This window comes from Styela clava, chromosome 4 (assembly GCF_964204865.1).
Source record: "Styela clava chromosome 4, kaStyClav1.hap1.2, whole genome shotgun sequence".
Lineage (NCBI taxonomy): Eukaryota > Metazoa > Chordata > Ascidiacea > Stolidobranchia > Styelidae > Styela > Styela clava.
The window spans coordinates 24,174,204-24,296,099 of NC_135253.1; the positions used below are offsets into that span (position 1 = coordinate 24,174,204).

The window sequence follows — 121,896 nt, forward strand, 5'->3', positions numbered from 1 at the left end:
TGTAGCAATGGCTACTCAGAATAAAACCAACCGCGATGTAATGTGAAACCATTTTGCTATTGTTGTACTTAGATGTAGCAAGCTCGCTCCTTTTACGCCATGTTTGTTTATATTATGCTGTTCTCTCGCTGCATTTAAATGCCATTCTCGCCCCCTTCGAAAGCAAAAAAACGATATTGTAATTTGTGACTTTTATTGGCGTCGCTGCTTGATAACCAGTTTTGGTTCCCCGCGGCTTCCCTTCCCCAGTAATGTAAATATCATTTTTCCTTTGTTTTATTTTCATTATTTTTATTTTTGTGTAAATGTGATTGCGATACGTTTATGAATCCAATATTTGTTATCAAAAAATAAGTTTCCAGGGGTATTGAAAAATATCAAAACAAAGTCGAATTGTCCAGTCGTTCTTCTCATAGGATGGAGCTTGATATGATTATAAATTCCATTAATCTTTTCAAAACATTTATAAAGGGAACGTCTCACAACTATACATAAGCAATAGATCGAGAAAATATTCAGACAATGGGATAATAATATCGTTCTACATTCTTCCAGTTGGATCTATTGTTAATGTTACGTCAATTGAATCTCTCACTATCCTAATAACAACTCAATCATCTATTTATCATGATGTAACAAACCAATTGTGTGCCTAGCGTAAATGCGACCATTTAAGTTCTACAGTAAACAATATTTCTAAACCACACGGAATATAAGAGGTTTTCAATAAATAACTTGAACTGTACATTATCTACACCAGAGGTGTGCAAACTGCGGTCGGCAAGGAAAAATTGTGCGGCCCGCGGAGTACTGCCAATTTTTAATGGTGTCCGGCGAATCTAGTTTTTAGTTTGAGTAATCTGGCAGGTATGAGCATATCCAGTTCCTTTGCGTTGCAAAGCTTGTGTCAGTACTTGAGTGTCATTGTCATATAAGCAAAACTAGCTAGCAAATCGTGTTGCAAAATTCACGTTTTTTCTCACTGAATTCGTTTAAAGTCGGTGTGGCGATAAATTTGAATAGCAATTTTTTTCAGAAATTCATTCGTTTTGACTCGCTTTTTCTGCAAAGAACCCTACGCTGCTCACGGCTTTACCCAGTTAATCGTAACTGACCCTCTTGTAATAAAGGTCGCACAACCCTGTTCAACTCAATGCTAACCAAGCACACATACTAACTAATCTCAACTATTAGCAGTGAGTGGGTAACGTAAACAGATAATGAAATAAAAATATTGAGACTGGACATGAATTTTTTTTCAACCTATTTCGTTTTTTTTTTGAATAAATAATAGAATAACATTTAAAACGAAACTTCCGTTTCATCCTATTATTCTTTTTGATACTAAACCGTTTTTGATCTTAATTTGCACAGATAGATCGATAATGAATTATGAAAATTACCAATCGGAAAAATGAGTATACAACTGGAAAATTTGTAAAATAAAATACGTACAAAGGAACTTTACAGGTATTGATTGATACTTAACTACTACACATACTCAAATAATAAAGTAAATCCGAGCTACAATGCAATGGAATCAAATAATTCAAATTCAAATTATATTTCAATCGTTTAACTTGGTATCGCTCCGTTTGCGCATTCGGAAGTCCTAGTAAGTAACAACAACGCCGTAAAGGCTTGTCACTTTACGTTTGTACAGTAGTTTATCGTGGATGTTACGCAATTTGAATGCCTTTCTCAATACTTTGGTTTTTTCGCCTCTTCAGCATCATCTAACGCACGAATTACAAGTATGGATTGTTGAAATACAACCTATTGAGGGCCTATCACAGGGGTCGGCAACCTACGAAGTAATTCAATCCGGCCCGCGCCGCTTCACTGAATTATAGTAACAAAAAGGCTGTTTTGGCGATTATATTCTTTACGTATTTTTTAACAGAATTTATTGTGAGACACGTGTAGACTAAAATATATTATAACCTAACAAGTATACAATTCACAATTACTCGCTTAATGAGCCTATAATTTAACTATAATTAGACAAATAACAACAAAACGCAGAAAAGTTGATGCTAAGTGCATAGGGTTCAATGGCGCAAGGAAATACTCGAATGGAATTTTTTTGAGATGCACAACGAGTAAGTTGAATTCACGAGTTGGCACAGTCATCGCGTGCTACTTAAAATTCAACTTCTGTGTGAAAAAATGTGATTTATCCGTTCGGTTTAAACTTTCTAAAAATATTTGCGGCCCAAATATTGCCGCTGATTATATTCGATCTCCGCTTCAGGGAGCCCCTTATTCTCAGTAGTTCTGTTTGTATATATGTAGTGAATTGAGTTTAATAGAAAGTCCAGATTGAAATTTCGTTCCCATGGCAACGACGAAAAAAACGCGCTGATCGTTATAAATTTCCAATTTTTATCGCCGTTTTCTCGTCAACCAAGTCGAAAATTGAAATTCCCAGAAAACGCTGAAGAAATCCTCATTTGAACAAGTCGTCTCGATATAAAATGGGGAAGTCTTAGGGATTTTATTAAATATTATTTTAATTATTAGCTACTGTATATCACTCACGCAAGAATGCCTACGTAACGCGCTTTTAAAAGTGGGATATCACAGAAATTTTTTTTTGAAGAAATTGATTTTATATATATTTTCAGAATTTTTGATCTTTACTATTTACATAAAGAGTCACTTGGCTAGTCCCCGAACTCATAATAGAACTGAAAAAAAAAAAAAAATTGGAATAAAATTATAGCCTAACCCTAACCTGGTACACATATTACGTCCCGGTGTCCGCCATCCTGGTTCACATACTTCTGGGGCGCCAAATATAATAATCAACATCATTCCTAGTTCAATGTTACTATTCCAATCCGAACAGTTGAAATAAACTACACACATACACAACTTTCGGTTTCACCCAGTTATTTGTATGTGGCCTTCTGTATTAAAGGTTACACATCCCTAGCCTAGATAGTTTATTACCTCCAACTCATACAAAAAACGAAATCCCTAGTACTGTAGTCTGAACTGATAACACACCATTGAGATACATAAGCTGTTCATTTTGTGACAATGGCTAATCAGAATAAAACCAACCGCGATGTAATGTGAAACCATTTTGCTATTGTTTTCCTAAATGTAGCCGCGTAGTTTTTTGTCGGTCATTGTATTGTTGTTTTTCTTCCGTCTCAATCGCTTTATCGTTGCGTTGGTTTATTACGCAATTTCTCACCGTCGTCATTAATGTATTAATGGCCCGGCGAAGTCTTGGCGCCAAGTAATCACACTTTTCGCTTCCGATTCATCGCGAAAGCGCTCCGTCAAATCTCGCAAGATTCATAACTTAATACCGCCACGAGTGCTTTTTCTGTTCTGAATGCTTTTCCTGATTAACATAACCATCCAAATGAAAGGTTATGCATATTGGATAGAAAAAAAAGAAGCTGGATTAAAATTGTGATTCTACTTTACAGTCCAGATTTGAAAAAACACTGTCACAAATTATGGATATCTCTTTATAACCAATACCCATTGCACAAAGTAATTGAGCAATCGAACTGCTGTTCGTAATTTAAACTAGAGATGTACCGATGTATCGGCAATATCGGCCATTTTTTCGGTCTACAATGCAATGGAATCAATTAATTCAAATTCAATTCATATTTCAATCGTTTAACTCGTTATCGCTCCGTTTGCGCATTCGGAAGTCCTAGTAAGTAACAACAACGCCGTAAAGCTTGTCACTATACGTTTGTTCAGTAGTTTATCGTGGATGTTACGCAATTTGAATGCCTTTCTCAATACTTTGATTTATTTCACCTCTTCAGCAACATCTAACGCACGAATTACATGTATGTATGGTTGAAATAAGAGCTATTGAGGCCCTATCACATATTTTCTAATCCGCACAAAACGTAATAATATACACATGCATTAGTGTCTCAATTTAAACAACTCCGAAGTAAGTAGTGTTTAAAGGAAATAGTGCCGCTGATTATATATTCATGTCTGAATGAACATTGGATTTTTTACATGATGCTTATTAATTCTATTTTCTCTTCGAACAAGGTCATGTACAAGAATCTACTGATATTTCACGATAAGTAAGAAGCTATTATTTTTGAAAGAACCGGAATATATTCGGTTTGGAATTGCCCCCTCGTGGTCATCAAATTTGTGTTTGATATCTTTGACACCTTCTCAAAATTATTCAACTTTTAAATCTCACTCGTTTAGTTCTGGCTAGCAGTCTGAGCGCTTTAAAATATCCATAGAATATCCTGTGTGGCGATATTTGGATCATACATCACTCCACAATTTGACGATGGTCAGCGACGATTCGGCGCTAAATTGTAAAAAATTTGGAACTTTCATAACGACCGGTGCGTTTTTAAATAGTTGCCATAGTAACGAAACTTTATTCCGGACTTTCTATAAAGGGCACATTGCTAGGGCGAAAAGATAACCCATGAGTGAAACTTCATCTAACTAGATCGGTCCAGCCGTTGAGAGCATAGAACTGGGACACACAGACAAAAATTAAAATTAAGCACTAAATTTAAAAATCACGATGTTTCAGCCTAACTAAGAATTTATGATTCATTCCTAGCTCTGCTGGCGAAAATATAATATAGTCAACATCATTCCCATCTAAACAGTTGAAATAAACTACACACACAAACATCTTTTGGCTTCACCCTTTTTTTTGTATGTGACTATCCTGTATTAAAGGTTGCACACCCCTGGCCTAGCTAATTCAACTCCAACTTATACTAAGCACGAAAGCCCTAGTACTGTAGTCTGAACTGATAACACACCATTGCGATACACTGTTTATTTCGTAGCAATGGCTACTCAGAATGAAACCAACCGCGATCTAATGTGAAACCGTTTTGCTATTGTACTCAAATATAGCTAGCTCGCGTTAAATAATAAAAGTATTCCAGTAGGCGTATGTCTACTTTTCTGAGAACGAGTATCTATTGCTATGAAATTGAAATTACGCATTCAGTTAAAATCATGTTGTCTCGGCCTAATTAGGAATTTGTGAAGCCACACGAAACGTAATAATAAATACATACATACATTAATTAACGTCTCAAATTAAAATAACTCCAAAAGTGTTCAAAGTAAATTGCGCCGACAATTATATTGGGTCTCCGTTTTTAAGAGACACTTATTCTCCGTAGTTCTGTATGTCTTTCGGTTTGTCTAGCTGTAGCGTCCAAACGGATCTGGATGAAATTTGCCACGTTGGTTTTTCTCTCACCTTGAGTGATGTGCATTTAATAGAAAGTCCAGAGAGAATTTGCGTTGCGTTATAAAATTTCAATTTTTTTACAATTTATCGCTGTTTTCTCGCCAATCAAGTCGAAAATTGAAATTCCAAGAACGGAATACTCTTTCATCGTCTTTCATCTCGATATAAAATAGGAAGCCTTATGCATTTGAGTAAACATTATTTTAATTAACAGCTACAGTATATCACTCACGCAAGAATGTATACGTAAAACGCAGCTTCTAAATGAACTGACAGTTTCGGTAAGCCGTTAAGAATCAAATCACTCCAAGTTTACATGAAGGGTGACCGGCTGCTTGAATGACGGCCTCAACTATCAGCGGAAATCCAGGGCGCCCACCGGCTTGTTATAAATATTCATGTCAACATCATTCCTATTCCAATCTAAAACTACACACACGAACACCTTTCAGTTTCAATCACTTATTTGTATATTTGTATCACTTATCTGTATTAAGGGTTGCACATCCCTGGCCTAGCTAATTCAACTCCAACTTATACTAAGAACGAAAGCCCTAGTACTGTTGTCTGAACTGATAAAACACCATTGCGATAGACTGTTTATTTCGTAGCAATGGCTACTCAGAATAAAACCAACCGCGATGTAATGTGAAACCATTTTGCTATTGTTGTTCTTAGATGTAGCAAGCTCGCTCCTTTTACGCCATGTTTGTATATATTATGCTGTTCTCTCGCTGCATTTAAATGTCATTCTCGCCCCCTTCGAAAGCAAAAAAACGATATTGTAATTTGTGACTTTTATTGGCGTCGCTGCTTGATAACCAGTTTTGATTCCCCGCGGCTTCCATTCCCCAGTAATGTAAATATCATTTTTCTTTATTTCATGATTTTTCTTTTTCTATAAATGTGATTGCGATACGTGTATGAATCCAATATTTGTTATCAAAAAATAAGTTTCCAGGGGTATTGAAAAATATCAAAACAAAGTCGAATTGCCCAGTCGTTCTTCTCATAGGATGGAGCTTGATATGATTATAAATTCCATTAATCTTTTCAAAACATTTATAAAGGGAACGTCTCACAACTATACATAAGCAATAGATCGGGAAAATATTCAGACAATGGGATAAAAATATCGTTCTACATTCTTCCAGTTGAAACTATTGTTAATGTTACGTCAATTGAATCTCTCACTATTCTAATAACAACTCAATCATCTATTCATCATGATGTAACAAACCAATTGTGTGCCTAGCGTAAATGCGACCATTTAAGTTCTACAGTAAACAATATTTCTAAACCACACGGAATAAAAGAGGTTTTTAAAAAATAACTTGAACTGCACATTATCTACACCTGAGGTGTGCAAACTGCGGTCGGCAAGGAAAAATTGTGCGGCCCGCGGAGTAGTGCCAATTTTGAATGGTGTCCCGGCGAATCTAGTTTTTAGTTTGGGTAATCTGGCAGGTGTGAGCATATCCAATTCCTTTGCGTTGCAAAGCTTGTGCCAAAGCTTGTAGATGGCAAAATCGTGTTGCAAAATTCACGGTTTTTCTCACTGAATTCGTTTAAAGTCGGTGTGACGATAAATTTGAATAGCAGTTTTCGTCAGAAATTCATTCAACCCTGTTCTAAACTCAATGCTAACCAAGCACACATACTAACCAATGTCAACTATCAGAAGTGAGTGGGTAATGTAAACGGATAATGAAATAAAAATATTGAGACTGGACATGAAATTTTTTAAAACTTATTTCGTTTTTTTATATGAGGCAGTAAAGACAAGGCAGAAGGAGAAAAACACAACCACGGCTCACATCACTTTATGAAACGTAAAACATTGCAATACAAGTCAAACCCTAGCCATAATCAAATCTAACATGAAAAGTACAAACCCTCCTCTTATCTCATTCAGGCATGGAACCATCAACCAAGCAATGCTTTAAATGAATAATAGAATGAAATTTAAAACGAAACTTTCCGTTTCATCCTATTATTCTTTTTGATACCAAACTTTTTTATCTTAATTTGCACAGATAGATCGATAATGAATTATGAAAATCAACAATCGGAAAAATGAGTATACAACTCGAAAATTTGTAAATAAAAAATACGTATAAAGGAACTTTACAGGTATTGATTGATACTTGACTACTACACATACTCAAATAATAAAGTAAATCCAAGCTACAATGCAATGGAATCAATTAATTCAAATTATATTTTATTCGTTTAACTCGGTATCGCTCCGTTTGCGCATTCGGAAGTCCTAGTAAGTAACAACAACGCCGTAAAGGCTTGTCACTTTACGTTTGTACAGTAGTTTATCGTGGATGTTACGCAATTTGTATGCCTTTCTCAATACTTTGATTTTTTCGCCTCTTCAGCATCATCTAACGCATGAATTACAAGTATGTATTGTTAAAATACGACCAATTGAGGGCCCTATCAGAGGAGTCGGCAACCTACGGAGTAACGCTTCACTGAATTATAGTGACAAAAAAGCTGTTTTGACGATTATATTCTTTACGTATTTTTCAACAGAATTTATTGTAAGACACGTGTAGACTAAAATATATTATAACCTAACAAGTAATCAGTAGTTCATTTTCTCACCATACTAAATGCACACTTGATATACAAATTGCAATAAATAAAAAAAAGGCATTTCAGGGTGAGGGGAGCCGCGAGAAACCAAATTTGGTTATCGAGCAGCGGCACCCATAAACAAGTCTAACAAGGAAATAATAACAAAAAAAAGTCGAACTGTGTATATACAGTATCATATATACGTTAATTTGAAAATAAATATAAATACGTCAAGGCATTCCAACCAGGTATGCCCAGTAATCTCGCGTTTCAACAACAACAAAACAAGAAACGACTCCGTGCACCAATTATCTAAGTAGCCATGACGATAGCTGCTTTTAGGTAAAGTAACAATGGTACCATTGTGAAGTGACTGTGGTCGTATGTAGAACATTGTATGGTGCAGGCAGGGCTACAGTTGTTTAGGTATCAATGGTAAAAATGAAGTTTCACGAACAGGAAGCCTACCAGTAGTATGGTATGCATGCAACGGTAGTACCGGTAGTCATAAATAATTTAACCTTTTATGGTAAGAAAATTGAACTTCAGTGTGTAACTGGAAGACACATGATCAATGAATAAATGGTATTCTACAAGATCAAGGTAGGATTAAATTTCATGTGGAACTAACCACTTCATACAGAACATGGAAAAAGCAAAGGTAGGTAGATTGTTAAAAATCTAATGTCAGTCAGTTTATGACATAACGATGCCAAATGTACAAAGATAAAAAATAAAAAATAAATTTACAATCGAATATGGTTTAACATTAAAATGATGTTATTAAGGGTGCCAGAGACCAAGATCTTAGTAACTTAGATCAGGCTCAAATATTACCAATATATAACTGACTATATTACATGACATCACAGTGCATGAACTATGCATGGTTTCTTCTTACATGATATCCTCTCATTCACACAGTGGGTCAATCAGAGATGAATCAAATAGGCCTATGTAAAAAGAAACAATTCATAGTAGTAAATAGGTAATAAAGAGGTCATGGTGAGAAAAGACAATATGAGCTTTGCATTGGAAGCATGACTGATTGTAAATGCATATAGCAGGACAATTGTCATTTAATAAGAGAATGATACCTAAAATTTTTGATTTAGGTCAATATTTTAGCAAAAGCTCGCCCTTTGATATATTGGGTGAAATTAAAAATACAGTAAATACTTTTTGTAAGGCTGGGTCCATGTAACATACATAGGTAAAAATATTTGTTTGATTACACGATAAATTCCAAAATTATATATTTCAGGTACTCTGGATCACTGGATCAAGTCGACAGTGGAGCTGGCAATGGCGAAGAAAGTTCTGGATCCACTTTAATCGGATGAAAAGGCAGCAGAATGGTAAAGGGAAAGCATGAATTTTTTGTATTTAAATTTAAAGGTGTCATAAGATGAATGACGAAGGCTTTGACCTATGCTATTCCAAATTACAACTCCCCTGTATTTCAAGGAGTTTTGGCATTTGCTTGATGAAAATCGAGGGACAAATAAATTGGATTTAGTCGATGAGCGTGTATTATGCTCATGCACGTTACTAAGCATGACGAAATAGTCAGCAAAAGCTGGGGGCAATTGGTTGTTGTTAAATTGGTGCATAAGTTTAGAAATCTCTAGTTTATAGATGTCGGACAATTTTAGAACCCTGGTCTTGTGGTATAGGATATTCAGGTTAGAACGAATAGATGCCCTACAGAGAATTCTAACAGCCCTATTTTGTAAAATCTCTAATTTATTCAAGTTTGTTTTGGTAGCGGAACCCCATGCAGCTAAGGCATATTGGATATGACATTGAAAAAGAGCCAAATATACTGTTCGCAGAGTCGAGTCGTTTACATAATGCCTTAACTTCCCTAGGATCCCGACTGATCTTGACAATTTCTTATGCAATTCATTGGTATGAAAGTTCCATTTTAATTGATTGTCAATAGTGAGGCCAAGGTATTTATAAGAGTGAACAATTTCAAGAGGGAGGCCTGTAATTTTGATTGAGATGTTCGCATGTCTGGCTAGAGATTTGTGGCCGAATAACATGACTTTGGATTTTTGTATATTCACAGTAAGTTTATTGGAAGTCATCCAATCATATACTTTATTCATTTCAGTGTTCACCTTGTCTTGGAGAATACTCGGATCTTTTGCACTGTAGAGCAGGCAAGCATCATCAGCAAACAATTTGCTCAAGAAATTGGAGCAGTTAGACAGATCATTTATGTAAATTAAGAAACCAAGAGGACCTAACACACTACCTTGAGGAATTCCGTGATGAATGGGCAACATCGGAGACTGCTGAGAATCCACCTCCACATATTGGAATCGACCCGAAAGGTAATTGCTTAATAGTTTGCCTGTAGCACCCCGAAAGCCATAGTGTCTCAGTTTTTGGGAAAGAATACTATGGTTGACAGTGTCAAAGGCTTTTTTTAAATCGAGAAAAATACAGCAGACAAATTCGCCTTTGTCAATTTTATCATAAATAAATGATGTTAGATCTAAAATAGCATGACTAGTGGAATTATTGGTTTGAAATCCAAATTGACGTTTATTGATCAGGTTGAATTTTGTACAAAAATTGATCAATCTGCTATGTAATAGTTTTTCTAAGATAATGGCAATAGAGGAGAGGATGGAGATTGGTCGGTAATTTGAAGGATCATTATGCTTACCACTTTTGAAAATTGGTTTCACTCTAGCAACTTTTAAAGAGGAAGGGAAAATACCCAATTTGAATGAAAAATTGAAAAAATGACTGAGCACTGGTGATAGGATATCAGCAACTATTTTTAGGAAGTGTGATGGAATACCATCAGGCCCAATTGCTTTTCCTTTTTTTAGATTCAATATCATTTGGAGGATCTCTGCAGGAGTAGTTACTTCAAGAAAGAAAGAGCTTTGCAGAGGAGCACCCAAGAAGTACGCGAATGATTTTGAGCTATGAGGTAGTTTATCTGCAAGCTTCTTCCCCACTGTTGAGAAAAATTTATTGAATTCGCTAGCCACCATGACAGGGTCTCTCACTGTAGTACCATTATCGAGTTTCAATTCTGAGATGGGGGTATCATCTCTGGACTTGATTTTGATAATTTCATTTATAGTCTTCCAAGTGTGTTTTACATCACCTCGGTTGTTTTTGAGGATTTTATGGTAATACAATTGTTTCGATTTTCTCTGCAAATGATTTAAGATATTTTTATATTTTTTAAAGTAAAGACGCTCAAGTAAATTTCCTTTTAAAAATTTTTTTTTGAACATTTGATTTTTGTGTTTGATGGACTTGCGAATCCCCCTAGTTATCCAAGGCTTCAAGTACAATTTATTTTCTCGACGTGATGCAAGTCGAAGTGGGGCATGTTTGTTGATTAACCATTTCAATTGGCCAAGGAAAGAATCGAAAGATAAATTAAAATTTTCTTTACAGAGAGCGGTATCAATGTAGTTGTTACACATCGACTCGACTTCAGATCTGAAAGAGTCGCTACAAAATTTTGTCAAATCTCGCTTCATCCGAGTTTTTGTCTTGGAAGAAACATTTAAACCAGAGATTGTACAAATCACAGGAAAATGGTCAGTAATATCACTAAGCAAAATAAATGATGAAGAGACATTACCTATGTTATTTGTATAGATATGATCTATGAGGGTGTGGGTGGATGATGTGACTCTAGTTGGTTTTGTAATCACAGGCAATACGAAATAGGACATAAGCATGTCCAAATATTTAGCAGTGGGATTGTCATGGGTGTCAAGTAGGTTGATGTTGAAGTCACCTAATATTACAAACCTCTTTTTCGCCATTGCCAGCTTCTCGAAAACAAGAGCCATTGCTCCAGAAAATGAGGGTATATTACATTTGGGGTGTTTGTAAATGACACCAACTACAAATCTCTGGTTGTTCGAGTTAAGTTTGATCTCTACCCACAAGTCCTCACAATTTGGAAATCCTAAATCAAATTCTTGGATCACCTGGTAATCTAAGTTGCTTTTAAGATAAAAACCTACCCCACCAGCTTGGGTAGGAGTAGGAACATACATAAAGTTATATCCTGGGATGTCGACATTTTCGGCCATTCCCCCAGCTTTAATTCTTGTCTCGCTTAGCGCAATAATATGTGGGAGATAGTGAAAATTTGATGTCAATTCGACTAAGCGGTCAATGTATTTTGGTAGAGATCTGATGTTGAAGTGTACCAAAATAAGGTCAGATGGTAGAAACCTAGATGAGACCTCACTGATCTCGTTTAACTCGAGGTATCGACAGTGAGTTGTACTAACATGATGATGTAAATTGTTAGAGTATACAATTCACAATTACTCGCTTAATGAGCCTATAATTTAATTATAATTAGAAAAATGACAACAAAACGCAGAAAAGTTGATGATAAGTGCAAAGGGTTTAATGGCGCAAGGAAATACTCGAATGGAATTTTTTTTGAGATGCACAACGAGTAAGTTGAGTTCACGAGTTGGAAAAGTCATCGCACGCTACTTAAAATTTAACTTCTGTGTGAAAAAAATGTGATTTATCCGTTCGGTTTTTAACTTTCTAAAAATATGTGCGGCCCACCAATTACTTGCAACCCTTAATTTTGGCCTACAACATAATATTCCTAAGCCACACAAAATGTAATAATAAACATATACATTAGCGTCCCAAATTATACAACTCCAAAGTAAAATGTAAATATTGCCGCTGATTATACTGGATCTCAGCTTTAGGGAGCCCCTCATTCCCAGTAGTTCTGTTTTTTTATATGTAGTGAAGCGAGTGAAAGTAAAGTAAGTTTAATAGAAAGTCCAGATTGAAGTTTCGTTCCCATGGCAACGACGACAAAACGCGCTGATCGTTATAAATTTTCCAATTTTTATCGCCGTTTTCTCGTCAACCAAGTCGAAAATTGAAATTCCTAGAATACGCTGAAGAAATCCTCATTTGAACAAATCGTCTCGATATAAAATGGGGAAGTCTTAGGGATTTTAGTAAATATTATTTCAATTATGAGCTACTGTATATCACTCATGCAAGAATGCCTACGTAACGCGCTTTTAAAGGCGGGATATCACAGAATTTCTTTTTTGAAGAATTTGATTTTTATATATTTTCAGAATTTTTGACGTTTACTATTTACATGAGGAGTCACTTGGCTAGTCCCCGAACTCATAACAGAACTGAAAAAAATAAATAAAATTGGAATAAAATTATGGCCTAACCCTAACCTGGTACACATATTACGTTCCGGTGTCCGCCATCTTTGTTCATATACTTCTGGGGCGCCAAATATAATAATCAACATCATTCCTATTTCAATGTTACTATTCCAATCTGAACAGTTGAAATAAACTACACACATACACAACTTTCGGTTTCACCCAGTTATTCGTATGTGGCCTTCTGTATTAAAAGTTACACATCCCTGGCCTAGATAGTTGATTACCTCCAACTCATACGAAAAACGAAATCCCTAGTACTGTAGTCTGAACTGATAACACACCATTGAGATACATAAGCTGTTCATTTCGTGACAATGGCTAATCAGAATAAAACCAACCGCGATGTAATGTGAAACCATTTTGCTATTGTTTTCCTAAATGTAGCCGCGTAGTTTTTTGTCGGTCATTGTATTGTTGTTTTTCTGCCGTCTCAATCGCTTTATCGTTGCGTTGGTTTTATTACGCAACTTCTCTTCCGCCGTCATATTTCTCTACTAAGGGACCGGCGAAGTCATGGCGCCGAGTATTCACACTTTTCGCTTCCGATTCATCGCGAAAGCAGCCCGTCAAATCTCGCAAAATTCATAACCTAAAAACCGGCACGCGTGCTTTTTCTGTTCTGCATGCTTTTCCTGATTATCATCCAAATGAAAGGTTATGCATATTGGATAAAAAAGAAAAAATCTCGATCAAAATTGTTATTCTACTTTACAGACCAGATTTAAAAAAAACACTGTCACAAATTATGGATATCTCTTGATAACCAATACGTTTCCATCACCAGCTTTATTTAAAAAAGAGATCGACTGGACGCCGCTGAAGAGCTATACGTGTTGCAGTAAATTCTTTGAAGCCTCGTTTGCAATCCTATACTGGAAACGACACAGCAGCAAAATTTCTCACTAAAGTTGATTTTGTTTGTACATGATTTGACATGTACATGTTTTTTCTGTGAGATGTGTGCCCGTTTTACGCATAATGGGTGCCCAGCACTGCATATTATTACGCAAATATATGGCATTATTTTATGTTCCATCATTCCAATTTGTGACGACATATTATTTGACAGTTTCTTCACGTGAAATGTTATTAAGCCTCTTTTTATCCATAAGCATAGTGAGTATATGTTATTATTTTCTTTTCCACTCATTTCATTTTCTTGTCCGTCCGTGAGCACATTTTTCTCCGTTTTACCGATCCGCAAAGGTAGAGGGGTTGGGAACCACTGTATAATACTGTTCACTTGCTACGCTCATATGCTACTGCAATTGCACCCCTTTCGAATGCAATAAACTGATATTATAATTTGCGACTTACTGCTATAAATATTGAATTAAAATTTAGAATGCAACTTTCTGCTTTATCCTCTTTTTGATATTAGTCTGGTTTTTATTTTAATTTGAACAAATAGATCGATAAAAAATTCTGAAAATTACCAATCCGATAAATCTGTATACAAACCGACAGTTTGTAAAACAAATACGTATAAAGAAACTTTACATGCATTGATATTTGACAACTACACATACTCAAATAATAAAGTGAACACAAGCTGCAATGCAACTAAAACAATTAATATTGCGTTAACGGGTAAATTTAATTTGTATTTCAATTGTATAACTACTAGGTATCGCTCCGTTTGCGCATTCGGAAGTCCTGGTAAAGTAACTGAAACGCCGTAAACGCCGTAAATCGAAATAAAATTATGGCCTAACCCTAACCTGGTACAGTTACTACCGGAGTACCCTTAATACGCTGTCTGTGCGGCTGGATCATTCAGGACGAAATTTTTCACGCGGGTTATCCTGTCACCCTAATAATGTGCGTTTCGTTGAAAGGATTGAAGTTTCGTTCCAAATGTAACAACGAAAACGGCGCCGGCCCTTTCCAATTTATCTCCGTTTTCTCGCCAACCAAGTCGAAAATTGAAATTTCAAGAACACTACCTTTCGCTGAATAAAATACTTATTTGAACAAGTAGTATTTCGTCTGAATTTAAACTGGGCAAGCCTTAGGGATTTTAGTGAACAATATTTAAATCATTAGCTAAAAAAGTCATCCCCGATGTGAGAGATTCATTGAGGGTAAAGGTTGGTTATGTGATATAGTAAAGTAACAAGTTGTATTTAGTCGTAAAAGGCATGTCCAGCCTTTTAGTGCCGCGGGCCACTTTCAGATGAGGAAACTCATTGCGGGCCGCAAACTCATATATATATATATACCAGTTCTGATTTACGTTAGTATTTGCGCGTCGCTGAACCAAATGCTTAGTTTGCATAAAGCTATTGCGAATATCTGAACACAATAGGCACGCATTTTTTATGCAGTGAATAAATTTTAGAAGTTTTATTTAGCGCAAAAATAACACACACACGATAGCAAAATAAAAACAGAAAAAAAAACGCATATCGGAGCCAGTGACAAAGATATTGTACTATTTCTTATTTTACGGATGATCAGAGCCTACACAAAAGGTAATAATCATAATAGACCAAATTTGGGTCGCAAATTGATTCCTTCAATTTCCCTCGACCAATATTCGCACAATAGCTTTCGATTTTGTTGAGAAAAACGCGCGGTCCTTCGAGAAATAGAAAAACATCGATGTCGACCAGAGCGCAAGATTTAATACATGTGTAATAAGGAGAAACGATATTGGGATGTAGATGACCGGAACAAACAAACCAAACCACCTTGCCCTATATAAAATTCACGGCTCGTTGTAAAGGGATGTTGAATACAACGCACGAAAATAGACAAAATTGTCCATATCAGTGCTCACTACAGCCGAAGTAAATTGAGAGCGATGTCTCGAAAATTTTCGTTTAGTCGTGTCTCTTGCGCATTTAACGGACAATGAGTAATTTGTTTAATAATAGTTTAAGTAATTCTTTATGTTAGGTGTCAATTGTGGCTCAAATTTGGGGAAGACATCTCGTTAAGTTTAGTTAATTTCGAAAAATACTGCGTGGTCCACTCGAAACTCTTCTGCGGGCCACATGTGGCCTACGGGCTGGACAACCCTGAGCTAAAGTATACCACTCACGCAAGAATGTATGCGAAACGCACAGCACCTGAAATAAACTGGTAGTTTCGGTAACCCGCTCACAATCAAGTCACCTCAAGTTTCTATGAAAGGGAACCGGTTGCTTGAGTTGTTGCCTCAACTTCAGCGAAGAACCTGGGCGCCAGGCGTTATATATCCATGCCTATCATGCATTTTTCACACGAAGCTTATCAAATTTTTTCCTCCGAACAAGGTACGAGAATCAAATCATATTTAACGATAAGTAAGATGCTAAGATTTTTGAAACTACCTGAATTTTTTGGGTTTGGAATTGCTCACCCAATTGTCATCAAATTTATGTTTGAAATATTCGGCACCTCGTCAAAATTATCTAACGTTGAAATCTCACACACGACACTAACGTCGTATAGTAATGACTGACTAGAAGCAGTATTGATTGCAATCTACCTGCGGCTGGTGAGTAAATCCAATTCTTCGCACTGCAAAGCCCATACCCGAGTCCAATTTTTATATCTATGGCTGACGTTACATGAACAGCTATTGTACCTGCAATTACTAAAAAACCTATGTTAAATAAAGTTGTGGCCGCGGTTTCTCCCAGTTATTTGTACGTGGGTATTTCCTGTATTGAAATGTTGCACATCCCTGGCCTAGCTAGCTCCACTCCAACTCATACAAAGAACGAAAGCCCTAGTCCTGTAGTCTGAACTGACAACACACCATTGAGGCACATTGTTTATTTCGTAACAATGGCTAGTCAGAATGAAATCAACCGCGATTTGATGCGAAACTATTTTGCTATTATATTATGCAATTCAAGAGTCCTGCTGCACACTAACACAAATATATTTCTGTAACGTTTCGTCTGACCAAAAAGACTTCCTCAGACAAGCAGTTTACTATTGTTGTACTTAAATGTAGCTTGCTCACGCTTTTTACGTTGTGTTTTTATATTACTTATACTGTTTACTCGCTACGCTTAAATACAACTGCAACCTCGCCCCTTGGACATGCAATAAACAATATTGTAATTTGTGACTTTTATTTATTTCTAATTTTATATCGCATATCAGTTTTACACGACGAAAATATATATTCGAATCGCCCACCTCATTATTGTAGGCTGTAGTCCTTGTTTGTAAATATGCAGGTAATATATTAGGTGTGGTATACTAGCTGACAGATTTCGGTACATAAGATATCTGGTCCAGTTGAGGGTTCTGAAATATTCTTTTATATTACGACGGTTACTCCTTTGCCTTTGTAGAAAACAATATAATATTACTACTTTTGTAGATATATATATATATAGTTTATTGCAGTTGATCAGTTGAGTGAACCAAATGATGCTTAAACACCGCTCGTTGTTAATGTATATTTTCCCCTGGCTTTTATACATTTGGTGAATGGTAAATTATGCACTGCGGTATAGTTTGTGATGGGATACGTTTATAAAAGATTCTAAAAGAATTAAGTTTATTGATTCATGTAAACGTCAGAGGCCAAATTATATTATTAAAATCGTTGTCCGGGAACAATTGAAAATTAGCTCTCCGCAAACTTGGTTCGCTGTTGAAGTTACTACGTTGATGGCTAGGTCACCTTCAAAATTCAAATTGGTCCTAAGAGTCATTTAATACACGATAATTTATGGTATATAATAAATAATCGATGTTAGTTGGCTAGTTTGCAAAATTCATATATGATATTTACCATTGATATCAGTAATTTTGTAACTATCCTTCCCAATCTGTGGAATGATATGTAAGAACCTTGGGTGTCGCTGCTCGATAACCAGTTTTGGTTCCCCGCGGCTTCCCTTCCCCAGTAATATAAATATCATTTTTCCTAGTTTTTTTTGCATGGTTTTTGTCGTTTTACTGGTTGAAAAAATGACTTATTCGAGATATAGAAGCGTACAAATTCATTTATCTCTGCTGGTTCGTTTAGAATATAAACGTGACGAACCCATTTGCTATCGCGGGCCATTTTACCAGTAACCGCTAAGGATGCCAAGTATGAGTACTTACAAGTATTCGATTCTTATCCGATTCCTAAATATTCGATTCCGAATCTCGATTCCTCGACATATTACCGAAAAAATATACCCACCCAAGCAATACCATATTAAATCAAGCAAGACAGCGATGTTCAAATTCTGGACGGACAAGAAGGCCGAAACTAAGTAGTATGGGTATCCAATCTGCCACATGAGACAAAACCACACAAAAAAAAAAACGAATCCCTCAGAACCCACAGAGATTTAAAAAAAAATAAACGTTAAAGCCTACTAGCGATATTTATAATATATATATTATATATAGTGAAGTTTGCGGTGTCGTAGCAACTCAACATAGCAGTGAAGCAGTTTATACATATATATATGTGAAGAAATTGCCACAAAACGTTACACACTGTTTGCAATCCAAGTTTCAAACTCGAGAATCGATTCCGGTGCATCGGAATCTTGGGTGGTAGCATTGTGACTAAGTGGAGTCGGTGTTGCAAGAACAGATCAAATTTGTATAATTAGTAACATCTCAAAAATACGAATCAAAACTAAATATAATCGGTGTTTGTCTCCAATTTTTACATTTTTTCATAGTGGCGTGGGCTTTGTACAAAAGATCCGGATTTCGTTAGCCTCCGAATACAGCAGTTATAAACGAATACATCCTGTGGAATTGACCGATTTTTGAAATCTAGGCATTTTTTCAAGAGCTTCCATTAATTTAATTATTGAGCAGAAGTTATAACCTTTTTTTAAATTTTAGATGTCCCGTTCATCGTGTGCCAATCATTACATTTTCACCAAGTAAGGTCCCCTCCTCCATTAATACATATGTGTATGCCGATAAGACTGCGTAACTAGGCTAATAAAATGGTTATTTTGATTCATTGTTACGGATATCGATGATCCAACGAATCAAGATGTACAGTAAATTGACATCAGGAAACAGGTGTACAGGAAATTGCCAGCAGGAAACAGATGTACAGGAAACAGCATTGCCAGTAATAAGATGTATTGGGCGTTGCCACTAAAAAAAATATTACGGGCGCTCCCCTTCCTCTGTACAGTCCTTAAAGGTTCATGACTTCAAGCCAAACATACACTCAATTGCCTGAATGCTTCACTGGCCGCAGGTTTGTCACCTCTGGTTTAGATGAAAAATGGATAGTGAGTCAAGAAACGTCGGTTTATCAGTGGATCGTAAACAGAGCAAAATAGTGTTTAGTTATTGTATAACCGCAAATTGCTTTTCAAAAAAAAAATATTCGTTATAAATTCGTTTTGGGTAGGGTGGGCGATGGCATGGTAAACGCAAAAATTTGGTTAAATGCAGAATGTGATGGTCAAAAATCATTGTAAATAGAATGCCACTTATTGACTGGGATACGTAGGAGAGTTGACAATGAAGTCGAACAAATGTATTCGAATGATATATTTTTCTTGAATATTTTTTCGATCTGTGTAGAGATCGAAAATATGGAAAGATGAAAAAACCCAAACCAATATCGATCAGCAGTTCAAAGCAAACATTCCTCATAGTTGACTGGGTATTTGTATACCCAAAGGATATCTATAATCAATCATCATTCATTCGTCAACACAATCAGTATAAATATATCACGGAAATATGGTAAGATATAAAGTAAATCAAAAAAGACGAACTCTATATGTGTGACAGGAGTCGCGAAGGATCACGAAAGGTCTTCGAGCAGCGACACTTACGGTGCTGATTCAGCTTGGTAAATAAATTTAGTTAACGCCTATGCTTCTAATTATTATTATTTATAAAACATAAAAAACGGGACCAAAACATTTGAATAATACGTGTATATAACAAATTTGAGGAACATGAATATAACAGAGATGATATTGAAGCTTAAAAATCACTAAAGAAATATATTATTAACAATTGGTGTTTAAAATGACCCAGTCGTAGTGAATTCAATTCAGATGAAACATATTTTAGCCAAAGAGTTGTTTTTATTGGTAAAGTTAAAAACACACTTAAATCAGATTTTAACCGGGTTATGTTGTAACAGAAATTAGCTGGCATCCTTATCTGTGGTCATCTCATGTATCCAAAGTTATGAAGCTGTCTTTTGAGATACATGAAAATTCTATCGTACGAGCAATAAAAATCCTCCACGGGGGAAAATAGTTTCTTCTCGGTTGGGAAACGTGTGGTTACGTGAACCACCTTACTCTCTTGTATAAAATTTATGATACGCACAACAGTAGAAGGATGAGAAGCAGTAGTTCTGCAGGAATCAAATTATTACCGCAAGATAAAAGGCCCGCTAACATGACGGACGATAAAATGAATCGACGCGTGTTGTTGTCTGGGCACCCACATGTAAACGCGTGGTCTTGCGACGTGACAAATGACTGTATGAGTCATATGTTTATGTGTTGGGTACTGATTTAGTGGCTTCGTCACGTTTTCAATCTACTGGTATAACATAACGTCTTTGTATTGATTTGTAAAAACATATTTAATCGTGATTGTGTAAACTGTAAAGAGATATGGTTGACTTCAGGAAACCAACAGTACGGTAACACAGTGAGATTAATTTGTCAATGACATTACGTTAGTTACGGTACCGGTATATAATTAGGTACGGTACCGAAACCGTACGGTACCGGTATTGACTTAACCATGCTACAAACGATAGTTTAGTTACTGTACCGGTACTGGTAGCGTATTCTGATATTACCGGTACAGTACCGGAACCTATCGTAGTAATAAGACAGATCAGAACCCCGTCCCTACCGCTGTACCGGTACCGCTATGTGTTTATTTTGTTTTTGCGAATGAATCGTGATAAAATCTTATATTATCAGTGTTCAAGCCAGCCTTATGCAGGTATAGGTTAGGTTTTTGTTAAATTTCCGAGACCCCGTACTGCAGTACCGTACTAAGATCAGTATGATAGCCGATAACGCGGCATTGGCATTGTGGCTCATCATGCCACGGCGGTGTCTGGGTGTTGTCCTCATCATCCTGAGAATTAGGAATATGCTCGCCACTGCATCTCAGATTACGGTACCTTGCGTTGGTTCGAATCACATGCGGGATGAGGCGCGGCGGTGTGGCTCAACGAGCTAAGCGTTAGGAATACGCTCGCCACCGCACCTCTAATTACTCTGCGTGGGTTCGCAGGTTCGAATCCCATGCAGGGATGGTTATGTGCGAGAGGATTGCTGGACTCCTCGCTGTTGTTGGGTGGTTCACGTAACCGCTGGTCGGTTACGGCTTCCTCCACCACCAAGTCCATACTTCTGAAAACAAACAATATAACTAATCCCATACCCGACCTGGAATGGTAACCGGACGAGAGGCCGTGGTTCGCCATATGGATAAGCCATCTTATCGGCTTTCCTCTCCCCCGGGATAAATATGTAAATCCTATCCTATGTGCGGGAGGATTGCTGGACTCCTTCACGTAACCGCTGGTCGGTTACGGCTTCTTCCATCATCATGTCGTTTCAATGAATGTACCGGTACAGTAGTAGATGCATTGTGATTCTCAAATAATAATTATTTTGTTTTCCTAGTACAGTAGTATTTAAATACATGTATACAGATACTCATAGCATAAACCTGGAAAATACTGACTCTAATAAAATGGCTGAGTATCTTATCAGCGGAGAAACAAGCTACGTTCCAGAGGATGGATTGACGGCTTCACAGCTTTTAAACACGGGAGATGGCCTAACATATAATGACTTTCTTATTTTACCTGGATACATTGAGTTTGTTTCTACTGATGTTGATTTAACATCTGCGCTAACAAAAACTTTGACGTTGAAAACACCTCTTCTTTCTTCTCCTATGGACACAGTCACTGAGGCAAATATGGCAATTGCGATGGCTTTAATGGGTGGAATTGGGTTCATACATCATAACTGCACCCCACAGTACCAGGCTGAACAAGTTCGCAGAGTCAAAAAATATAAACAAGGATTTATAATGAGGCCTGTGACTTTAGGACCAAAAGCTACTGTCCGTGATGTTCACGATGTAAAAATGACTTACGGTTTCTCTGGAATTCCCATAACAGACACTGGGTCTCCACATGGAAAGCTGCTAGGACTTGTGACGTCTCGCGACGTTGATTTTTTGCGTCCGGGTGATTATGATACACCATTAGAAAATGTTATGACTGCAAGAGAAGATCTGATCACAGCGAGTCAGGGTGTCACTCTGGAAGAAGCCAATGGCATTTTATCACAAAGTAAAAAAGGTATAACAGTTTTGTTGGTTCTTGATATATTGTATGTCATTGTCAGCACTAATGTGTTCCTGTAACTTTTTATCTGACCATGCCAGAATTCTTCAGACAAGCATTTCCATCTATCAGTTGGTGGTAGTATGGCCTCTGTTAGATGAAACATTATTAAAATACATTAGTAGTGATGGTAGGACTTGAATCTCTTAGAATAGTCATCTTTACACTTGCATTACACCCATACATATGCATTTATCATCGCAAAGCATAGAGGGAGGTAATATCCAATTGATAGTTTGTTGGTATAGTTTCGTTTTTTTATATACTGTAATTTTATTATTTACCTGAGTTTCCCCTCTAAAGGAGCCACAAGAAAAGTTTTTCATATTTGCAAAGACTGCATTTAGGAAAAAGAAATTGACAGATTTGTTTATTTCATTGTTTGTTGACTTTTCAAATGTGGCGCATAAATTAATGAAGGAAATGTATGAAAGAAAAGTTCTGTATTTCTATAGAATAGCGGACGAGAGCCACAAATTTTGAGAGTATTTGAAAGGGAGCCAACAAATCAAGAAAGATTGATATTTACTGCAGCAAAACTGGTATTCTTTTGAAAGAACTGGGATTTTGTTATAATCTTTCAATTCTAGAATGGGTATTTTAATTTAATACCGTTTTTTTATACTGTTTTATATTTTTTCAGGCAAACTTCCAATTATAAATGAAGAAAACGAGCTAATATCATTAATTGCTCGAACCGATTTGAAGAAAAATCGTAATTATCCATTCGCCAGTAAAGATTCTCAAAAACAACTTTTATGCGGAGCTGCTATTTCTACGAGAGATGAGGATAAAGACAGGTACGGAGTGTAAATCAGCGGAATTCGTTTGCTTCATACAACCTTATATTACCGAGACACTATCAAAACAAATTTCCAGATGTCAAATGTGGAATATAATCTTAATTAAGGATTATTTAAGAGAAACATACAAAAATTACCCTCATTTCTGGTAAAATAAATGGAGGTGTCGTACATGGCCATAATATTTTTAGATTCTGTACGGATAAATTCAACTTTCTACATATCTGTGAATGCTTGCCTAGGGCCTTGTTCTAAGTGAGATTATAGAAACTCCTGATAAAAAATGGAATTTTAAATTTCTTACGTTTTTAGACTTTAATCCAGTGATTCTCTTTCTTTCTGCTGCCCATTAACTTTGTTATGTGAAGGAAAAACTAAAAAAAAAAAAAAATTTCTCTGCAAAAAATGGTCATTTTCATGTTATTAATAATCACAATGAAAATTACCACTCAGTAGCAGAAAACAACATCATGATTAATTGCTGCCACAATCAAAATCTCACATCAAAGTATCTATGTTCAGCAGTGGTTCATGGGCCACTGCTAGGCCATAGCCTGGAGCTTTTTTTTTCTTGGGGAGAGTGATGGCTTACCGGTTAAAGCAGCGTTAAACTTAATAACATTGCAGGTCACACATCTCGATTTATAATCCCATAACCACCACCTCACCATGGGTGCAATAAATGAAAAATTTGAACCAGAAAGCTTCCGGTCTTTCCAATAAATAGTAGCTCCATCTACCTCGCTAGACACTATGGCGTTGTTTTGAAGCGGAAGACGTGTTTAGCGTTGACTAAAATAAATAAAAATTCTCAAACAGTTTTATTTTTTTTCAGACTTGATGCTCTTGTTGAAGCAGGGGTTGATGTTGTCATCTTAGACTCTTCCCAAGGAAACTCCATATTTCAGATACAGATGATCAAATATATCAAGGATAAATATCCAAGTTAGTATATCTTCACGCTTAATGACAATTGTTCAATTGTATGAAGCAGAGCTATGTTTTCCCAGTTCAGCTTGTTTTCATTGATGTTGCACAATTCGAAATAATTTACTTTCTTGAATAGTCTGTATCGCTGTTCGTCACATATAGACTCCTCCTGTTCAAAAAAAATGTTTCGATTTTAACGGGTTTACATCAGCTATTTCATACATCATGTTAAAATAGTATAAAGTTAACAACCCGAAAGCAAAACAAGAAGAATTCACAGTCAAAGAATTAATTGACGACATATTAAATGTATTTGTCACGTATTGTGCCAGACGAAAGCATCGTGGCCCCTGGAGAGTCACTTGGAAATCCTCATTTGTTAAAATTGCGAAATTTCATCACTGAATGAGTTACATATATAGAATATATAAAATCAAATAATATAAAAGTTCCCACAGAATCAATTTGGCAAAGAGCGATATAGAATTAAAAAATATACACAACACCCTTGAAATATAGCAATGTCCAATTTAAGAGCATTAGTAAAACATTAAAATTTATCTTCACAGTGAAAATTGGGACAAAATTAAAAATAGGCTGAGAGTGAGGTCCTAAAGCAACAACAAATTAATTTATTGAGCCTTAGAAATAAGGACAAATAATATTGATGCTCTTCATATTATAAGGGGTGTGCAATTATCTTTTGTCTTTGTCTCTGTAACAGGTCTTCAAGTTATCGGGGGAAATGTAGTCACAGCTTCTCAAGCAAAGAATCTTATCGATGCTGGCATTGATGCTCTGAGAGTTGGGATGGGATCGGGGTCAATCTGTATAACACAAGAAGTTATGGCAGTAGGAAGGCCACAGGTTAGGGGTTCTTATATGAGTTTAATTTGTATGGGCGTTTCGTCGACCTTTCCCCAGAAAAGTTTTCCCTATACGTAACTATTGCAGAAATTTGTAAGAGTGTTTTGGACCTATGTTTTAGATGTTAAAACCATCATTCTTATTGAAGTTTTTCAAGAACTGTCGCTTACATAAACTGATTGACGTATGCAAAAATTAATATCACCATCAGATGATTCTTCATTTTAGAATATAAAATTATTTGATTGATTTTTGTCTGGCTGTACACAGAGCCAATGGTTCTGTGTTTATTGGTCGTTAATTTTTCAGACTTTGCAGCAATATTTAGCCTTTAATAGCAACCTGCAACCCACAAGAAATAATTGTGCAGGCCGCGGCGAACTGCCAATTTTGAATGGTGTGCGATTTGTCCTAAGGTCAATAACCAAAATTTTTATGCCTGCAACTACTAGAAAACCTATGTTAAATAAAGGTGCGGTTCCCGGTTTCACTCGGCTATTTGTATCTGTCCCTTCTGTATCAAAGGTTGCACAACCCTGCTATGAAGCAATAGCAGCTATTCATATATAAGGAGCTACACAATCCAAACTCTTATATTCAGAAACAGTTCAATTTCTACACAACTCTTAATCTAGTTTTCCTATTAACAGGCCACAGCTGTTTACAAAGTATCCGAATATGCACGTCGGTTTGGAGTTCCAGTCATTGCTGATGGAGGAATTCAAAACGTCGGCCACATCACTAAAGCACTCGCACTTGGGGCTTCTACTGTGATGATGGGATCATTACTTGCTGCTACAACTGAATCACCAGGCTAGTAAAATTGGTTAAATTTGTCAGAATTGCTCAAATCGAGCTTATGTGGTGATGAGAATTTTATAAGTAAAACTGCTCAAATCAAAATTATGTGCACTCGCACAGAAGAAGTTGATGCTCATTTAGTAAAGTTACTATCGATTGCCTGAATAACAAGAACTACGTAAACTATGGCTCGGCGCATAGTGCTAAGCATTAGGATTACGCTCGCCACCACACCTCTGATTACCATGTGTGGGTTTGTATGCCGCCGTAGGGTGGTTCACGTAGCCACTGGTCGGTGACAGCTTCCTTCACCATCAAGTCCTTGCATACTGAATTAGCGAAAGCTACTGAAACTCCAAAAGATGAGGTTCGCATCCCATTAGAGCTTGATATATCCAACTTGTAGCCAGGATGTGGTTCGTCATGTCATTGAGCCACTTCATCGACTTTTCTCTTCTCTGGGATAAATTCAAAAATCCTATCCTTTTAGATTATCTAGTTATCCACTGAACTAAAACATTTCCCTATTGCAGGTGAATATTTCTACCAAGATGGCATCAGGTTAAAGAAGTATCGTGGGATGGGTTCCTTAGATGCCATGGAACAACACCAGTCCAGCAGTTCCAGATATTTCAGTGAAAAAGACAAAGTTAAAGTTGCCCAGGTGAGGTTTAATAAGGATTTTGGGACATGAGATTAGACCTTGGGAGTGTTTTGCTATATCGTTGTTCTCTGTAAATAGGGAGATAAATCACTTTTATATTGAACTACCGTGCATATTTTGAGTAGTTAAAGATGCGAGTGTCTTCATATCTTTTTTAATATATTGTTACGGAAATTCAGTTTTTAATAGTGTACCACATTGTAGGTTTTTATGAACTCAAAACAAAATAAAGATTTGCAATATATTCTACGTAATTTGAAAGTCTTGCTACATACTGACTCGAATTGTATTGTTAGTGTCGCATTGTAGTGCAACTCAACTCTCGCTTTAGCTGGATATGGGAATAGTTAACCAGTTTTTTATTTCAGATACATGGGTTTGATGTTAACTAATATAACCACAATCCACAAACACAAATATATTTCTATGTTAGTCTCGTTATCTGTGAAAACAAAAATGATTAGAATTCACCAAAGTCTTATTTATTTTCCAGGGAGTATCAGGTGCGGTTCAAGACAAAGGCTCGGTTCACGTGTTTATTCCATACTTGATGGCAGGGATACAACATGGCTGCCAGGTTTGTTGTTAATTATTAGACACAATATGGAACGTCTTGCTAAATTTTTGTTGTTCTTGTTGGGGTGATGTTCTGAAAAAGTATGTTTTTTATTTTCATTTGTCAAGAATAGAAGAACTAGTTAGTAGGCGCCATCCGCCACATATAATAATAAAAAAATCGAAAACGGATGCGTTGCAGCCATAAAATTGAACAAATTCACAGCTAATTTATCTTAAGTTAACACAATCATTGCAAATGATACCTACCCTAGTTACAGCCTTTGCTCATGGGCCCTAGGAACCGCTCTGTGGCCCCCTAAATTGGCCAAGGGTCGATTTTGAGAAACCTGTAATGTACTGAGTGATTAATCATCGCAACTTTTACAGGATATCGGAAGTCGCAGCCTCTCTCTTCTACGCTCCATGATGTACAGCGGAGAATTGAAATTTGAACGGAGATCAACGTCAGCTCAGGTGGAAGGAGGGGTCCATGGCCTGCATTCGTATGAGAAGAAATATATGTAGAATGTGTGATTGAATATGAGAAGGAAACGTTCTTGAAATTTTGTATACTGCCAGGTTAATTTGATAAAAACCATGATCTTCCTAATAATTTTCATTGGTGATTGAAGAGGCTTGTTTTATCAATAATGAAAAAAAACACCTGCATTCAAATGAAATGCATGTAGAATTCATTTGACAAACTATTTTATTAAATCAAGAATTTTCTGATATTCGTATACTGCCAGAATTAATATTCTGGACTTTGTAATAATTCATAGGTCTTTTCATTGGTGGCGGTTCCTATCTGGTACATAATGGGAATGGATATCTTATATTCGCGTGAAACGGAAATTCATAACTACATATATATGGTCATTTGTTGATTTTGAAACAGTAGGTAATTAATTAAGGGGGTATTTCTCGTAATTGTTTGCATGTATTGAAACAATTGTACAACTGAAAGACAAACAGTAGTGCCTTTGGTAGAAGTGTATCTCCTTGCTAGACCTTTGTTCGGAAATATTTTGATACCTTATTCTTCGAGTGAATTCAGTATCTGAACAAGGCCAAGTACAAGCCAACCACTTATATCTAGCGATGTGTAACTGGCCACTATTTCTGGACATCCTTATTTCATTGCCTATTTTGTTTTGGTAGAAAATTAAACTCTGATTCCAAACTTGAAATGTTGAGTTTGAAAAGTACATTTTTCTCATTTCTGATTTTTACGGCTTACCTGGTCATTGCTTCTAATTTATTTTGAAATCCATGCACAATACTGCTCGTCTGCAAAACATTATTTCTTTTTTATATTATGCAGTTGCTCATTATCTTTTTTGTTCTATCATGTATGATATTATTGGCATTTTGGACCATATTTTGTGAGTTTTGAATCTATTCCAACTTATGATATATATCCTAGAACAGTGGTTCTCAACCTGTGGCGTACTAAACTTTTTGAGCGAGCGTTTATAGCGCTACCATTGCTTGTTTAAGAGATTGCCCATGTCTGTTTTGCATGTTACGCTACAAAGGATGTTGTGCCACTTTATAAAATACTCCTCAGCGCGTTTGCCATTGTTCCCCACTCTGTAAAAGGTCAGTAAAAGCTTGAGAACCACTGTTCTAAAAAGCAAGTAAGGTATATTAAGTATGCTTGACAATCTTCATAACTATTCTCTACATCAGGGTTACGCAAACTGGGGTCCGTGACGACTACACAGGGGGTCCGCAGAGATATTGAGAGTCTAAAACTGTGTTTCCCAACCCGAATCCGCGGTCTCAAATGAGTCTGCAGAGCGTTTGAATGAGTCCGCAACGAGCCATAAATTCACTGCGGGCCGCAAACGTTTTTGCGAAACTTAACCATCGGCCAAGTTGCGATTTACGTTAGAAATTACATGAAACATAAAAAGCAAGTTTATTCACATAACATTGATCGAATGAATGTTTACTGGATACTGAGTAGGGCTGGGCATATTCAACTATTAGAATAGCAATTTACTATTCAAAAATTTGGTAAGAGGTAACGCGACAGGTCACTTGCGCGTCGCTTAATTAAACGATTAGATTTCACAACTCGCTTGCGGATTTCCGACGAAAACACGAGTCGGCACACTCGTGAATAGATACATAAGTGGTGTTTCTCGCGAGCACGAACAACGGGGAATAATTTTTTCCTGGTAGGTGGCAACCTAAATTTTCTAATTGAAAAGCGGCAATACAAAATCCTAAAAATAAAACGGAGACCACCAAGTTTAGTTTTATGATGGTCCGCGATCGATTAAGAAGGTTTTTTAGACATTGCAAATCGCAAAATTGTGGGTGCTACCGTAGTATACGTATTAGGGCATTTTCCCTTATAGGATTCTTTGTGCTTTATTGCCTCCAAATTGGTATGTACAGTACCGGAGCCCGAAGTATTGTAAAAACAGCTAAGATTTGTCGAATTCACAAAGATACGAATCAAAATGTAATCGGGCACTTCACCACGCATTTCTGTGTCCACGGATTGTCATGATCTTTTCTGAGTAATATTGCTTTTATTTCGTCAACACAACCACAGATTAAATGATCACAAATAAATATTTAAAGCAAAGCGATGAAATTTTTTTTTTTTTTAAATCACTAATATACTTTAATTATATTTTTAATAAGTACTAAATCAAGTTGTACTTTCTTGAAATTTATAGCAGATAGTAGGATTTGGCTAACGGCGATAACAAATTCGCAAGATCGCAAAAAATATGTATCAAAACTAAATATAGTCGGGCAATATATTCTCACATTATTATGTTCGCAGATTACCGTGGCAAGTAACTTGTCATAAGTCTACGCAACCGCGAGTGACCATGACCACAATTAAATTAAAACAGAAAGACATTTTAAATTATCGTCGTTGTCATGGATTGAATATTGTGCGACAGAAAAGGCTATTTATACACTAAAAAAGTCGGCTCTTTTAACAAACGCGTAATTGCGGCGAATTTATGATTTTAAAATTCTGTTATGTTTGGTTTTATCACTTCTTCGCGCAGAGTACGATTGCAATAAACGCACGTTGAGTCCGCAAAAGTTTTTGCGGTGAGAAAATAATCCGCGACCAAAAAAGGTTGCGAAGCGCTGGCCTAAAATATATACATTTAACGTATATCCACTGTTACTTAGACATTCATAAACGAGATAAAGTCGTAAGTTAACGCAATCGCAAATGGTAATTGTTACGAGACCTTAACAATGTGAGCGATCAAGTTGTTGTAAACGTAGACGATCGTTGCTTTCAGCGTCTGTGAGGTAGACCTTTGTCACAGAGCTACGTCGTCGGTAATAATTGATTACAAGCGTTATCACCAGTCCAGAACTTGTGCGACTTTGTCATGGTCATCTGGGCCCCGTTGATGCGAGAAAGAGGCGTGAACCCCAGTTAAGTTAATTGTGAGAAACTATCCAAGAATACACAATTAAATTGGTACACTTTCGTAGAGTTGGGTCTACAAGTTTGCTTGTCAGAAATTGATCCGTCACATGTCTGTTTTGTTGTGTTCTAATCCAAATGAAACATTATCCTCCCTCCTTAGTTACGCACATAAATTGGTATAGGATGGGGGTCCGTAAAAAATAATATCAACAAATAGGGGTCCGCGGCTCAAAAAGTTTGGGAAACTCTGCTCTACATCTTTGCAAGCCACCACGGGCTCGGTGGAGTCTGAAAAAAGTCACACCAGAGATGGTTGGTTTGACAAACTTTTAAATTGGAATCTTGGTTGAAAAAGAATATCTGATTCTAACTATGACATAGGGACTATTTCTTTTACAAAAGTAAGTTATTCCTAGATTTTGATACAGTTCTCATTGGTAAATCATCGTTTTTTCGGCCTGAATTTAAAAAACTAAAATTTGTACTTTAGCTCTTTGTAGCCTTGATTTGAATGCGTTAGGCATTTTTCCCGCTTATTCTGAATACTCCGCCTGTTTTGAATCTGTTCCGACCCGCGATATAAATTCTGAGCAAAAATCACCATAATCAGGTAGCGCTGGTACCAAGCCTTGTCCTATAATGCAGGGGTGGCCAACCGGCTCACGACCGCAAATGACTAAAATCTTCCAAATAGGTCGCCATCGACTGCTCGGTAATAAGGTCACACACATGAAAATCGGGCGCTAAGTATGCGATAACTACACACATGCATAAAACAATTCCACCGCTGTCAATAAGCTCGGCTCTGTGGACGCATTTTTAATGAAATTGCCACAGAATTTTGTATTTTTTCATGTTCCATTTGATTATGTAATTGTACAGTATTGACCATTTTCTCCAAGTCCGAATCTTCGCCCGCTTGGGCATTCTGATGGCACTGCTACCGCTGCGAATGGAATTTATCACACTACTCTTGGAGTATGACGATAACTTTCGCATACTGCAGAAGTTATTGTAGGATCGTTTCCCAGTCAATTTGCACAATATTCGACAAGTTTATTTCTAAGCCTTGGCAGCGGCGAAAATTGCATTTGTTATGTAACAATATGCTCTATCGGTAGGGTTGACATATTTTTGTGACTTCAAAGTGGGACGTCTCTAAAGACAACGACCCCTTAGCTGTAATTTTGTAACTTAACATTTCCCGATTTTACTACATAGGCCTACATTTAAAGATATCCCGGCTGTCTTCATTGACCATATTGTCATCAAGAGTTCATGCGCATATTCTCTGTTCAAATATCGGGTTCAGTTCGAAAAATAGAGAGGAATTGACGTTGACGATACCGGTACACATAAATCGAATTTAGACTAATTAGTATTGGTTTTACATGCGATACGTTTTCTAACAATGTTAGCGGGAAACAAACGCATTCACCTTCAGTTAGTAGGCTAGCGCTGCGCTACACAGAAACAATAGTAGTGAGAACATGTTTGTGTATGCTGGATGGCTAAACGCCAAAGCGGGACTTTTGGCTCACTTGTCGAGACGGCGGGACAAACCGGGACTGTCGTAAATCGTATGGTAAGACTATCTATCGGACCTATCCAGACTCGAATATACTCTACCGTACGTGTATATCGTATTTTGCGCGTGTACAGTACTGCATTCGTGCTGCTTCAAAACACACAGCAGGAGCTGCATGCTTCTGGTTCAAGACAATTTTTGGGGTAAATTATCAAATTCACTCAACATTCGACGCGATCGACCGACCATCCCTTCTATAGTGCATAGGTTTTCGGAGTAATCCATACGGAAACCCAGGGCTCCGTGAAGAAACCGAGGGGCTCTGTGGGCTATTTGTTCTCTTACTGAAATACTGAATTGGGCTAGTTTCGTGACTGCCAAGAAGCAATATAAAATTTGACAAAGGTAGCGTGGAAATGTGGCAACTAGGCGTTAATTCAAATATTAATGTTACCAGTGGTGGGATTCAAATTTTTCAGTCGGTTCCTTCACAAAAGTCATATTTTTCAGCCGGTCCTGTTACAAACAGAACATTGACAGTAACCAGTAATGCTAACCGGTTCGCTGATCTCGTAAAATTCCGTGAGACGGTTCAATAGAACCGGTTGAATTCCACCACTGGATGCTACCCATACGTTCCAATAGATAACTTCTATAAAAATTTATTGTGGGGCCCTCGTAAATAATAGTCAACCCCCTCACGAGTTCCATAGCACCAAAAGTTTGAGAACCGCTGATGTAGTACAATTTTATTTGAGGGAGCCAGATAAACATACCAACCAAACATGCCGTATAGATTATCAGTTTGATGGGCTCATGAGCACTTGAAAACTGACCGATAAGAGTGTCTTGTGATCATAATCCTATGAGAATTCAAAGGAAGATACCGTGTTTTCTCGAAAATGAGACAGGGTCTTATTCCAATTTTCTTCCGAAAAATAACATTAAGGCTTATTTTGGGGGGATGTTTTTTATTTTCATTTATCATAAACAAAATTACAAACTAGAGAATTACTTTCTCTAGAGATCTTTCAAATACAAAAATAAACATCGATAAAATACCATGTTATCACTTAAAAAAACTGCATAACATAGAATATGATTATTAATCATTTGAAACGCGTGAAGAGTTTTCTTAGTATCGACTAGGTCAGGCATGTCCAACCTTTTTACTGTCGCGGGCCACTTTAACATGAGAAAATTCATTGCGGGCCGCAAACGTTTTTACCAAACTTAAATACCAGCCCAGTTCCGATTTAAGTCAGGATTCAAGCGTCGCTAAATCAAACGCCTCGATTGCACAACACTTTTGCGAATTTCTGACAACAAGGCGAACACAAATTCCATGAAATTCAGCTCAACTTTTAGGCAAAATGCACAACTTTCAAGCACTAATATACATTGGCATAAAAATTCGAAAGAAAAATAATAAAGTCAGCAGTTTTTCCTTTCATTTTGTGCGAAACTTGCCTTTGAATGGAATTGCTCAACTGTTTAATATCAACGGGTAGTTTTGATACCGCACAACACAACTGCCTTGTTAAATTGTCGTTCGTCAGCCTACTCGTATGCTTTGACTTCATAATTTTCAATTTCGAAAAAAAAAAGATTCGCACAAATATGTTGTTCCTATTGCCACCGCAATACGCATTGCCATTTGTCTCAGGATGGGAAACTTATCTTCATCGATATAATCACTGTAGAATTCAAATTTTCTATCTCTTTGAAACAAGTGTTCCAGTTCCGTTCTTGACTGGACATCGACCAATTCAAGTTGCATTTATTCTTGGGCCTCTTCTGCCCAAATGTCAAATAAACATTTTAAAAAGACTGTCGAATTTTTGTAAGCCAGCGAATCCCTCTTTAAATGCTTTCAACAACTTCTGTGAAATCATATTCTGTGGCGCTTAACAACACTTTTCTTATGGCGGAGCCGCGTGAAATTGATGCTTCAAATATAGTAAGATTTGATATCATACCAGAAAATTTTTATGTAGAATATGTTTATACGTCCGTATTTATATGAAAACTTCAAGTGGGTCGCACATCCCTGGACTAGGTCAAGAAAAAAGTTCGTGCTATCAACGATCTTATTTTAAGGGGAGGGCTTATGTTAAAATCATTCACAGAATTCAGGCTAGGTCTTATTTTCGGAGAAACACGGTTGGTAAGGTAAGTTTATCAATTTCCCGTTTCAACAACACAAAGAAGCAATACAGGACAAAACAGACAATGATACGAAAAATCAGGAAAGTAGACAAAATATGAAAAGATTTGAGACTTGCTGATGCACGTGCCACTTACCTAGGTTTACCATACGTCCCGCTTTTCATCGTCCTGTCCCGGTGTCCCGACGAGTCAGCCAAATGTCCCGCTTTGGCGTTCAACCAGTCAGCATAATACACGAACCATACCAATTAGAATGTTCTTGATACTGTTGTTTCTGTGTAGCTTACCATTAGCCTTCTTACTGAAGGTGCGTGTGTGGTTTTGTTAGCGGATAATTGCTACATTTTGTACGTGTAAGCCAAATGGGTGCTTAAAGTAGGCTTACTATACGTCTCGCTTTAGGCGGGACAGTCCCGCTTTTCAGCGTTTTGTCCCGCCCGCCGTCCTGATAAGTCAACCAAAAGTCCCGCTTTTTCAGCATAATACACAAACATGTTCTTGATCTGTTGTTTCTGTGTAGCGCAACGCTAGCCTTCTTACTGGAGGTGAATGCGTTCGTTTCCCATTGATGGCAGACGTATCGCATGTAAAACCAATACTAATTAGTCTAAATTCGAATTATTTTTACCGGTATCGTTAACGTCAATCCCTTCCTATTTTTCGAACTAAACCCGATATTTAGACAAAGAATAAGCGCATGGAATTTCGACAACAAGATGGTCAATAAAGACAGTCGAGACAGCTCTAAATGAGGAATGTAGGCCTATGTAGTGAAATCGGAAATTGTGGAGTTACAAAATCACAGCTAATGGGTCGTTGTCTTTCGAGGCGTCCCGATTTGAAGTCACAAAAATATGTTAACCCTAGCTTAAAGTTAACGTAAATTTATTTCTATTTTTTGAACTGAAACCAATATTTAGACAGAAAGCGCATGAACTTTCGATTACAATATGGTCAATGAAGACGGTCGGGATGGTTTTAAATGTAGGGCCCCAAAGTAAAATTTCAAGGTGCAAAAATCAAAGCTATGGCATTTGAAGGCGTCCCGCTTTGAGATCACAGTATATGTAGATTAGTGGTAATAATGCTTTGTGGCTCCATTCCAATCTGTGTAGAAAAACCTACGCTTTGTGCAGTGAGCTTCGTGAACTATTCCCAAGTTTCGATTTCCCTTTGTTTCCACGTACAAATGTGATGGTGGGCATATCCTGTCCCATTTCTTCTATTCGGCGTTTTAACCACCAATATATATATATCATAACGACTGACTAACTCACTGATCACGATTGAAAATCACTGATATAATCAGGGCTGCCATAACGTCCTTATTTCTAGGATTTGTTCTTATTTTGACATGTGTCCTTATTTTATGGGTAGAGGTTCTAATACCAGGCACTTAGATTGATCAACTCGAATGATTGATTTGCTAGAAATTATATTTTACAACCTTATTGATTGCTACGCGCATTCATTACGTAATAACAGCAAATTAATTGACACAATGACAAAACAATATCCTACCGACCAAAATCAGTTCGTGTAACTTGAATCAAAATACAACTTAAAAATGAGATGGAACAGGATAGATACATTTTTTTTATTACATTTCGTTCTTTGTTATTCCATTATTATGTTTACCTGGTGTCCTTATTTTGGGGTTCACATCGATGGCAGTCCTGGATAAAACGCATTGCTGACAGAACCAGATTCAGACGATCAGAGCCTCATAGGCTGTTAAAGTACAAAATATTGTGGGGAATAATTTTGTGCGAAAAGATGGCCAGAATTCTCGACGCTGTAGGTCGGTTACGGCGTCCCCTACCAACAAGTCCGTACATTTGAGCAACTGGCCAACTAATTCCATTCCCACATGGGCTGGTAACGCGATCAGAGTCCGTGGTACACCTTTTGATTAGGGCATTAAGCCGTCTAATTTGCCTTTCTTAGTTTGCAAACATGTAGACCTTAAGGGATAATAGCAAAAGGTTAACTCTTCTTCCGGCCTGATATTCCTTCGAAATGCTAAAAAAATAACTAACGTTCGTTAAACTCGGTTAAGCAGATAAATAAACTGCAACTCGCAAAATTGCAGCAAGTGGTGTCTACCTGTGTTGGGAGGCAGATACCATACGTCCCGTTTTGGACGGGACAATCCCACTTTTTAACGTCTTGTCCCGGACCGGTCAGTCCCAATTTGACGTTCAGCCAGCCAGCATAATACACAAACATTACTGATTCGCATTTTTTCGTGTCTGTTGTTGCTGTGTAACGTACCGGCAGCCTACTTACTGAAGGTGAATGCGTGACTTGGTTTGTTTTGTTGTTTTCCGCTAACATTGTTAGCAAACAATTTGTTACGTGTAAGCCCTGTCCGCCAAGAGATGCTGATCAACCATTCTTGCAGTAGCCTGGTAGTTGTACAGTACAATGTAATACTTTATCAGATTAGGCAACGGTGCTATATGCTTCAGTCACTGTTTTTTTGAATTGTCTTACTGTATTATCTTAATTGTTTGCATTTCATTTTTGCGAAGCGATTTTTATTGCATTGCTCTGCAAATACTAGTAAGTTATGTTTCTTTCCCTATATGCATGTATGTATACGTAGGCTTAGTGTAGGCTTATTACTGATTCGCATTTTTTCGTGTCTGTTGTTGCTGTGTAACGTACAGGCTGCCTACTTACTGAAGGTGAATGCGTGACTTGGTTTGTTTTGTTGTTTTCCGCTAACATTGTTAGCAAACAATTTGTTACGTGTAAGCCCTGTCCGCCAAGAGGTGCTGATCAACCACTCTTGCAGTAGCCTGGTAGTTGTACAGTACAATGTAATATTTTATCAGATTAGGCAACGGTGCTGTATGCTTCAGTCACTGTTTTTTTGAATTGTCTTACTGTATTATCTTAATTGTTTGCATTTCATTTTTGCGAAGCGATTTTTATTGCATTGCTCTGCAAATACTAGTAAGTTATGTTTCTTTCCCTATATGCATGTATGTATACGTAGGCTTAGGCTTGACTAAAAGTGGCTAAATTATCTGTTAAATGCCCAAGAGATAATGTACATTTACAAATGACTTAATCGAAAATACCCATAATTAAAAGGAACTGTTTATTGTATGGCTAAATTCAAATATTTTGTACTGATAACGTCAATTCCTTTCTATTTTACGAACTGAAACGGATATTTAGGCAGAGAATATGCGCATGAACTCTGGTCAATAAAGGCAGTCGCGATGGCTTTAAATGAAGGCCTGCGTAATGAAATCGGGAAATTTAAAGTTAACGAAATCACAGCTAAGAGGTCTTGATCTTTGGAGGCGACCCGCTTTGAAGTCACAAAATTATGGTAACCCTACAGATACCACGTAACAGAAAGTAAACGAAATAGAAAGGTAAAATTAAATTATTGATACATGTACATAGTATTTAAAATGGAAGACAATAAAGCATTTATACTGAATACAATATGTAAAATATTCAATTAAATTTTAGTTATATATTCAACAATTATTATTATTATTTTTTCAAGTGGAAAATCTTCACAACAACAGGAACAATTCCGTTAAGTTTTGCGGCGCACTTAGCAACCCGTATACCATAGATTTTAGTAATACGAAAACTGCTCCAGTATAGCGTTCTGTGTGGTTATGCCTGGTGGGACATGCTAGCAACCCTTCAAGCAGTACTTATTTCGCTTTGCGTTAATAGATTTGATTCCTTTTTATCATCGCGACATCGAACGTTACCCGTAGACAGACATTCGCGTGGGCGGCACGCCATGAAATCGTTTATCGACACGACGTTGTTCCCACGTCCGCATTACTGTAACCACCACAAACGCGAGCATACTTTAATTTATTGGTTATATATTACGTTTGTATTACTTTACACGACGTACTGCCTTCGGGTGTACATATGAAAAAATTGGAACGATACAGAGAAGATTAGCATGGCCCCTGCGCAAGGATGACACGCACAATCGTGAAGCGTTCCTCTATTTTATGGTTGCTTCATATTATTTCAGCAAAATTTTCTTTTTTTTACAACAGTTTCTATACTTTTCGAAGTAATTTATGTTGTGTTCATCTTTATTTTCGCTTTGCTAAATTATTTTGTTTGCGTGATTGTATGTGTGCGTCTTTTTTTTCATTCAACTCAATACTTTTGGGTGAGCAAACACGTACCACTTTTTTTAACAACACCTTTCAATCTAACATTTGTACGTTTTAAACCTTACCTAATGTTTTGTTTGCTATCCTGATTCTGTAATCAGTTTTATTTTGTTTCAATCATTTTTTTATTGTCTCTATGCAGTTTATGGAGTCAAAACAGAGTTATATTGATTGTATTGTATGGGCAATCTCACCTGTTGATATTGTATATCCGAACTCTATTATCGGGGATTAGGCTCGTCAGTCAGTAGTTTTGCAAAAATACATATTGTACATACATTTCATACTAACATACATACTTTCAAATAACATACTAACAACCGGCTTTTAAAATGCGTTTAAGCGACCCGGCATTCCCAGCATTAGCTTACGGCCATTGTCATACAATACACAGCGTTATACACGCGAGAGCAGATGAAATAACTAACATAGTGTAAAAACGGACATAACATGTAATTATTATTATATTATCTCCACATTCCAAGTTTCAAATTGTTTTCAAAACCCAAACGATAATTACGCACGCATATCGGATACATTTTTGGACTGAAACTAAAGGAACAGTAGAATATGAATTCATAGTTGAACTATGTATGTCTGAAGAAGTCAGACGAAACGTTACAGAAATATATTTGTGTTAGTGTGCAGCAAGACTCTTGAATCACTTGGCATTGCCAATATGTTTTGAAATATATTACTGCATTAATCATTTGTAATTGAAACATGTTTTACAATTTTTTCTCAACTCATTAACTAGGACAGCAGCGTAGAATAAAACGGAATAAATACTTTTCATCGAAATCGGAACATAACAACAGAAGCTATTTGTCACGAATTCGAGGTATAAATGCTATAGCGTTAATAAACTATTCTCAAATGCAGCGTGTGACTATCTTGCGTCTGCGCGAATGCCTTTAGTTGGAGTTAGACATGATGGTTCTATTGCTGACATGGGTAAACTACGACCCGTGGATCAAATCCTACCCGTTGGGTAATTCAATCTGGTCATCTGACGCTTCCATAACCAAACTAAAAGCAAATTATAATGTTTAGCTAAAAATAGCTCAATGACCTTGTTGAACTTGCGATAAAATTTTGTTTCGGCACGAAGCTAATCGTTTTCTACTTTTGTTTTCGTCACACTGTAAATATTGTTCATGAAATGTAACTTTTCACGTCACACTCACATGTCTAAGTGGGCCAAAATATCCACCCTTGGTCCAAAAACCTTGCCTACCCCTGTATTGTGATAGCTCACTGTAATTGCCTCGAGGGTTGAGTAGGCCTGTGACAACACACATGTTAAACCTTCAGTGGCCGCTTTTTCTAGGGACCCAGTTTGATGAATTTGTATTTTAGGATAAAATGCAGCGCACTACTACTGTTTATTTACAGATTATCCCCGTAATCTGTATAACATAATTATTATTATATTATCCCCGCATTCCAAGTTTTGAATTGTTTTCAAAACCCAACAATAATTACATACAAATATCGAATACATTTTGCACTGAAAATAATCGAACAGCAGCGAAATCTTGCCCACATATTGCTGCCGTTATTAAACGGGGTTATGATAAAATAGTTAGTGATAAAGTATAGGCGGCTATTAATGCATATATATCGCCCTTTTTAGAGAAATGATTGTGACCAAACCGAAATGAAAGGATTCAAGAACTGGATATGCTGCGCGATTAGATAAATAGGCTTGACGACCAGTGGTTTTGCTAATTATCGCACTGCTGTTATTCCAAAGTCTACGTTAGACTGCGCGGGTTGCGAAACTGTGTAAAGATCGACTAAACTGAACAAAAAACAGGAGAAGCTGAAGCTACATAAGCTCAAATATATCGAAGGCAGGAACACGTGAAAATGGCGTTGAAAAAGCATCAACTCGCGAGATTAACTCATGCTGAATATTTGAATGTATTTGTTCTCGGGGTATTGTTTCAAATCTCCAAAGTTTTATTTTTTGCCCTTTCCACAAGTCATACAACAAAAAACATCTTTCTGCCAACAAGTCCCCTACCCCTACGACATTGTGACACAACAGTGGGTATTTCGACAGAGTGTACATAATTTAAGTACAATTATTACAGTGGTTGCAAATTTGTCCGAAAGGCAATTGCATTCCGAGGAGTTATTTGAGAAATATGTTAACCAAAAAATGCACGATGATCATGTGGATTTATTAGTTCCCTAGTTGCAATTTACGTTCCTGCTTGTGATATTTGTTAGTTGCGCCCCTGTTTTAAACTGTTTCAAACGTCGGGATTCGATGAAAGCACGTTTGCAAAGGTTAAGAACCACTGTCCAATGAGTGTCTATATGCCTCTGTGTTAGTGAATCCGTAGGCGTATGACGATACTGTGCAATTCAAGAGTCCTGCTGCACACTAACACAGATGTATTTCTATAACGTTTCGTATGACGAAATCATACATGCAGTTTACAACAATAACCAGGTCCGTCGAAGTCCCACTTTGGTCAGACGAAATGTTATAGAAATACATTTGTGTTCGTGTGCAGTAGGAATTGCATAGTTTGAAAAGTTTTTCTTTCTTGAAAATGACAAAAAAGATGACTTCGAAAGGATTTCCACGGGAATCTATTGGAAGATAGTATATACAAAATGTTTTTCTTTACATTGGTATCGTTTGCAGGTGTTACAGAGATTGTTCGAGCGCTACTAACGGCTACTTACGAGTAGAGTTTTCGTATCCAAAGCCTTTCGGAGGTAGAGCTTCTGGGTGCGGCCCGCGGCTTCACCGAGGTATTTGTATCTGGCCCTCCTGCAAGAAATGCTGCACACCCCTGCCGTTGAGCATGGGCAACGTACGCCAGAAGATATCACCCGGCCTTCAAACTGCAGTGTTATCATTGTTGTAAAAATAAAATTTAGTGTTCCGCCACAAAACAATATTTGTCGCAATAATACTATGGTGTAGTTAATTATTTTGTTACAGAAATAGAGAGATATGCGCAAGAATAGCGTGTCCCATATATGTGACCAGTACTAGTAGTTACAAAGTATTGTCTGCGACAGATGGTGTTCTGTCGTCGGTTATCTGAAATGTTCAGGTGATGATAGTGTGGCGGGACTGGAGTTGTACTATTTTTTATTGTTTATTATTTTATTTCTATTCCTTGTCTAGTTATTGCAATGCATTGGTGTGTGGAGTCTGAGCCCTAATTCGCCCGACAGTTGGTTTCAGTTACTCGGCTCCAACCACCACTGCATATGTGAACCGTTGCTGCGGATTAGCAGTGTCTTGCTTCTGCTGTCGCTGGGTAAGGACCGTATTTTGTCGCTCTTATTTTATCTGCTTCAAGCGTGGATTTTACACTATTTTAATAAGGTCTCTTCGTTTGCATCGTGAACTTCAAACCTATTTGTGTGTCTTTGCAGCACATTAGATCTTCCGAACTAATTATTACAGTATTACTAGACTGTATCAGTGGCGAGCACCGGTATTCCGGTTAAGTCGTACCGTTGCAATAGCGAAAGGTTCATGCCGAGTGCCGAAATTTGATTGGAGATTGCAACGGAAAAGTTTGAGCGAGGTGGCTTAGTTGCTAAGTATTAATCTTGACTATGTTGGCACGGGGAGGTAAAACGTCGGGTTCAAATCTCATGCTTACCTTTTAACCAAGGGGCGACATATTGTGTATGAAATGCAAAACGGGAAGACCCTGTTTTTTTTCAAAATAGCTCTCAAACTTGTAGCGGCTGCTGAACTACTCCCGATTTATTGAATCCTAACGCTAAGATTGTTATTCGTAGTTAGACTCCTAGGCTTGTACGTAATTGACAAAAATCAATTCCGTAATTACAGCCAAATCGATTACGTAATGACCCCGTAATTGATATATTTGTTTCACACATTTAAACCTATCATAACAACAAATTTAATCCACATCTATTCCGAATGGGACATTGAAGTTTGGTTTTCAAATTCCCGGCAGTACTACACGCCGGCGACAGATGTTAAAGACAAATATCAAGGAGTGAATTCAAAATAATTTTATTCTGATTTTTGTCTTTTGTATTAGCTTTGATTTTTTTATCCACTTTTTCACCAAATTTTATGCGATCAATTTTATCATTACCAACACTGGTAATATATTTAAGAAACGATAGTTCACTTTTTTAAAATCGTATTAACGTATTAATACGACTTTCGTATTAAATAAAAATTCCGGGTTGCTAATTTATTAATCAACTACAAGCGTATTCTCTCGTTTGATTATACTTTCGCTTGCCTCGCGACGAAGACTTGTTATTTCACCGCTTTTTTACAATATCCGACTTTACTACTTAGTTAGCATTTTATAATAATTATTGATGCCGACTTATTGACGATATTCCGAATTCCATGCTTCATTTTACATTAAATCATTTCGCGGCCTAAAGTTATAACATTATTTGCGATAAATTTAGATCAAATATTAATTATTTGCGCATTATTTAAAATACCGTACTTGTATGACATGCCTTCTCCGAAAATACAAAGTTATATCGCAAAACAATGCATTTTGTGACATTTATTTTGCACTCATGGAAATATTAATTTATTTTTCTAACTCAAGTCGACAATCCAATTTGCCAAGATTGACACAAGTTTGGTCGAGTGCCGGTGGTATTCGAGTCGACGATAAATCAAAATAAGTTGCCGCATTTGGTAAAGACAGGTAATCATATTTGGCCGACATATTGCGAGGCATTGTGAAAAACATATTGAGCAATGCCAAGTCCGGACAGATATATAACGATAAAATCGGTAACAGAACATCAAGATTTTGTAATAGAAAAAGGATCTCGCGCAGAATAAACACGGGAAATCCCGTCGTATTGTTGTTTCTCTGCCGTCTCAATCGCTTTACCGATGCCGAAAAGACTAAGTTGCGTTGGTTCATTACACAATTTCTCTTCCGTCTTTATATTGCTGCTTGATAAGCGCGACTTTAATTAATTATCACGGCATTTACAAATAGACCATGTTTTATAAGTTGATCTCTTATACATTCTTTAGTCATTTCACCCGAAGAAGTTGAAACCAGGTGTGTTGACGTCCATCGGTCTCAACACAATTCTATTCCTTATCTACGGTTAATATGTACATTGGCCATCCTAGATAAGTTGATAATAGGTTAGTAAATGACGCGTTATCCCTTCCCCATCTGCCTAACAAGAGAGAGAAAAACGGCTGCAAATACCGGAACTCTAACTTCTTTTACTTGAACATTAATTTTTTACAATCGACGGAATTGACTGCTCTCAAGAGAGCTCGTTTCAATCGCGAAAGCGCTCGACCAATAATTACGACTTTACGTAATTCGTAACTTCGCTTCCGTAACTCGAAATAAATCCGTAAATTACGTGCAAGCCTAGACTCCGTATCCCTCCGTGTTTTCAAAATGGTAACAATTTCGAATGGGCGGCATGCTGCATCATGCTAAGCGTTAGAAATAGGCTCGCCACCACATGCCCTGATTACCCTGCGTGAGTTCGCATGTTTGAATCCCGTGGGAGATAATCATGTGTAAGAGAATTGCTTGACCTCTTGCTGCCGTAGGGTGGTTCACGTAACGGTCGTAACCGCTGGTCAGTTACGTCTTCCTCCACCATAAATGTATTCGAAACAAATAACTTGGTAACTAATCCCGCACCCTCATGGATTGGTAATCAGAAGAGAGAAAGCGGTTTGCTTTATGATTAAGCTGTCGTATCAACTTTCCTCTCACCCAAGATAAATATGCAAATAGCAGTGGCAACAATCGCACCTTGAATAAACCTTATGACGATACTGCTCCTGCGTACCGATCCTGATTGCCACGATTAACTTGCTCATGATTTAAGATGCTGCAAGTTTGGTAGAATTGTTACCAATATCCCTGTTCTTGTAATGAACACGATGCACTTTACCTTGACTAACTTTCCCATAAACTAAGAAATACAAAGTGAGGATCAAATCTATTTCTCGGTTTAATTCACAATGAAATGAGGACAAATTAGCAAATAATATTCAATGAGTTCTATCGTAATCTAAATGAGGCATAATAAAAATGAATATTTCAATGAACCGTCACATCTTGCTCCAGCAAGATGCCCAATGAGAGTATTTTATCAGCCCTTATTCGTTAGTTTTAATTCATTCCACGAAAAATACTATAAAACGGTATTTTGAGAGCCATTTTTAGTAATTTTTTATGGATGGTCACTTTCTGTCTTATAAATTACAAATTATCCATATACTGGAAAAGGGGCTTTAAAGCGTAAATTTTTTTTAATTTATTTGTATTTTTATCCGTTGGACAAAATCCGAATGGCACACATCAAGTGAGATCCCGCAAATTATTGCGCGATTCCCGTCTTTAGTTAAATCAGGATATCCCAAACGGAGGCGGAATTTTTATTCCGAGCAAAAGTGTTGCGAACCACGGGTTAAATCATTTTTATATCCCGAATAAAGTGGAGTCTTAATTAACTGTATTCAAGTCACTTTCGAAACTCGATCCGATAAATAGATAAGTCTCAGCCCAGTTATCATGCCATGTCTGTATCAAGAACTTGATAAAGATAATGGGTAACAGATTAAACTCAAGATATAATTTGTAAACAAATGTTTTGTGATTGCCTGTACGCAACCTCGTATTGAGGGAATAATTGACATACGCAATGAAGGAGCATTTACAGGAATACATATATTGATGAAAAACGTAAATATATAATAATGATAATATAAACAATAAAAATAAAATTTATCATAGAACGAGTTTGATCGATAATCAGGTAATTAAACATATGGATTGATAGATTCGGTAAAGTTTATAAAGTATCATGTAGGAGGGAGATAACTCAACACATGTTACAACACATGCTTCACGGTTCATTACAGAAACATTATTTTTTTATTTCTAAGTTATAGCCGAGTTAAGCTCTTAGATACATAGCATGCATTGATAGAGGTCGAAGTATTTATCTGTGACGTTAAATTTGAATATCTTGGATTCACAGGGCGTGTACTCATGAGGAGAACCTTGATGACTTTGTTTAACTTTTTTTTTAAATATTCTGGTCGCGAATATTTTACTAAAATAGATGAAAAAAAAAACTAGCCTGTGGCGACATTGAAATTGTTGTACGTGACATGTCGGCAGATTATGGAGCGCCAGATAGATTCGATACATAAAAACATATCTCCTTATTTGTGTGAGCTTTCTTATACAATGCCTCATTCGAAGTTTTAATTGCATTCCACATTTTGAGGTTGAGTAAGCAATAACGAAACGTAACGTTTCTTCGATAGAATGGGAATATTATTACACATTATTTAAAATTAAGTTTTAAAGACTAAAATTAAGTCTAAAATTTAACCAAAAAAATTGTAAAACTGACACAAATATAAATTGACGAAATAAAAATGGGGAAAATCTGGAAAAATGTATACAATCAAATATGAGAAAAGGCATTATTTACGACTCCCAACTACCATTTAAATGGCATAATCCGCATAAGCTGCCCTATAGCTAGTACGCAAAATAAATCATAAGTTAAATTCACAATGCAACTAATAACAATAAATGAAAGAGATTGCAAATTGTACAGTTTAGCAATTGCCCAGCAGAGGAATCTTAAGAACTCTCAAAGATCCAAAACAAGTGCAATCATTGCTTACAACTCATGGAACCAGCGAGTGGTATCCCTTTACGCCCATAAAAACAATTTTAAAAACAAAACGCAGAAATGGTGGGAGTATATTTTAGGGCGATATAGGGTCACCTGGGAGTTGGGCATTTAGAATTAAATAGTAAACTATTCGAATCGGTTCAGAGCAAAATTTAGAATCGCGGCCATCTTGTTTTTTTTTCTTTCCGCCAATGGTCGAGGTAAATTCGCCAATTTTTTTTTTTATTGAAGCCATATTTTTTCAATTCTGACATTACTATTGATAAAAACGTGTTTCCTATCATGTGTGAACGCTCAGCAATCTGTCTGAGTGATGTATTCTATGTTTTCAGTAATTCATTTGTTGATATGACCAATAAAATAAAATCGCATACAATTATATATCCCCCAAGTATTCGATTCGAGTCTGGAATCATCAGGTATCCCAGCCCTACCTGTGAGTCATGATTGATAAAAGTAAACAAACCGCATGAGAAAATAAATAATATTTCCATTTTATCCTTTCTAATTTCTTCAGAAATCAAAGTTAAACTCGGGTGCGACGTCATCATCTGAATAAATAGATATGAAGTAAGTGATTTCAGAAATGTACAAGGTTTTTGGACCTGGGGCCAAATAATTTGCCCATCTGGACTGGCGGGCCATGTAAGTATGATGTAAAGTTACATTTCATGAACCATATTTACAGTGTTGCAAAAGTGAAAAACAATAAGCTTCGTGTCAAAACTAAATTTAATCCCAACCCTAACAAATTCTTTGAGCTATTTTTTTAGTTTGCCTATTTCAGGATTAAGTTAATAACAAATGGAAAGTATCAAAAGTTAACCATAAAGAAAAATTCGCTAAGTTGATTGAAAAGAAGAGAAGTAAGCGGACTTAGGAAGCAATGAGACCTCCAGCTGGATTATTGTGGTCACATTTATGTCAGGAAGCGAGGTTTTTAATAATACAAATAATCTGAGTTTTCGTGTGATACTGATTGTTTTCAGACCCTTTTTCCGCAAATCGCCGAGTTAAACAAAAGCTTGAATGCCTTCTTTTTCGCAGATCACCACGTTACAATAAAGACCTAAACTGCATAAGTGGGGTTCGAAAATTTTTATCAAAAAATTTTGTGGAATTTTCATCAAACTTGTCTTATCATCGTTAATATTCAAATATAAAAACATTAGAATTCACTATTTTTACTTGAATTATTAATTCCTCGGGACTCGTATTTTCTAGTTTATGTCAACGCGGGATCTGTATTATTTTCCATCCAGCCGACTCTCGATGCCCGATCAACAAAATATCGTCTACTTAAACATTCAATTTACTAAATCTGAATTTTCTTTTTATCAAAACTTACTCGGGTTACGATCTTAGCCGAATTATAACGTGTTTATTCCCAACAGATGTTAAAAATAAGCGGAGATTTGCAAAAAACAATGTATGTACTAATTTTATTAACATACGGTGGGCACGGGGCTTGGTACAATGCAGTTTAGTTTTCCTGGGAGTTTGAGAAACAACTATTTGTCAACATAACGTAATTCTCACAATATTAAATCATGGATTCATTTAGAATAGACCAAAATCAAGAATGGCGTTTTTGCCCATACAGATCAAGTAATTTTACACCAATCTAAAACAAAACACCATTATTGTAAAAAGAAATAAATATGCAAGAAAATGATGAAACTCCATTATTACTCAAAAGTGAGGGAAAGGCTTAATATTAAGGCATTGGTCCAATAATTTGCGCGCAGTCGGTTTCTTAAAGTAGTTCGCATTTATTCAGTGAAAATCATACTATGCTGAATTTAATACTGAAAATACTTTGCACGGGGTGTTGAAATCATTTTTGGGATGACGTAATATGGTTTGAGGCGTGTTTGCAATAATCACCAATTAATTCAAGGTAACGACTTTATATTCGCATCATTTGAGGGGGGGGGGGGGGGTGTGCAACATTTTTATTTTTGTAGGTTGGTCGTATAACCAACTTCAGACATCTAGCTGGGCCACACAAAAAAAATAGATTTTCAAAGTACACAGCAAATTACAGTAATAATAGCAGCGAGCAAAAAAACTATTTTGTATTTTACTCATGTGAGCGAACTTTTAAACATAAACTGTTGGATTATGATGATTTTATGCTTGATGGGCAAGATTGTTGGATGTTGACTAAGGCCACAATAAATGCCTTGGCGGACTGGGTTGTAGCCCTCGGGCTGCATGCTGCACACCGCTGCTTTATAACATTTCGTCGCGCAAATGGTTTAGGTTATTAATATAACCGACCATTTAATCGCTTCCCATATTGAATCTTTTTGTCACCTATATAAGCGATTTGTGAGCATTATCGCTTAAGAGTGAACTTAAAAAGTTGAAATAAAGTTTATGAGTAAGATAGAACATGCTGTTAGCAAAGTCAGTGCAGGCTTGGACACGAAGATCTTCTTTCATTGTTAAAGCCGGGAACAGGAAGTTGGTTCTTTCTGCTGTCAGATCTTCGTCTCGGTTCTTTGTCTGAACCTCAAGGAAGAAAAGAATGAAAATATAAGAAATCAACAGGAAGTTCTCCAAGAATTTCCTGATTCATTAAAATAAATTTAATGAAATTATGAAAACAAAAAATGAGAATTTAATTGATATTTTTATGACAAATATCAAGATTCAACTTGCCAGTAATTCACGGGTTATAACAGGAATGGGCAATATTTTTGGACCATGGGTCAAATATTTTGCCCATTTAGACTGGAGGCCATGTACGTGCGACGTAAAAAGTTACATTTTATGAACAATATTCGCAAAAGAAAAAGTGGAAAACGTGTTATAAATTTAATAACAATCTCAACAAATTCCTTGAGCTATTTTTTTTAGCTAAAACATCAAAATTTGGTTGTGGCAGCATCAGGCAGGCCGGATTGAATTAACCAACATCCCGAATTTGGCCCGCGGGCCATAGTTCACCCATATCAGGGTTTTAAGGTGGCATAATTATCAGTTGGGGATTCACAAGAATAACTTTTAAATTCCCAATTTTTTTCAACACGCTTATCCATATTTTGCAAATGCAAACGATTTACAGGTTTCTAATCGAGTATTATATTATACCGAATTAGTATTTATTACGAATTTAATTTTAGAACTTGTTATCTAATTGGGAGAAAAGTAAGCGCTATCCATAATACGACTCCTGGACTCTGATCGGATACCTACACAGGTAAAGCCCAACGAGCCACAGTTGAGCCATACTTGTTGCATTACCAAACCGAATATAAATATTTCAAACTGAAACCTTTTTGTGACAGACACCCCACCGCCAGTAAAAAAAATGAAGATCATCCAGCTAGGGTTAGGGTAAGGAATACAGTTTGAATAATTCCTAACCCGTAACTGGTCTATTTAAAACGTGGCGAGGGTGTTTTCTCACATTTTTGCATTAGTGTCAGGTGCTTTCTGCAAAAGATCCCTGTTTTCCTAAATCGCCCTTAAAACTTGTTTTCAGTAAAAGAACGAACGTTATCTCAAGAAAAGATAAGGCATGATGTGTGCTTGGTTTTCCGAAGCATTCAATCCTCATACCAACATAATAAAGTGACTGAACATCCTCAGCATCTCAAACAAAACGATGACAAATCAATTAAAGATATCTTTAATGTAACATTATGACATCAAAGGAACATAAATACAATCCATTATGATTTCATAAATGATTTCTGTACAAACAAACACATTGCATAAACATGGAATATAGCAGGCAAGACTCCATCATGCCTTTGCAAGAATATATCTCAATATACAAACTATTTTTTGTTTTTATGTAAATTATTAAAAACAAAGCAAATATAATTCAGATAAAAATAGTTTTTGGCTAAAAGTTCAGAATATGTTATCACAAATCTCATGTCAGGTTGAAGAATAAGCTTAACTCAAGGTTTAAAGGTCGTCCTGCTTTGGTGTATTTCAATTCTATACAGGTTCAAAATCAAAGTATAATTTATTGAGAAAAATATCACCTTCAAGAAGATTTTAACAAAACCTTGGAGGACATATTATTTAGGACTTGCTACAAAAAAATAACATAAAAATAAATCTATAACTTTGGACATGCATGACACCAAGCATGGAAATAATGTATCTTAATATTCATGGACACCTCAACTGGTATGAAACTACCGTATATATTCTATAGGAATCTATGATAACACAGCCATATTATGATTGAATATGATCAACCCTCCAACACACACATTTAAAAAAAAATTAGGAAAAAATGTATGTGAAGTATAATGGTGCCCTGTTAAAAATATATTTTGAAAAACATTTATTCATTGGCGTGACTTATTAAAATATTTGAACAAAATTAGTGCGCTGCTCAAAAACAGAACAGATTGTAACTTTGTCCCACAAGAGACAGAGGCAAAGTTTGGTCAAAGCAACATATTACAGATTGAGTATAAGCTATATATTTCAGTATAAGATATATAAACGCGGATTTTCATCTATCTTGGTTGCTTCATTTGAAGTAAGGATTATTGATAGTAAGCCAGAAAACGTCGGGTTTTCAGTAAATCAAATGTAAGAACAGCAGCATTTTTGAAAAAATTTATCGTGGCCTTTCAGGCCCCCTGGCTATGCCTACAAGAGGCAAAGTTTGATCAAACAAGATATTACTGTTAGAACTGAAACGATTAACTTCCAGTGTAATTCACCCACATCACGTTATGGCCAAAGCCCAAATTTAAAAATTAAATCTGCAGTTTCGTCCAAGCATACCAAAATATTAAAGTAGTTTTAGTAATGCTATTATGGGATTATATTACGTTTACCACTTTAGTTATTAAGACACAAACTACTATTTATTATTCTCATCTTTGTGCAATTTTGTGATTTAGTCGAGACTATATAAATACCAGTTAGGAAATGACTCGACCGAATTTTCAATTTTACTGAATTGTATACCAAATATGATAAATGCATTTGGCAGTAAATGCAATTTGCTGAGGAACAGGTATGAAAATGACGTTGCAGCTATTATTGGCAGATTCATTTTTATATGATGCACTAAACAGGCCACCCAATCTCGTTGGGCATTGCCTACCCAGTTTAATTGCATATTGGAGGGGGGGGGATTTGAAACCTAGATGCATTTGTAACACAGTTATTCTAATTCTTCAACCGCTGGGACCATCGTGCTCATTTAGATTTAAAATATCAAAGTTTGCGAGACGACTTTGAGATTCAAGTCTGGGCAGGTTGTCAGATAAGATATAATTTTCAAAATCTCATTGCAATGTCAGACACTGGGAGGAATAAAAAATAAAATGAAAAATACAGTAGGCTTGGTAGTAGCAATTAAACAGTTAATTCTCGCACTGCACAAAAGCTTTAATGGCATTCAGATTTATCCTTGAGTGGGAAGTTGATTTGAGACGCATCAAAATTCGTCATATTAGTGCCTTATATATTTAACTAAAGGATTTGAAAAATAGTTTGTGAAGAAATATTTTGTACCATAATATAAATAAATCACCGAGTGAAATACTCAAATTGTCAGGGCAAATAGATTGTTATCAGTGGTTGGCGTGATCAGCGAAAAATAATTTTACAAAAAAAATTTTTTTTGGAGCACAACGATAATAACAAGAATTAGAAATTTTCCCCTTTCAAAAAATACACCCAATGCCTGGTGCAAAATGCCCTAGAAAATCATACCATACACATCTATTCAAAGTCAATTCATAAACGATTAAATGTAAAAATACTTCGGAATTCAAAGAGTCAGGAATGCGTTTTTATCTTTTACGATTTCTTAGATAATAATACTGTAGAAGTAGATAATGAGGATAATATAATCATGTGATATGAAGACAAAAGTTTACAAGGTCCCAGTTTTATCATAAAAGGAAAAAAAAAAGATAAAAAGTAACCAATTGCTGGAGGTTGAATAACGTTCCAAATAACAACTATTCGATTTTGTGTTCTGTTATCAAGGTTTTTTAAATGTCGCGTCTTGCTAATTTTATGAGACTGAGCAACATAATAAAAATTGCAGACAGACAACAGCAATGAAATATACTTATTTTGGGCATAATTTAATTTCTTTATGGTTTTGTGAGACAAGAATGGATCAAAATTAAATAATATCAATTTATTGTGAATTGAATAACCAATCATTTTTATAGTTAATGGGCTTTTCACGAAGAACTGGATATTTCTAAATATATATAATAAATACCAAGGATGACTGAATCTGAACTGCCATGGGAGTGTTGTACAAGCATGCAAGCTAAATGTAATTGCAAGCATTCTATGATTATCAAAATTTTTGCTATTTGTTGCTGAACCATCTGAGCAGCATTACCACGTTTTACTCACATAGCAATAAAAAAATATGTATGTAATCAGTATTGTATAACACAGTGGTTCTCAAATGGTGGGGCGTGTCCCATAAGTAGGGCGTAGACAATTTTTTTAGGGGGCATGTAGATGATTAAAAAATATTCATTCAATTTGATCTTGCCTGCCTCATTTGTTTTTAAAACTTTTCATTATTTACATTCCGTACACATATTTTCAACGTGTTTTTTGAATAAAACATACTTTTGCCTTACTTTCTGTTATTCGTAGCTTATTATTAGCTAGTTATTTCTGAGGTGCGGCAAGACTTGAGAAATTCTAAAAAGCGGACGCGACTCAAAATGTTTGAGAACCACTGGTCTAACAAGTTCAGGCTTGGTTTTGCACATAATCAGACTTTAAGTAAAATTTAATTCTGTATAATAATTTAGGTCAATTCAAAACAAGGTCCCGAATGCCTTACTCAGGTAAGGCCCAAGACTAGCAGTTACTTATGATATTAGAGTGGTTTATTTATATAAAATGGCATGTACTATCAAATCCCAACTTTTTATGTAAACCTAACAAGGTAAGAATATCTAACACCATCACAACAATATTTTATAAAAAACAATTTAGAAAAAAAATGTAGAATCATATTCATTTTTTGATGAATAACAATTTTCCAAATTATCAGTAACTCTTTAAGAAAATAATACAACAAATAGATAGAAACAGTTAAATGATTTATTCTAAAAGTAGTCAAAAAAAATTAAAGTAAAAGTATGTACAGATATAAGAGTAACATGCCAGAATGCATATCTTTGTGTTTCAATGATAAAACAGATGTCAGAAACAGATCAAATCAAAAAGAAATGAATAAAAGTTCTTCAAACAAGCATAAATGAGTCAAAAATTAATCCATGACGTGCTCCAAGCAGGCTATAACTTTGTGATATATTCACCATCATTAGTTGCCTCCCCGTAAGTGACAGAGTTTATAGTGAGACTATTGTTGCCGCGTCCCCTGTAAAATTCAACCTGCCTGATGTCGTAGATTTCATTTACAGATTTTAGCTGTTGGTTATAGTTTCGAATGATATGTTCATTACGCTGCAAGAAAGAAAACAGAATGAATTGAATACAAAGATCGTGGAGAATTTCACTTCTAGGAAAAAAATAGTTTGTATATTAAAAGTCAACCATAACCAAACTGGTCCGGCATATGCTACCAACTTTTGCACGGAGCTCCAAAAGTATGTGTACCAATATGGAGATAACTAATTTTGTTCGCCATTTCATATCAAATTGTGTAAAAGGACGGAAGTCTATGGGCAGGGGTAATATTCATTTGGCTAACACAAACAGTCCCCGAACTCCTAATAGAACTAAAATAGGGAAAATCGGAACTATGCCCCAAACTGGTTCGCATACTACGGGAATACCCTCAAACTTTTCATTCACTTGGACAATTTATAGATTCGTCTGTGTACCTCCAACCTAGTGCTGTGATTGGACAAAATAGGTCATGTGAACTGCAAAAGTAGACTTGTTAGCTTTAGTAGTTGGAGCTTCTACTGGGTGAATATGTGACTGCCTGAGGAGTTATTAAGCTCAGGTTTTCTAATCATTAACATCAAGTGATAAAAAATATTTTAAGTCAGATTAGAAGTTATAAAACGAATAATATTTTTATACTTTATCTAATGCAGATTCAGATATTTATTTCCGTTGTGCAACAACCATCGCACATATGAACATAAATCAAAATCAAATAAATTCATCGAAAAAACGTACGTTTCAATTGCAATGAAAGAGGGCAATGCATCCTTTGAAAAGTCAAAATGTACCTCTGGCGTATATGTATCTCAGTTTAGGAACCCCTGCCTTATAATACAACCAAATACTCACATTTCTTTCTTCCTCATCAACTTGCATTAATATCTCTTGTTGTTCTGTCTTTACTTTTTCCAATCTTTTTTCTTGTCCAGATTGAAGCTGGAATAAAAACAAGACTTTAGTAAGACTTTGAATAAGTATATCTGTATATGGAATGAACATGTTTAGCTTTTATAAGTTTTCCTCTCTGTGACAAATCCCTGGCTGATGTAAACATACCAAGGTAATTTCAAGAACACATTCCCGAACGAGTGTGTCATCGATATCTTTTTTTCTTCGAGATAATTCTTGTTTGGGCAGATCACTCGGAAGTTTGCGTAATTTTTCATCTTTTTCAGAATTCTTTCGGTCTGTGACTTCAGATTTTTCACTAAATAAATAAGTTATTTGAGTATATGACTATTTTGACTGCTAAATTTTCATTCCCTTTGATAAAAAAAACTAGCAAGTGCTCAACTGAAAAAAGCAAACACCACCACGCTAATAGCCGCTAGTTCCATTTGTCAGTTGACACATAATTTTGAGATTCCGTTTAAGTTATCGTTAAGAGACCAAACTATGCTAAATACCTTGAAGCAGTGAGACGCGTTCTATTCAGACTGTTAAAATTACACTCAATGGGTGGCTTTTATTTCTAGGTTTTATTATTATTTCAGATTTTACAGAAAAGGCTTTGAGTCCCAATTTTAAAAAATATTACAAGAAACCAATGTGAACGTAATTATTCTTTAGGACTATTTAAAATGGTGAAAGCCATTTTTTAACATTGTAAACTCGATCAATTAAGTTCTAGAAGTGTGTACTAGAACTTTGTACTTCAATTGGAAAATTTAAAGTTGATTGAATATAAACTCAAAATCAGGAAGCATTTACAGAACTGCTCGGCTCGGCGGTTTTACATCGTGCTAAGCATAAGGAATACGCCACCGCACCTCCGATTACCCTGCATGGGTTCACAGGTTGGAATCATGTGAGAGAAGATCGCTGGACTCCTCGCCGCCCTAGGGTGGTCCACGTAACCGCTTGTCAGTTACGGCTTTCACCATTAAGTCCGTGTATAACTAATCCCATACCCGAATGGAATGATAACCAGACAAGAAGCTGTAGTTCGCCATTTGATTAACCCATCTTATCGACCATCCTCTCCCACGGAATAAATATGTGAATCCTATCCTAACTGTTCAGGTATTTCATATTGTTTCGAATGTGATTTTCTGATCCTATAAATAATCCTCACCTCTTGGAAAGTTCATCAAGCTTTTTGAGTTCAACAACTTGTCGATCTTTCACCAACACATCAAATTCCTTAATGAACTGAAATATTAAGCAGTTTAGTTTGAAAATGTATTGATGTTACTTTGACTAAACATATTGCTGTAAAAGTTAGATAAGTCCTTCAATTTTACACAATCGCATTCTAACCTATTTTGGGCCTGTTTGAAAAAACATCCTGTGTGAGAATGAAAAGTCTGAAATTTATTTTTGATTCTCTTCTAGGAGCTCCAAGATTAAATTCTACATGAACCTCCATTTACAAAATGCGAGGAAATTTTTAAAATCAACATGTTTGTGCCATCCTTACAAAAATGACATGGTGGGGATCAAACTATACAATTCAAGATTCCCGCTGTACACTAACACAAATGTAAGATTTTGTCTAACCGAGGTAAGACTTCCTCAGACAAGCAGTTTACAACAATCACAGGTACAAAGGAAGGATAGAGAGATAGTCTTGCACAACTTCAACTCAACTCATGAATGAGGAGGAGTGAGATTGACTTTATTTTTTATATGAAGCTTATTTACATAATTTGCTTCGAATAGGGCACTGTATAAGCAACCATTGATATCTATCGATATGTAAAGGGCTATTAATATCGAAAGGGCCGGAATATTTCCTCTTCCCCGTTGTCTGCCAAATTTATTACACCCTGGTGTTGGACTTGGAGATCTGATGCATTAACACAGACGTATGCAACCTTTAATACAGGTGAGTTGGCAAACCGTGTCTCTATTTAACATAGGATTTCTAGTAATTGCAGGCACAAAAGTTTTCAAGCCAGCTGTTAGGGCATTGAAACGTCATAGGCATCAGGTATAGGCTTTGCAATGCTAAACAGATTGGAATTTGCTAAACAGATTGGAATTACTCGCGCATACCAGATTGAAAAAAAAAAAAAAAAAAAGTAAAAACTTGTTTCGCGGGCCGCACAACATCCAAAATTGGCACGTCTCCTCGAGCCGCACAATTTTTCCTTGTGGCCCACGGGCCACAGGTTGCACACCCTTGGGCCATCGCTGGGCCCAAATTGAAAGTTTATATCAATCCAGACTATTTTTACGAGATCTCACCATGTCATTAAATTTTTGTCTCGCTGTTTTCTCTTGTTTCAAATGTTCTCGGATCAACATCAACAAATGCTCTTTTTTTGCTTCTGGGGGTAATACTGTATTTATTTCAAATGGGAGATTCATGTCTAAAAAAACAGATTTTTTATTCACATCTTTCAATACAAGTATAAAATTCAGGGCTCAGTGTAGTTCATTTACAGGGCTATGTATAATATGAAGTCGACTCTTTGTTGCATAGCTCAGTGCGGCCTTTGGCGCATCATACTAAGCGTTATGATTCCGCTCACATACTATTACATATATGATTACACTGCATGGGCTCGCAGGTTGGATAATTATGTGCGCAAAGATTGCTGGACTGTTCACCCCTGAAAAGGGTAATTACTTGCACTCTAAGCAGTGTTACAAACTAAGAATGCATAATTGAAAATTTAGTAAGGGCATCCATGCAATTACTTTACTTTATGTGGAAAAATACCCATCCAATTAATTCAAATCTAATTTCGAACACTCACTTCTTGTCATGCTTGAGATGCTTTTGAATATAGAAGGTCGTCGACTCTTGTTGAAATATATTCCATGAACAACGTCATATTCCTGAAAAGAAGATACAATAAGTAACAAAATTGTATAATGATACAGTAACATATTGGTCGAACCATGACGTTTTTGGAAACTGGAGTCAATATTGTCATAATAGACATTGTGAGGAAAATATTTTCACATTTATCTTGGGGGTAGAGGAAAAGCGCAATACAACTTGATCACATGGCATAACACAACCTCTCACTCAGTTACCAGTCCATGTCAGGTATGAGATTAGTTAACCAGTCATTTGTTTCAGATACATGGATTTGATGGTGGAGGAAGCTGTAACCGACTAAGAGTTACGTGGACCACTCCACAATGGCAAGAAGTCGAGCAATTCTCTGATTCCTAATTGTCCCCCACTGGATTCAAATCCGCAAATCTCCACTAATATATATAAATATGAAATCAGAACTTACGTCTCTCAATTTCTTTAAAACTTTTGTAATTTTCTTATCAAATTTTTTCTGTAAGTCGACAAAATTTTTCAGTTTTTTCATTTCTTGAAGACCATCAGGCTTAAACGATTGTACTGAAAACAAAGGAAATATTAAGAGTTTTGTCTTAAATATATATTCTGAGGAAAATTAGAAGGGTGAATAATTGTGACGGTCAGTTTGGCAAGTAAGTGACTAATAAATTGGAAAAATTTAGTTCACAACAAATTTTGTGGAGTTTACACATCTCCATGAAAGAATTATTCTTATTTGACCACTGGTTCAATTTCTCAAACTTTTATTCCGAATAGATCAAAAATTTACCACAACATTTAAAGGTTAAATTAGTTTTCAGAAGACATTTCAACCAATGTAAGAACTAACCAGATTAAGCGCACCGAATAAAATAGGTATTTAATTTGATTATATCATATATTTTTCAGAGATCGTATCAGTATATCACATTACATTGAAGGCATAATGTGGGTACAAAAGCTTTCAGTGGGAACCTTAGTGACACTGCACTTAAACTATTGGAAGTCTTGTGGCAACTGCCAACTACTTGCGTCTCTGTCGGTAAGATTATATTGCATATAGCTATTATTTTTGCCAGTGGTTATTTGTGGCTTTTATCAGTACACTTTATATTTTTAGTTGAGGGATTAGAATCTTTCTCTGTGCAAACATATTGAAACCTACATTCAGCTTTAGGAGTCATCAATGGTATCCTGCAGATTTTCAATCAGCACTAAAATTCTGATTTAAATAATATACTTACATTGATCAAAGCCTTTGTTCGGTTTGTCTTTAGCCTGTCTTGGTAGAGTTTGAGCTTTTTCATTGTTAGGTAAAGAATCGTTAGGTGTCACACCAACATACACTCTCACACTGTCTGATGGTTTAGATGGCAACAATTCATCTGGCATTCCTTGAATGATCAAAGGCTGAAAATTAAGTTTGCGATTAGCATAAGAGAAATGCTATAATACATGATACACACTGAACAATAGTAGATGAAAATCAATTTACAGGTTGATATTGATGAAAATTTGGGAAATAAATAAAATAACCATGTAGGGGACAATTCAATTAATAACTTCTAAAATTCTAGAAAGCTAATGGCCCAATACAATAGCTATCGACAAATGTAATTTTTTTCGTTCAAAAATATATTTTTTAAATTGATGGATTTTTCGGGTTCTTAAACAGGCTGGTTCATGCAACTTCAAGACAGTTTCGATTAACTAACTGGCTAAATTAAGCAATTCTCAAACAAAATGGAATGCAAGCCAGCCAAGTGGGTTATATAAATGAGTAGTCACAAATGATAACCTCAACTCTGGGATTAATAATGAAATTTAATGGTAATAATAAATTAATCATTAATCTTAGTGGGAGTTGACATATATGGTCGTATCGCCCCCTCCTGTCCATACCAAAACAATTTTATTGATGGTACTTTTTAACTGCAGTGATGACTGTATTTTTTGGTTGACAAAATACTAAATCTCTCTCTCTTACCTTTGAATTTTCAACGTTACCGTTCCCAACATCATTGGGAAGATCAAGCTGTGTGATCTCATCAACATCCAGCAATCTTTTCAAGGCGTTCTGCCTTCCTCTGATTTCCTGTTCTTCTTTCTCTTGTTTCTTTACATGTTCGATTGGATTTGCAAGAATGCTCGCAAATTCTAAAAGATATGGCACAATGAATAAGATATAACAAACAAAAATATTCATTTTAAGTCTAGTAAACGACTCTCAACTGATATCTCTATCTTAATGATAAACCAATGCATAGCTAATCGATTAGTTGCAGCTTGAATCACTTTTTTGTTTTACTTCCAGTGTAGGGACCTTGCTGTGGAATAAAAGTTACAATAAGGTGAAGCAATCTTTAAAGCAAGTCCTCTCATCTATGTAGCTGAGAAGAGGACTCATTTGACCATGCACATCTAGGATAATGATTACGCCACTAATTTCAAGTTCAAATTATATTATGCTCTTTCATGACTATAGTGACTTTAGGCACATCAGGCCTTGGTCTTTTGCTTGTGACGTAAACAGAATGATGACTCTAGTAACATGTTATTGGTAGGGATAAGGTTTTCATATTTATCCTAGTAGAGGAGTAAGACACCTTAATCATATGGCGAACCACGGCCTCTTGCCCGGCTGCCAGTTCATGTCGGGTATGGGATTAGCCAATTTTTGGATTCAGATAAATGGGATTTATGGCGAAGCGGTTACTGCCAGCGATTATGTGAACTAGGAGGAGTTTTAGTAATCCCCTCGCACATAATTATCCTTCCTCGGGATTCAAATCTGCGACTTATGCATGGGTAGTCAGAGGTTTGATGGTAAGCATATTTCTATCGCTCAGCACAGGGGTGGGCAAGGTTTTTCCCCTAGACTGGCGGGCCATACATAAGTGTAATGTAAAAAGTATTCACAGTGTTACAGAAGCAAAAGTGTAAAACAATAGGCCTCGTGCCAAAACTAAATTTAATCACAATCAACAAATTCATTGAGCTATTTTTCAGCTGAAACATAAAAATTTGGTTTTAGTTTGGTCATGGCAGTATCAGGCAGGCCAAACTGAATTACTCAATGGGTCAGATTTGGCCCGCGGGCCGCAGTTGGCCATGTCAGATTAAGAAACTCGAGGCATCGAATAATATATAAACACAGTTGACTTGTTCTTACTTATAAGATTCTCTGGAATGTATTCTTTGACCTCGATATGTACAAACAAAGAAGGCATCGTCAATGGCTGGTTTCCTTCATTTCTCAATGTAATGTATCGATATCCAGGCCTCAGACATTCTACAGGAAGAAATCTTTGCCCGATACAATTGCCATTTGTGTCCATGACCCCAATACGAAGTGTTGCGAGTGCTGGAAGAACAATCTGTAAATGAAATAGTAAGAAATTGTAGGTAAATTTTGATTTTTTAATGTCAACAATACTGGGTGAAATTTTGGGGATATTTGTTGAAAAGGCAGTTAATTTTTATGGTGCAAGTTACTTAGCCAATTGTGTATGGAAGCACCTAACTGGTTACTTGTTCCAGAAGAATTGGTGTAGTTAGTAGAAAACGATGGGCTATGCTAACCATTCTCTGGCAGGAAGAAATTCAACAATTTCCATAATAAAAAATTCTTAAATAATTAGTTCACTTTTTTTGCTTGAGTGGCTGATAGTGAGTCTTGTTCAGAATTAACATATGATACATTTCAAGATCATAACGATTGTAGGCCCTATAAAAAAATAGTTTATCCCCATTTCTAAGAATGAGTTGATGGTTCAAATCATACAATCTGACCTTTTTGAAAACAAATGGATCAGAATCATAATGTGGATTTGTTCCATTATTATTCACTGTTGATGTTTTATAACGTTTCTTCACTGTATCGGCCACCAGGCCTAACATGTCAACCTCAACAAATGTGCTCACTTTTGATGACGAAACAAACTGACCAGAAATGATCTGAAAATTTAAAAATCTGATTGAAATTCACGAAAGAATAGGATTTACCTATTTATCCCGGGGAGAGAAGAAAGCCAATAAGACAGTTTGATAGTATGGCGATCCACGGCATCTCGTCCAGTTGTCAGTCCATGTCGGGTATGGGATTAGTTAGGCAAGTATCTGTTTTCGGAAGCATATACTTGAATGGTGGAGGAGGAAAATATATAAGTGTTTCCAGTTGCATATATGAATGAAAAAATTCGCCCAACTGATGTACCAAATAATCAAAATGACAGGTGTGTTACAGTATGTTCTCCCATTGCAAAAATTAGGAGAAATATTGACTGATGGAGTGTTCCAGAAAAATGTAAAGCAATTAGGGATGCGTAATTCAGAATATCCCACAGTATTCGAATCCAAAAGAAACTGTCATTTTTGCCTCTTCGGTACCTTGTGACAATGACATCTCTTTGGTTTGATCGTCAAGCAAAATAAAACGCAGTAGACAACAAGTGTAGTGATTTATTCAAAAATTCATTATAAAAAATTGTCGCTGGATCATCAATGAAACAGAGAAGCTTGGGACGTTGCTTAATAATCATCTCATTGCAATCATACGATTGCGTGCAAATGAAATTTGATATTCAACATGACATGCTAAAGGGTTTTAATATTTTAAAATAATTATGGGAATGAATACGACATATTTGTTGAATATACAACCCCTTACCTTTATAGTAAGAGTCCCTGCAACAACACCGTCTATTATATTATGTGTGAAGGGATCAAACGGTCTGTCTTTTCGTCTCATGTGTTCTGGTTTCAACAAATATCCACAATTGTTATTGAATTCGAACAGACCAAGGTTAAACTGCATGTTGGGATCTGAAAATTAAATAATGAATTGTTCAAATAGTGCCAGGGGTTGCATTAAGTTCATTTACAGTACTACTAACATTGTGCATATAGAGTGCGTATTTTTATACAGTGATTATCCTCTTGTTTGCCCTGAACATGGCACGAGCGGTCACTGATGTCTAACAATATGTGATGTATTTATTGGAACAACCAAAATCTTTCTGGTTCGACATTGACTACCCAATTTTTTACATAGAAAATTTTTTTTCCATAGAAAAAAGAGCTGAGGGGCAGTTTCAAGATAACAGATACAGACTGTAGGGCTCACAAAAACAGTAATGACAATGCATATAGCACAGACTTAACATCAAAATGAATGGTCTCACCTAAAGTTTGATAATTCAAAGCAACAAGTTGACATCCAGCATTCCAGAACAACTGAGGGTTGTAATTTGAAGAATCGACCCTGGCACCCTTTGGATAGATTCTACTCAATTGTCGCATGTTATAATTGACGATTTCGATTGGAAAATAGGTAATTAGTCTCAAAGCAGCATTTTCGGTAAATGACGAAATCTCATAGCTGCGGTTTCGCTTGTCGGAAATATCGAAAGACTTGAATCTGATAACAAGATGAAAAGAGGTAAATTTAGAATGTTGCAGCACTGAATTCTGAAGTAAGGGTTGATGTCTGGCCCAGTTCGTCTCGTTTTCTTTCAGTTTGTTCTGGCGTTTCTGTGTCAATGATGAACTCATATATAGCTTTTAGTCAGATTGCATTTGCTTTAGTAAATAACTCTTTTCACTTTGAATCAAGGATTGAGAACTTTGCTTTAAGAAAAACTTATACAAAAACAACTTCATTATCTTGCTAGTAAATGGTTACCCTAAAAAAGAGGGAGACTTATAGAAGACTTTGAATACCACTATTAAACAATCATGATTTGATTATTCATTTCAATCCCATTACATAGGACTATGTAAAAAGTAAATGGACATACAGAATGCAGAAATACCTGGAGGGTGAAATATGTAAGGTGGCAGGTCACTAATACAAAAAAATGATCCGCCTTAAATACTCAACGTCTCAAGCGTAGGATGGTTATTTTATTTTTATAATTGTGGAAAAACTAATAAAACATAAAATTATATGGCAGGCCACGGCCTTCTGTACGGTTACTGATCCATGCTGGTCATGGGCAGTTATCCATTTCACACTTAGCTTAGGCAGATTTTTAAAAAGTATACAACTGGGGTCCGCAACGATATGAAAAAAGTCTGTTCGATATTTAATGATTGATTTCAATTAAAGCGAAATTGCATATTTTTGGTTGAGCTTTGCGAACGAATATCCATTGCTGTCAGAAAAGTCAATTGAAATCCTTTAGCAACCACCTACATTCGTGAGGCAGCATTTTCACTCTTATAAATTGATGACAAAATACAGGTTGAGACTTGCCGTCCGATCTATAGGTTTGCTTGTCACAAATTGCTCAGAGAATCGAAAATTTGTGCAGTGAAAAGCAAGCTAATTCATCACATTAATGTCGTTTGTATTGTGTTGCAGATGAAACATTATCTTTACTGAAATTGATAAGGCAAAGCGTGGGGGTCGGTCAAAATTAGGATTCTCAAAAAGGGGTCTGCGGCCCAAAATTTTGGGAAACTCCGGTATACAACATACCTAATAGGTTCGACGTAATTAACCAGGGCAGACATGGCTTCATATGCAACAGATTCTCTCGCTGCTGTTCCAGTTTCTTTTGCATTTTCATCGAACTCTTTGTAACTGATCTGACCTTCATCCTCATCCTCCTCATCTTCATCAACCTCTTCGTCTCCTGGCATACAGAAAAGAAACATTGATACACCAGGTCCAGAATATGAGTAATTGGAATAGTCGTTTGTGATCAAGAAAATCTACTTTTTTGTTTTGTTATTTATGACATATACTATGGTTTTGAATTTATTGACTCATTTTATTGAACTGTGTTGAAATCGCAGGTTATCTCAGGTTAAATCCTATACCAACCACTTATACTGGTCACTTATACTACTATGCTTTTTCGCGGGTTGCACAATGAGCACACATTGTTACCCAGGTAATTCCTGATGCAATATGTAATACATATCCGCACTATTCATTTCCGGTCAGCTATTCAATCTAAAAGTCGATGTTTAAAATTACTGTTATATTGAAATGTTTGGATTTGCACATTCTTTTTCCTATAGACGCTGCGGTACTATTTAAATTGTGTGAAATCAACATTAAACAAATTGTAATAAATTGTTTGGACAATGCCAATGTCGAAAATTGGGTCCTTTGAACAAAGTAGCTTCTCAGATATCAGTTGATGTTTGTAAGTGCAGGATCTTTTTCAGAGCGAAAGTTGTAAATGAGCATCGTATAAAGAAATTTCTTGTTTATAATATTGCAATTCCTACCTTTTTCTTTTTGTTCAGCATTTTCTTCAGAAGTTGAATCCTCTTTAGTCTCGCTTCCAGCTAATAGAAAGAAAATTGATGAATGAATTACAAGAGAACTTTTACTAGTATTAAGCAAAACATTAATAATTTATTTAGCCCAGCTGACCGTTTTTATCAGATAAACAGTGTTTTATGTCTTGCTACCAATCCTGAATTGAAAGGAAAAATAGGAAGAGTGTCACCTCAATAGTGATATCGAATAAATGACATGACAAACTGGTAAGATCCTTACAGAACAAGCATTATCAAAGCTTTTTATACCTATTCAGGCACATCGGGACAATGACGTTGTTATATATGTACCGGCTCTGAAAATTATCCTAATATACTGAGTGTTCATATTGTTTTATTCCAATTTTAATTTTGTAATGAAGTCTGTTCTCCATATATCTTAACCAGGTTGGTTTTATTTTAATCTGGGTTTAATCAAGTTTTATACTTATTTAATACACATGTGGAGGCGAATAGGCTGTTTATAGTATATTGCCCTAATTACTTTATGTTATTGTGAACAAAAAAATTTATCTCTTCTAGTTTATGAAATCAAAGCAAGCTTTTGAAATTGAAATCATTAATGACAAAAATCCAGCAGCTGAAAATATAGGATATGACCTCTTTATATATACTTTTCTGATGTTGAACTCTTATTTATCAGAAAAAAATTAGCAAGAATATGGATTGTTCTTGCTAGTTGATAATAAGATAAAACACAAATATTTTGTTTCTGTGTCTTGAAAACTCTTGAAACAATAAACTTGATGGCTCGTTGGTGTGGCGCATCATTGTAAGCGCTAAAAAGGCACTTTCCACTGCACCCCTGTGTTGGTTCAAATCCTGTAGGGGTCAATTGTGTGATAGAGGATCGCTGGACTCCCTGCCGGCGTAGTGAGGATCACATAACTGCTGGTCGGTTAGAACTTTCTCCAATATCAAGTCCATGCATTTGAAAACAAAATGACTAGCATACTAATCCCATAATCGAAATAGTTGTACGAAAATGATTGGGCTGTCTTACTGGATTTCTTCCTCCCTGGGATATACATGTAAATCTTGACCTAATATAAGACACAAATGCCTACTTTCACTTTTTGTATCTTTTTTTTCATCCCCTTCCTCACTCAGAGTTGATTCTTTGGGCAGTTTATCAGTGAGAGATGGAGCAGATGAAGAAGTGGGAGTCGGTGCTGAACTTTTCCTTGGTGTACGATGTCCTGGCGTCGATGGAGGAGTTTCACATTCCGTTTTCAGTTCTAAGTGGATAAATTGATGTTATTATATGAAACTATAAGATGGGTCATGAATGTCACGAATTTGTTAAGGTCATGAATGTCACGAATTTGCTCTTATGGATGTCTCAATTTTGTTAATTTGCTTAAAGCAGGTTCGTTCAAATAAAGGATATTGATTTCTGATTAAAGCTATGGGCAACCACAAGAGTGCCAGGAGATAATGGGACTCTAAAGAATTATAGCGCCTATATAAGCACTAATAAATACTTGAAGCAGTTTATGTCAACACACACAGGCAAACAGCTATATGTAGTGAATTCATCATAACTGAAGCAAATTTAATTATCTATGAGGCGTTTCACATTCTCGCTTTAAACAAATCATTATATAAACAATCACTTAGAAATAGAGAGTTGCTACTAAGTCAGAAAGCATGAGATTATCATGAATGGTTCTGGTCAGCGTTTCCCAAACTGAGCCCTTGTCTCTCTAGGCACAATGACTTATTTTCATAGAAGTTCAAGTTTTTATCAGACACCATTTGCAATAACATTAATTTGAAGCAAATTGACTTTGTATTTGCTTAAATCTTTTGCAAGGCATTTATTCTCTTGCTTTAGAAAAACATGGCAAATCAGATAACTCATAGAAACATGATTAAAGCGAAACTGGTTATTTTTATCGAAGAGAATGGGGCCAGAAATGTTAATGGGAGTCTTTGGGAGGGGTTTGCCTATTGTGAAAGTATGGGACCACTGGTTTAGGGGCATGCCAGAGTGGAAAAATTCTAGGTAAAATAGTGGATGTCCTTATATCATAATGTGACTACTATATGGTGGACACATGGTGGTTGTTGGACAAAAAGTTAATGTAATCAACCTTCCTTTCTCCATTATCAAAATCAAATTTTGAACATAAATGATGATGTGCAAAAGTTTTAAAATATAACATACAAAACAAAACCATTCCATAAAATAATAAAATTCAGCTTTGGAAGCATGCATACAATTGGGACAAATAAAACAAATAACGGGAGGAATTTAGCATGGTTCCAAAAAAAATGAACTTATCATCTGTAACATTTACTCATAACAATTGCAGCTAAAAATTGTTTTTCTTTAACATACTCTATGAATAATGATGACATCCAGGAACTAATCTTGTAATCATGCAATTTCAATATATACAAAATTTAATGGCATGATAGCCAAATCTTACAAGCAAAAATAATCCAAATTTTACGTATAATTTTTGGACAATTTACTACAATATTACAATAACCTGACTAGATGATAAGCCATGGGTTGGTCTCATTGGCTTATGAGCTTGGATATTACATGGCAAATGCATTTAAAAAATTCAAGAACTAAATTTAATAGCAAATGTCGCAATTAATGCTAATCGGGAGATCTGTGCCCAAATTTCAAGCAAAAATTTGGGAATATAATGAATTTTATTGCATAAACCGCTTAAACTCTGGTAACCCTGACCTTGTGGCGTTTCTTCCTCCACACTTTCTGTAGGTATCAGTTTTCCCTTTTTCTTAATACGATTTCCCCCGTTTTGGGTACCGATTGTTCCATTGGGGGAACAAGTACCATTTTGGGGGGTTATTCCAATGGGCAATGAAGGGGACATTGTCAGTGGTGGCGTGGTGTGTGGAGTTCCAACAACAGGCTCCGAACGCTTCCTGCCAGCTGACCCAGCGCTTTTGCCAACACTGCCTGATGATGTATTACGTGGTATAGGCTTTGAAGGGAAAAATCCGGGAGAGGTGACAGGTGATCCACTAGAGGCACTAGAGGGAGAGAATGCACCAGACTCTGAGGGAATAGATCCACGTTTGTATATGTTGTAACGACCTAGGAACAAAATAATAGCAACATGCAAACACAAAAATGAAATGACGCTAAAATAAAATTGAAATGAAACCTAAACAATAAGATAAAATCTTTCAATTCTATAGCATATCTGTCACAAGAATAAAACTATACATAGCTCTCAGAGGATCAATATTTCCTAGCAAATTTTCTTTGAAGACTCAAAACCTTGCTTTCAGCAAACCTTTATAAAATAATAACCAAAGCTTGGCGTCGACTCCCTCTAGGAAAGCAAGGAGCCCTTCTCTCGCAGCCACAACCAAATACCTTTAATGGGTACCATTTGCAGCAGGTAAATTAATTTTAAATAAATTGCCTGTTTTTTATTTAATTCTTTTTTTTTACGCTCAAAAATATTAGATTTTGTTTATAATAAAAGATGGTGGTTAATATAAATCAAAACTGGAAATTTTGTATTGAAAAGCAAGTTGATGGGATTTGGAAGGGAGCTGAATATTATTAAAGTTTAAATCATCTGAGACCACACAGCAAATGGCAAATGGCCAGGACACTATATTCTGCATATGAAGCGTTGCCAAGTATAACATAAAATAAGAAATCATGACTTATTGAGTGACATTGACATTGAGAATGACATTGGGAACATGCTAGGTGGTTGCCGTATTGTGCCAAGTCCCAGGAAAATGCACAGGTTTGAATCCTGTGGGGGATATGTATATGCAAGATGATTGCTAGAGTCCTCACCACTGTAAAGTATTTACATAGTCGCAGTAACAGTCTCCTCCACCATCAAGTCTGTGTCACCAAAAGAAATACCAGACTCTATTACCATACCCAACATGGACTGGTGACCAGTTGAGAGAGTCCATGCTTTGTCATATGATTAAGCTGTTTTATTGTCTTTTTGCTCCCCAGGATAAATATGGAAATCCTATTATATTGCTTTAATAATGATAGACAGAGCCACGGATTCATAACATTTTAGCATCATATTTACATCACAAAAAACAATGATTTCTAATATCTCAGTGAAGAGATAAGATGTCTTAATCATACGGCCAAGACCTCTCTTAATTCTGATACACACTCACGATGATCATAATGTTTAGCACAATGCCCAAATCATAGAGCCAACAAAAAGATTTTTTCTCCCAACTCCCCCTTTTACAGTGACTAGTGAAGACTGCTTAATGTACAACAAGCTAGTTTAAATAATGAGGTGTTCAATATAAACAAACTCAAAATAAAATAAAAAGTGAATAAAAAATAAATAAACAAATAAAAATGAGCATTCCTAGTGTTCCCGGTGAAAAACAAACTTAAATTTGGGAACACTATCACTCACTCTCAGACGTTCCAGAATCAAAGCTTAAGCTAGCAGCTTGTTGGAGAATAGTCACTAAAATAATTTCAAAATTGATAAAATAAATCCGAGATGAAACATAATGACACCTAGTGGATTCATATTAAGTAAAAATAGGACACCGGGTTTTTCATTCACTTTAACAAAAATCCCGAAATTATTTTGAAATCTACAGGAATAAATTAACTAATTAATAGATAATAGAAAGTTTACATTATCCCTTAATTAGTTGCATTACTACATCAAATTATTTTCCAAGTGCTATAGAGACTGAGAACAACCGGCAACTTTTAGTTGTTCAAAAACAAAATCCAGCCTCAAATCTCGACATGGATTTTCACAGACTTTGGGTGAAAGAAATGAGACTCTAGTTACTAGAGTCGACATAATTTTGAATACAAAAATGGTGTTTATGAGTTTTGCAATTTCTGTCGAAAATTTTGACTCAGACTGCATCGATTGCAGCTCTGCAATTTTGAATTTTTAATCCTGGCTATAAAGCATTCAGAAACACAACTTCTATCCAACCCTTTTTATCAAAATTTAAAAAAAATTTCACTACAAATTCAACTTCAGAGCATTGTTTTTATTTCATTTTAAGTGGGTTCTTTCTTACAATGGTGGTTTCTTACCTTTGAGATATTGTGTGAATTTAGATTAATAATATTTAAATAATAATTCAATTGAAAATGCTATTTTACCCAATAGCCATAAAATAACCTAACATCAGGTTATTTCGAAAAAAAAAATAGGGCAAATAACTTAGTAAATCAAAACATACCTTTTTCTTCTTGTGTCCTCTTTGGAGCTGTAAAAACAAAATATATATTTTAATTATCATCCACGCAATATACAATAAGGAAAGTGTGAGAGCGAATATCAATACTGCTTGTATAGCAGGAGGTAACATTCATTGTATGTCATGTGGTATTAACTAGGGATGGGACGTGTCCGGCATTACAGAGATTCGACGAATTGAGTAATAGGTCAAGGACTCGAGTCGAATCCTCAGAGTCCGTGACGAACACGTTTTTGACCATACTACAACATCACGCGCTCACAAACATACGTCGTACATACGTATTTTTTGCCCAATGGTTCCGCAGATAGCTGTTGAATCAATTTAAAAATATAATTTTCTTCTTTTTTGGCGCCACAAAACAAACGTAAACGTGGGTCAATGTGCGCCTTGGCTGTGAATTGGATTTCCAGCCCACCACCTTGCGTCAATTCTGGGCAGCCATTTGGGAATTCTTACATGTCAATATGGAAAATAAAAAGCTTTTGACTACAATGCTTTCCCATAATTCCAGATATTTCTAGCCTTAAATATACTATGTCACGTGTGCAAATGGTAGAGAGATGCCACTCATTTTCAGTTGGTGTTGTGTAGTTTTGGGCTTCATTCACAAAGCACTTCAATCAGGGACTACTAGGCGCGTACAAAATACATTTTGTATAAAACATCCATATAAATTACCCAAAAACGTTTAGAATGATGCGGCAAATTATCAAAGAGTTTGGAGGCGATTCCACTCAGATAGAATTATATGTTTCGATCGGCATCCAAATACACTAACCTACTTTCACCCTGTCCTATTGTTATTTCAGATTTCTTTAATTAAGTTCTAAAGGATTGTTTTCTCAACGACACTGTAGGCGAGAAACTAATAAATACAAAGTAGCATATAGTTTTCATATGCCCAAAACAGTCCGTAGTGCATTTTGGTTCATGCGATTTCGAAGGGGAGCGCTGTAACAAGACGTTGCGAGAAAAAACAAATCGATTGTATTGTTTTGTCTTAAACGATGTCTCAGCCATAGGTTCATACAGGGGAGAAAGCGTATATACATCCAAACTTGGGATTTTTGATAATTGCCGATACGAAAAGTATACTTTTGAATTTGAGGTTTTGCAGGCCTGGTTGGCTTTACATTATGATAATTACTTGATGTTAAATTTAAGCCGGTTTTATCAATTTTTATCACTTATATTTATGTTAGCATTTTTTTTATTCCATTCGTGCGTTGGGGGGTCACCGGAAAAAAATGCGGTGGGTTACTTTGTGACCCGCGGGTCAGTGGTTCGCCATCCCTGTTATAAGCTATCTATTTTAACTTGCGTTATATTATCTGGACATCTGTCGTCGTTTTTATTAGGAGTGTTTATAATACACACGAGTGATATTGTTACATATCTAACCTTGAATTTTAACTAGTTAAGGTATGTAGTGAGATTTATAGAGGAAAAAGTACAAACATGGGCGTAAATTAGTAAAACAGAATTGATTATAGACTCGGCAGAAATGGCGTGGACTCGAAATCGAATCAGAGTCCAAAAAATGCCTGGATTCGACTCGAATCCGAGTCCGGATCCGAATCCCGGCCCATCCCTAGTATTAACCAACTAAACTGCTTCAGAACTCAAATTGGTATTTACTAATGTGCAGGCACGCTATAATTCGGTTCCATTTCATTTGAACCCACGTACATTTGAACCCATGACAATTGCACCTGCATACTACTGCACCTATGGAAATTTTATTTATTACGGATATTTGAACCCATACTAACCTTAACCCATGGATTTTAGCACCCGCATATAAGTTGAAACCGCGGACATACGAATGCAAATGTATGGGTTCAAATGTGCTTTTAATTATGTAGCTTATGGCATTTTAGTGATTGGAGGTGACCTGATAAAATCTCTTCAAAAATGTTGCAACTATTAAAAAGTCCCTTGCTTACCTTCTGAATATGCAATAGTAATATTTTAAAACTAATTTTACACCGAAGGCCAATTAAAATGGTGAAAAAGAAGCCTATCATATTCGCAGATTGGTGACCAAAAAGGCCTATTAATCACACGGTTAGGTTGCTTCATTGGAATCTTCTACAAAAGCTGATACAACGACTCAATCGTAGGACAGCATTTTTATATTCATCTCTGTGAGGGGAAAGATAGATGAGAAATCCTATTTCTTGCATAGCGCACTCAATTACCTATATAAAGTGGGATAGTATGACCAAGCTATTAATATTAAAAATAGCTACTTTCTTCCAATTGGGAGCTTGACTATAGCTTGTTTGGGGCATTGATGTGGGAAATTCCCAGCTTCAGGTAAGGCAGAAGCTGGCCTTAAGATTGGAATGACAGCAACAAGATATCACAATGCGATGAATATCATAGATTTTCTAAAGATACTCACGTTCATGTGAGGTTCTTTGCTTCTTATTCTTGATAATGATTTTTCCTAGCAAATCCTTTGGGGATGGTAGAGAAGTTCCAGGAGTCAACTGTTATAAAACAAAGTCAGAATTCGAGTTGATGATGAAATTTTTAAAATTCCAAAAGATGAAAAATTATTCGCTATTCCCTCATCTTTGAGGGCCATTAACCTGCTTCCCTAACAGCATACATTGATTTAGAAAAGTTTTCATGAAAAAGGTTCATTTCATCATTCCAATGAATACTTGGTGCAATATGATAGAGATTAAAACGGACCCCCAGAAATATGTGGATCAAGATGGTGCACAACCTGAACATAGTAGTTGTACCAGGTTAGGGTTCAGGTTGTGCGCCATCTTGGTGCACATACTTCAGGAGCGCCGACAAACAGACCAAAATGGAAGATTAGGGAACAACTATTGCAGACTTCCTCATAATATTAACTTGATCAACCCCAAGCATAATCAATATAAAAAAAACTAAACACTAATATTTTCAGTTATCAAAAAACCGACTTTTAGAAGCTCATTTTAGTTTGACTATAAAATTTAAAATATTCATTTCCCACTGGACACTATATTTTATAACACCAAAATTATTACCATTTAAATACAAATTGTTCACTTACCGGGTGTGATTCCAGTGGGTCTATCAAGAGTTTCTCACCGAAAATATCTCTGCAATATTGTGCCATCTTTTCTTGTTGCTGTGGGCTAAAAATAGGGATGGGCAATGTAAAATAATTTACTATTCTAGAATACTTAAATCGAATCCAGAATACCGAATCCTATTCTATTTTTATATTCACTGATATGGTCAAAATTAAAAAAAACATAAATGTAGCCTAAAGTTATTACCATCTTTGTACAGTATTTGATTGGAAATGTCCAAAACTGAAAAATAGTTTTTTTTGCAAAAATAGTTTAGACCAAATTCGGGACCAGTAATTTATGTTTGCCCTGTACAAACCAACTGTACTAATAGCCATGGTAATCGACAAGACTATGCCAATACAACCATCAGGGAAATCTAATCGACACGTTGGATATATTAAATATCACGACTTCTGAATTTTGTTTCTAGTGTTTATAAGTATATCGAATATGGCGCAGACATCCTCGCCACAGTCGGAACAATCAGAATTTATATTTAAAACAGAATTTAAGCTTAAAAATCAGGCACATGGAAGATTGTGTTTGTTGTTAAAAACTTTGATTGTACTCTATGATTTGAAACATTTCATTGCACGTCTAGTTGCTCTTATTTCTGTATTTGCCAAACTGAGGCTACAATTCATAAGTATATTACTGTGATATTTATTAATTCTCTATTCTTACTCAGAAGCCAAAAAAAATACGAATTTCAATCATATCACACATCCACATGCCATTTGTTTTATATCTGCTTCGTTAGGATGATATAATTAAAGGTTAATTCTTATGTCCATGGATTCATAAGAGTAAATTTGTTTTGTGTAATTTAAAAATGTATTCAAATTTCCAGATTCGAAAATATTTTTTAGAATGTATCGGCCCTCCGATTTGGCCATTTCTGACAACTACATAAAGGGTGTTCATAAAGTCTTAAAAAATTTAAAATTGCAAAGAAAATTTATCGATACCATATATTGTTTTGGCCCTCACAGATGTATTAAATGAAGTAAAAATACTTGAACAAATACAACAAACTAAGTAAAGATATATTTAGAATTGACTTCATAACAAAGTTGCAACTGTAAAGAAACTTTATGGACACCCTGTATATCTATGTACAGTCCAACTTACTTATCAACATGGTTTTCAAATGACAGAATTACAGGATATTGACTTGTTTTGAAGGCAGACTCATTTATTGCTTCGATGACTTCTTTGAATGAAACATCAGAACATAAAGTGAACCTAAAAATAATCAAAAAATTAATAAAAATTGCAGTATTCAGTTTAGCGAAGTTGAAAGCAAACCAGCATAATTGAAGCTCACAAAATAGCTCCGGGTTCTGAATTCTATATGGTATGTCCGCATGAACGCTTTGTTTTATGATGAAGACAGAGTCACACAGTTTTCAGTGGTTAATTATTAGTATAGTATTCTGCAGAGCTGTGAAGTTGTGGTCGATATGTTTTCATTGTAGCCGGAGTCGAGATTTGCAATTTCGAATTACTCGGGCTAGGGGCCAGAGTTGAGTAAATGTTTTTTTCAACTTGATGCCGGAGTAGGATTTGATTTTAGATTTTCTCACAACTACATGATCTTGGTAGTTCGAGCCAATAACTTTAAATTTAAGTTACAGATTTCCTGTCAACCATGTAAATGAAAATGAAATTGACATTTTGAATGAATTGAAATAGGGAGTTAGCCCATAGTCAGCAGCCTTGATTGGGGCTTTAACACTAATAATATGTGTGATGAACACTTAAACATCAAGTCTAGAATTCATCAAATTCCCCATGTAAACATGTATCAAATAGACAAAATTATAGTTTGCTCACACCATATTCTGTTTAGTTTTAAATGTTGAATATTTTATTACCTTCGGAGTCTGTACACATTAGTCATTAATCATTATGGTAAATGTACACAAAAAACTAAAAATAGCTGACCACAAAGAGCAAGATTGAGTCAGAGAAGGAGAAGGGTTTATGTGACGGGTCAATAGGTCATGTTGTACTGGCAGTGTGTGATTGATGGTGTCACAGATAAAAGCTTTTTTTGAAACAAATCTGAAAAATTCATGATCTGTGCTGGCCAGATGAATGATAACCTCTTATCTCAGAAAATAAAGATTAAGTATCGGCCGGTATTTGAGTAAAGCAAATATACATCTAAAGTGGGTAACAGCTAGATATTTAAAAAAGGAACTGGTAATCTCATGAAAATCTGTGGTTTGTCAAATTATTTTTGCTCTTGAATAAATGAAGTAAATTCTAAAACAGGTCACTTCTATGAAAAATTTGTTTTCAAAGATTCTTTTATCATACATTATCACCATTTTGACGTTTTAGCTAACATCGCCCCCACAAAACTAAATTCTTGCACTTATTCATCCTAAAGGATTCAAAACTGAATGCATGCATTGATTCCAATAGTATTCCTAATACTGAGTTTGAAAAAATGTAATTAGTGATCAAAAGGTGTTTATAATCCTGAATAATAATTGGTCTTAATATTTAATAAAAAACCTTACCCATGAGTAATGACAGGTTCATCATTGGTTCCAGTGTTCTTTTCCCAACAATCCAATTCGACGCATCTACAGCCAGCCATCAGACATTGACGATAAATTTCTGCTGTCGAACGACTCTTGTACTGGTTACCTGAATATAAAAATGCATTAGAAAGAGAATAGTTGATTCTAAAAAAACTATGGTTAATATTTTATGTATTACTAACTGAAAGGTCAACAAAAAAACACAAATTTCAGCAAAAACTTAGGTGAATTGGTGGGCACAATGTTATTATAGTTTCATATGTACATATTTTCAATTTTTCTTGGGGGGGAGGGGGCCCCTCCCCAGCGCACAAATTGAAATCGACCTTTTTGAGTTTGCAAAAAAACTGAGAATGCTGTCACATGATCGTCTTTTTTTTTGTTTGTTTCTGAGGTACAAAACGGATGCTGGGACTCGACCGCTTCATGGCGACCGGCGTGAGCTCGGATCTGCGTCCAGTCTCTATTGGTGGACTGGACTGCCATATATGCGCAGTTATTCTTAGCAACTCATGGTACTTTAATGGTCTCACGTAACTTTGCTCAAAGATCATTTTTTGATCATTTCTGATGAGTGCATTGGACTTTATATTTTAATCAAATTTCTTTAAAAAAAATTCACAGCAAACTACATTTTAATACCTTACCAGTCAGGTATGTATTATGAGATGAGTTGATAAAATAGTGTGAGATAGGTTGATTCATATCTTGGTATAGTCCGTATTTTGAGGATGATACGCAAAGATTTTCATCTGACTGGAGATAAGCATCAAGTCCTTCCAAAGATAACTGAGCTGTGAAATATCAAACAGCAAGAGTTAGAATATATAAGCACAAATGGGTACTGTCACCGTAAACATACTTCAATAGATAATAAGCGTAATCTCAAAACAAGGGGATGATATTTTGCATATAATATATACATAGTAATATCATTCTAGCCCACCGGTTCTCAACCAGTTGGGCCATGGCCCACTGCTGGGCCACAGCAACCTTTTTAGATGGGCCACAAACCTATCGAAAATTGCTAGAGGTATTGATAAATTGGTTAATTTTGATTATAGTGGGAAAAAATTGAATCAGCGGCAACTTTCATTCAAATGATTTAAGTGAAAGAGTCTATATTTGCAGACATAGATTTTCGCTTTTCTTGAAGTTTTTCCCTTGTATGGAAAATTCAACGAGCCACAGAATTTTTGTGCAACGAAAATGGGCTATGAAAGAAAAATGGTCGAGAACCATTGTTCTAACCTATAAATTTTTAACTAATAAAAAAGATTAACAAAAATGAGATTGAGTGAAATTCAAATCTTTGTCCTGTCATTTGGTTTACAGTCTACACCGGGGGTGGGCAACATGCGGGCCGGTTCCGACCCGCAAAGAGATTTTGACCGGCCGCTAACTGTATCCAACCACACTCTGTAATGTGGTCCGACGCATCAATTCTGAAAGTTGCCGATCGCTCTACTCTCACCACAGTGCGAGATGGTGAAATAAACAATTGCGTTAGCACACTTGTTAAACAAACAATATAAGGTCAAAGTAGAGAGCGTTGTAAACATTCATGTAATAATCTGGCCCATCGAGGACTTCATTTTCTCACATCTGGCCCGCAGACTAGAAAAGTTGCCCAACCCTGTTCTACACCAAACAAACTGAAAGAACTCCGATCATTCCTAAACATATGAGTTCCTTACGTATTAGTGATTTTTGTCAGAGTGAGGAATTTTAAAAAATGCTATGACAAAAACATTTTTCGCTAACATGATAAATGAGTTTTTAGCTTTAATTATTAGCATTTTAGTTTATTAATAATGTATTATTGAAGCATTTTTTAGGATTTAAACTTGTTGAATTGGCTTGTTTTGAGGGTAGACTCATTTATTGCTTCATTGAAGTGTGTAGATTTATTTACAATTGATGCAGATTCCAATTTCATATAATTTTGCTCAAGGTAGCTTATTAATAGTTTGGAAACGCGCTGAATTAATAAATTTTTCTAAATAAGCTTACATCTCTTTGAGAGATGATGATTCGGTTCATATTTGATGATTAAGGCTTCAACTTGCTCATCTGTCATGAACGGGTAGAGTATTTCATTCAAACGTGGGTCACGTTGGTCTGTGTTGACGAAACGCTTCATCTGCTCCAGTGACAATGCCATTCTTTTTGCTCCCCTGAAATATAACAGATGGTTTGTTATAAGAATTTTAAAAACTATATTAAAAAAATATATATATATTAGGATGATAAGCCTATTTATTTTACTACCGAATGTGATATATTTACTAATAAAAAGAGTTGAAACAAATCGTCGTGTTACATTTAATTTGAATAAAATACAATAGTCTTTCGAAGCACTTTATAGAATAAATCTGTGGTTATTCATGACGAGATGCAGGAATTCTAATAACATCCCAATAAATTCATTATTTGATTCCCAGATACTGTTTGTGACGGGCCATCTCGAATTCTATACTTCACTTTAGGCTTCTTAGGTTATTTACGAGTTTTTTTGGTTTAATGAGATTTAAACACTGTTGTGTCTTATAGGAAACCGGTAACCCGGATGAGAGGCTGTGGTTCATCATAAGGTTGAGCCGTCTTTACGTCTTATTTCTTCAACAAATATTCTCAAATTCAGAATATCACCCATGGCATATACTCACAATTGTGTAAAAACTTTATCCAATTCAGGTCTCTGACAAGTCAATTGCAAAACTTTCTTGAATGCAATAAGTGGAAATTCATCGGGATCAATTGTTTCATCTTTCTGCAAATTCATATCAAATTAGTCGAATAAATTCTAAAAAGGTGACTCAGAAAAAAAGAGGTCACACCCAATTCTAATCATGTTTTTCTGTATGTAGTATGTGGAGCCAAATACAATTTTTTGGTTTGTTTCCTACTGGAGCGGCGGTGGAGCACATCGTGCTAAGTTTTAGGAATATGCTCGCCACCACACCTCTGATTAACCTGCATGGGTTCGCAGGTTCAAATCCTATGGGAGATAATTGATTGCATGACAATTTTTAAACTCCTGTAGTCGTAGGGGGTTTCCGTAAACTAACCTCATAACCGACATGGACTGGTGACCGGAAAAAGGCCGGTTATGTTATATGATTAGGTGGTCAAATCGCATTTTCTCTCCTCCGGGATAAATATGTGAATCCTATCCCACTGTTGGCAAGAAAAAAAGACCCCAGTTTTTTCTTTTGAATACCCAAACGTGTATAATCATGAAAATGAATTTTGGTTGGATTTTTAAAACACCAAACCTTTCTTTAAAAATAAAACTGAAGTGGAGGTATTCACAATGACGAGTCTCTTCAATTTTGAATTTGAATAAATACTGGGTAATTTGTCCAGATTTATATTTTGCTGATAAAAGGTCCAATTCAAAAGAATACATACCCTGCCTTTTGTAGTCAAGCCAACATTGTGTAAAGCACTTTCAGCTCTTTTTGGATTTCCACCAAACATCCTTATGCATCTGTGAATAATAAAAAAATTTTAGTATTGCCTGTAAAACACACCATAATGGTCATAAAGTAATTTTATAGTGGTCAGCCATGTAATTCATAATTTTCCATAAACTGTGGTCCTTATCCAAAGACTCTCAAACCCTTGGCTTTTTTATTAAAATACCTAGTTTTTCCTCTAACACGTTCCCATCAGTTATTTTAAGTGCCACATTTATTACCAAGATTAAAGAATACAAAAGCAATGTTTCTAAAATAAAATTTTCAGACACGTTTTGATGTTGTGATAAAAATACGCATCACTGATCGTCACATTAAATATTAATGAGAGGAAACAGCATTAATAAAACATTGAATATTTAAGCAGCCGCAAACACTGTACTTATCTTGGGGAGATAAACTACATGTATGCAGTTCATCGTGAACAAATTTTGCCACAACTTGTTTATTGACTTCACTAAATCACATGTGTGTAGGGGGTCAAATATCAAAGTTCAACTTCCAAGGTCAGACTTCTATTCTACAAGAAGTTTACAACAATGAACAACAGACAAATAAATAATACAGACCATATTTTAAAATTTTAAGTCTAGACAATTTGGATCAACGGTAGTTGTAAGTTTCTATGAGCTCACTGTATATGGATCATCTAACACAGAAGAAAAATATTTATGGACCACTCCAATTAGCCAAACAATTTTTTTTTTAACTTTATTTATTAATTTAACAACTCAATTTTGGTTTTGGTTATATAATGTTCGAAATTTCCTGCTGAGCGACTCAATTTTCGCTTCGGTTTCGATGACTATTTAAGGAACAAAATGTTGTTTTTTTGTCCCTATTCACATTATATATATATATGAGATCCTAATCGATGACGTAATATTTTTGCGATCGTAGACAAAAATCTGTGAAATGTGGTTATCGGTACTTGCAAATTTACATCGTGAACTTCTTTCAATTTTGAACCCCTAACCCTAACATAAAAATACCAAAGTCCCACTGCACCTTTTGAATTTATATTACAAACTGTTTATAAACAAGAGGATATTGTTATGCAAATTCTTAAATATAATGTCTCAATACAGCAGTGTGCAACTTTCAATATAGAGGGCCAAATACAAATAACTGGATGAACCTGTGGACAAACCTATTTAATTTAAAATAGGCTTTCTAGTAGTTGCGGTCACAAAAAAGGAATTGTGACATCAGAGATAATAACTGGACCCAGATGTATGCTTTGCAACGTAAAGGGATGGTAAATACTCCCTTGTACCAGATTAAACTAAATTAAAAACTCATTTTATGGGCCGCAAACTATGCAAAATTGGCACAATTTTTGTTTGTGGCCCGCATTTGGCCGCACACCCCTATCTTAATGAAATTAATAATACAGAACAAACTGTCGGAATATCAGATCGAGAACATTCAACAAAACCACAATTGAAGCGGAAACTGTATCAGCATTAGCAAAGATCAAGTTGTAAATTATTCAACAGTTTGAGCTAATTTTATGATTGGCGATAAAATTGTGCATTAGACCATGAAGATTGAAAATATTCTATAGAATATTTATTGAGAATTCTAATAAAAGATTCAAGATTTTAAGACATCTGTTTACTCCTTAACTCTAAAAAGAGTAGAGGTGATGGAAATTATTATTATTTTTGATATTTCTTGGATATGTCATGGTATTTGAACCAGTATTTGATGGTGACAAAAGACGAGAAACATATCTTGTTTTTGAAACAAAAAAGAACGAAAAACAATTTGTTCAATAATATCTTTATTAAAATGTTATTTTTTTAATTCTCAATTTTAAAATGTGATAGATATGTAGTCCTAAATTTAATTCTAATTCTGACTAAAATAACTTACAATAAAATAAAGAGTGTCATCAAATTGTAGAAGTGCATGTTTTGTGCTGACACATAGGTGAGGTGAGGCATTGTATGAATAATTAATGCTTACTATATAGAATGAAACCTTTATGTAATGGACTAAAACAGTGGTTCCCAAACGACGGGGTCGTCCCACAGAGGGGGCAAAAACAATTTGTTAAGAGGACATGAATTTAAATAAAATAAAAATATTTTCAAGATTTGATCTTGCCCGCCTTATTTTAAATATTTACATTTCTTTAGTTTGGATAATTAATTTCCATCCACGTAATTTCATTTTTCTCGAATAAAGCATTCACCTTACTATCTGGTATTGTTAGCTAGTTAATTTGAAGTGGAATTCGAAAAGGGCGGCTTAAAAAGTTTGAGAATCCCAGAAATAAACAGATAAACTCAGTTGAACAAATATTACTTTTTTGGTTCTTATAATCTACTTTCTGAACAAGGCTCTGTAAAAACCTTCAAAAATAGATATAAGCAACTATGTTTTAAAGAATTCAAAAATTGACTATGTCCACAAACTATTAAACAAACAACAAGCACGGCCCTAATTACCAGTAATAGGGTTTTTTATATTTGTGCGAAGGTTGAGAAAAAACGACAGTTTAAATTCTATAAAAGATAGTTTGATCATATGATGAACCATGACATCTTAGTTGGTTAGCAATACTGTTAAGTAGTAAATATTTTCAAATTCAGGGACTTAATAAATAATAATATAATAAACAAAAGTATATACTTCATTCTAAGGTGAGATTCTTATGTCTAAGTCACATAAGTTAGGTCAGATAGAGTTTTCTTTCATGAATATTTAATATTTCACGGGAAACATTGTAGGTAGGAATATATTTAAAATAAATCGACATTGTTTGGTAAAAACAAGAACAATGATAGCAACAAGGATATTGTAGGTTGCATATTTAAAAAGCTGGCAAAATAAAATCCCCCAAACAAATATTAATTCACATGTAAACTTCAAAGACTTTCTAACTTTAACATGCGGGTTTGTTTGCAACAAGGATTTATATGAGGAATATTACTAAAATAATTTTAGTGGAGATGTTTTACTTTCTCTCTTAACAAGTCACAAATAAGAACCAATCATAAGAGTCTATTGGATTGACTGACATCTTTCTGCTTTAAAATAACCCATGCGCATACATTTTTGTTATCAATGACGCATTGACTGTTTTCATGCTTCACTGAAAAATATGGTGAATACTGAATAATATAATTTATCAACTTTGCAAAATAATAAAAATTCAACCTTTTCTAAACTTACTTTCTCACAGGAATTTGTCCAAATTGATTGGTCTCATATTTTAGCTTTGCATGCCTGAAAAACAAAAATGGAATTGTAGATAGAAGTTTCCAAATATAGCTAAATACAAGCTTAATTTCCTCATTAATTGATTGAGCTGATTTTTTTTTCTGTTCAGCATGTCAATAAATGACCCATTATATCTAATGCCTGTTTTTTTAAATAACTCCCTGTTCAAAACCTATTGTTCTTGTAATCCTTACAAGTATTTCACATATAATCGGAAGCAATTATAAAGAAAACCACAGGAAACAAGCAGAAACACATGTATTTTGAAATTACCTGAATATCGCTTAATTTTGTGAATTCTATATATTGCAATGCTTGATACTAATTTATGTTTAGGCAGGTGATGCTGCTCGTTTATCCCGTTTTCTCTTACACCGAAATGCATTTTTTTTTATCTTTTTTAATTCTGCATTTATAATAGTGTACTCTTTCCCGCATGTGAAAAAATAAACTACTGAACAACTGATGTTTGGCAAGTTTTAAGTTGAGGTTATATTTTGACTTGAAGTAAAGCAAAGCGAGGATAAAATTCAAGAGGGGACTCAAATTGTAGATTTGCCTGTTCTGTGTGTGATACATAGGTAGAACATGTAGAACATGCAAATATTTAAAACTAAAGAAAAAAATTACCAATTTTGTTTTTTTTACTAAAAAATATTCAGAACATATCGAATGTTACTTACATTTTCTCAATACTCTTCTCTACAGATATGTGCCAAGTGAGAGGATGATGTGCCAGATTTAGAAGAAAGTCTGCCCAAGCCTGAATAAAAAAGTTTTCAAATTAAATGTAGAAAAATTAAATATGAATATGTTCATGTAAAAATATACTTAGGAACTTTTATAGAGTCAATTAAATTCACCAAGTAGCATTTAAATCGTATTTTATTGGAAGTTTTTTGCTATATCAAAGACTCAACTCAATAATTATCTTTGAGTTTCAAGTCAAATTTACGATTTGATGGTTAGTCATGCTTTCTATCATATTTAAGGTATCTTTCAAGTCTAAGTGGCAGAATGTGTACATCAGTGGTTCTTAACCTTTTATGGCTTGCGGCCCTCTTCCGGATGCCTGATGCCTGATGCTCAAAATTGTGCAACCATTATGCAACTTGCTGAATATATCTGCTCTAGAATAGGTCCACCGAAAAAAAAATCCTTTTAAAATGCGAATATTATACTTCCGAGTAGTCCTACATACTTCATAATTGGGCAGAGTGCACCTCGCACGGGTCAAATACGCGGTTATGACGTCATAAAGCCAAAAGGCATCAGGGCCCCCTGTTCATCATTCAAGTGGTATTTACAGTGTTTATTATGATTCGTTGCAAATCCCATTTTGTTCCAACAATTCATGGTCAATAATATGAAAACACCCTCTGAAATAACCTTATCAAGCAATGGAACTAGAAAAAATGGTAAAATTTCTTGTAAAGGGAAAAGTAAAACCAGTTTTGCACCTAGCATTGTGGTCCCATCCAACTGCTTTGTGCCCCCTTGGCTAATCAAGATTGTTTATTATGGTGTTATAGTTCCTTTCATATATATTTAAATCTATAAAAGTGATTGTATAAAATAAAACTTCTCAAAAGAGGGGGCCAATGATCCGAAATAAATAATTAGGCAAGTCCAATCGAATATCCGAAAAGTCTGAATTCGGACCGCGGTCCACCAGTTGAGTAGCCCTGCCATATATCATAATCACTGAATAAAAATGTGCAAAATGATATTAAGCAAAATCTCACCCTCACAACTTCATTTGCATTTTCTTCCACGGCGATAAAATTTAAAAAACAGGGTTCTGGAAACTTCATTCCGTAGACAATTGTGAGACATTTTGATTCTAGAGGGATGGAAGGATTCCCAGCAATTTCTCGTATTTGTGGATCCTAAAGAAAACAACAAAGTTAAAAATTGTCTTGAAAAATAACACAAAGTGAGAAATACTCTTATCACCCCTGGAAAAGCATTTCAGAGTGAAACATAAGAAGCTTAGTTAGAGAGCCCTTTTTTTTGCCCAGGCCTGGTCACATAATGAGCTAATTTAATATTTTAACATGGTTACCGTAATGATCGATTTTACCAAATATACCAAAAAAGAGGGTTATAACTACAGGCAATTTTTTTTTGATTTTGTAAAGGTTATTATCAGCATGAAATTTCTTTAATATTAGATGAACAGAAAAGAGAAGAGAATGTTTGACTTGTTAGCACAGTAGATATGTTATCTTTGTTAGTATATCCATTTATGCAGATGCTCAGAAAAAATTGGAAAAAACAAACAAACGTGACAGGTTAATATATATGAATATAACGTTTGAAATATAACATCACATATATTATGGCATAATGAAATTATACGATAATATACCAGCATGGATATTATGAATAAACAACAGTCTAATGCAATACCTGGTTGCATGGATGCAAACAGAAAAATGTATGTATAGTTGTAAATCTGTGAATATGAATAGCAAGTGGTTATAAAGCATGATGTGAGAGGAGGTGTCACCTAAGTCAACTATTTTGTGTGCAACAGGCGACCTGAGGGCCACAACCCTGCCCATCAAGCCATTTAGTGTCGCACTAGTCAACATTCACATTTTTTTCCATTAAGCATAAATCCTAATCCGACAGTTTATGTTTGGTAAAAGGCTCAAAGGGATAAAAATACATGATATTTCTTATGCTCTTGTCACTGCGTTAAATCTCTTGTTGTTTTGACCAGTACATTTAATACTGTAATTCTGTAAAGTGATAGCCACATTCTCTTTTCATGCATTTCTCGCTAAATTTTTTGTGTGGACCAGCTAGATGTCTGAAGTTTGTTATATGGCCCACTGACAGGAAAATTAGCACACTGCTGACGTACGTCAATGCCTCAATGAGTGTGAACATATCATGCAATTCATTATTTATTTTTTTTATTTCCCCATTATAAGCTTCTGTTAACCAAACCGCAGCTTTTATTTTATCAATATGCATTTATATTTATTGATAAAGCTGTAACTTGATATGAGAGATTTTACGCTTTCCAAAGGTTAATTTGATTAGTTTTGGGGATTACAGGTCATGCATTAACAATTCATTCAAATAAATTTGACTGTAGTGGTATCAATCATATAGGAAAGTGTTTGACTGAATTTTTGTAATTTTCAAAAGTTTTGTTTTTGAGATTAGTGCACTTCTAACCCAGATGAGAAAAAGCATGGTAATCCAAGTGAGTATTTGTGAGTGACATCTCAATAAAAAAATCATACAATAGCATCATAACGTTACAAAAGTTGAAGCATAGTGCCATTCAAAAGGTGCGGCAAATGAAACATGGTCAAGGCCAAATAAAATAAAGATTTAGGCTTTTCAATAAAAAAATATATATTACAAATCTAGCCATTGTTGTACTTTTGATAGTCAGGCAGTAATAGACATGGCGCTTTCAAAGATTAATGGCAAAGATTAATTATTTTTAGTATGAACATTTTTTGAAACTTAGTTTAAATGGCCACTCTCTCTTATGAAAATTCTAAATGCTTAATGGTCTAAAAACACATTTTCACAGTTCCAAATTTAAAATTCAAAGCACCATTCATTCAGTTCATCAAAGCACAAAGCACTGTGGTGAAATTTTACATGCAGTCAAAATTAACCCATTGATTAAGTAAGATGAGGGCACTGGAGCATGCTGTTATTTTTAATAATGTTCATTTCCTGGTATCAATTAGGGTCGCTTCCTTTTTCTAAAAGCGTGAAACATTGCTAAGGTTACTCTGACAGCTCTTTAATCAGCATTTCATGCTAAATTGATTACATAAGGAACAATGTGTGCTTATCTGAAAATAAACTTATAATAAATGCATATTCATATAATTGCTTTGGCATGGAAGGCAATGAGACTACTTTGCCATGATTAGAATGCCAACCTCTTGACCCAGGATTTACTCAGATGGTGTAATTCATAATGGCATTGCAAATATTAATGCATTCATTGCTTTTTAACTTCATGAAATGGCATGGAACATCAAATGAAATGATTATTTGAATTTTGTCCATAATGATTAAAGCTACTGTGAATTTGTAGTGGTAAAGCAGGAAAAAACAAGCCATAAATTCGAGGAATTTCTGTTACTATGTTCCAATAAGTTACCTACGGTACATTTTATTTAGGAATTTGTAAAATCTGAATATAATTGTTTTTATGAGAATTTGTCAAAAAATTTCTGAGAATTAAAGAACAAGTAATATTGCGTTTGAAGTATAGTTTCATTTAAGGAAAATTGACATACTCAAACATGGTTTATGAAAATCATTTTCAACCGGGAAAATTTTGCTGTTTTTGGAGAATGATTTTGCTTTGTATTCACTGTACTATTTCTAATGTTCAATTGGTTTTTATTATTTTTATAATACGAATTCATGAAGTGCGACTTGCGCATAACTCTAGCAAAGGATCAATTAAGATTGAACAAATAAAAAAGTTTTATCCATAGGAAGAGAGTTCCAAATTAAAAAAGGAAGGAATTTGTTAAAGGACGTTGGGAACCACTGGTTTATGGAATGGTCAAATGGACGACTCATGAGTCACTAATACAACTTGTGATAAAATAAAGCATTGCATTTAAATGAATTTATGTTATTCCTTCCGCCATCATCATGTGGTTATGGAATCAGTCATTGATTTGAAATAAACCTATTAAACTTATTGATTTCAAAGTCAAATATATGTATACATAGAATTTTACACTAATCAAAATATCATATTTCGTAAATATCCCATTTATAATACTTTAAATGAATTATTCAAACGAATTGTAGATACAGCATTATATCATTTACAATTGGACATGTCCATATACTCATCTGGGCATGCTGGCGAGTGTTGAGTGAACATGCATTGATCAATAGGCAATTACCTTCTGATTAATCAATTATTTGGTTTGTTTTAGGTCGAACTCTACTGTGGTTAGATCATCAAGTAACCGAGGACCCCTCAAAGTTATAAAAATATTAATTTATTTTTGTATTCCATTCCAATCTTGACATATTAAAATGGTGTATAATGCGGGATACACAAAATAGACCTTATTTAAAATTTTAGTAAGTTGAATTAGTTTTAATCAAAATACAAGTTTACGCTATTAGAAAAAGTTATATGGTGAAAATTCATGTTAAATAATCATTCAAGTGAAATTAAACAAATAAATTCAGCATTAGTGTGGATTTCATTGAAAATAAAATTCATTTCAATATGGAGATGTATGTATGTATACATTAGACAACAGTACTGCTTACTGCTGATCTCAGCATAAGAGTTTAGAATAATTGTTTTTTTTTATATTGAAATGTTATACAAAAGGCGCTTAAATGTGTTTCTGTTTGGAACATTAAAAACGGAAATGAAAGTAATGTCTTTGCATTATACTATGTAGTATATCATGTATCTCAACTAGTTTCATTTAGTCACATACTGAGATGTTTAAAGAGCCATAAACTTTGGAATAATCATGGACCATTACACATTATTACACAAGAAATAACTCGTCATTACTGTTTGAAAATGATAACTTTTATTGCTCAATAGCTTGTCATGAAGTTAATACTTTATGGTATTCCTGAGGTATGACTTGATTTTAGGGGGAACATATTTGAAATTTGTTATTTAAAAAAAATTTTGAAATGCCATTAAATTCGAATTTGAAAAATTGAAGTCAATGTGGCTATGTCAAAGAAAGTCATTTCCAGGAATTTTGGGATTTTTGATATATATAAGGAATGATTTGTTTATGGTGACCATATCCAAAGTTTGTGGGTGTAAATTGTAATTAAACAAAACGAACAAATCTAGGAAATTTTCTGACCAAAAAATAATTTTTGATTCTTTGAATTACTGGAAACAATCTTTTCAAAAAATTAGTAGTCATGTAGATTTATGTTTTAAAGATGCAAAAACGACACAAGTCTGAATTGCAAAGTACAAATTATTTTCAAAAATGAAAAGTAGGCGAAGTTGTACATTCTTTGTTATATTCCCGATCAATCAAAACGCTGCATCGATTAGCAAAAATTTCATTGTAATTTGTGCTTATAATAAACTAAATGATGCGGTTGAGTCACAGCAAAACATTTTGGTTGAATAGATGAATTATTGCGAAATACGTGCTTTATACAATTCTAAATATAGCAGGGTATAATATATATAGGCTTGCGATACATTTATATTGTGTATGTAAGTGGGTATTTTGTGTATTATTGCTGAAATTAGGGATGAGTTAATTATGGTACCGTATAGTATAACTTATAGCCATGCTTATAAAACCCATTATTGAATTTAATTATTTATTTAAAATCTCTCATTATACTTTAAAATATGCTGAATAAACATTTTGCGTGCTGTTTGTATGATAAACTTGTTTTGAAGTGTTAGGGAATAACAAGCAACCCTTCATATTGTTATCATCCAATGGAAAACCCAATTTTGCGTAGGTGGGGTAACTTCTCTCGATAAAAGTTAACCATTTTGTTTCACAGTATGTGGCATGCGATGCTTGTTAAGTAATATTATTACTTTGCCACTTTGTGAATAAATTGAAAAAACTTTTATGGGAGGCATGATTGGGATACTAATTTTATTATTTGGGCTCATTTTCCATGATGCATTTCTGCCTTGCTCAAAAGTATTTATACAAGTAAAAACATACGTAGGGGTGAAATTTTTGATTTGTTTGTTCAATACTGTACTATATATTATGTGTTGAAATAACTATAATGATATTAATGAAAACAAAAATAAAGAAAAATTATGTCAAATTCTGACATACTTTGCAGCAGTATTATCAGAAAATCTAACTAAAATTTAGAGTACTAATATGAATACATAATATTATAATATAACTAAATGTATATTATGAATATTTTGAGCAATGAATATTAAAAACAGCAAAAGATGCATTTATTTTTGCTGCAGGCTGGTTTATTATGCCTAATAACAATAAATGTTGAAATGGAAAATGGCATTGAATTCCACGGGAACCATGCAATGAAGGTGCTACTTTAAGTATACCGTAAGTTAATGATGTTAGGAAGTTACATAGAGATAGTCTGGTAGTATTCTATGAGTTCTATTTTGCAACAAATATATTTACGGAAAATCATGATGAAGGCCGTCTTTAGAGTCACAACAAAATAGAAAACTTTATGGACACGGTGGCCTAGCAGTTGAAGACTGATGTATGCTTGCATCGCAAATTAAAATCATGAATTGAAACCCCATGCCCACCACCTCACTCATGGTATCAGAAAGTGGGTCAGCAAAAGCTGAACCAGAAAAGACCAATCTTTTCAAACTATAGTTGCTACTTGCCTAGCAGTCGCTGCTTGTGACGAGCTTTGTTCACAGAAATAGCGGTATGAAAAAGTGAATTTGACTCGACTATCTCTTTAAACTTCAAGGATTCAGTATTTCAATTTCCATGTACATAGACACCACTCCAGACATAGCAACCCTATACACCCATTTACTATGGCACCTATTTCACATATATTCACACAAACACACAAGATAAATGATCACCAATATGATATACAATCAAGTGTGAATCATTTACTAAGCATGCACATGCAGTTATTAAATCATGCTTGATTTTTCTTACCGCAATTTGTAAAGCTTTCTCCCATTTTTCGGACTGATGAGAAATAAAATTAATAAAAATTAAAATCAATTATCATTTAAAAATTATGCCTGGAAATCAACAATAAAATTAAATATAATATTCACACAGAACTGAAAAATTTCTATTAATTAAGGGTATGCCTATTTTTCACAAGTCAGAAAAGTCAGGTCCGTGCTTCAACAAATAACTGGTTAACTAATCTCATACCCAACATGGACCTTAAAGCGAATGAGAGGCTGTAATTTTTATGTGATTAAGCCATCAGTTTATCTCTCCACTAGGATAAATATGAATATCCCATCCTACAATTAAGTCGTCAATTCATCTTTTCTCTCCCCTAGCATGAATATGAAATCATATCCTAAAAAGTCAGTTCAGTGAACAACCCAAAATTGTACTACAGCAAGCCAATATGGCTCAACATGGTGAACAGAACTGGCAATTCTGACTTGTGCAAATTAGGAAAGCATAATTACCATGATGAAAATATTTATGGGAGAAATTTAAAACAGAAACCTTCTTCATGTACCTTGTCTTGTCTTATGTATGGACAAAACCCCTAACCCTTACGTATGGATGAAACCCCTAACCATTTTTTGACTATGCGTCTCATGATCCGTGGAATACAAAAGTTAAATTTTATTTTTAACATGATTAGTTTTCATTTCAAAGCCAAATGAAAGCCACCTTTTCATAAGAATACATAATAAATTAAATAAATGCAACAGTTCACAATTTTGTTTTATTTTCAAATTTTTCAAATTGTAATATGCAGTCTAGAAAGATAACTAGTACCCATTAAGATACTCATAAAATTGCAAATGAAATAAAGAAACAAAACTACCAAAACACAGCAACGGAACACAATTCGTAAAGTATTTGAAATTATACAGATTGTACTATTCCTTTCGATAATACCCGAAACTCATCTTCCTTCACTATTCTATTTCAATCTGACTAATAACTACATCTCATTTTTATGCGAGTTTGTTCAAAGAAAATTCACAATCTCTCAACTAAATATAGAATATAGAGTGCTGATAGGATAGCAAGTTTGCTCAAAGCAAGATCCTGAGTCCTCAACTAAAAGTGGGGAGAGTACTGATAAAAGGGTTGCATGTTTGCTCAAAGCAAGGCCCCAGGCCCTCAACTAAAAGTTAAAATAGTACTGATAAAAGAGTTGCAAGTTTGCTCAAAACAATTCTTAAGTCCTTGTTGTCAGCTGCTACAATATCTGTGTTACTAGATTTTACATGGACAACTAATTTTTTTACAAAGCTATTTATCTATATTATGCAATATATTGTTTATTCACAATTGGCCCCTCTCCGCCCAACCAGTCAAACGCATGAGCATAGAAATATGTAACAGTCAATCTGAACGATAAGCAAAGTTTTCCTCACCATGCAGGTTACAGAAATTTTCCATGTTGCCCCAGCTTGGTTTTGGCAAGGGCCAAAGCGCGAGTGTAAAAGTATAGAGAAGTATGGGTAGTTACATCAACTGCTAATGCTAACTGCTAACTGCTAAATCGTTGCCTGTTTTTTTTTTCATTCCAGGGACATGATAGATATAAGTAATGATGACATTGGGATATGATATTTATATCCGGGGGCTATTTATTCATGATTTTTTTTCCAACATAAAACTTTTTTATCTTGCAATCCATTTTTATTGGGTTTTACTATTGCCCAGACAAATCAATCATAAATCCTAAATAATGACCATGAAGCATTGGTCAGGACTTCTAAATCAAAACCAGAAATAACTGGAACTTGTTTTGTATTAATGTATGATTTCCTTGAGCTTCACTGTGTAGTGGTCAATGTTGGATGCTACTATAGCGCAATGTCCACTGCCATATAATATCTACCCAGTTAGGATGACATAAATTGATAAATTAAGTGGTTAAAATGAGTAATATCCGTCAGAGATAGAAAAATGCAGTGGTAGACAGCACGCTATAGCACATTAACTTGCAGTAAATATCATCCAAAAGTGTGATAGTCCGCACGCTACAGTAGCACCGATTATGGCATATGAACCAGTATTTCGTTAATTAAACCACAGAATAACAAAAGTCCTGAGGAACCATTTGAAACCGATTTTGAGTATTTCCAAATATGTATTGACAGAAGTTAGATAATTAATATCTCTAAACTGCATTTTTTCTATATTCGTCATTTTAGCTTGAAGAGTGATTTATGTCAAATTTTACTTGGCTGTGCTTAGAAACTAATTCTGTATTCTTATATGTAAATTTGAGGTTAAGTTGAATGTTGTTCAATTGAAATATAGGAGTCATAAATATATATCCCCAGACTTATTTTCTATGTAGGATGACATTTTCTATGTAATGAACTCCTGTTGATTTTTGAAAAGTAAAATGTGATGGCTAGAGATGCCCATATTGTTAAATAATTTTGTAACAAAAAATTATTCTGGCTACCATTGTTCAAATACATGTAGCCCATATACAATATGAGGAGATCTATCTTGGGGCTAAATAAACCATAAAATTTGTTTTTAAACTCAAAAACATCTTGATTTCACTGTGAGAATAATGAAAAAAGGAAAATTTTAGACTTGAATTCTTGAAATCACTTTTTTCAAATAGCACAATTTTAAAATTCTATTTAGCTAGCTTTTGGCAAGAAGGGTGTTGATATGATGTAAATTGCAAAGTTAAGGAGGAGCTAATTTCGGAATGAAACATGAACTGACAAAATACACATGGTTTTCAAGATTTAACAAACTACTTTTATAAAAATTTGATCAAGCAGAACAACAGACGTCACAAAATACCACAAACTTCCCATGTGATATGGATAGTATTACTTGGGTCTGAAAAGTTTTGAGAAGAAATCCAATCTATTTTATTAAATGGCAATAGCCACATTTTTTTTAATTCTTTTCAAAGCTTGATTGTAATAGTATAAAAATGTCACTGTGTTGAATGATAATCAAATAGACACAAGTCAAAATTTAAGTTGATTATTGAATGTTAATCAATTATTTTTTTTACCTGAAACTGATTTAGAGTCGCAATACCATAATTTAGGTTGGAAGTGACTAAGAACTTTGAGTTCATCTTTAGAGATAAATTTAGTCCATCAGGCATGAGAAGTATTGACAACCAGTTTTCACCAAACACCACGTTTCATTATGTACAACAATTCCTATAATTCAAAGGTAAAATAGTTCGGTAAATATTTTCTGAGAAGTTGACATTATTTGTCAACAGTAGTCCGAATTGTCCCTCAATATTCTAAGAGTCATATTTATGTCAAAGGAAAAAATAGGGTTATTCAATTATGGTCCACGGAAATGCGTTCATTGATGTAACATTCACAATCAGTCTGGTATACACGGTGCAGATTATAAGTGAATTCATGTCATGACTACCGGAATAGGTCACTAGCAGCATTGCTAACAAAACACTGTATAAAACTCTCAGTGCTTGTCTCACTTTTGTTTTACAGAGTTTTTGTGAACAATGTCACTCATCATAAAAGCTACAGACAGGGATAATTTTTCCAGGTTCATTCATTTTGTGAAATATTGGTTTGTTAATGTTATCAACATATAATTAGAGCTGGATTAAACGTGGCTTGAGCGACTGACCAATCAGTGGCCCTCTGTACAGAGCCTCGTCTGTAATTGAGTCCTCCTCGTCATTGAGTGTAGTTAATAAATACTTATACATGATTGCAATTTTTTTAGAGGTTAAATTTAATGGTTTACACCAGAAATTAGCTGCATAAATTGCATTAACTTGTGGTTGATCATATTAATATCTGACATCACTTTTCATAGAATTGTAAATCGCATTATAGGCAGTAATTCTGTAGTTGAAGTTCAGGCCACAACTCGTGCAGGAAAGCCTTTATATACACCAAGTCTGAGTCATCTATAGATGACGCTAATGCAGTAAGGTCATCTAAGGTTCATTTTCAACACAATTCTTGTCTGGTGTTTGTTTTGGATTATAGATTTTTCCAAGCAAGGATTTTACAAATCCTCTGAAGTACTTCAAATACTATTGTAACAATTTTGCTACAGAAGCACCAATATAGATTTTGCTTTACATTTCTTTTCTTACAGTGAATATTAATACTTGGGACAAATTAATCATTTAACCTGGATTTTGACCAACAAATACTAGGAACAACATGTGTCGGTAATCAATACGGATTGAATAATTGTTTCTGAAATGCGCTATTCATGACCTGGCATAGTTTTTACATTATTTTTTAAAGTTAATCACAGTTGGCTTTTGCTATGAATAGGACTCAAAACAAAACTATTTTTCAAGTTATCAATAATTTTTGGAGAAATTGAACACAATCCTGCTTTGAATTGGCTTTTAAAAAATTTAACTTGTATCGTATTGAAAAGAACTGTTTATATAAAGTGAACACACAATTAAGATTTTACATTTGATAGTGATTGTAAGTTATAAAGTGCTTGAATGATTAATTTTGTTGCACTGATCTCCAGAATAAACAGTTGATAAATCAATCTTTTTTATCACCAAAACATTCAATATTTGTGCAAATACATATTGCAAAAAGCTTTTTATAAACTTTTTATTAGATGTTTTGAACCTTTCCAATCTGAAGGTTGTCGGCAGGCAAGAACTGGATTTTTTTTTAGGAAGGTATTGCCCATCCAACCTCAGATAGGAATATCATTGTGTTGTTGTTTTTGCAAAATCATATTAAAGGGAAATAGTGCCAGTACATGTTCTTCAACATAATAAAGGATAAGTCAATTTTTTTTTTCTGCTTTGTAGTAAGACAGTCCTATCCTCTTTCAAATGCATTATTAATGTATATCCTGACACTCCAAGATAATCCCCAAGTGATTACAAAGTTTAATCTGATATCCCGGCTTAGCACAATTTATTGATGGAAAACAACAAACAAACGTGGCAACATGTTAAACTACAGATATGGATTAAATAATTGTGTGCAAGAGGAAATGTAAGGTAGTTGTTATATTGGATATTTTGGCTTACCCCACACACAACAAAATGCCTAAATATTCCTCTTTTTTGGAGAAATTCGTTCAAAGCGTAGCTACAGGACTACAGGTGTTAAGAATTATGGTGGTGCAATTATGGTTATTATAGTTCTATTACGAGTTTGAGGACTGTCTGTGTTAGCCAAATGAATATTATACCCCCTGCCCATAGGTTTCGGCCCCTGTACACAACTTGATGTCAAATAGGTGAGCAAAATTAGTAACCTCCATATTGGTACACATACTTCTGAAGCTGCTTTTGATAAGCACTGATTAACATTTGTTTTTATATATCAGTAGAAACTTGTGTAAAGTAAAGTTTTGTCTGATGAATCATAATTATTTAATTAGATTAACTTTTTACCAATAACATTAATTTCATTAATCATTTCATAAAAGAATATATATATTTTGATTGAAAGTACCAAACTTTAACCGCTACTATGGTTGACTATACCTCATATAAATGTCTAGTGATGTAATATTTTAGAAAGACAATGAAATTTGAGAGTAAAAACTTGTGTAAAGTAAAGTTTTGTCTGATGAATCATAATTATTTAATTAGATTAACTTTTTACCAATAACATTAATCATTTCATAAAAGAATATATATATTTTGATTGAAAGTACCAAACTTTAACCGCTACTATGGTTGACTATACCTCATATAAATGTCTAGTGATGTAATATTTTAGAAAGACAATGAAATTTGAGAGAGATGTGAGAATGAATTTTTGATTTTGTGACATATTCAGTAACTCAATATTTTTGAAATAACTTCAAATGAAGTATTATAAGTTATTATTGTGAGAACTGAAACATACTATTACATAGCTTGTGAACTATTTTTAGAATATTTCTAAAGGAGCAATGCCTGCTATTTGACTGTGAGTTTTGATTTATAGATTGCCCCAGGCAATGAAATGCATGTCTACTGTTACATAACAATTTTATTGGTCTAACTGTGTATTGCTTCACGATTAAATCAATTATTACAGCACAGTGCATCACCCAATCTCCATTCACTGTAGTTTTCACGCTTGACTTGTAATTGCAAGCAAAGAATTTTTATTCAGATCACTGATTGATGGTGATGTAAAAACAGTTTTATCAGTCTTAGCATTAGCATATTATTTTTGCATCCAACTTTAATGTCATATGGTAAACACATGCAAGTTTATACAAATGTTTCACGCATTCCAAATCGACAGCCTTTCAAGAATTTATATATAACACAGTATTATTGAGCAGAAACTTTTTTATTCCATCTGGATATATAAAAAACCGGCACTATCAGGTCCCATACTATACAGCAATATTTACTTTTTTGCTATCTTTCTCAGTGCTAATTAGAAACCCAAATAACCTGACTTTACTGATATTAGAATACCAGTGTAGGGTGGTGATTCTCAAACTTTCAAGACCTGTGGCTCCCTCCTAAAGACTCGCAACACATTCCCCTTTATAAAACTGTTTTTCCTGTGGCTTGTTTCATAATATAAAAGTCAACAAATGAAAGCAACATAGAACAAGCATATTATTACAATCAACAAACCAAATTCTATTTATTTTAAATTAATGTAATCCTGAAATATTAGAAAAAGCAATTTTAATCATGTTTCGACATAGAAATTTGATTGCTTACATGGCACATGATAGAATTGTATTTAAATATTCATTCAGAGAAAGAGAAATATGGATAACAATAAGACAGTCCAAGGCAAACCACAGTCTATTTTCTGCTCACCAGTGTAAGGCCAATTTAAAAATAGTTATTTATTCAAGATGCGTCGACCAGAACTTTTGTGAACCAACCCTCCCCTCCCACACATTATTACCTCACATTGGGTAATCAGAGGTACGGTGGCAACCATCAGGCTCTAAATTATTCTGCGGATTTGAGAAGCTTGGAAAAAATTTCAACAACTAATCCTAACTATCTAATGTTTAATCAAATGCTTTTTTTCTGTAAGCTTCATCTCATTCTTTCCTGCAGATGCTTTATGACTCGAATCTGACCAGATTTTCTGTCTTCAATAACTGCTTTCTGATTAACCTGCCTGACACCATAAATTTACATAATTATTTTTAACAGTAATTTCATGAAAGAAAATTGAATTGTATCAGAGTAAAGCTTCTGTTTGATAGCTCACACAAAATCTCAACAACAAAACAAAAATATTCAGCAATTTTAACATAAATCCACACAAGTTAAGCCCACACCAAGTGTTTGATTCTCGTAATAAAAAAAAAATCAAGATTAATAAACTGAGGCCCGAATTTATAAAGGTTACTGGTTACACTGAAAAATATATTTTCAATCGCACAATTGACTGGGCAAATGACAGAGTATGATGCATTTCAAAACTGGTTCATCTTATATAGGGTGTCCATAAAGTCTTGAAATTATTAAAATTGCGAAGGGAATTTAATGATACCGTATATTGTTTTGATTCTTACAAATAAATAAAATCAATTAAAAATACTTGAACAATTACAGATTATAAAACAACAAACCTGGTTAAAATATATTGAGAACTGACTTCATAACAAAAATGAAATTGTAAAGGGACTTCATGAACACCCTGTATTTATGGAAATTAATACTAGAGAGCTCCTAACATATTAACCAACAAGTAAAAGATCTACCGGTAGTATTAGAATACTAAGAAATTGTGCATTAGTTGTTTTAAAACCCGGGAACAAAAGGATTAAGAAATGGAATTTCCAAAGCGCGTACATTGTGTCTTGGTAACTATTGCTTTAATATTTCCTGATCATGAATGGTAATGCACAAGTATTAGGTTTTGTTCCATTTTCATATCTATGCTAATTCTCATTGTTTACTCCGAGCAAAGCTCTGTAAGCAGTCACAGATATATAACTACCGTATATGCATAAATGAGCGTTATATAACAAATTTTCATAACTTTATGAATTGGTAAAATAGTAATTACAATTGTTTATTAAATATTACATTCTGATAATATATTTTTAATACCAACAAAACATACCTTTGGAATCTTTGCGTATCTTTCTACCCTCGTATCTCTTATACTAGAAACTTCCAAACATTCTGTGTCCTGTGACAAAATAGAACTTGTTAAATAAAACATGACCAAACAATAAATTATCAGACTAAACATATAAAAACAGACATGAAAATGATTGAATGTGTATTTTTCAGCCGTCGTTTTTGGGAACCTCTACACAAGCACCAGAAATTATGATTCGAATGTTCTAAATGTTGGTAATTGTCAAATACTCGGCATTCTAGGATTCTTGGTTTTTTTACAATGTACTCATGTATTTTACGCCAAACAATGCCATGTAGAAGCAGCCTCTGATGTATGAGTAGTTACTATTTTTAAAAGGGAACCTTAATCTTTTCAGTTTGGCCTTACCCGCCGAATTAATTACCCCGTGGGTGATGGTGGATATGGGATTATGTAACCAATATGCACAATGATGCCAACATAGAATACTCTTAAACAGTCATTTATTGAAAATTTGTGGCTAGGGACAACACTTTATTTATGCGTTGTTGACTTTGTTTCTGAATATGTGAATATCATCTATCTTTAACAGACCAATGTATATCCTAAATCAAACAGTTAAAATATTAAATTGGCAAACAAAATATCTCAATAAACCTTAGTAAAACTATTTTGCAATTCAACCTAGTCAACAAGATTTTCATATTTTTAGTTTAGCCTCGATAAGGTTCTTTGCCCAAGGTAAACGTATTTCATCGATGGGTCACAATCAGTACAAAACCTCAACGGGATGTAACTGACACATGAGAACCAATAGCATTGTGGTTTCCCTTACGTTCATATTCAATGTATTGCATATAGAAGCCACAGAAAATTATCCAAGAGATTCATCTGCCCTATTACAAGATCCAAGAAAAATAAGGCATGTCTGTAACTAGCATTCATCTATTACTGTATGCGTGTATATTGTAGGTACCATCATCATACTTCCCCACAATTTTGGGTACTCCCGTAGTATGCGTAGCAGGTTAGGGTTAGGCCATAATTTCATACCGATTTTCCTTATTTTAGTTCTATTACGAGTTCGTAGACTGTCTGTGTTAGTCAAGTAGACATACCCTCTGCCCATAGGTTTCCGTTTCTTTACACAACTTGATGTAAAGTGGGCGAACGAAATTAGTTACCTCCATATTGGTACACATATTTCTGGTGCGCTCAATTTTGCTCATTGTTCAATGTTGTTAATTTATGGCCACTATGTTACATAATTCATTTTACAAACACTAAATCTTATATTTGTTGGCCGGCCAATGCTGGACCAAGAGGATCCCGGTCCTTCCAGAAAAATAGTCTCATTGTCTTTTAGGCTGCCTTGTTCAGAATGAAAAACACAAATCGTATAAAACACAAACTTGAGTCAAACATACCCGATTTGGTTCCTGCCAGTATAAGATATAACCTTTAGGGTCGAGTCGCAGTGTCACTGGTGTCGCAACAATCGAGTCCTGCACAATACGAATAAAAAAAAAATTAGAAACAATAATATTAGAATATATGAAGTTACATTCTGAGAAGTAAAATATTACTTAGATTTCAATTTTGCTGTTGCTTATTTATGAAAGTTTGCTGTAAGCAAGCACACTACTTGTGTACTGTCTCCTATTTTCCAGTGCGGTCTAATTTGAATATGAAAAGAGGAGCTAGGCGAGACAGTCTCTTGCAATGTGTTTTATGGTCACTATACTCTCTTGCTTGCAAAATTCACCCTCAATAAAGTTCAAATTTGCATCTAGGGCAGCGGCTCCCAAATTTTTTATTCGTGTGGCGCCAAATGATCAGAAAAATAACTCACGACTCAATTGCACGAAAAAAATTGCTGCCGTAATAAAAAACTCAATCTTGTAATTGTAACAGAACACTTCGTAAAAAAAAGTAAACGACATAGAAAGGTGAAATGATTTTATTGATTCATATTATACAAAATATTTAAAATAAAAAATAATAAAATATTTATAATAGATACAGTATGTAAAATATTCAATCATATTTTGGTTATTTGTGGAACGATTTTGTTAATTTTTGGGGCGCACTTCCAATCCAGCCAATCTGACTCCTGCACCCGTTTAAAAAACCGCTCCAGAATTTCTCCTGCTCTGCGGAATAAATTGACCCCCGATTAGGGACCCCTGGCCCATTGGTTATATTCAGAGTATTTAAATTCAGAACATGAATTATGAACATTGAGAAATTCTCTAATTCAAACTATTTTAATACAGATAGCATATAACATGACTATGCATTATTAATTATTCAAACGTAAAGCATATTATATAAAGTATTATTGGATTCAATCGAGCCACAATTGAGTGAACAAACACAAATGACAAAGTTGTCTATAGTAATTCTTTGGCTTGACTTTAATGCCCTGTCAGAATTTTTAACACTAGTTGACCAAGCAGAATAAGCTACTTTTGCAAATACCGGAGTATCAATGCACATAAACATAAATTATAAATGTATATATTTCACTAAATTTTGTCCGGCTTAGGTCACTATTCTTCCACCATTCATATATCTGACTTTTGTCAGAAGATGTTACACAAATACATTTTACATTAATGAGCACTTTTTAGGTCATTTTCATTTTTGCTATAGAATTTTTATATTAGCATCAGCAAAAGCATAGAAGATATATAGTTATGTAATCTTGTGTAAGCTTATTAAATATATAATATTCAACATTTACTAAACTTGGGTAAATTATGTTATTTGTATGACCACCAAATGACAAAGGGCAATGACAAATAATTTATGAAACTATTCCATATTATTTCTAAAATCAGGATCTCACTGTATGGGATATTGCCTATTACATATTCAAATTATACCGGATTTTCATATCAAGTCCGGTAATATTTTTATCCTAAGGTAAGTTGTTTTGTTTTATTTTAATCAGTGTTTATCTAATCTTTCTACTTTACTTAATACACTCACCATTAGTGAGCAACAAAATCACTGTTATTCAGCTAATTTAAAGCAGGACTTCATGGCCCCCTGCACAGTACATTTACAATGATCTATTCAAATTTCAATACATTTTGGCCAACTGTCAATGATGAAACTTCTGTATGACTAAAATGGTCCGATAATAACCCAGATCTTTTTACCTTAAAAAAAAAGGCGATAAATATTTTCAAAATAAATTATTGATACCAAGGTCTATTTCAGCATCTTATTCTGACACTATCTGTAAATATTTTGGGAAGAAAAGTCAAAATATGCATTTAGTGTCCGGTGTCGCGGGTTAGAGATTTCTAGATTATGAAACGATAACAGACAGTCATGATGACCACCAGGGATGTGTTAATTAAGTATAAGAATATTCCCACTTTTTCAAAGCACAGAAATAATTCTTACTCAGTTTTTTTTTAATTGCAATTGCAAGGTGCAAGGACCACCAGGTATGTGAAAAGCATATCAAATATGCCAGCCTTTCCTACCAAATAGGAAGGAAATCCTAAATTTTATTGTTCTGGGAGAAGGAATGTTTGACTCATGTAAAACATATTTATGCATGCATTGGGAACTACCGTATATCCTCTCATAAATGAGCCGAGTTTAAAACTCAAAATAAAGCTGCCTAAATGACAGGTCGGGTTATACGCGCATACTTTCATTGCACTCAAACGGGATGACATTATGCTAACTCAATTCCAACAAGTACAAATTGTACCACGCTACGTTCTCGTGATAAAGCAAACGTTTTGCAGGGTCAGCTTATATGCGAATTTTTATAAACCTACCGTTTTAGGGTCATTTTTAAGCGGTCAGCTTATATGCTAGGCTAATATACAATATTAAAATTTCGAACTGTAATGGTCAGAGCGCATGTATCACTGATTTATGAATGACAAACAGTTGTAAAGTTATATAAGTAGTGAGAGAGGAATGAAGGGACAATAAATTATCAAAAAAGATGGCAACCACTAGAATTGTATTGAGATTAATTACATTCATGATTTTAAAAATTTAAGCTTATAAGAATAATTTGTTTAGAATAAATGATATGGACACAAAAGTCAAAGGTTATATAATAGTGTTCCCATAAGCCATATATTAGTGTTCCTATGGATTAAAATAAAACAGCAACATTTTGGGTAAATTATTGGGCCGTTAGGACTTGGAAATAATTTAAAACATAATAAAAATAATAGCATTGTAATGACTTCATCTATCTTTAATTGCTGCAAACATCAAATCAATCAGCCGTGAAAAAAAAGAAATTTTCACACAAGGATAATTCGCACCTAGACCCACATTACATTACGTATCCAACAAAAAACTTTTTTTTATATCTTACTGCAGTTGAAAACAGAATAAAACTTCATGTGGAAAATTTTGACATGTGAAAAACAGTCATTCAATACAATTTTTTATTGATAACTTACATAAAAATAATCGATTCAATTTAAAAATAATCTTTCCGAAAACCCTAAAATTGGCGTCTAACATAAAAACGCCCGGTTATTCCACAACATTTTCGACTGCTTTAATTAGGAGGAAGCTATGTCATTGCAATATGGAATGAGAATCCGATCATAATGCCATGAAACAGAGTGAGTCATCCATGCTATAGTCAACATAGCCTATGTTGTACAGGTATTTGGAATAGGAATATCCGATAAACATGCATTTATCAATTCTGGTATTGGTACAAAACCAAATTATATACCTGACATGCGCAAACTACGATTTGTGGGCTCAATCTGGCGAGTTGGATAATTCAATCTGGCCCGCCTGAGGCTGCCACAACCAATCCAAAACTGAATGCCAAAACTAATATCGCATAATCTTTTTTTCCCTAAAACATCAAAATTTGGTTTTAGTTCAGTTGTGGCAGCATTAGTGGGCCAGACTTGAAGTAACCAACGAGCATGATTTTGCCCGCGGGCCGTAGTTCGCCCATGTCAGTCATAAAGTGAAATCTACCTCAAGCTAGGCTCAAATTAGTACTATATCTCTGTTAGTGTAAACTTCCTAAATTTTATAAATTCTGAAAATTCCTGAATACTAAAAATAAATAAAAGCGGACTACTTACATCTCCATCTGACTTCGGCCATTTTATGAATTTGCTGCCTTTCTTTACAAATCTGTCCGGGACTTCTAAAGGTTCTAATTCGAGGTTTCTTAAGCCATCCGCTCCGGCCATGATTGAAGTTATTCAACGAGTTGATAATCCTCTAACGAGTCGGTGTATGATTGTCAAAATATTAACATTTTAGGCCTGAAAAGTCGACTGAAAAGCTGAAAAATTAAAAAGATGAAATTGTGAATAAAATGCTGAGGATGGCTAAATTATTTAGCTTCAACAAATTCAAAGTAAATGTTATTCATTATAGATATCAGTTGGGGTTGACAGTTCAGTTGAAATGTGTTTGTCTAAAAAAATCTGACATCAGCCATCGGACGACTACAGAAATATATTTATGTCAGCGGGACTCTTGGGTCTCTTAGAACAGGGGTGTGCAACGGGCGGCCCACGGGCCACAACCCAGCCTGACAATTTATTTAGAGAGGCTCTTGTCAACACGCAGATTTTTTTCCATAAGACAATAAATCTTAATCCGATGTTTTACACAGGTAAAAATTGATGTCCAACATCCCGCTATTAAAAATCAAATTGGACTCGACATGAGTATTCAGTTTGTCATCAACACAACACTACTAAAAAATAAATTTGGTAAAAAATGGCTTAGCCCTGAATGAACTATAATTCTGATTTAATGTAAGAATAGGATTTCATAATCTAGACCCAACTTGAGTGTTCCAAAATATCAGATTATTCTCAATTGAGCACCCCAAGCTGATATTTCTCCTGCAAACAAAACCCAATAATAGAGCAAAATTATCATTGCCATTCTAGGTGTTTAATAATGGCGTAAATTAATGTTTTATTGAACACAAGCGATACCTAATAACATAAACAGTTCAAAATATAATAACAGAATATGAAATTAGACATAATGTTATCTCTGCTATACTAAAGCACTGAATGACCTCTAGAGACCAGCATGGCAATATTTATCATTATTCTGAATTACGCATCCCTAGCTGACATATCCCCTGCAGACAAAAACCACCGATATAGCATAATTATCATCCCCATTCTAGGTATATAGGCCACATATATAACCCTCCAATGAAAAGAAAAATAAATTATTCTATTTCACAGCATGAAATATCCAGCATTAGAATAAGGATTAAGCTTTCTCTCTCTGGATAATCCACTTCACATTTATAGTATATAATGACAACAGCGCATCACAGAATTAAAACATCTATAAATTAGAACTTTAGAAGCATTGCAATTATATATTGAAGTGATTTTTAATATCAGTATGATGATCTTGGCTTCAATGTTATGAAAAAACAACAAACAATCAAAAGAAACAGACAAGATGAATTGTCCAACTCGAGGAGATATGGTTTTTTAAAAAATTCTGATTATGAAGGGCCAAATGTTATACGCAAGTGCGATTTGTGACGTAAAAAGACACATTCTATAAAAAAAATATTTACAGTGTCACAAAAACAAAAAGCCTCATGACAAAACTATATTTAATCACAATTTCAACAAATTCCATGAGTTTAGCTAAAACATCAAAATTTGGTTTTAGTTTGATGATGGGAGCATCAGGCCGGCCAGATTGAACTACCCAGCGAGCCACGAATTTGCCTATTTCCTCAATAAAGACATTTTCTTACCAGGGTATTCAATTGTATAAAAAAAAACTTTTTCTTCAGTTAATAAAAGTGTGAGGGGCATCATTACATCACCTAATCATTGTTTGATTGTTATTTTTCCAGACATAAATTATTGAATGTGAATCAAGAATTCAATTTCCTTTGATACACGAGGGATTTCCCAAATCATTGCTAAGTTAAAACTAATCAATACACTTCATTAGATACATGTCTTGGTTATTTTAAAGTGGTGGGAGTCAAGCGTGGAAATTCTAAATGTATACTAAACAACTGTAGAAACCTCCATTTGAGGGCGGGCAAGTTTTGTGAGCTCATCTGCTTTTGTTATTTGTTTCACATCATTTTACGGTCTCCTCCATAAATAAAACTTACGGTATATTACGAAAATATTTATCTACTTAGTGTCAGAAAGATACAAATACTTGAAAACCAAACGACAAAAATGTAACGAACAATCAATTTTTTTAAAGGCCTGATTGTGTTGGTTGCTGGAATCATCGCCCTATTTATTGCGATGCAATTCTGTTGGAATGATTTCCATATGCTTTTACGCAATCCTGAACCAAAAAGAAACCGGTCTTCCCAAAAAAAGCTTCTCACACCTCAATAGATATCAGTGTGAGACATCAAGACTATCAAATGCCTTTCTACTCTCACGGGAATGAAGATTACACGCCTTTGAATAAATTAAATCTACTTAATGTGATGTTTCCTCCCAAGGGAATGGGATTTCAAATAGTTGATCAGGATTCAATTAGAAAGGCAGTTAACAAGTTTAGAGACCAAAATAAAAGCATTTGTGTTCTCAATTTGCCAATGGGGATCCCTTGAAATGGATGCAGACTTATGTGTGGCCAACTGATCTGAAATAGAACTATTAGAGATGACGATATGTTTTGAGTTGCGATACATTAGAAAAATTATATGATCTGGGTTCAAATATGCAACTTATTATAGAAAGCATTCAAAGTGCAATCCATAGTATGTTCTGGGTTAAGATGGCAATAAACTTTGCGCAAATGGCAAGAATAACAAAATGAAGCGGACATTTATGGTCATTAGGAGAAAATAATTAAACATAATTAAACAAAAATAGTGATTGTACAATGCTTTTCTTAAAAACCACCAAACCATAGAATATATAAAATTTGAATTTTAAACCAGACCAACAAGTATCAGGAATTGTTTGGGATGAATAATTTATGAATGAATGTTTTGATACACATTTTAAAAATTCAAACTCAATTTTCCATTTCAACACAATTGCTGATAAGTTATTACAAAAATATACGAAGATCTTGCAGTTTTTGTATACTATATTGCATATATACACAAATATTAGTGATTTATTACGCAAGGTGAAAACAAAATCAGAATAGTCGCACTTTACAGATATAGGCGTACGTATGTATACGTGTACGTATACGTAAGGTGAAAACAAAATCAGAATAGTCGCACTTTACAGAAATATTCTAAGCCAAATATCATATATCCAGGATTGCAATTCAGTCGGCCAAACAATAAAGTGAGGTATAACAGTAGTATGACTTGTTCAAAGCGTAAGGCATAAAAAAAACCAAATAAAAAATTTGTAGGTGTATATGGTAGTTCACCAATGGACCAGTCTTCTTTGCAATTTAATCCATAGGAATCTTTTAAATTATTTTACAGTTGTATTGGGCGGTATTGGGCCCAAATGTCACCAATGACCATATCATCACTGCCAAATATTCACCAACACGCTTGTTTATTTTTTATTTTTTTGTGGTCTCAAAATTAACAAATTGAATTATTTCTCTCTTTAGGGTTTCAATAATTCCCAGTAGTAAATCACTTTGAATAGTTAATGAAAGTATATCAAACCAGAGAGCACATGATTGCTCAACCACAAATGGAGAAGTAATAAAAAACAAAACATACACTCAATGAACTAACCATACTGCAATATACTATATCAGTGTTTCTAAATCTTTTTAAGCCGTATCCTCTTTTTAGAATTTGTCAAGTCAAAAGCACGCCTCAAAAATAACTAGCTAACAATAAGCTACAATTAACAGACAGTAAGGCAAAAGTATGTTTTATTCAAAAAACATGTTGAAAATACGTAGATGGCATGTAAATATCCAAAATAAAAAATGTGAATATCTGGACAGGATTAAGTCTAATAAATATTTTTATTCTTAATTAGCTCCACGCCCCCTCAAAAAAATTTGCCACGCCCCACTGTCTGAAACCACTATACTAGAAACACTGGATCTAGTAATATTTTGTACGATAAAACCCAAACGATATTTTTGAAGAAATCTAAATAGCTGCAAGGTAGGGACAGAACCTGAACTAAACACGCAAAATCTGTAAGTTGAATATTCTGAAGTCATATAATTACGTAATTGTAGTTTATTTTTGAAACACACAAAATAGAAATTTCTAGAGAGCGATAAAAACCCATATTGTAGATTAAATTAAATATTAAAAATATTTGTGACTTCCACAATCCAACATAAAAACTCAATCCAAGACAAAAAGACTTGTGCTATCCACAGATCTAAGAGAAAATTAAATGACTTGAATATAACATATATTGGACCTTTGCAAACTTTGCAAAGATTTATAAATATTAGGAGAGAATACAAAACATTGAATACCATAGAATCAGGCTGCCTCATTTAAGATTAACATATTTATCCTGGGAGATAGGAAAGCCGATAAAATGGATTAACCATATGGCAAACCACGGCCTCTCGTCCGGTTACCATTTCATATAAGGTATGGGATTAGTTATTTGTTTTCGAAGAATGGACTAACAGCCTAATTTGACAAAAAAGATTATTATTAGGAGTTCTAATAAAGTTACTTTGTATGGTTTTACAAAGAATGATAAATAAAGTAAAGAGCCAAGGCTGACAGCATCATTTTTGATGCATCAATCAGTTAATTATTATTTAGACTAGAAACATTCGACGGTTCTGGCAAAATGAAAATATTACCCTGAAGTAGGCAACTGTATCAGGTAATCTAACACAAAATGTAATTTAACTATTAATATTCTATAACTATGAACTATTCTCCTAACAATATTACCACAAAGTTAGCATATGGAATATGTATTCTAATATTCAAAATAAATGATTGATTGATTCATTCCTACAATATTATACAGACTATAAGTGAAGCCTTGCTTATGAAAAGACACTTCCAGTTTGCATCTGTATGCGTGTGCATTGAGTACCGGTACAGAGATACCGGTATCAGAATAAATAAATGACTATCTCACATGTTACGACCTGTATGATAACAGCTTTGTTTACATATTTTTGACTAACACCGGAACGCTATATTTGCCGATCAGCAATACCACAAAACACCCCATGCAGCCATGCGAGTTTTCATCTCCTACATATTAGCGCGATCTGAAAATAGTGCATGATGGTTTATTTCGGGTTACACACAAATGTCTATCCAAAAAAGAAAGACAAGGAATATACCAGACAAGCTAACTGTGTGTAGCACTGCAATCCGCTACCAAAGCACCTGCCTATGGACACTAAAATACGTCATACTGAGTTTGTGGATATTACAATAAAAATGTATATCCGCACCGCCATCTGCTGGATGAAGAAAATAGGGTATTTTTTTGGGCGCACGCTTGAGGCTCTCCCGAGGTCTAAGTCTTCGCCTAGTTTCTTAATCAATTGCACTCTAACTCACCTTCTCGTCTTATGTCTAATTATCACTCTATTTTTGTTCCGTCCTGATAGACTTACTTGAATTCAATTTTTTCCTTGAACTGATGGCAACTCTGCCGCTCGGGTTTCTGGTTCCTTTCCACCTTTGGCTCGTGCTTTTCACTTCAATCTTCTCTGAATTTCTTTATCATTTCCACTCTTACTGAACCCTCTTCTTACTCCGGTAATTTAATATTGATAATCCGCTTTTACGTCATGATTTTTATTTCCCTGTGACGACTTGCGTTGCCCCTGCCTGGTCTGCTTGTCCCTCCTGTTTCCCTGTCAACCTTGACTCTGCTCTTTGCCAGTCGACTTTCTTTTCTCTTTTTCTCTCTCGAAACCTGTCTCTTCTACTGTACCTTTTTTGCAACGTCTACCAGCGGGGTTCGAGCCCGCCTTCATACCTGGCCTGATGTTTGAGCATGCCTCTGCGCTTCCCCTGAGCCACCGCGACGACGAAGATGGCGTGGACCAAAATCGTAGCCTACTTAATTAACTACGTCACTCGTGACAGCCCACGATGAGATTAATGTCACTAATTGCTCCGAAAAATTACAATAAACATACTACGATGATACGAAGCAGGTGTATCATACCTTAATGAAAGGCATTTATCTTTGACTATCGTGTTAAAAGATTTCTGACTGACAGTTGAGGAATAGTGAGCCCGGAGGACGGTTCATTTGATTTAATCATTTCTATCTCTCGTGCTAAATGACGGTCTTATCTCTGGTTCACAGTCAACATCTCAAAAAATGTTCATTTTACTACATCGAGGCCATAGGCCATCTTGCCTCGGATTATGATAAAATAAAAGATAGTCGATGTAAAGTAGGCTATGGTCAATCAATTTTATATTGTAATAAAATAAATACATACCTTGGTATTCTATTGCAGGTTACCGTCTATGGGGAAATTTTTCTTGGTTCCCAAAGCACGGGCTTATCTTTTAAATAGTTAATTCAGCACTGCTTGGAAGCTATTAGGCTGTTATATACAGAGCGGTTTCAGGACCACCGTGCAACTCACTTGGGCATGAAAAAAATGAACGACCGTACTGAATAGCTGTCATTGAAAGCCTTGGTAACCCATTCTGATGGGACATGGCAGCCGGCCTGAGCAATCCTCTTACCGCACTAGTTGTATATTTGTGAACATTGCGGCATGTCTTTAAAGCGAGAGATCATTGGCATCTGACAAGAGAGAATCCAACTCAAAATGGGACACCGCTTATTTTTATGATGGAAACACATTTCATGATATGCTTAATATGCAGTCAGGCATTTAGGTCGACACATATCACACTTCTATTCTAAATTAGAAGGTGAGTCGAGAAAGATCTGTGTGGAAAATATGAAAAAGAGAAGACGACAGCAGAAATCTTGTATCTTAACTTTTGCTAAGTGTAGCAATAGTCGCACCAAAGCTTCCAAAGTGGCGTAAAATCTCAATGTTGCTGGGAAGCCTTATTCCGCCGGGGAACTCATGAAGCAATGCATCGTGGACACCGTCAACTGCATTCATAGTGGAGAGAAAGCATGTTATCCATCGATTGTGTTCTCACGTGTTACAGCACAACGCCGGCTGTCGACGAGCCAACAGAAATTGGCACAACTCGGCACAACTCTCAGTCTTCGTTCGTTGTCTGAGCTACGTATGGAAACACTTGCTACTTGCACTCGCAAAGAAGACATATTTGTTGCGGTTAAGAATGCTTGCATTCGTTCTGAATTTAACCTGGAAAGTCTCCGTGGAATTTGCACGGATGTCGCACCCTCCATAAAAAAATCCAGGTATTGGGCTGAAAAAATCTGACCAGCAAGGTTGATTTCTTTTTGATTAGGTATTGTTAGGTAAACAATGCTCAGGGAGAATATCCACTGGGCAAAGTGTTTCGGTCTATGCTCATTATAGCTTACACAGCTCAATAGGTGTGTTGCCATGCTGGAATAGGGCTTTCGTTCTTTGTATAATTTAGTTTAGTCCATGTGAGCTACGCTATTGTTTTACAGTGATCTCGGAGTTTCTACAGATGGCTTTTTTTATTTATCTGTTTTATAATATGGCTGGACAACAGGGGTCTGCCAGGAAAGAGATATGAGCCCTGTCACTCTAGAATTATTTTTAGTGTCATATTTTGGCGTGACGGAGCACTATTACTTAACAATTAGTATATATCTCATTTATTGTCGTAGTAGATTATTAGCAATCGCCAACTTAGGTGCGAGACTATTGCAGGCCTACACTAAACCAATTCTAACGTCACTAAATGTCGTTCAATAGAATAGACAGCCCCCCTTCTCCTGCTGTGTTCCACTGTCTGACTGCGCTTCAAAGAATATCGACCATGAGTTAAGAAAAAAATGGGGGGAAATTGACAAATCGTCTAATATGGATAGGTTGGATCCACATATTTATCCCTGGAGAGTGGAAACCCGGCTCAATCATGTGGCGAACCTCAGCCTCTCGACCGGTTACCAGTCAATGTCGGGTATAGGATTAGTTAGCCAGTTGTTTGTTTTCGGAAGCATAGGCTCGATGGTGGAGGAAGCTGTAGCCGTGAACCACCCTACGGCGGCGAGGAGTCCAGCAATTATTTCGCACATAACTATCCCCAAGTGGGATTCGAACCTACCAACTCACGCAGAGTAATCAGAGGTGCGATGGCGAGCGTATTCCTAACGCTTAGTACGATGCGCCACACCGCCGAGCCTTATTTCTTCTTATCTTTTCTTATTTTGAATATCTTTAAATCCATAAACCATGTCATCGGCGGCACTATTTCTTTTGAACACTTCGGTGTTGTTTAATTTGAGACACTAATGTATGTGTATATTCTTACGTTTTGTGCGGTTTAGAAAATATGTGATAGGGCCCCAATAGCTCTCATTTCAACCATACATACATGTAATTCGTGCGTTAGATGTTGCTGAAGAGGTGGAAGAAATCAAAGTATTGAGAAAGGCATTTAAATGGCGTAACATCGACGATAAATTTCCGTAGTGTATAAACGTGTGTAACATGCTTTTATGGCGTTGTTCTTACTTACTAGGACAGGGATGGCGAACCACTGACCCGCGGGTCACAAAGTGACCCACCGCGTTTTATTCGTGACCCGCTAAGGCACGAATAAAATGCTAACAAATCAGTGATAAAACCGGCCTCAAATTAATCTAACAATAACTAAACTATTATATTGTACCGTCAGTTGGGCAGTCAGGACTGCGATCGCTTATATTCAAATTGTTAATTTTTGGTATGGTTATTTTCAAAACCCATAATCTTGGACGCATGTCTGCACCGTTGCATGCCGTTATTCAGCTATTGGCTCTGACATCGTTTATGACATAATAATGCAATTGATGTTCATTTCTCGCAACGTCTTGTCTCTTTCAGAAGTGCATCTGCCGACAGTTTTAGGGGATATACGAGAACTAGATGCTACTTTGCATTTTATTAGTTTCTCGCCTACAATGCTGTTGAGAATACAAAATCTTTCAGACTTGAAATAAAAATCTAAATAACAATGGGGCAGTGTAAAATTGCTTTTAATATGGTTAAAGCTGATAGAAAAATATAACACTATCAGAGTGGAATTCCCTCCAAACTCTTTGGAACCTTGAAAAAGTTTGCCGCATCATCCTAAACGTAATTCATATGCGTACTCTAATTTCATAAATTCGAGTGCCATAAAAAGTCCATGATACAAGTGCTGTGTAAGTAAAGCCCTAAACTACACCAACATTAACAAGCGCTGTATCATGATTTGTTTCAGAAGTTTCTTATAGATACAAACATTGATTGAATATCTGTCTGTGCTGACCCACTCTCTTCTGTTCCGCGATAAAAATATAATTTTTGATCCATTCATTGAAAAAGGTTCGCCATCCCTGTACTAGGACTTCCGAACGCCCAGACGGAGTTATGCGATTGAAATTAAATTTGCCCGTTAACGCAACATTAATTGATTTGTAGCTTGGGTTTACTTTTTTATACGTATTTTTTTTACAAATTTTTTCCCGATTGGTAATTTTTCACAATTCAGTATCAATCTATCGGTTCATATTAAAATTAAATCCAAACTAATATCGGAAAGAAGATAAAACAGAAAGTTGCGTTTTAAATTTTATTCTATTATTTAAAGCAATAAGTCGCAAATTACAATATCAGTTTATTGCATTCGAAAGGGGCGAAAGTGCAGTAGCATTTAAGCGTAGCGAGAGAACAGTATAATACAGTGGTTCGCTACCTTTGCGGATCGGTATAATTAAATAAAATGTGCTCGCGGACGGACAAGGAAATGAAATGAGTGGAAAAGAAAGTAATAACATATATTTGCGTACTCACTATTCTTCTGGATAAAAAGAGCTACAATAACATTTCACGTGAAGAAACTATCAAATAATATGTCGTCACAAATTGGAATGGATGGAACATAAAATAATGCCATATATTTGCGTAATAATATGCAGTGCTGGGCACCCATTATGCGTAAAAAGGGCACACATCTCACAGAAATAAAACATGTACATGTCAAATCATGTACAAACACAATTAACTTTAGTGAGAAATTTTGCTGCTGTTTCATTTCCAATATAGGATTGCAAACGAGGCTTCAAAGAATTTTCTGCTACACGTATAGCTCTCTCTGCAGCGGCGTCTAGTCGATCTCTTTGCTGCGTTTTAATTAAAGCTGGCGATGAAAACGTTTTTTCGCATAAGTACTGGTTTAAATTAGAGATGTACCGACACCACTTTTGTCGTCGATACCGATTCGATACTAACTAAAAACGCCGATACCGATACGTCGATATTACAAAAAGGCCGATATTCCGATACCGATACTATGTGATTATTACCTTAATTCAGTGTTCTGTTCAGACGGGTTAAAACAATGATCATTGGGCTTTATTCATAGTACATATTATTTTTCAGATTAAAAAAGAGATATATCACATAATATGAAATTGATGTTTGGTACCCAGATGCGTTAATTGATCCATATGCATTGTGCACTGACGCTAGTAATCCCGGTGTCAAATTAGAAAACTCGTAGGCCGGGAAGTCCAATTCCAATTTAATATTAATATCGCGACCTTCGAATATCTTTTTTCGTGTTAAAAAAATATCGAATATCGCCCACGCATTCTAGTGCCGCCGTCCTACTTTTCAATTGAAGCATTTTGAAAATATTTTATTTTGTGTTTAATCGTAATCATCGCGGCAATAAATTACAGTCAAAATGAAAGGATATCAAACAGCACCGACTAGAAGAACCTATATTACGTCGAGGATGTTTTTTATTTTATTTCACTATTTTTTAATATTTTACAATTACTATCGTATATTTTGAGACAGTTTAGGCGGCCACGTCAATAAATCTATAAATAAATTGTGCATTTGAACAAAATTAAAATTACTGAAATCACAATATTCAATACCTGCGTAGGCGTATAATTGTGTCGGATTTAGTTTTTAACGACGTCGACGGACTAAATGACACTCGCGCTTGACGATAAACAGTCAGAATTTATAGCCGTGCCAAAAAGCGCCTAGTTGCTCATTTTTCTGTGCTGTGTTGATATATTTATTTCATAATTATTATGTAATATAAAAAATGTCAATATAATAATTTGGCAGCAAAAATAGTCAAATTAGTTGAGCTAGTTTGGCTTATAAATATTTGAAAACAAGTGAATCTTAATCCCGTTACTACTCGCGGGGGTGGGACATGCATGGCGCATAGTTCACGATTTCTCCAGGCAAAAATAAATTAAATTGTAGTATTTTTAAACTTATCTTTTAAAACATTCTGGATCATACCAAAAAGAAAAATATATCGGAAATATCGGTATTAATTTGGCCGATACCGATACCGCAAAAATAGCCGATATTGCCGGAACCGATACCCGATGATGATACATCGGTACATCTCTAGTTTAAATTACGGACAGCAGTTCGATTGCTCAATTGCTTTGCTGCGATGGGTATTGGTTATCAAGAGATATCCATAATTTGTGACAGTGTTTTTTCAAATCTGGACTGTAAAGTAGAATCACAATTTTATTCAAGCTTCTTTCTTTTCCATCCAATATGCATAACCTTTCATTTGGATGGTCATGTTTATCAGGAAAAGCATGCAGAACAGAAAAAGCACGCGTGTCGGTTTTTAGGTGAGAAATTGTGTAATAAACCAACGCAACGATAAAGCGATTGGGACGGCAGAAAAACAACAATACAATTTCTCGCGGACCGACAAAAAAACTACGCGACTACATTTAAGCACAACAATAGCAAAATGGTTTCACATTACATCGCGGTTGGTTTTATTCCGATTAGCCATTGTTACGAAATAAACAGCTTAAGTATCTTAATGGTGTGTTATCAGTTCAGACTACAGTACTAGGACTTTCGTATTTTGTATGAGTTTGAGGTGATAAACTAGCTAGGCCAGGGATGTGTAACCTTTAATACAGAAGGCCACATACAAATAACTGGGTGAAACCGAAAGTTGTGTATGTGTGTAGTTTATTTTAACTGTTTAGATTGCGTTACGTAGGCATTCTTGCGTGGGTGATATACAGTAGCTCATAATTAAAATAATATTTACTAAAGTCCCTAAGGCTTCCTCATTTTATATCGAGACGACATGTTCAAATGAGGATTTCTTCAGCGTATTCTAGGAATTTCAATTTTCGACTTGGTTGACGAGAAAACGGCGATAAAAATTGGAAATTTCATAACGATCAGCGCGTTTTTGTCGTCGTTGCCATGGGAACGAAACTTCAATCTGGTCTTTTTATTAAACTTACTTTACTTTCACTCGCTTTACTACATATAAACAAACAGAACTACTGAGAATAAGGGGCTCCCTAAAGCTGAGATCCAATATAATCAGCGGCAATATTTACATTTTACTTTGGAGTTGTATAATTTGGGACGCTAATGTATATGTTTATTATTACATTTTGTGTGGCTTAGGAATATTATGTTGTAGGGCAGGAGCGACCTTTTGTCGCTCGCGGGCCAAAATTAAGGCTTGCAAGTCATTGGTGTGCTGCACAAATTTTTAGAAAATTAAAAACCGAACGGATAAATCCCATTTTTTTCACACAGCAGTTAAATTTTAAGTAGCGCGCGATGACTGTGCCAACTCGTGAACTCAACTTACTCGTTGTGCATTTCCAAAATATTTCATTCGAGTATTTCCTTGCGCCATTGAACCCTTTGCACTTAGCATCAACTTTTCTGCGTTTTGTTGTCATTTGTCTAATTATAATTAAATTATAGGCTCATTAAGCGAGTAATTGTGAATTGTATACTTGTTAGGTTATAATATATTTTAGTCTACACGTGTCTCACAATAAATTCTGTTGAAAAATACGTAAAGAATATAATCGCCAAAACAGCCTTTTTGTTACTATAATTCAGTGAAGCGTCGCGGGCCGGAATATATTACTCGTAGGTTGCCGCCCCCTGTGATAGGCCCTCAATAGGTCGTATTTCAACAATACATACTTGTAATTCATGCGTTAGATGATGCTGAAGAGGCGAAAAAATCGAAGTATTGAGAAAGGCATTCAAATTGCGTAACATCCACGATAAACTACTGTACAAGCGTATAGTGACAAGCCTTTACGGCGTTGTTGTTACTCCACTGCTAATAGTTGAGATTAGTTAGTATGTGTGCTTGGTTGGCATTGAGTCTAGAACAGGGTTGTGCAACCTTTGTTACAAAAGGGTCAGTTACGATTAACTGGGTAAAGCCGTGAGCAGCGTAGGGTTCTTTGCAGAAATAGCGAGTTAAAACGAATGAATTTCTGAAGAAAACTGCTATTCAAATTTATCGTCACACCGACTTTAAACGAATTCAGTGAGAAAAACCGTGAATTTTGCAACACGATTTTGTGAGTAGTTTTGCTTTGGCACTCAAGTACTGGCACAAGCTTTGCAACGCAAAGGAATTGGATATGCTCACACCTGCCAGATTACTCAAACTAAAAACTAGATTCGCCGGGACACCATTCAAAATTGGCACTACTCCGCGGGCCGCACAATTTTTTCTTGCCGACCGCAGTTTGCACACCTCAGGTGTAGATAATGTGCAGTTCAAGTTATTTATTAAAAACCTCTTATATTCCGTGTGGTTTAGAAATATTGTTTACTATAGAACCTGTCCTAAATGGTCGCATTTACGCTAGGTACATAATTGGTTTGTTACATCATGATGAATAGATGATTGAGTTGTTATTAGGTTAGTGAGAGATTCAATTGACGTAACATTAACAATAGTTCCGACAGAAAGAATGTAGAACGATATTTTTATCCCATTGTCTGAATATTTTCCCGATCTATTGCTTATGTATAGTTGTGAGACGTTCCCTTTTTGAATGTTTAGAAAATATTAATGGAATTTATAATCATATCAAGCTCCATCCTATGAGAAGAACGACTGGACAATTCGACTTTGTTTTGATATTTTTCAATACCCCTGGAAACTTATTTTTTGATAACAAATATCGGATTCATACACGTATCGCAATCACATTTATACAAAAATAAAAATAATGAAAAAAAACGAGAATATCGGTCAGAGACCAAAGACTTATCGATCGAAAGTTAGGGGAACCCCCAAAACAGCGCTCTTACCTCATAGTGACACCTTGTGTCCCATCATTAATTAATAACTCGCTAATCGTACGACATAATTCATCCAAAATCAATAGGCTTCTGGTATGACATATGATGAATGCACATACAAAATCTGGAGCAGATTCAATCTCGCTTTCGTGAGATATCGCGTGCATCTAACAGACAAACAGACAGACAAATACCTATCAACATACTTACCGATTAAAATCGATAAGTAACAAAGGAAAAACGAGAATATCGGTCAGAGACCGAAGACTTATCGATCGAAAGTTAGGGGATCCCCCAAAAACAGCGCTCTTACTCCATAGTGACACCTTGTGTCCCATCACTAATTAATTATTAACTCGCTAATTGTACGACATAATTCATCCAAAATCAATAGGCTTCTGGTATGACATATGATGAATGCACATACAAAATCTGGAGCAGATTCAATCTCGCTTTCGTGAGATATCGCGTGCATCTAACAGACAAACAGACAGACAAATACCTATCAACATACTTACCCATTAAAATCGATAAGTAACAAAGGAAAAACGAGAATATCGGTCAGAGACCGAAGACTTATCGATCGAAAGTTAGGGGATCCCCCAAAACAGCGCTCTTACCTCATAGTGACACCTTGTGTCCCATCACTAATTAATTAATAACTCGCTAATTGTACGACATAATTCATCCAAAATCAATAGGCTTCTGGTCCGACATATGATGAATGCACATGCAAAATCTGGTGCAGATTCAATCTCGCTTTTGTGAGATATCGCGTGCATCTAACAGACAAACAGACAAATACCTATCAACATACTTACCGATTAAAATCGATAAGTAATGATATTTACATTACTGGGGAAGGGAAGCCGCGGGGAACCAAAACTGGTTATCGAGCAGCGACGCCAATAAAAGTCACAAATTACAATATCGGTTTATTGCTTTTGAAAGGGGCGAGAATGGCATTTAAATGTAGCGAGAGAACAGCATAATATAAACAAACATGGCGTAAAAGGAGAGAGCTTGCTACATTTAAGTACAACAATAGCAAAATGGTTTCACATTACATCGCGGTTGGTTTTATTCTGAGTAGCCATTGCTACGAAATAAACAGTGTATCGCAATGGGTTTGTTATCAGTTCAGACAACAGTACTAGGGCTTTCGTTCTTAGTATAAGTTGGAGTTGAATTAGCTAGGCCAGGGATTTGCAACCCTTAATACAGGTGGGCCACATACAAATAAGTGATTGAAACTGAAAGGTGTTCGTGTGTGTAGTTTTAGATTGGAATAGGAATAATGTTGACATGAATATATAAAACAAGCCGGTGGGCGCCCTGGATTTCCGCTGATAGTTGAGGCCGTCACTCAAGCAGCCGGTCACCCTTCATGTAAACTTGGAATGATTTGATTCTGAGCGGCCTACCGAAACTGGCAGTTCATTTAGAAGCTGCGTTTTACGTATACATTCTTGCGGGAGTGATATACTGTAGCTGTTAATTAAAATAATGTTTACTAAAATCCATAGGGCTTCCTATTTCTATATCGAGATGAAAGACGATGAAAGAGTATTTCGTTCTTGGACTTTCAATTTTCGACTTGTCGGCGAGAAAACAGCGATAAATTGTGAAAAAATTGAAATTGAAAATAAGGGCCTCCTAAAGCGGAGATCCAGTATTATCAGCTGCGCAATTTGCTTTGAACACTTTAGGAGTTATTTTAATTTGAGACGCTATAATGTATGTGTTTATTATTGCATTTTTTGTGGCTCAGGAATGTTATGTGATAGGGCAGAAGTCGGCAACCTTTTGTCGCTCGCAGGCCAAAATTAAGGGTTGCAAGTCATTGGCGGGCCGCACAGAGATCAGAAGTCAAATTTGTAGCAGCGCGCGAAGACAATTCGTAAACTCAACTTGGTCGACTTACTCGAAAATAAAATTTACAAATGAAATATAATGTGACACTTTTTGTTGCATCACGCTTTTCTGAATGGGACACTGGATGAAGCCAAGATTAAAACATTTCATTAATGGGAATAACTAATCCGAGTTCCCAGCTTGTTCTTTCTAATGTTCATAATCGAAAATAATTGTTCGCATGCATATGTACTTCAAAACATCAATGTTAATTTTTTTCTCCTGTTTTGTCAAAAGAGTTTTCTATGCAAACATGCTTTTTATAATAAAATCAAACAGTGATACATCTCTCAAATAGAATATTGATTTATTTCCTCATTGCATCGCAATAAATTCCATTTGAGTATTTTCTGCGCCATTGAACCCTTTGCACTTCAACTCTTCTGTGTTTTGTTGCCATTAGTCTGATTATACTTGAACTATAGCCTCATTAAACGAGTCTTCACGTGCCCCACAATAAATTCTGTTACGTAAAGAATACAATCGTCAAAACAGCTGTTTTGTTACTATAATTCAGCGAAGCGCCGCAAGCCAGATTAAATTACTTCGTAGGTTCCCGACTCCTGTGGTAGGACCTCAATAGGTCGTATTTCAGCAATACTTACACGTAGACCACAACCCTATACCATGTATCAATTTTGAGAAATCGCAAAAAAACTGAAGACGCGTTTTGCTCACTGGAGCGTGAAAGCGTGGTCAGTCATGCATAAAATTTGCATTTTATTGCTAGCTGAGAACTTCTACACATTTGAGGTGAATTTCAAGTTTGTAGGACCAATTTGAAAAAAATAATAATAATAATAAATAACTAGAGCTGCGTGCAGCTTTAACAGGCTTCCCGCGTAAAAAAAAAATTTGCATTTTATTGCTAGCTGAGAACTTCTGCACATTTGAGGTGAATTTCAAGTTTGTAGGACCAATTTGAAAAAATAATAATAATAAATAAATAATAATAATAATAAAACACAGGAATACAATAGGTTCCCTGCTGACAAGCAGCGGGAAGCCAAATAAATAATAATAATAAAACACAGGAATACAATAGGTTCCCTGCTGACAAGCTGCGGGAAGCCTAATAATGAAAACAAAGTTAATTTGTCTAAACTTATATTAATTATTTTCGTACATCTCGTTCGTCCCTACAGCCTGATGACCTGCACCAAAATACATGATATATAACGGTCTTCGGTGAAACTCATCCCCGATTCCTCATCCTACCACGTCATCCAGTCCGATCACCAGTCCATAGAATTATTCAGTCATTTGTTTTGGAGTCGTGCACTCGGATGTGGAAGAAGTCGTGACCAACTATCGGCTACGGCCCAGGGGTCGGCAAATTTTATGTCGCTCGCGGGACAAAATTTAGGGTTGCTAGTCTTTTGCGGGTCGCATATATTTTTTGAAAGTTAAAAACGGAACAGCGCGCGAAAACTGCGACGATTCGTGAACTCAACTCAGTCGTCCTATTGAAAAATTATTACAATGACATTTATTGTGACACTGTCTTGTTGCTGTATTACGCTTGATAGCTTTACGACGACAAGATTGGAACATTTTTTAAATGGGCATCACTAATCCTAGTTCTTTGTAATGTTCATTTTCAAAAATAATTGTTCGCACAAATATGTACTTTCAAACATCGAAGTGAATATTTTCGCATGGTTTGTGAAATTTTGATAAAGATTTTTTAAAAAAAAATTAAGCGGTGAAGAATCTCTCGAATAGAATATGTATTTAATTTCCTTATTGCATTGCAATATATTCGAATATTTACTGCGCTATTGAACCTCTGCACTCAACATCAACTTTTCTGCGTGTTTCCATTTGTCTAATTATAATTAAATTGTAGGATCGTTAAACGTGTAGCTGCTGTTCAGTAGAATTTTTAAGATGTAAAGAAATTTAGTCTAAACGTGTCTCGCAAAAAATTGTGTTACGTAAAAAATGTAATTTAACCCTTGCGTAGATTATAAAAAAAAATTAATTCTCAGTCAAAACCGCCGCTTGGGTGTTTTCCCGGGCATAGACTTCCTTGTTTACTTCGTGACATTGGCCAATAAGCAAGATGCAAAAATAACCGTAACAATGCCCCCTTTCTCATCCGCTCAAACACATTTCTCCCTCGGACAGATTTTCAGACGCGGTCGTTAACATTACCTCACATTCGTGTTTTTTAATTATATTCGTTAGTTTTAGTTGTTTTTTCGGAAATTCAAATATAAATCAAATAAGTCAATCACTTTGTCTTCCTAGGAGTTTCAGTTTAATTACAGTAATCAAAAATTAGTATAGAAATACCTGTGATAGACTATGCTAAAATTCTTTACCGGTACTTTCAAAAAACAAATTGTTGAATGGTATGAATTAGAATGATAGTTTAAAACAAATACCCCATTTTACAGGCAACAAGTCGCGAAACCACTCTTAAAATAAGCACCGAAAATTTTGAAATGGTAAAATATAGGAAGAATTTTCCGGGGTCAAAGGTCGGGGAAAGGTCCATTCAGTGAAGCGTCCCGGGTCAGGTTATTTTACTCGGGCCGTATTTTGCCGACCAATGGGATACGCAAACTGCCGTACCTTACTGCGAAGACGAGTCCAGCAATCATTTCGCGTGTGATAATCGCCCACGTGATTCAAGTCTACGAAAGCACACAGAGTACAGTAATCAAGTGCACGATGCGCCGAACAAAAACAGGTTTCACGAAATCGCCCACTTCGACTTTTTCGCCCCTCTCTGTATCGTTTTCGCCCACCGTGGGAGCGATATCGCCCACTTTGGGAATCCCTGCGTTAGATGATGCTGAAGAGTTGAGGAACGCATTCAAATGGCATAGCATCGACGGCAACTACTGTACTGCCAAGATTGTCCATGGGACATATTTTTCAGTCCCATCCTATCCCATGGTATTCCCATTGGAATAAGATTCGATAAAAATTACTAAATTTGGGTTTAGCGTCTACTAAATATCACTACATGTACGTGTAAAACTACAGAGACGTGTGAAACAACAAAATTTATAGAATTTGTTAACCTTATATTCATAAATATTATACATGTATCCATCAGCCCCTTCACAAAGTATATTGTTAATGCTGAGTATATTTTGCTCTTTATAACTAACAAGAGAGCTATGCTCAAAAATATGGACACAAAGTCTATAACGAAATGTTTTACCGCA

General features: G+C 35.2%; 2 protein-coding genes, 1 long non-coding RNA gene and 1 other non-coding gene across 9 annotated transcripts; 3 read left to right on the forward strand and 1 right to left on the reverse strand.

The window, feature by feature from the left end:
- Window positions 1-7,990: 7,990 nt before the first annotated feature.
- Window positions 7,991-10,662, forward strand: LOC144422231 (uncharacterized). Its single transcript, XR_013475222.1, has 3 exons — window positions 7,991-8,483; window positions 9,087-9,180; window positions 9,942-10,662. It is a non-coding gene; the product is annotated as an uncharacterized LOC144422231 (long non-coding RNA).
- A 10,964-nt stretch (window positions 10,663-21,626) lies between these two features.
- Window positions 21,627-28,589, forward strand: LOC120325778 (inosine-5'-monophosphate dehydrogenase 2-like). The gene is made up of 8 exons (XM_039391943.2): window positions 21,627-22,327; window positions 23,016-23,172; window positions 24,011-24,120; window positions 24,830-24,972; window positions 25,623-25,785; window positions 26,307-26,437; window positions 26,931-27,014; window positions 27,383-28,589. Exons 1-8 carry the CDS (start codon window positions 21,658-21,660, stop codon window positions 27,518-27,520), a joined length of 1,596 nt encoding a protein of 531 aa, XP_039247877.2. The 5' UTR covers window positions 21,627-21,657; the 3' UTR covers window positions 27,521-28,589.
- Window positions 28,590-38,007: 9,418 nt separating this feature from the next.
- LOC120327324 (U6 spliceosomal RNA) lies at window positions 38,008-38,114 on the forward strand. The gene has a single exon (XR_005567525.1). It is a non-coding gene; the product is annotated as a U6 spliceosomal RNA (small nuclear RNA).
- Window positions 38,115-44,258: 6,144 nt separating this feature from the next.
- LOC120325777 (1-phosphatidylinositol 4,5-bisphosphate phosphodiesterase beta-1-like) lies at window positions 44,259-102,988 on the reverse strand. 6 transcript variants are annotated; one of them, XM_039391940.2, is made up of 34 exons: window positions 102,766-102,988; window positions 99,094-99,171; window positions 97,685-97,753; window positions 89,625-89,657; window positions 83,724-83,867; window positions 82,662-82,741; window positions 81,931-81,984; window positions 78,680-78,758; window positions 77,935-78,038; window positions 77,279-77,442; window positions 75,913-76,059; window positions 75,242-75,371; window positions 73,842-73,955; window positions 72,686-72,770; window positions 72,038-72,125; window positions 69,610-69,636; window positions 67,115-67,486; window positions 65,475-65,645; window positions 64,354-64,413; window positions 63,593-63,749; window positions 62,295-62,530; window positions 61,781-61,935; window positions 60,904-61,068; window positions 60,284-60,488; window positions 59,099-59,268; window positions 58,356-58,521; window positions 57,560-57,672; window positions 57,068-57,149; window positions 56,553-56,677; window positions 55,438-55,514; window positions 54,420-54,570; window positions 54,213-54,299; window positions 53,267-53,414; window positions 44,259-46,525 (listed from the first exon to the last, which is right to left on the reverse strand). In XM_039391940.2, exons 1-34 carry the CDS (start codon window positions 102,874-102,876, stop codon window positions 46,488-46,490), a joined length of 4,185 nt encoding a protein of 1,394 aa, XP_039247874.1. In that variant the 5' UTR covers window positions 102,877-102,988; the 3' UTR covers window positions 44,259-46,487. The 6 variants fall into 6 exon arrangements, with proteins under 6 accessions (XP_039247874.1, XP_039247872.1, XP_039247871.1 ...); XM_039391938.2 differs by lacking the exon at window positions 44,259-46,525 and adding an exon at window positions 46,532-48,485; XM_039391937.2 differs by lacking the exon at window positions 44,259-46,525 and adding an exon at window positions 46,532-48,491.
- Window positions 102,989-121,896: the final 18,908 nt, after the last annotated feature.

Bases quoted from the DNA above. Each gene is read 5' to 3' on its own strand.
- LOC120325778 (XM_039391943.2), top strand. From the start codon at position 21,658: ATGTATACAGATACTCATAGCATAAACCTGGAAAATACTGACTCTAAT. The intron at 24,121-24,829 runs GTTAGTATATCT...TCTCTGTAACAG, and splicing joins TATCAAGGATAAATATCCAA to GTCTTCAAGTTATCGGGGGA. The intron at 24,973-25,622 runs GTTAGGGGTTCT...TCCTATTAACAG, and splicing joins TGGCAGTAGGAAGGCCACAG to GCCACAGCTGTTTACAAAGT.
- LOC120325777 (XM_039391937.2), bottom strand. From the start codon at position 102,876: ATGGCCGGAGCGGATGGCTTAAGAAACCTCGAATTAGAACCTTTAGAA. The intron at 62,531-63,592 runs GTATGTTGTATA...TCTTGTTATCAG, and splicing joins AATTACGTCGAACCTATTAG to ATTCAAGTCTTTCGATATTT. The intron at 56,678-57,067 runs GTGAGTGTTCGA...CTGTTTTTTTAG, and splicing joins CATCTCAAGCATGACAAGAA to ACATGAATCTCCCATTTGAA.